The sequence below is a fragment of the Coptis chinensis genome, chromosome 3 (assembly GCF_015680905.1).
Source record: "Coptis chinensis isolate HL-2020 chromosome 3, ASM1568090v1, whole genome shotgun sequence".
NCBI lineage: Eukaryota > Viridiplantae > Streptophyta > Magnoliopsida > Ranunculales > Ranunculaceae > Coptis > Coptis chinensis.
The window spans coordinates 67,070,352-67,213,715 of NC_141458.1; the positions used below are offsets into that span (position 1 = coordinate 67,070,352).

Consider the following 143,364-nt stretch of genomic DNA (forward strand, 5'->3'; position numbering starts at 1 on the left):
TTGGGCAAAAAGTTTGGAGCACAGTAATTTGAACTAACACTGTTTTAAATAAGTATGTCGGGTGACATAACAGATTTGTTGACTACAAACTTAAATGCCAATTTAGACAATCTCTATACTCTGAGGTACCTTTCTCCGAGGAATACCCCTCTACTGATTAAAGCTATGGTGTCGAATTCCAAAGGTTTGTAACTTTGCTAGGTTGTAAATGGTTAATATATAAATGCTCTCCTCGAACAATTCAGTTGTAGCATATGGGAAACACACCTTTTTCCAAGCACTTCCTCACTGTCAAAATTTTACCTGTGAATTAGTTGTTTCTAGATTGCTCTCTTTTTCATTCTCAGGCTTTTGAAGAATTGCCGAATATGTTGGAAGGGGTGCCAGTTTCAATCCAAAGTTTGAAGTATCTTAAGCTTACAGAATGGTGTGACAAATCATACATCTATTCATTGGCAAAACTGTTAGAGGTTTTCCCACTTTTAGAAACTCTTGTCTTGGAAAGAACCAAGGTATTGATCGATTACTATATCATATTTCAGGTGTTTTCAACTCTTATCTTGTAGTTATACACTTACAGCTTAAAGTTGCCAACTACTAAGTTCATCAAACGCAGCGGAATAATATATAACAAATTAACAACTAAGGTTTCAACTCAATTTAATATTCACTATCTTGATATTTCAAAAATAATAATTTTTTTCTAATAACCCAATGACAAAGAAAGCTACAAAACCTATATATAATAATACTACCCCTTAATAACTAGAACTCTAAACCACTCTAACTGGGGTTTTATTATATAGGCCAACATTGCTACTTAAAATATAAACAAATAAATAAAAGTCTCACTAGGGATGCCTATTACATCTGTTCTATTAGCCTCTTCTGTATATGTTGCTAATTATTGGAACAAGGGGGAAAAGTAGTAACAATAGAAAAATAAAAGAAACAGTTGTAGAAACACAAATTGTACTATTGCTTTACCAATTATTTTATATCAGAGAATTATCGAGCCTGAAGGATGCAGAGTTATCATTTACTTGCAAACTTCGTCAACTAAAGTGTATTAAGATGCAAAATTTTGAAGGGTCTAAAAACGAATTCAAGTTTCTTGAGTTTTTACTAAAAAGTGCTTTGGTGTTGAAGAAAGTTGGCATTACCTTGACTATTAAATTGAGTGGCAAGGAGAAAGAGCTGGCCGAACTCAATAAGAAGATACAGTCACTACAAAAAGCATTTTCAGAGGTTACCATATTGCTAAATTTGAAGACGGTGCTTTGATTAATTATCTCATATCAAGAGTGGTTGATCTCAAAACACTAGGTATGCTTATAGGATAGGTTTTCTATGATTAGTAGATTCCTTTATATATTTGATGGAAAGGCTTTATAATCTCAACAAATATTACCTAGTAATGTTGTTTCAAGTAGACTATCGTATCTTTCTTGGACTCATTTTGTTCATTCTCTACTTTTCCGTCTTCTAGTGAACTGCTTGTACAGTTTTCTACATTAAAAGACAAGAAAAACCTTTCATGTTATTTTCTTACAAATTATATTATTTAGAACAGTATCCTTTGTAGTGTAAATTTTGAATGTTGTTTTGCAATATGATATAAATTTTTCATATGAACTGGAACTTTAGGAGGGACTGGCGTTTGTAAAAATGGAAGCATGATTGAATTGGTTTAAAAACCTACTTGAGCCATCTCAAATGATTGGATATGTCCATTGCAAGAGGGTAGTGTTCTCAAATATATGGCGAACAAATGAGCAAATTTAGTTTGGGGCAAATGTTAGAAGATAAAAATTGATGAGTAGTGAATAGTGTGGTAACTACTCTTCCTAGTCTCTCACAAGTTCAAATCTAAGATAACCTATTAATTAGCGAAAGTTACCTTCTAGAAATGCTTTTCCATTAGAAATTGGTAATAAATTATACTGTCCAAGACTGAGGAGTCTAAATAGAATTATATTCTGTAAGTTCCTACCTTAAAGTAGGTTGAATTTTTTTCTGTATTTTTTCTTTATTGTTTTATTTATTTATTTATTATTATTATTATTATTATTTGGGGTGGGGCCGTGGGGGCGGGGAGCTAAAAAGAGTTTGTTCTGTAAAACTGATTACTTCTTTGACACTATATTAACCCTCGTCCGTCAGTGCGCTGATACTACTCAGGTAAGGTGTTTGATCTATGTAGATATTTTTCTCATTGTTGGTGTCTAGTTTTGTATATGGGATGGTCCTATTAAAGTCTCCTAGAGACTTCAAGAATTCCATCAGCCCAATCACGTGAACAGAAGTCTTACTAATCCTGAAGTATCTACATAGATGAAAGTATGAAACATTTAAAGCCATTTCCTTAACAAAGAAGACCACCAAGATTGGTCCAACACGGATTGAAATAAGAGCCGGTTCGACAGGAAGCTTATGAAAATGCAGTGCACCTAGTTAAATGGGGAATGGCGATGAATACAAAGGTTAATCAAGCATCCCTATTCCATCACCCGAAAGGTTACCCACATAGGTCTTCCGGACTTCCCCAAAACCCATATGCAAGGCTGGTAGCTAAGGAAAAAGTCATGACAAACCTACATAGGTCAGTCATCAATAGAGGATATCACTTTCTAATATTAAATAGGAACTTTTTATGGCATTCATTTTCTTTTTATCTTCCAAAAAAGATTCTTCTCAGTTTTATTCTCTGCTCCATAAGTCGGCTTTCTTTTAATCTTCCTCTGAAAGTTCTTCTTAGTGTTATTCTCTGCTCCATATGTTGATATTAGTGATAAAAAGTTGCCATCAATTGGAAATACGTGAACTTGGTTCCTGCTTTTGTTGTTGGAAATAACTTTCATAGACTGCTTGTCAGTTTCGGTGTTATATGAAACCAGATACCTATCATCACATAGTAGTATGATCTCTCCGTTTGTTCGAATTATCATAGGTGAAATCGTTTAACATGACTGCAATATTTGTTCTTTCAATATAGTAAACTACTTAGCCCAAGACTCCTTTACTTTATAATTTTTCATCAACCATATGTCAACAACTTGTTCAGAAGAGCAGTTTACCAATGACAGAGACCCCTTTAGCACCCAAAGTATGTAGTATTTCGAACAACATCTGAAATTAGTATTCAAGATAGTGACTGACTCAGGTACTGGAATATTGCTGAACTCTTCGGCCCCCAAATGCCATGCTAAAATGAGCAGCCTGAAACTGGAAGATTGATATATGACCAGTGTGTTTTATTGGTTCCCTTGTTATCCAATGAAAGGAATCATTGATGAATGCCGACGAGACCTCTTCAAACGCGTTAATTAGAATATTTCGGGCGTTTTTTCTCATGTATTACTACCAGGTGTGTGAACTACCACTTTATTCTTCACACTACAATAAAATTCCACAAACATAATATTGAATTCTTGTGTAGAGATATTGAATCCAAATCCAAAAAAAACTATCGTAAAATGAATATTTACGGAAGTCCTTTGTGTTCTCCTGTTAAGGGTTTAAGTATGTAAACAGGTTTCCGGAAACCATTGTCCAAGGGAGCAGCAAACGTTAATGATTTTGTAGGTGCTTATGTATGCTTTGATGCTGCATTTGACAGGTCTACAGGACAAGGGGCAGCAGGTGCAATCTTTTGGAATCATGAAGGAGAAATTGCAGGAGCAGCTCATAGAAGATTTAAAGCTAGAGATGTGGAGGAGGCAGAGCTCAAAGCTGCTGAAGTTGCAGTAATACTCATAAGGAGAATGGGGTGAGAGAAGTGGAAGTCGAGGAGATAAATCAAGTCATTATGAATGCACTAGCAGAGTCCACTTCAAGCTTAAGTTGGCACTTATCCAGTCTTAGAGATTTTGTTATAGATTGTGTTTCAGGATTAGTTTCATGTAACCTTGTTTGGATTAAGAGAGATAAAAACACTCAGGTGCATCAGCTTGCTAAGTGGGCTACAAACCACTTGGAGGAGCTCATCCTATCATTTGTCAGTAGCTATAATCCTATTATATCTAGTGAATAAATGAAGGGCGGTCGTTATAAAAAAAAAACAAATGTTAATGATAAACACACAAGACCATTGCACGATCCCACAAGAACAGCTGTGTTTGAAGAATCCATGCTCAAAAACAGAGATTCAAGTTTTTTTACCTCGGTGATGGGATATACACATACCTCATCCACATTGTCATCTACTAATCTGAACATGCTCTTCGAATTGGTAGCACAATTGCAATAAACAAAGTCTTTCTCCACATGTGTATGACCAGTGCAGCACAAGAATAAAGTATTGGGATTTGTTGTTATCTATTAATAAAGGATCAGAGATTATGTTTCACTCTGTTTGGAAAACGAACCTGCATGGAGATAGAGAACTAATTGGGAGCCTTGCAAGGATGTCAGTGATGATTTCTATCAGTAGTCCGTCCATCTTCTGCAAAACCTCATACAATGGATTGTTTGATGTTTTTGTTAGTAAGTATTCCTTGATCAAGTGAGCAGAGCGTACGTTCTCATTTGGACAAAAAGTCATTTGGTTGGTTTCTGTCTGTCCTCATTCCTTATCTCTTCTCTTCTCTTCGTGCCTCTATGAGTCCACGCCCTCTCAATCTCTCCCTCTCCATTCCTCCCTCTCCCTCTCCACTCACGCCCCTACTGCATAGCAGTATACTAGTTTTAGTTTGAGCGGGACACAAAGCTAAGTTGTCTAAGTTGCTGAGGTGGACCAATTGGGTGCTGCTGTCTTGTGGATAGATTTTACACGTCTGTCCACAAATTCGTTCTCTTATTGCGGAGGTTTGCGGGGTTTTTTATTGTGTACACGTATTCAAGGGCCAACTTGAACTTTCCCCGTCCCTTTCCTTGAGAGTGATTATGAAATAAGCTTGGGTTTGGGAGTGATTATTTCACTCGGTCTCTCATTTATGTGCTAGAAACTCTCCCCAAACTCTACCGACTTTCAAAAGGTAACAAGTATTATCTTTAGTCTCTTAATTATTTTTCACTCTTCTTGTTTCTAAACATATATACTTGGAATTAGGGATTTGGAGATATCACCTGCGACCATTCTGAACTCCTTTTTTCTTTTCTTTTTTTCTTTTGTTGCATTGTTTTTATTAACATATGAGGGCATTAACTTATTAACTTATTTGGTTGATTATTTTTCCTCTTATTTTTGTTTGCGCCTGTTAATGTGTTTTTTGTGTTACATACTTACATATAAGCTAGCATCCAAACTGATCGTTCATGTTAAGATAGTTTCATTGTAGTATACTCAATCTTTTAATTATTATTTATTTAAGGTGGTTGCACAGTTTAAACTATGTTTTTATATAAACAGTAATCACCTACAAATACAATTATGCATCACAAAATTATTTTAAACGTTCTAGTGGTGGGAGATGATCCTCACTTGGTTACAGCTGACATCTAAATGATTATGTTGCAGCGCTTCTACTAGAACCAAAAGAAGTGGTCTGCACAAAATGGGAACAGTCATACCGCCACGGACTAGCAGTCACTTGTATATGCAAGATGACCATATATCGTCGTTACTTGTGGAGGGAGTGGTAATTTATTTCGATTTCTACTATGCTTTAATTTTATTGCACATATCGATTCACAACCAATAACTCGTGTAAATGATAAACAGGATCATCCAATGGTTCGTACCCATGAGCACACTAAAAATTTATATCAATGGAAGTTATCTGGAGACGAAAAGAAGATGGTTTCAAAAATGGGGTTTCAATACCTTAGGAAAATTCAACATTTCCAAGGGGACAGAGAGTTGATATCTGCTCTGATTGACTGATGGAGACCTGAAACCAATTATTTCCACTTCCCGTCGTTTGAACTTACAATTACTCTTCAGGATGTAGGTCATATATTAGGCTTGAACATCTTTGGGAATGCCCTTGTTGACAACTTGGACTGGAGTGCAGAAAAGGCTTGCTCAAAAAATTTGGACGTTTCACCCCCTAAAGAAAAAGTAAGAGGGAAAAGCGTTGATATCGGATAGTTGACAGATACCTTTTCCAATGTTAGATCTGAACATTAGACAAAGGCCACAATTACTTATGTCATGTACCTCATTGGAAGCACCATATTTTCTGAAGGAGGGGGCAACCGTGTCCATACCAAGTACCTACAATTTCTGAACAATATTGAGTCTTATGCCATGTATGCTTGGGCTAGTGCTGCTCTTGCGTATTTATTTAACGCTCTAAAGGGAGCATCAATCTGCCGTACACCAAATGAGTGCGGGGGAGGAACAAATTCAAATTTTCGAATCAACTTGTATGGTTCTTCTACATTGTTATTGGTACGTATTGTTGGGTATAGTTGAACTTTTTTGGATTAATTATATATTGTGGAATTGATGTAACTATTAAAATTTTGACTGTAGACTTGGTTTTATGAGAGGTTCTGCTTGTATCCATTGACTCATGAACCAAAAGTTGTATTCCCTGCGGCTTGCATATGGAAATATACCAAGGATAGACCTCGCAGAAAGCAATTGTATCAAGTTATCAGAGATGAGTTGAGCACACTCCGCGAGGATCAAGTTAGCATCTTATCAGTACCAACAATTTATAAAACACATTATGTCTCGCATACTATTACTAATATTAATTTGTTTCTTAGGTTGTCTAGCAGCCATGGGATAAGTGGCTAAATACTCCTGATTTTGCATTTCTCTTCACTCTTGGTCCTGACACCTACATGGCTAATCCACTTCGATTATGCAGTGAAGTATATGCCTGATGTCGTATGAGGCAATTTGGGTTTCAATAACATATACCAGCCCCGCCAGATAGATGGGACTGTGAAGCGAAATCAGAATTCATGGAAAGATGTGTTAGGGAGTGGAATGATTGGTGGATGGGTCATTGTGAACAGGTAGTAGACTACTCGCAGGATATGAGTGAAGTGTATCTGGATTGGTACCTGGATCACAGTTTGACACGAGTTACACCACTAGCTTCTGGCGAGTTGTTGTTCATGGATAGATGAAATCGATAGGTGATTTTTTTGTGAATCTATTAGTTTGCTCTATACCCCAACTTCTACTATGATGTGACGAATGACTTGAAAAAAAATTAAAATTGCTGTCCAAATAAATAGTCTGATGGTGACCTACCCATGCCCTATTGTTGTCAATCTATGATGGACTTGTCATTACAATAGTCTCATTATTTTTGTTTACTTATGGTTAATTCTATAATTGATGTAACCATTAATAGGTTATTGTAAGTTTCATCTTTCTTGTAGAGGGAGCGCTCTGTTCAGTTTGCAAAGTTGGCTAAACCAATACTGCTAAATACTCGTGATCAAGAAATCCATCCACAGTTACATTCGATGCTTGCGGAGATATTAAAAGATTCCTCAATACAGCAAAACCCACATACGAGTAGCGAGCAATGTGACCTGACTGCAACTGATCCTGGATTAGTATCAACTTATACAAGCTTCGATAGTGGCAGTGACATGGACGGAGAGGCTGAAGATGACAGTGATGATGATGCTCCAATTGGTCACACTTTAGCCACTTATCTTGATAGAAAATCCATTAGGGCCCATTATGGAGGGATTTGGGTTGGTAAAAAGATGAGAGGGATGAAAGTGTGGGTGTATAATGGTGGTAAAGTTGTTGATTCTCCAGAGATGCAACTTAATGAAATGACAAGAGCGAAGTTGTTTAATTGGATACGAGAAGTTATTGAATGTCCCTCTGATGAAAATGTTATTGTTTGCTGGCTGGTTAGGGGCATGAAAATTACACTAGAGACTGACAACGCGGTGATAGAGTTCTTTGCCAATTCGGCTCCTCACGAAGATGGGCTCATTCATATTTATGTGGACTTTGTGCAAGATCTGACAGAGACGGTCCTACCAAGAATTCAACCAACCAGCCAAGACGGTGAGTATTCCTTTTCCATCTCCACTTGTCATTGTCACATGATTTTCCTAAGTTCAGTGGGTGAAACTGAGAAGGACTGAAAGACTAAGAGTATGAACATTCAGTGTTCATAGTCGACTAGGATTATGAGTGGACTATGATCATTGAATGTTCATAGTCCAACAAGAGTATGAACATTCAGTGTTCATACTCCACGATTGTTCATAGTCCACTAGGAGTATGAACACTGAATGTTCATAGTCCAACAAGAGTATGAACATTCTATGTTCATAGTCCACTAGGAGTATGAACATTGAATGTTCATAGTCCAACAAGAGTATGAACATTCAATGTTCATAGTCCACTAAGAGTATGAACACTGAATGTTCATAGTCCAACAAGAGTATGAACACTGAGTATGAACAACAAAGGAAAGGAAGGAGAGAGAAAAAATGGGACCCATGATTGTCCCTATCTCATTACTAGTTTCGGCTCTTGAGTTCTCGACTCAAGCTCAAAGCCATATTCCTTCTGAACAAAGTACATGGCTGTCCACCTAAGCAAAAAACTGGCCATTAGATTAATTGATCCGACATGCTATTTAGAGTACGAAAGTGAGTAAACTGTGGTGAGTAAGCCGATCCCTTCCCTATATCTATATTTCTTCAGCAGTTTGAGAGTCAGTTGACTATGAATTTGTTATTTACTTAAATAGTTCAATTTGTTATTTCAGTATATTATAGGACATCTGATATATTTGACAATATAGCTAAAGACAATATAGTGTTCTTAATTGTATTTTATTGTTTTTCACATATAGTGATGTTCTTAGGCATCCAGCTCCATTGCCTAATTCCACAATTGTCAAGGAAACACAAGCAGGTACAACGACAGTGCAAGGGGCATCAGATTTTCAGCAAGAAGGACCCTTGGTGCAGCAACTACAAAGAGATGTAGTTGACGTTGGCAAACAAAAGAAAGAGAATAAGTGGAAGCTTGGTGTTGAAGAGTTAAATTCCACTCCTAAAGTTGCCAGGATTACAAGATTGATGAAGCGTCTGGAAGGCTGACATTTGTGGAGTTTTACGCCAAAGCAATGTTACATTGGCATAGTGTTTCTCTGCATAAATAGACGAGTGTTTCTCTTCATCAAGTATTTTGGCAATGTAAATAATCAGGTGACAAAGTTACAATCTGAGTTTGAAGTGTGTTAGTTGGCAGCCAATGCAAATCTAGAAGATTGTAAGCTTCTTCAAGACTTGGAAACTAAAGAAAGATGTTTAATCAATGCAGAATCAAATAGATTCCATGGCAGCTTAATGATAGAATCCAATAGATTACATGGCAACTATGTCCCAATCGAAATTCAATTCTGTTACTATTGAGACATCTGCACAACCTAAGCCATGAAAATCCATGAAAACATATAATCAATCAATCAATTAGTATTTGACATTTACGTTAACTTAATGCGAAATCCGCGGCAATCAATCCTCCCTACCTCAATTGTACCAGGCATTTACCAAAAAACCAAACCCAACAGAGACTCGACTGTATAGAAATGAAAAGAAGCCTTGATTACATACATCCATTGAGGGACTCAAGCCATCATCTGCACATTTTTGTTTAACTACGTACAAGGGATTACAAGCCTGCCTAATACATCAAACCTAGTCAATTAGGAGAACACCCGCCCAGCCACATCTACCATCACATCAAAGCAATACAATTCACTTTAATCTTCTTAGCTTACATGAACCCATACTTCCACCAAATCTTCGTCTCATATCTATCAAAGACTCATTTTAACACCACAATGATTCATTACATTTCAAAATCCTCAAAGCCAATTTTGCACGATGTTTCAACATTTTATGTGGAGTGAAGCTACTCTTATTGAGCTCTTTACAATTGGCAATTTTTCGCATAATCCTGCACACAAATACGCCACAGTCCACCCTGTTACATGGAAAATATTATTAGTATCCGAACTTTATCTGTTGCGATGAAATGAACTAGTTCTTAAACATCTCTAACAACAACAGTATAATCCATATAAAGCTAAGATGACTATCACCATCCATTCCTTCTAGCTTGCTTGACCAAACCACCATGAATTATACGTACGCGTGTATTAACTTACATTTCAAATCGAACATGTGTACATTATACTATACGGTCATACATACGCCATATATATCTATCACACCGTCTTCTGATAATTTATTCTGAGAAATACCGAGTATCTTCTACTCAGAAATTCTCATAAATACTTAGAAATTCTCATAAGATATCAGAAAGAAACCAGAAAAAACTATCTGGTAAAGGATATTTTACTTAGGATGGTTATATTCTGAGGAAGTTACCCGTTCCCCCAAATTGCCTGTCGATACCTGAAATTTCTGATGGAATTAGCATTCTGTCATCTGTAAGTTCATACTTAATGTCACTGACTATTATTTCTCAAGTTATGCAATGGTTCTTTCAAGTCTTGGTGGTTATTAATTCTTGTCGACCAACTCATGTAGGTGAACCTTATTTCATTCAATTACCTTCTCTTCAAATGTAATCCGTTCAGTAATTTCGAGTGGCAGACCAATTTTATTCACTTCAACCTAATGAGACTTGAAATTTGGAAGACCCGATCTTGAGCTCTTTATAATTTCCACTTGTTTAAGAAATTTCCTAAGTATTGATAAAGATCCTAGAAATTGGTTTGCCACTCGAAATTGCCCAAAGGATTACATTTGAAGAGAAGGTAACTGAACAAAATAAGGTTCACCTACAAGAGTTGGTCAACAAGAAATAAGAACCACCAAGACTTGAAAGCACCGTTCCATAACTTGTGAAATTATAGTCAGTGACATTAAGTAAGAACTTACAGATGACATCATGCTAATTTCATCAGAAATTTCGGGTATCGACTTGCAATTTGGGGGAACGGGTAACTTCTGAAGAATATAGTCATCCTGAGTAAAATATCCTTGACTAGAAAGCTTCTTTATGATATTTTCTGAGAATTTTTGAGTAGAAGATACTTTGTCATACTATGACGTATTTCTCAGAATAAATTTTTGATACTATGACGTATTTCTCAGAAGATACTCTGTGATACTCAGTATTTCCCAGAATAAATTCTCAGGCTAGAAGATACTCTCAGAATATATGACATGTGTATGTACATACACACGTTTGATTTGAAATGCAAGTTAATACACGCATACGTATAATATAAAGGATATAAGAATTCCCACCTAAAGCATATAAGAATTCCCCACCTAAAGCCAACTGAAACACGAAGAATATATATATATAAACTATCACCATTCAGGTTTCCTTCTATCTTGCATGACCAAGCCACCATGGATGAAGCTAAAGTTTCAATAGTCCAAATCGATAACCAAAGAAACTAATATACAGCCACAGTGACTCATCAAATGATATATTCTTCTAAAATATGAAAAGAATTCTTAATTTAGACTCAGAAAAATAATCAAAATCATCTTAACCAATTCGGGCCCCTAAACTGTCGAGCATCTCAAAAGCAATGAATTCAACTCTACCATGTCAACTTTTGATCTACAACTTTGGTGAGCCCATGACATGCCATTCAGGCCCCTAAACTTCAATGGTTTGATCATAAAGTTACCTAGTTGCTCGTTTTCGTGAGAAACTCCACCAATCCTTGAGCAATGGTGTCATTTCACATAGCAGAAGTGAAGAACACTTCAACTAAGTTAAATAAGGTAATTGAATGGGAGAGGGGCCCAAAAAATACTATTAATGATCAACAAATTGTGTATGTTTTCAAAGCTTATTCCCCTTTTAATGTGTTGTCTAAGACTTGAATTCAACTAGGTAAATTGGCAGAAAATAACTTCCTACCAACAGTAGAACTCAAAATAATCATTAATTTTCTTTTCTAAATAATTAAATATAAACTATTGAGGGCATAAACTATTAACTACATGATAACTTTAATTGGTAAGAAATTAAAATAAACTAATACTAGAAAAACTAAGGGCGTTGTCAGATTTTGACAGTGTTAGTGACACTTAGTTACAGGATCCTTGTATACCACACATGTTGCACCCACTCCGGAGCCTCAATTTTGCGCTCCCCAATAGGATCCTCCTTCGAACCTTGCTCCTAACTAGGTTACAAAATAGGTTCAATAACTTGCATGATATAACTCGTTATTGAATATTCACTTATTTACTGATAATAGCAAATTCACGTAAACTAACTATCTATGCGTAATAACACAAATAATCAATCACATAAATAAGTGCTTAATCAATATTCTTACTCTCAATTCATTATACAATATATAAAGAGTACGGATTCATTCCACTCATAAACCATCAAGACATAAATAGAATTCAACTAATTAAACAAAAAGAACAATAATGAGAGTAATGATTTGAATAAGAAATTAACTATTATGATGATACTACGAATTTATACTAAATTAACTAACAATATAATGATGTGAATCAAAGATAGAGAATGTTAGAGAGAGAATTAAATATACTTTTCAATTCCTAGAAGTGTCAGAATAGATTGTTAAGAAACCCTAATATTTATATTCTCACTAAAAGGTTAAATATAAATCTTAGACTTTTATGATCCCTAATTCAATTATACAATCTCTAGTCATAATCAAATTAGCATGAGAGGAAGGTTTGTTTTCCATTCTCATGGCAAAACTCATAATCCTCTAGTTTAGATTTTTCTCTTCTTATCTCTAAGTCAAGAAAAATCCAAACTTTAAACCTTAATCAACAAATCTATGCTAAACAAATAAAGTCCTCTCAAAGCTTCATTAACCTCCCTCTAATGGGAGTTCAGTTTTGATTTATTGGACTGAAATTACTTAAACAATAAAGGGAAAACATAATAAAAGAACTTGAAGGTATTTTTATTGAAGGTTTAATGGAGGCTACAAACATAAACTAATTCTAACTCTAAACTAAACTATAAAGGGAGAGAGAGAAAACCCTAATTACACTAATTAAACTAATGGGGGAGTAGCCAACTTTGTTTTAGCCTTAACCCTCTTTATATAGAAGAGGGTTAGGTTACAATTTCGTGCATGGGCTTTTAGGCTAGGTTATGGACCCATAAATCAAGTCCATAACCCAATTGGTTAAATCCAAGACTTCTAATTCTGGTCGTGTTACTATAGCACGCATTTTCACCAATTTATACTACTCTGATCGAGTCAAAGTCCAGACCATTGGAAAGAGCTTTTTGAGCCGGTCATTTTGATATAAAATGGGCCTAATTTCGAGGCCTGAGTCCAAAGATATGGCTTTTGAAGTTCTGTTGACTTTTCTTCAACTCTCTAATCCGGTTTGACTTTCACTTAACAGTGTTGACTTGGGCTTTTTAAGGGTTTTTTCTCCATTAAACTTGGGATTTCTTCATGGAACTTCTCTAGCAATCACTTTAGTTCTTTTTAGCGCCTAATTAGTAACGAATTAACATTTATTCAACTCCGAAGCCTGAAATACTCAAAAGCACATAATTAGTGATAAACCTATATTATTAATAACATAATTGGCTAAATAGAAATACTATTAAAGGGTTTAAACTACAGTTTTGGGCTCTTATCATTTACCTTTTTCATTTACATAGTAATAAGTTAATGAATTCAAACTGATGTATGTCACACTTTATAGCAGTATTAATTTGGATTTCTCTATTATAATTATGAGGCTAAGAAATTTAAGAATGGAAACGATATATGATACGATATACGGTTTGATAACTATGAATCTTAATATCTTGTAAGTCCTTACCACAGTACTGTTAGAGTATGCCACTATTGGTGTCATATGTTTGAATATCTCAGCATTACAGAACTGAATGGATCCAAATGAAAAATATGACACTGTTGGCAACATACATGTAGAATTATGTATGTTTGGTGTTTCAGTTCCGAATGAGAAAAGTGACCTACTGAAGTGACATAACATTGAAGTATGGATTTTATACTATCATGGTCGACAAAACTTAGACCTACACATGTACCCACACTATATAAGGGAACATTGTTTTTAGTACAACAAGTACCACTAGACTAAAACACAAACTTTCGTTGCACAACAAGTACCACTAGACTAATGCACAAAAAAACCAAATACTAGTAGTATTCAGCACAAAACTTTATATCTTGGGATGAAATAAAATAGTTCTTAGTACTTACGAATCCGAAGGTTGTTGTGGGAAATCAACAATCGATATGGCTTTTCGTGGATTCTGATCATGATGTGGAGGTTCCAACTGAGTGTTTGCAACTTCTTCCTGAACCTTTGCCTTCTGTTGAATGAGAAAATACAAGTCTAAATATTAAGCTTAATATTAGATTGAAGGAGCTAACTAATAAATTTGGTTATGGAAGACATATTACACGTGTTATTCTATTTTTATTGTTTACTATTTGTAGTGCAGCTTTGTAGTGTGAGCAATTATTTGGATTTCCTCTTGCTTTGATGGAGTTGTAGAATTTCCAATTCATTGATAGACTCAAATCTAGCTCCAATAGTGTGAAGTGGTTGTCCACAACAATAGGAAAGATCACATGATGCACCTCGTTATGGTCTTTGGCCATCATTTCCAACCTTCTCGTCACCAAGCGCTTAAAACACTTTTCTCTTAACTTCTGATCTTTCATCTCAGGTGATATGTATCTCTATAGGAAAAAAAAAAAAAAAAATATTAGATGTCGTGTTATAGACTATATATTGCCCTCATAAACTATAAGTATGTGGAATTGAGTTTGATGTTCTTACGTATTCCCAATAACTAAACACGAGCGATTTGATTTCGGTTCTTGGGTTATTTTCAACATAACTTCTGTACCAATCGACTAATTGTAAAAAAAAATAACATAAAAAGCTGTGTAGTTAGTAAAATGTTGAATTACAGTAGTGTATGATTGAGAATTTAGGTAATAACTTACGTCGCCTGAGAACATATTATTATGCAACAGCCGTTCAAGCTCCACTCCTGCCAAACAACTTTCTCCGTCTTTGTCCTCCCATAATATTGTGCTCTTGAAAATGTTTTTATAGCATTGCGTTAATCTTTCTCTGTCATCGTCCCTGATATATCTCAAGCATTTTGATCGTTTTAGCTCTTTCAACCTCACTTCCTGTCAAGTAACAGAAGTGAAATCATCGAGATCAATAACATTGACCTCTTTCTTATTCTTCTCAGTAGAAATCCTTTTCTTCTTGTTTTTCTCCCCTACCACTTCGTTGCCTCTTGTTTCACACAGATACATAAAGAAACCCTTCTTTGATCTGGTTATTCTGCCAACAGTTGGTGAAAAAGTAGACTGTGTTTCTTCTAAAGCAACAAGATGCAAGACCGCTTTTACAACTACTTACTCGAAGCATCTTGGTGGCTTCAATGTGGGTCCAATTTCAATATGTAGGTCTGATGGTTGTTGCTCTTGCACTACTTCTTGTGAGGATCCTGCAATAGATGGACTTCCGTGAGAAAGACTAATAAAATAAGCCATGAAACGACATACAAAAAAAAACCACAATGACACAATTCCTTATGAGCGAGACTTATAAGAAATTTAACTAACTACATTATTATTGCATTCAAAGTAAATAGTTCGCCATTTGCTCAATGAGTTAGATCGCCATGTCAAAGAATGGATTGAACATGGTCATAATTCATAACAGCTATCCTAACCCCACATGACTCAACATGGTTTGTATGCCTACTTCTTTCAGAGTGGGGGGTTTAATAATTTTGACTTGAGCAATATGGGTTCAACTTGAAGTCATCACACACAACCAACAATAACAAACAAGAGTATGACAGTTTTCCCAAGTATATACATTACAAAATTGCAAGAAATAAAACCTCAAGAGTCAGGAGTCGAAACAAAATTGTCGCCGTCAAAACAATCTTTTAAGACATTATCTATATATATGAAAAGACTACCAATATAACAATCACTCCTTGAAACAATTTCAGACGATCAGACCACTCCTTGAAACAATTTCAGATGATCAGACCTCATCGTGTATGACTCCCTATACCGGTGACCAAACCCGACACTCGTACCCGTAAGCATATAACAAAAGAGTAAACAATATGTAATTGACAAAGTAAGAATTAGGTAAAAAAAACTTACCTTTAGTACAAGCAGCCGAACTTTGTTCACCGAGCCTTTCATTTCCCTCGACAGTGGCAATCTTTCTTGGATCACCTCTACTTTGGGTTTTTGTAGTTCCTTTCTTTAATGGAACATCTATAAGAAAAGGGATTGTTATAGACAGACATGTTATATACACAAGTATTGACAACTGAAAATGGATACTGACCATTTCCAGCTTCATCAGTGTCTTCTTCTGAGTCTCTCCCACTATATGACCTTCTAGCACCATGCTCACTCAACAAACCCATTCCACTATCCCCCTGAACCGCTTCTCTTGCAATCGATTTGCCTTTATTATTGCTATCTACACAAAAATATCAGATGCATTAGAAATGGACAGAACATGTTTAATGCACAACTGTATTTACCTTGCGGAAGATGGACATGCTCAAGTGGTGACCGCATGAAAGTTTTTGGGTGACGGTTGGTTTCAGCCTGTCCATCAGTGTCACTACCACTAGTTGGGGAGGAATAAGTAAGTGTCTCATAAAGATCCACTTCCAGATGGTCCATTTGCAAACCACTTTCTTCAACCGTCACGCCTTCTACCGCATCTCTTAATATTTCATTGTGCAAGTTAAGTCTCTCAACTCTTGAGGGATAATGACACCAGGGATTTGCTGAAAAACAGGTTCAAGCATTCTCGCTAGGCGAAAACAACGATTACTCTATTAGAAAGCATAAGCAATGTTAGTTACGAAGATATTGAGACTTGACACATATGCAAAGTATAAACCATAGGACAAGAAAAACTCACATAAGTAGTTAAGGTTAACTATAAAAGTGCCAAAGTTCAAGCTTTATAGATACAAAATCCAATTTTTTTTTTATAAAATCACAAAAGCATGGCATTATGCATTCACAATTACTACATATATAACCTGATTTATGCCATATTATATGGCCTACTGCCTAGGCCCATTGCCCATAATGCGTATGCATGATCAAGTTAATACCATAAATAAAAAATTTAAATTTTAAAAAAATTAAAAATATAAATTGACCCCTCACAACTTAAACCCATAAGTCATGAATGATCAAGTTTGATTAACTGTAGGTCAGGTCTAAAAGAAATCATGGCATTCAATCAATACAAAATCAATAGACTATGACAATAAGGCAAATAAATAAATCATGAGGCAATCAATTTAACGATGAACACAAAGTGCAGAGTTTTAAGAGATTATTTACTATTGCTCACAAAGGCATATATTTCCACAACATGTACTACTTCTACAAATTTGAACTCAGCAAAACATGCTATGGATATTTTGCACTGACCACAACATTAAGTACTATTAAGCGCTGATTTTGCATAACTGATTAGTTATTGAATAAATTAGTAAAGAAATACCAGAAGCAAACAAACTCGCAGATTTATAAAAGTATCACCTGTTCGTTTAGTCTATCCTTTAGCAATGACTCGTGACTAGACAATAGTCTGATGTGACTGACACTATGAATCTCATACCATTCAAGATACACTACCTGTGTTGCCACAGAAAATCTTACTTCCACCTTGACACAATCCCACAACCGCCTCTGATGCCACTCTGTGCATGTGGCCGTCATATCAGCTCCTTTTGCTTTCCGGTTCCATCTAAGTGGGCTAGGCGGTATGTGTTGTTGTAACCCATACTGCCTCAAACATCTCTCAGGCATAAACCTCTCGAGGATGTCAAAGTGGATCAACCATGTAGACAAGGGTTGAATACAAGAAGAATCCAGGGCTAACTTAGGAGCATCCCCCCTTGAATCCCACGACAACCAAATTACCTAATGAAATACACGTTAGTTTATATTTAACATATACATTTATTTCAAATTCAAGAATACCCGACTCATAATCATAAAGGATGGCTTCATGTTAGATATATATAATATGACTGGTATTATTAACTACTTTTTCACATGACCGCTAAAAAGTCGAATTGAGAATCAAACACACAACTAACCTGATCTTCCCGAAGTTTGTCCAACTTCTCACCCAAAAATCCGTATGTGTGCTTGCAAGGTCGGTTTAAGGAGTTGTTCCATCAGCAAGCAGTAGGGAATACAATCGCTGGTTGACACCTCGGTTGCCATTTGCTAAACCTCTTGTAAAACCACAACTACAACCAAATTTTCATTAGGGAACAACAATTCATCAATACACAGTTAATAATTAAAACGATTAAGTTTGGAACCAAAAATACCTACCGTCAACAGAGTAGAACAGCCACACAGATTCGAAATAATGCAATTACTTCTTCGACCATGCATGTTTGGTTCACGCCGAAGTGACGCCCTCTAAAGTGCGTTGAATAGGAATGCAAGAACAGCACTACTCCAAGCATACTGACCACACTTGAGCGTATTTTCAAGGAGAGGTAGGTACTTAGTTTGTACATTATGGCCTCCGGGCTCTGAAAACTGTGCTTCCAATTAGGAAGAGCACATACGCTATTGTGCATTGTCTTTTGTCAACATTTAAACCAGGTTGAACTGTGGAAAATGTCTGTGTCAACTAACATAGTTTAACACTCTTCCCTCATACTGTTGTCTTTGGAGGTTATACACCCAAATATTTTTTACACGCTCGACTTGCAGACAATTTGGATTTCCCGACCACCGCTTTCCCAAACACATTTAAGCCCAATATATACGTTACATCTTCACGTGTAATGGTCATCTCGAAAGCAGTAAAATGAAAAGAATTGGTCTCCGGCCTCCAACGATCTACTAAAGCAGATACAAGGTGTTTATCTACTTGAAAATGCCCAATGTTCCTCAGCTGCTTGAAGCCCATATCTTCGATCATCTCCTCTTGGGTCTTCGACAACTCCCATAGCTTTAGTTTCAAATTGTGGTCATGTGTGCGCACAATTGGTCTAGGCTGTTAGTCAATTAGAAGAGTTACTGATTCTAAAATAAATTAACAATCTGAAAATACTAAAAAACTAATAATAAGATTAATTAATTGAGGATAGTTACCTCTCTAGCCAAGAGTACGGAAGAAATGTGGTCATCCTGCATATACAAATGTGATCTATTTATTGGCACTCTATCCATGGAGATTTAACAGCACCTACATCAATAGAGATTACAAAATTTAACAAAGCTTTGTCTGTTCAAGCACACACATATATTGTATCCATCAACTACAAACCGGGTATGTAACATGGCTCCTACCATGTACACTGCTTGTCTCATGAACGATCAAGATAGTACTAAGAACTTCACTCATTTATTAGGATCACCAATTATTTCAAGGTCAGGTACATACTACATTCCACATGACAGGTGAGCGATGAGAATCTAAAATACTAACTAAGGTATTATACAAAGAAGATGAACCATCACAAGACTCAAAGAATGGCCCCAAGAACCTTTTGAAGGAGAAGGAGACAAAATACATCAAACATCATTTAAGGGTCCATTAGTTTTGTTTATCTAGTCTCAATGAGGTTAATACTTTAAGGGGCCCTAAACATTGTCTGCAACAACTTAGTGTATAAATTTGTATATATTTCATTGAACTGAATTATAAGTTGGACAGAGTATTGTAAGAAAGCGGTGTGCGCCAAGAAACTTCAAATATATTTATAGAAAGCAGAAACATTCATTAACCTTGTAGTAAATTATACAATTAGTCACTTATAGTAAATTATACAATTAGATGAACCATCACGAGACTCGGCTTAATTGTGTTTGCGCAACACGTAAATTCAAAACATGCTTGTTTTTAACCATATGTTGGAAAATTAATCCATTCAAGTTTTCTTTACCTTTCACATTTGATGACCAACAGATTACTAATTACTGATCCTAGACAAATGACACGTCAGAAATGCTAACAACCAAAATTATTTGTACCCATCATCTCAAATCACCAAAAAAATCAAAAAACTAAAAGTTTAACTTTAAAATTGCATATATACCTTGGGGAGTTTCAATCCTGGGGTATTCAACCATTTGAGGAGGAACCTCAGGCTCTTCTTCAACAGAGATGCCTTTATCTAGTGAGACTGAAGAGAAGAGAGTGAGTGAAGTGTGGAGATAAGGTAGTTGTGCTGTCAAAATGCACTTCAACTATGTGTGTGGATCATTATTGAGGAGAATGTGTGAGAACGAGAAAGAATTGTGGGTTACCTTGGAATAGTTTAGGGAGAGAGTAGTTGAGGGAGGAGTTACTGGAAAGTTGAGTCAAGCGAGGGGAATTCTGAGTTTGAGAATGCGGGTTGTAATGCATAGATTTCAAATTTCAATGAAATTTTTAAATTAGTTTCGGGTTATTTGGTGTAGGGTTCGGATTAACATTTAGCCCAAAACCGGAAACAAAGTCCAAGCCCATCCCATAAATGTTTGGCTTTGCCTGGCCCAAGACCAATGACCCGATGCAAATCCCAAGCAACTATGAGTGGGCGATGGACTCCTACCATGTTTACTCATTTACCATCCCAAGTACTCGCTGCTTAACCGACCCGACTAACAATTTAATTCTCGATCACAATTGGGCTCAAAAACTCCCCAAGTACTCTGCCAATTAGCCTCGATTAGCCGATTAATACGTGCGAATTAGCCGAGTAATTGTATTAACTATTCCCCTGTTAAACATCTAACTTGACATTTTGCCGATCAATCAACACTTCATTCCTCTTTATTTATTTTAGCTGATTGAGTGTTTTGATTGTTTATTGATTGATTGAGTTCTTAATTGGCTTCATTATGATGTTAAAGAAATATAGTGTTTTGAAAAATTGCCCGATTAATGTCGATTAATCCCCGACCAATTACACCTAGTCACTCTTCGAACGAGTAGTGACCGAAAGTACCCATTTAATCTAAGATTCCCAACTTAAAGCTTATATATATATATATATATATATATATATATATATATATATATATATATATATATATATATATATATATTTTCTATATTATTTATTATTTGTTTGCTCATTTGCTCATATTTGTTATCCCATCTATTTTATTTGTGTTATTTGTTTTTGTTTTATTAGTTTAAACCCACCATGTATCACTTACAACACCAACACCATCACCATCACATACAAATAGGACACGAAAAAATATAGTTCATTTATGACTGAACCTATCTGACGATTAAGAATAGTAATCTCGTCATCTAAACTAACATGATGTTAATTGTTTCATTCCGAGCGAGAGAGACATGAATGAGAGAATTAACCATAGTGACTACTATCCAAACCACCATGTTGGGCTACTATATCACACGTCGTCCAAAAAAAACCAAAAAGTATGTGTGATCATTTTGTGTATCCAATTCAATCAGTCAAACCTTTTTAATCTTTAATCAAACACAATGAATTATAAAACCTACACCAATACACATCATGGTCAGTATCATCTCTAATGTGTACATATCTCTTATTAATTCATGGAATGCTGGCAAGGGTTGACAGAGCCCTTGTAAGTAGGGCAGGGAATCGAGTTAGGTTTGACCCGAATCGAACCCGACCCAAATCCGAATAGTAGTTTGGGTTCGGGTCAATTTTCATATTCGCTTATTTATTCGGGTTCGGATTCGGGTTTAGATCTAATTTTTGGGCTTTTTTTGAATTTTTAGTGTTATCCGATCAGGTCGATTCGGGTTCGGGTCAGGTTCAGATTGAAACTTTTAGTTTGATTTGGATTTGGGTTCAGATATTTTCAAACTATTCAGGTTTGGATTCGGATATAGCCATATCCGACCCGTTCCCTGCCCTACTTGTAAGCATGATCTTAAGTTTGGGACTTGATCTACTTCAAATTGGCTTGAAACAATATAAGAAAATGCAAATTTGGCTTGTGCTTTTCATAGTTGCACTTTTCAGGCAGAGAAGGATATCGATCGTTGGATGGAAAACTTGTTATCTCTACCAATGAACTTTCTACACAATGTAGATGCAAAATTGGGTTTGAAGCTGGTTGGTGGACAACTGTACATGGATGATTACATGAAAACTGTGGGTTAAGATGGTGAAGTTCGAGTTGGACTAATCCTTATTGGTTTTGCAACAATAGTTTAACCATAAGGCAGCTATTAGATTTTGGGTTTGGCTTGGTAATTTAAGATTATTTTTATAATGTAACTTGTTAGGCTTGCTTAATAGGGGATTAGTAGATTAACTAGTTTGTAATGGTTGCTCCCTCTAATGATCATACTCTTAGAATGGAATGTAACTTTGGTTATATACAGGTGGGGGTGTGCCTTAACCCCAGCTTATTTTGAAAAAAAAAATGGTTTTACAACTCCCCCTATTTGACCGGGATTCGAAACTCCCCAAGTTGACTTTTTACTATTGAACCGGGTTGAACGAGTTTTTTGACGGTTTGAACCATAGTACAAAATATTGCGATCAATATCTCATTTCAGCAAAAGATATATAAATATTGCAATAAGTTTAGAGATATATACAACTGTAAATATCAGCAATATTTCGATGATATTTATGATATTTTAGGATATATTGCGATATTTGGGGATATTTAGTTTAGATAACAATCTTATTTAATATTTACCATCATATTTCAAATAAATATAAATGATATATCGTGATATATCAAAAGATATCCACAATATCCACAATATTTGTCGATATAGCCTTTTAGATATATCTACGATATTTGTATGTCAAACAATGTAAAATGTCCCCAAAGATGGGGTTATATCCACGATACATATCAAGAAATTGAGTATCGATAAACACTCATATCCTGGTATTTTGTACTATGGTTTGAACTGCCCGATTCAAATTATGAACCGGTCAACCCGGTCGTTCGAATGTTAAAAAATGTGTTTAACTTGGGAGTTTTCAATTAACCCGGCCGTGTTGATTCAACCAAATACTTCCTTTAGTAGCCTCAATTATAATTACAGGTTATAATCATATCACTAAATCTACGGAGTGCGGGCTGTACCAAAACTAATGGCGCACGATTTTTACTTAACAAAGAACCACTCTAGTTTTATTTGAACTAGTGGTCTAACCTAATCCTGTCAAAAAACTAGTTCTGACTTTGAGCCAAATCGAGTAAGGTTAACGAAATCAGTTTAGTAAAATTTCCATCGGTTCTGATACTCAAATTTCATAAGGTCATACTGTCAATACAAATTTCAAAATTTTGCGAAAGAAGGAAACCAAAGCAACCCGAAAATTTGGCAAAATTTGGAAACCAAAAATCCCGCTCTATCATTATTTTGGATCCTTTTAGAAACCTCAATATCCCCACTCATATGAGGAAACAAAACCTCCCTTTCTCTCCTCTCTCCCTCACTGCCTCACTGGCTAGTACACACTCTTTTCTCACTGCTGTTGTGCGATATTCTAAACTAGCTAGGGTAACTAGAATACTTCACTCATCTCTCCATTAATTGTTAACAAATTGTTTTTCATCTCTCTTAATTTATGGTTTTTCATTTATGTTGCTTAGATTTTGCTTGCATTGATTCTGCTTTGATTTTTCTTGCTTCAAAGGTATGTTTTATGAGGATGTTTTATATTTTGTTAGTTATTGATGTGAATTTAATATATCGATACTGTTCCGGTTTTGCTTGGTTTGAAGATACTTTATTTTTATCTTATTTGTTTGAAATTAGTATCTTCATACTGTTATAATTTTTTTTGGTTCAAGGGTGTTTACTTCACAATGATTTTATTTCGTTTGAAATTATGGGGGTGTTTCAATTTCCACATAAACTCTAAAAAAAAATAGAGCGAAAAAAAAGTCTTGTTTCTTGAGTAAATTGGATGTATTTTTTAGTCTAAACACAATGTTATACATATTGTGATGTTGGTGAATAGTGAAGTCCAAGTGGTGCTCGAACGTCATCAGGAACTTAAATAAGTTACATGGTAATGGTGCAGAAAGTGGGGGGGGGACATGTCACGTCCCACTTTGGAGGGAACAGACCTATTCACTCACAACAAGAACGAGGCCTCAAGATAGTAGAACCAAATACTTATTCACTTGCAACCCATGATAAAGAAAATGTATAGCTATATTAAAATGTGCTAGGTATTTAAGTTAGTTAAAATTCACCATCTTACCGAATCATGTCATATACATTCTACATATATGGTACAAAGGTTTAAATTCCATGAAAACTAGATAAATTTGTCCAAAGTATACATAGCAACACAGCCCAAAAATAAATATGCAACCCGCATAGGATACTACCAAAAATAAATATGTGTTGTGGGTGGCAACTTGGCTTGTTCGGAGGACTCACGTCATCAAGTCACCACAGGTGCGTTCCACAACCAGTATGCCCCAAACGGGACCCTGATAACTTTTTCTATATAAATGACGCATAAATTGCTTAGGCTTAAGAGTCATGGAACATAAATAGATTGTTCCATGTTATGTGATTTCATTACTACAGCTGACCCAATCCCCATATGTTGACCGGACTGGTACACATCGGTTATGTCATGGTGTTATATCCATGTCAGGATACAATACCACTCTCGCACCAAACATTTTATACTAGGTGCACGGGATGTGTTGCATTGCATATAGCCACGTCTCAAGTTTATGAAGGTGAGATTAGGTTTCTTTACTTGTCTTGTTAGTGAGTTGTCTCTTTTGAGAGAAAGAAAAGAATGTGGGAGACGGAGCAATTAAGACAGGCCTGGGATGGTTGACCCAATTATGGTTGGATATAATATCCCCATTTGTTTGAATTGTATCTAAATTTCTTGATTTTGATGTACATTCTCTTTAACTTAAGTTACCTTTTTTCTTTCTTTTTTTAATCCTTGGGCAGTTCCTAGTATCTCATACCCATCATTTGGGATATGTGGCTAACTTACTAAAGTAGCTAGGGTTTCAAACAGACTTAAAAGGTAAATTGATGACATTGGAGGTTAGTGTTTTGGGAACAATGCTAGCTCAGGGATTTTGCTTGGTATAGCTCTAACTAAAGGCAAGTGATTCTACATTGGTAGAAAATGGGTATTAAAAACAATAAGCTTTAATGCTCTATTGTCATGCTTACTAAACTATCAAACACTCAATATTGCTTATAAATTTTATCTTCCATATCGTTCATCTCTTTTTCAATTTGTAATGTATTTGAGTATGCCTGGGGATGTAATTTTGTACTCTACTCTCCTCCACTGAATGAAAGCCTACAATGTATTGTGGAAAAAGACTGTCTTGGGATACAACTCATTGAATGCAAGTTTGGGTCGCCCTGAACCCCTAACGTTTTCATAATAAAAAAGAACAAAAAAAATTACATTTACTGCATTCACACTTCTTAAACAAGCTGTTGGAGCTTGCTGTGTTGCTTAGATTTCTTGCAGTTTAGTTAACTATAAAAAAAGAAGAGGCCAGATCTCTTAACACTGCATTTGACTAAGCCTTTCTCATTTACCGCTCTCAACATAATTTAATTGCTTGCACAAGTGTTCTTTGCATCATAGCATTGTACTGATTACCTCCATCTCTATGGAATCAGAAAAACTTGAAATGCTTATTGCTTGCATCTTTACTTGCATTACCTTTGTTACGATAATAAGGATATTTAGGTCATTCTGTAAGGGCATTGTAATCAACTGCAGGGCATATATTTGGGGTATGTATATATTTGTATTAGGTTTCTAGGTTTATTGAACAAGTCAATAGAATGTAGCCTTTAGATTTGTAATACCTTAACACTATTGTTTTTGCATCAGGTGTATGTGAGCTCTTACTATTGATTCAAACACGCACATTTCATATGTTTTTCTAAATGTTGATTCGCTAAACCGTAGACTTACTAGGACATTAGGTCTAGCTCAAGACTCTTCAAAAGCAGGAATTTCCATGGTTATGACTTCACTTAGTTACTTGGAGTAAAGTATTTTACTTAGTTCATGTTCAAAAATGAATATGTTGCAAAACATTGCAGACTAGTGATTGGTAGAGCAATAAAAACAGTGAGATAATGATTGTAAACAAAATCGATAAAGAAGATTAACTACTAACCGTTTACTTGGACTCGACTTGCAATAATTAGCTTGGACAATTTATCACTTTATTATAGTTGTGATGTCCTGTCCATTTGATGAATTTATATTAGTAACGAGAATGACCTTTAGTTGAAACTGTTGAATTTCCATTATGTCTTTTTTGCAGTGAAACTTAGGAATGGTCATTGCTCTATTATTCTCCGCCTTCATATCAATGGATCTAATTATCCGGCAAAGTCAAAATGACCACAAAGAGGTTAATTTTGAGGCCCAAAACAATAACGGAAAGAAGATGGACCAGGGTGTAGAAGATGTACAAGAAGCAGGACGAGTTGTCAGAGTAACTACAACAAAGATATATATGCTATATGTAAGGAACCTGTAAAGTAGGTCATTAAGATTTGGAAGTTTACAGTTTGCTTTTTGGATGCTTGAATATGTACTTTGCATCTTTTATGTGAGTTGTGTGATGTAAGTGGTTTTGTATGTGGGATAGACTTGGAACATATCCAGGGGTGCGACAAACAACTAAATTGGTTTTCTAATGCTCTAAAAGTAGAGAAAAGTATCATCATTGTTATTGCTCCTCGATTGTTAAATGCAAGAAAAAGGAATGTTGTCACTGCTCACGTGCACCAAAATCTAGTATGTCAATGAGAATATAAAAAATGACCAATATTACATAATCTCTGTCATAATCCAGTGATGCTACAAAACGTAGCATATACCTACTGCATATTTTACATAATTTGTCTGGGCCTTGTACAACAAAAAGCTTCTGTTCGGCAGTATATAGACTTGGGGAATGACCTGTCTAAGACATATCAATAATTTGTCATTCATCTGTAATTTACACATTTTGTCTTGGGTTGTGCCAATTATCCTCATAAGCTGTGTGATTGTTTTGTGTCAAGACGCCAAAATAATAAGGGGCTTCAAAAATTGCGCAAGGCAAATGAAGGCAAAGACAAAAATAATTTGGTGTTTTTTGTTTAAGATTTGGTTGGTTACTCTTAATTTGATATTGTTGAGGTAGAGACAAAGATATACAACTAGAAATGACATTATGAAAGTATGACATTCATTGTGACATATGCAGTGAGATGTCAACACTGGAGTTTCTACTCTGCCAAAGTATGTCACTTAAAATAACATATCGACCCGTCAGTTTTGTAAACCAATATAGAAGGGATTATCAAGAGAGAGAAAATTTTGTTTTTCTTTGTGAGAGAATGAGAAAACTTTTTCTAAAGTTTCTTAGTGATTTCATTTTTTTTTTAGTTGATTTTGTTGAGTGAATTGATTAATATGATGTTTTTTGTTTAAGATTTGGTTGACTAATTTGATATTGTTGAGGCAGAGGCAAATATATGCAACTAGAAATGACATTGTGGAAGCATGTTATTTATTATAACATATGCAGTGAGATGTCAACGATTGGAGTTTTAACCTTGCCAAAGTATGTCACTTAAAGTGACATATCGACCCGTCAGTTTTGTAAGAAATGACATAACATATAAGTATGACAGTTATAGTGTCATATGTACTCGTAAAGTTTATATACGACAATGTATAAGCTGTGGACGACATTGTATAAGCTATGCTTAACACTATATAACAAAGAAAGTTTATATACGACAATGCATAAGTTGTCCAATAAGAGTATGAACATTCATTGTTCATAGTCCAATAGGATTATTGATGTAGAGAAGAACTTATAAGTTGCAGATTTTCACAACCTACACTAAAGCTTGTTGATTTCTTGTGAAATACCAAAGATTAATGGCTTCAAGGTTTGTTGATTCACACACAAGGAAAACCAAACAATGGAAACAAGAGAAATAACTCTTAATATTATTAACTCAAATCAAAATTGAAAACCTTAATACAGACTACCAGCCTTTATATAGGCGAAATACCTTAATTACCACAAAACTCAAAATTTTCCAAAAATGGAAAGCTTTTGGATAACTACATATTAAGAAACTACTAATCAAAATAGAACTAACCCAACTAACCAAATCAAAAACGGACTCTCCTATCAAAAGATATAGCAAAAACAAAACTTTTCTAAAACGGCAAAAACGTGATTTTGAAGGCCTAAACGATGGATTTATGGCCCGAGAGAGGGTGGTGCTTCGCCGTGGGTTATGCTTATTTTGACGTTTCCAATCAAATATAGCCGCGTCCATGTCTTTCCGACTTTGTTGCCCGCTTTTCCAGTTAATTGACATATGCCAAGTTCATTGACATATGCATCATATGCCTAGTTCAGTGACATATGCATTGGCAATCTGTACTACATCAACTATGAACACTGAATGTTCATAGTCCAACAAGAGTATGAACATTCAATGTTCATAGTCCACTAGGAGTATGAACACTGAATGTTCATGGGTCAATTTGAGATACCCCCCTATTTGAGAGTATGAACATTAAGTGTTCATCCTCCACTAGGAGTATGAACAGTTAATGTTCATAGTTCACTATGTAGTATGGAGGACAATAGAGTTGCATTGAAGATAAGATAAGAGAGTGAAGATAAGATAAGGGTATAAAATATATTTCGACCAGTTATAAAATTTTGGCAGAGAACAAAAAATTCTAAGAACATTCAACAAGCATTGAAAATGTCATAACTAAATCAAAATAAAAGATAGATGAACTTACTCTAAGCCTACGATGGTTGGCAATGAAATTTCTAGTGGAGGAGTTGTTGATTTTGCGATTTCTTCATCGGGTTCGTCAACAATGGGAATTGGTGGCACTTCGTTACATTTTCTTTTTCGGGTTTGGGTGCTTGATCCTCCTTGTGTTCATGGAGACATGTTTAAAATGACGGTTTAGAACATTGATAGTTAGGGTTTAATGATAATTGTAATCTCCATGAAGTCATTGCTACATATGATATCCCAAACTTTATAAAAAATGTTATAAGAGAATGTTTGAAACAAAAGTTTGTGCAAAATATGATTAAGAAACATTTGTCAGAGATTAAGTTGTGTATTGGACTCTGGGTTGCTTGTTCCATTGCCAATTCACTAAATTAATGCAAGTTCAAACAAGTGCCAAAATTAGGTGAGGCATGATATATATATATATATATATATATATATATAGAAATGCTCTAGTCAGGACCAATCTGCACAAAATAAAATCAGGACCTAAAAACAACACGTGACTTCCCCTATTTTCTCTCTTATTTTCTCTCTCCTATTCTCTCTCTCCACTAAAAAATAGCCGAACTCCCACTTTCTTTCTCTGTTTGGAACAACTAGCGCCATCCAGCTAGAACATTTCCATGGTGGGTCCCCAGTCTCGAAGAATTACTGGCCCAAGGCCCTGCCTAGGAAGTTCATGCATCTCCATCAATTGTACTGTCCTTTGCTTTTGTTTTCAAAAAAAAAAAACATTTTGTATTAAATCTACATTAAGGCATATAGCTTAATTTAAAGCTATTTGAGGATAAAAGGAACTGTACAGACCGTCCTCAGCTTGTTGATATCCTTTGTGCAGTTTTCTCTTCGCAGCTTCAAGTTTTATTTGATCTGTTTCTCCATCCAAACACTTCGACTTCTGAAAGCAAAAAGTGAAGTACTATACATAAGAAATTGACTTTGGGTTGAAGTACAAGGTCTGGAACCTTTTTAACCCTAGGTACTTGCATCTTGTTGAGCAGACCTTGTCAGCTTTTGAGCATTGATTGTATCCAGTTCTTGCCGCAATGTTGTTCCATCCGTGACTTTGGGTCTTGGTACTGGTTTTGGAGGTCGTACTAGTCTCGATCACATCAGTGTTCATAATCATAGTTTGCTTATTCACTGATTCCAATTTCCTCATATCTTGTCTTTCGTTCTCCTTGATGCCAACGACTTCATGATTGGGTTGATCATTCTCGTGGGAAATGTTTGGTTTTGCAATGTGGCTTTTCTCTCATTCTCACTGGTCATGTTGAATTCACCACAGTTTCTAAGATCTACAACAACATCCACAAAGCAAGATATAAGTGTCCAAAGAAGAGGAAAATACAAATATCATTATCCAACACAAGGACTGAATAAACCATTGAGGATCCCAAAGGACTCACTTCCATTGTCATTCATGCTTTCAAAAAACTTCACATTGATCCAGTATAAGAACACAAAGCATCCTGAAATGACCGTATAACATATCATTGCAACGTCCCATTACTCTGGAAAAGAAAATTATGTTGGCTATGACTTTAAGTGGTTATCAGTATCAACTTTAAGTGGTTATCACTTAAAATTATCAGTTTAAGTGACTTTAAGTAGAAGTGAAGTATCAAGAGGTGCTTATCAGTATCCTGTAATCCCCCCCTGAAAGTATAGAATAGCAAAGAGAGAGAGAAAGTGGGAGTTCGGCTATTTTTTTAGTGGAGATAGAGAATAGGAGAGAGAAAATAAGAGAGAAAATAGGGGAAGTCACGTGTTGTTTTTAGGTCCTGATTTTATTTTGTGCGGACTAGTCCTGACTAGAACATTTCTGTATATATATATATAGCTATAAAAATAGGATTCAGAGTACACTGCAGAGCATCATAAACATACTCTGACTTATGTTTACAAGAGAAAAAAAAATAAAATAAAATCTCTTTGCATTTACTGTCTGACAGGAATATCCTTGCTAGTTCGCCACTCCTGAATTCTTATTACGAATGAAGATAGCTTGTTCTATAACCCATCAGTCCCTTGTTCACTTTGTGCTGTAAAGGCAGCTGGTGTTCTTTTGTCACAACACAAGTGATAAAGCTCACCTGAAGCTCGATATGCCTTTGGTTCCTACCTTAAACCAACAAAGCATTTAACATATTCTGACATATTAATACTATTTATAGAGCACTTAACAAAAACTAGTTAATACCATTTCTGACATATTCTAATGCATTCTGCAATTTATGACAGTATATATACATACACAAAAAATATATTAAAGCCAAAAAATATTGTCAGTACAAGGATAGTTATGAAAGGTCTAAATCCATAACATTTTTTGGAACCCTTTTATACCACTTCTCGATCCTTGGTCCCATTATAGTTGCCCAATCCCAAGCTTCTGTCCATGCAAATGACTCCCACCCTGGAGCAAGTGGCGGAATATGACTATCATCTTCAAGCATGAGTTTCACAAAATGTGTGCCTCCTCCAATGTGGCCTATTGCCGCTATCTGGACACAAGTTAGATCAGGAGCAGTCCACAAAGGAAAGTATGGCATACATTCTTTCTCTCCAATGACGAGAGGGACACACTGAAAAGTATTAGCAGCTAAAAATCCCATTGAAGGAAGTTCAAACCATTCTTTGGGGTTCATCGTATATGGAACTATACATCGTAGATTTGTCTTGATCTCTTCTTTTTGTTCTTCTCCACCCATCATTAAAGTATAATTTACCTCATGAGAAATCAACTATGTCAACATAAGAGCCCTCACAGTAATCCATGCATCATCTCCATTAGACCCTAAACATCGTGCAATCGCGCTAAATCCACAATGTCCATTCGGTTCAATATCTTGCCAATCCACAATGAAGTCTAGTATCAATAGATTTAAGTCAAGTAACCCATCATCCCAATTAGACCCAATTTCAGGTAAATCTACAAACACTTGAATATGAGTTCTTCTTGGTTTTCTTTTGCATGGTACCAACTTCTTGGCTTTACTATTCTTACTTTCTTGACTTACAATTTGTTCCTCAACTATTTGTGCATATTCGAAAGCTGAAGGCTCTCCCTTTGTGTCACTTTTATCTCTACAAGTCTTCACACCAATTTTTATTCCAGGTGGCCTACCCTTCACATTGGTGTTAACCCGAGGCTCTCGCATGAAAGTTGCCTTTGGATCACCTAGTTCTACACACTTTTTCAGCATCAAAACCTTTTGTTCATCTGAGAGCGACTAAAACTTCTTCTGAATCTGTGCAAGCTCGGGTAGAATATTAAAGGACCCATTAGGAAGATCAATCGGAGTGCTACTAAGCTGTCTCCACCTAGGGTGTATCAAAGATAAAGTGATGCTTCCCCTACCAATAAGAACAATTTCACATTACTCATGCGCACAAGGAAGCCCATACATACTCTTGTAAATACAACGACAACAAATTTCATTTGTCCAAACTCTAACAGACCTTATTAGCTCTTTTGCTATCAAATCCAATACATCTCTAGAAATGTACCCTCTAAGTTGCACATATGTGTTTTGTTTGTAACAATGATCCCAGAGATTCAAGCTCCTATTAAAAAAACTCTCAATTTCTATCACTTGGTTTGTCAGGAGATTATTAATCAAATTAAAGTTTCGATAGAAGTTACCATTATTGCTAGAACCCAAATGCCTCTTCAAAGAGGAATGCATACTTTCAACTCGGTTACTGCTCAAAGTACCAAAATGCATATGGAGATCTATCCAAGCCGAGACAAACCTTTCTTTGTACTTTGAAAGTCACTGGTTTTCTATGTATTCTACCACATCATAATGATCTCCGTACTCAAGTTTAAAACAACGTAGGTGTTCCAAGTACTCAACTTCAGTATGAGCTGTTATCACTGTTTCGAACATAAACATAAATTGTTCATACTCAACAAATTTCTCAAATATTTTTTTGGCCTTTGTCTCAATGGCTTTTGTCTCAATGTTCCTCCTGATGTGAACTCGACACAAGAAATGTGTAGCTTCAGGAAACACTATAGCTATCGCATTCATAAGTGCCAACTCACAATCAGTCATAATTATCTTTACAAAAGTAGCTTTGTAGTCTAGAATATCATGCAACCTCTTCAAAACCCAAAGGTAAGAATCTTCTTTCTCACTCTCCAAATACCCAAAAGCAATACAAAATGTCTTCATTGTGGATGTGAACCCAACAACTTCAAACAATGGCATCTTGAACACATTCGTCTTGTACGTGCAATCCATGACAATGACCTCGGGAAAACACTTTGCCAAATTAATTAATTGGAGATGTGCAAACAACAAATCTCTATATTCACCTATTACTGGATTATCCCTATGAAACTATGTGTAACCAAATTCATCTAAATTTCTTAGAAATTCTTGCATTTGGTTTCTTCCACTCAACCGAACCAACTGATTCTTGTGACAATAATTATATAAAGTACTTTTTTTTGACAAATTATTGTCATCTCTCTGTTTCAAGAGGGGTAAAATTTCACGCGGTTTAACACTACTCAAAGACAAATCTTGAACAATCAATTTTTCTTCAGCTTTTAACCTTCTGACGAATGCACGACTTATAAGATACTCCCAATAGTATGATTATTAGTTCCACAGATAACATTCATTATCTATCCACCTTCGTTTCATAATTCTCCTTTCAACACAAATGGACAACCACATTTCTTCGAACTGGATTGCCTATATTCTTTCGTTTTTTTGTTCAATATTTTCGGCTTTATGGATGGTCTAAATTTTCCACTCTTTTCGCAACTCAAGAAAACTCTAGGTCTTCGCCCAAGTCCCGAATTATCAGGCCTTGATATCACAACCACAACTCCAACAGTCATACCAACTGTCCGAACACCATCGGATCAACGAGTGACGATCTTCGAAGACCTGCATAAACCCTTGATCTTAGATACTATTGACAAAAATTTGTTTTTTGCTAAGTTATTGATAAAATAAATAAATAAAGAGTAAAAAATACAAGCTTCCAAATTATTACCTCAATTGTTATAAATGATTCGATCATATCAGGATAGCTAATTTCAACATTGTTGTAAAGTTCATCATCGAAATAATAATTTGAATACAGTCGTGTTAAAGCTGATTCCATGTCACTTGGAAAACCTTGAAAGTTATCATTTTGATTTTGGCGGGAGAATTTATCTTGAATGTTGCTTCCACCACTTGAGTCCATTCTTAAAGTGAAAATATGGTGAGAATAACAACAATTTTGTGGGAGACTCAAGATTAACCTAGGAGAACAAGAGAGGGAGGGGAGAAATTTCAGAGAGCATGAGTGGTAAGAGTGTTGGTGGAGTAGTAAGTACAGTGAAGAGCTTGTTTGAATTACAATGGGGTGTGGAGAGAGTTATTTAAGGGTATAATTGTCATATTAACAAAAAATGGGGTGTGGAGAGAGCACTAGTTTTTTTTGGAAAAAACTTGTCGTGTGTAGAGAGACAATCGGGGTCTGACGAGTATTACTCTTGATTTTGCGGTTTTTTGGGTTGGGTTTGTTGATGGGGTGACTTGGGCTTCTGGGTTGGGCTGGGGTCTCCCATCTATTGTATAACTTTACAGTATGTAACTATTAGTAATATAATGCATAATATAGAGTCATTAAAGACATATTGATCTTGTATGTTGTTCATGTTAGTAGTATACTAAAAAGCAATGCTTTGAGTATAAGTGGGAGATTGATAGGGTTATATACTAAAAGTATTACTTTTGTATTAACTCTAATTCTTTATATTTTGAATGAGAAACATGTGGGCAAATATTATGCATATTATATATGTTATTAGTTATATGCATACGTCTAATACTTTATGTTGTAGATGATATGGTGTGTGGTGACACACAAAAGATCATATCATCAGTAGCTTATAAAGTATAAGTAAACGTTCACAACCTAGATGGATTTGGACAAACTATTGGTACGGTTGTAGTATAATTTGGTATTAGTCTATCTTGACTACAGGATTACACTAGTACACTTTGTGTGTATTGAACAGAACCAAGTGAGGTTGTTTCTCTTTATACTGACTATATAAGAGAACAAACACCTATGTTATTATGGATGCTTGTCCTCTTAATCCTGATATAATAATAGGCACTTACGTGCATTTTACATTACTTTAAATCATCAATGAGTGAGATTCATTTGTGAATCAACAAACTCGATGGATTGGGTAATGATATTGTATGTAAGGTGTGCTGTTGATTATAGAAGAAATCTGTGACCCGCAGGAAGTCGAGTTGATGATGTCCCTTTGAGGAGCTCATAAGGATTGTCATGTAAACCCTGCAGGTGGATTTAATCCGACATGACAATGAGGTTGGGTGGTACTACTCAAGGACATAAGAAGTTGATTAATGTAGTTGTCAGTAACTTGACTTAATCAACGGGCATTTGATATCTTAAACACGGAGAGATCAACAAGCATATAATATGGAGCCCATAAATGTAACACGTAATTTGGGATTAGGGCGGTAATGCAACAATGGCCTTTAATGGAATAAGCAATTTGTTGACGGACTTGGGCCGTGTGTTCTGGGCGAACATGGGAAGCCCAAGCCCATCAGGAGACCTAAGCCTGATTTCTCCTCATGGTCCCTGTTATAGCCTATAAATAGAAACCCTCTTTCTCTGGCCGTTTTTACCAAGGTTTTTCTTTAAAAAAAAATGAGATCCAAATTCGGTTCCAACTTTGTGAGTGAGAAAGGCCAAGAGAGAAAGAAGAGGCTGGAAGATCGTTGACCACACAACGTCCATTCTAAGGATAGGAATACAACAGAAGATTAAGAGGTTGTTGATTTCTTAGATCTTGGATTCTCAGAGATATCACAGCTGATCTAAAGGTATAATTCTAAAACAAAATTGTGAGAACCTTTATTCCGCTGTGCATGGTTTTCACGGTTTGTAAACTGCGACCATAACGGTTCCTACAGTTCATTGGGAGAAAATGTGACAAATATGTTGGAAGTGACAACATAAGTGATTTTAATCCAACCAGTTTTGGTGAGCCTATTGGAACGAGCAACAACTGGTATAGTGTGCTACAATTAATACCATAATGTATTATATATATCCATTAAACACATATTTTTCTTGTATATCGTTCATGGCGCTAAAATGTAATAGATATGTTGGAAGTGACAACATAAGTCATTTTAAAAAATATGGATTGTACCATAAGTCATGTAACAGAGTACGTGATCTACTACCCAGTACATAAAATTGCATTGTAAAAACATGGATATATGTTATAAAAAATATCATATAGGTTGTAGTATGTAATTAATAGTTGTATAAACATAAAGTATATCATACTTTATGGGTGGTCCAATGGTACAATATAAAACAATTGTTTAAGAGGATATCGTATGTCAATAAGAGTTTTATACGTTTGGTAGTATGTCATAAGCGCTACAATCACTGATATATATGACTATATATGTCATACTCGAATATTATGTCACGTTTTATAACATATGTCAATAAGAGTTTTATACATTGGGTAGTATATCATAAGCACTAGAATCACAGATAGATATGACACTATATATGTCATACTCGAATATTATGTTACTTTTTATAATATATGCTAATAAGAGTTTTATATGTTCGGTAGTATGTCATAAGCGAATCACTGATATATATGACACTATATATGTCATACTCGAATGTTCTATCACTTTTTATAAGATATATCAATAAGAGTTTTATACGTTGGGTAGTATATTATAAGCTCTAGAATCACAGATAGATATGACACTATATATGTCATACTCGAATGTTATGTCACTTTTTATAATATATGTTAATCTTAAATATGGCCTTGCGTAGGGGTGTACTATTTTGCGTAACGGTGTACTATTCTGAAGAGGAATATGTTTTGTATCGTTCTCAATCGACTAGAGCCACTATAAGAAAGGAATTGAGAGTTTTATCAGAACTATAGATTGAGGTTCTTATTGAGGAAATATTTCCATCTTTCATATAACATGTCTTCAATAAAACTATAACTTTCTTTGTTGTAAAAAAAATTATTTTGTAATCTTGACTATTTTATTATTTTTTTAAAATATTTGGTAGTGGAAGATTGATTGAATTTGACAACATCAAAACTACAAAAATAAATAAAAACTAAGTTGGTCATACGTGAAATCTATCAACAAAAAATAAAACTAAGTTATTTACCCAATTTTCAATTGTAGAACCACTTTTCCTTTGAGCCTCCACCGTATCCAAATTGCAACAAATTTGCTCATATTTTTTAAATATACTTCCATCGACTGGCAATTGAATCATAAGACCTTTTCCTTATAGTTGTACGCGTTTTGTTGGTAGATAAGTCACACACTCTTTTTTTAAACTATAACGCAAACCAAAATCGTGACTAACAATAAATACAAAGTTAGCAATCGGAATTTCAATATCTTTGGGAGCAAAATTTGCAAACTCAAACTTCATATTTATCGTCGTATGTGGTTTTAATATGCTTAAATCACATTCAGTCAATTTAACCATGACTTCGGCATCGACCCATTCGCCTTCATTTTTGATAACATTGACACACTTAGTTTTGTTAGTTGAGAATGGTATGTAAGATTATGGATGATGGATGTCGTTGACCAAAACTATGCAAAATCAAAACCTAATTATCCATCAATGAGTAAAGGATGAGTATGATATCATTCCACTTTTAAGTTGTATAGTGAATAAGGACAAAATTGGAAAGAGGGTTTGAGGGATTGAAAACTATGGTTGTAGAGATTGTGTTACTAATGCTAAACTAAACTAAACTAAACTAGTGATTGATTCTATAAGAGAATCTTATGTACAACAACAACAACAAGAACAACAAATCCACTCGAATACAACAACAACAACAACAAGAAGTTCTAAAGATTCAAATATACCCACCTCCTAATTCTGGAGTTTCTCCATTCTGGAAAGGTAACAACTTTCTATATATCCTTTATGTTAATATGTGTTTTGACATGAACATATTTGGTGCATAAAAGTATAAGAGGGAAGCTAACAAGTATTGGGACAAATTCTACAAGAAACATCAAGACAAAGTATGTAAAGTTATTAACATTTCCCCATTTTCACATTACAACTTTTTTCTTACTTGATTAAGTTTATAAGTAACCATTTTTACGAAGACAATATGTAAAGCTTTCATTTTTATTCAAGATAAAATGAGTGGAGACTAGTTTTTAAGCAGTTTTCAAACAACCCTAAACATAATGTTGGTGTGTGTGTGTGTGTGGAGTGTTTGGTAATGGAGTTCTAATTTGTTTGTGTTTTTTTCATGTCTACAGTTCTTTAAGGACCGTCATTACTTGGACAAGGAGTGGGGCACTTATTTTCATGTATGTTCTATCTTCCTTACATTGTTTAGTTTACATCTCAATCAATTTTTGTATAAATGTAATTCTATCTATGAATGTATTTTTCAGGGATCAGACTCAAAAACGAAAGTTATATTGGAGGTAAGGATCACTGCAAACTCATCTTGTATTTTTCACATTATGAACATCTTGAACTAAAACCCACCACAGTTATTTATAACTTCTAAATTTGAACAAACCAAAGCGAGAGAATAACACAGATTTTCACTCATACATATGTTGTTTAGGCTTTCTTCGGTTCTTCCACATTTACTCATTTCTGACAAGTACTCAAACTCTAGAATGGTTAGATGAGTAGCAAATGCTTGTCTTTCAAGGGTCTTCGCCAACTATTTTCCATTTTTAACTTCTATTTTCCAACTATCAACAGTGTCGCGTTGGAAAACACCTTTTAACTAAAATGGACAGACTGATTTCTTGTTTCTCGACTTTCTCTTATTAGCCTTTCTTTCACCTTCCTTCTTATATGATTGATACACACCTGAATACTCGCAAGCCAAATTCAACCTTGCAACTCGGTTTCCCTTAGCATGCTCCAACATGTCAATTACCACAACCACATTAACTTATTTTCATCTAGTGGTTGCCCAACCAATTACCTCACTATGTGTATGAAAGACCTAAACACATGAAAAAACAACAACTATTAATACACTAAAACAATTTGTGTTTGGAATTTCATTAGTTGTAAATCAGGGATTTAATTTCAAAGTGACCAAACAAACAATTTGAACTTCTTATTATATTTAGTCCAAACGACCCAGTCATGTCGCCTATCTTAGAGAGTCCCCAAACGACCCAACTATGTCGGCCAATAGAGTTCCTAAACGACCCAGTCATGTTGGCCAATAGAGTCCCTAAACGACCTAGGTATGTTGGCCATTAGAGTTCTCAAACGATCCAATAGTGTAGTTTAGGCTCAAGCTCTAAGTGTTGTCGATACCAAATTGTAGTTGAAATATGTTAAATGGAAGTTTGCAACATTAACAATTGTAATGCAATTTGAGGGACCAATAAGAACCCCAATAACAATTGTGTAGTAATGTGTTTATAAATTGTAGTTGCAATGGTTTACCTCATTATTTGGGTTTGGTTGTTTTCGTCGTTGACGATTTTTGGCACCTCTTTTGCTCGACTAGTTACATCTTCTACTTCCTCACTTTCTAATGCCATTTCTTCACTTTCCATTTCAACTTCTTTACTTTCCATTACAACTTCTTCACCTTCAACATTTATTGCCACTTTTTTCACTTTCCATTACAACTTCTTCACCTTCAACATTTCTTCTCATTTCTCTAATTTGTTGTTGCACCTCAAACATTACCTCAAATGTTTATTCTTCATCTTTATATTCTATTTAGGGTTGTGATTGAGTATGAAAAAAGTAAAAAGAAAATGAGAAACTTGATGTAGTTTGCAATGTAAATGAGAAACTTGAGTATTCAGTGTAAGGGTGAATGGTCAAAAGAGTTGGCAATATGTTACCTTGATGAGTTTAGGGGTGCTCAACACAAAACATTTTTTTTTAGAAAATGGCAAACTTATAATATTTCTTTTTTCTGGGGGGGGGGGTGCCCAATGCAATTTCATGAGTGCCCGATTAAACTACCTATAAGTATAAACAAAGCAGCTTAATTTGAGGTTAGTGCATTAACGGTGAGGAAATGTCTTACAATTAAATTTAATTGTTTTATTTCCTAAAAAAGATGTAAGTAAAGGATAGTACCAGTATGATTAAGGAAAAAGGCATGAGGGTTACTCTTTAGGACTACTTGCTAAAAGCTCGGTTTTACGACAACAAGAATGTCTGCCTGGATCCTAAAATACTGTTGACTCTTCTTTTCCAGCTGTATTATGAATAGTATCTTGTTAGAGATGAAGTTAAGATCACTTAATTTTATTCTTGTTGATATAAGACTATTTGCATAAGCAATAGGTCATTATTGCTTCTTTACGTTTATATGAGTAACTCTGGGACGTCACCCAAGTCATGTAGGGATTATACAGTGTTGTTTAGCAGGTTATGAGTTTAGGCCGTTTGTACCCGTAAGGCGTTGACAGATGTGGTTTTACTTTATAAACACTGAAGACTTGATTTTGATTTTACTGTTTATAATATGTGGAGAAGAAGACGAAATATCTATGATTGCATCATGAATAGTTTTAATACTATTTGGTATGATTATAATTCATTATACTCTACATGTTATTGCATTAACACCTCAACACCCATGGCACAGTCATCAAATGATAATTTGAGTTCAATTAAGAACACAGAATTAATCGAGTATGATCTCGACACACAGGACAAAATGAATAAATGGATGATTCCTAATATAGATCCCAAAACCATATATATATATATTGAAAATACTGGATTGAAAAATTGACCAGTAAAATTGCTGTAAAGACTATGGAACAAACTATCAGTTTACATTCCATGAGTAATAATTTGCACCTTTTAAGTCTTCGTGATTTATATCCTTATGTGAAAAATTATAAATTTATTCATGTAGGATTAATACATGTTACTTTTAGACCTGTGACCCTTTTGAGTATGAATGCTTGTATTCAAGCAACTCTCAGAGATACTAGGTGTCTCGACTATTTACCATCCCTTATGGGAGTAGTAGAGACTACTCTTTGTCATGGACCAGTCTATTTTGATGTCTATCCTAATTTAAGTTTATCTTTATCGGATAGAAATCTTTATGATTCTTTATCATTACAAATTCAGGCTAAAGGTTACAACTTTTTACCTAGATCTGAGGTGATTGAAATTACTTACATAATTCACTATAAGGTGTTACAAACTTTAACTCCTAATGCAAAGAATAAATCTACACTAGGTAAAACTGTGTTAATTGATACTAATCTTGTAACTTCTAGTATAGCAACACCCAGGATGATTCCTTGGAGTGAAATTCAATTTCCTAATTCATGGATTTGCATAAACACTATTCAACCACAGCTAATCATTAATAATGATTTAGATCAAATAATACAATCAACCGAAGGTGAAGTTATATTAAACTTTAAGAAACCTTTTGTTAGTAGAAGTTTGTCTTCAAGGCCCGCTTATAAGATCTCCATACCACAATCTTCTAGGCATTTAGTTTCAGAAGCTGAATCTTTATCTCAGTATAATCAATCTGTAGAAGAGATTTGTATCTCTAATCAACAAATACCACAAAGTATTTATACATAGAAAGCTAGGGAATCTCCCATAGCTTCAGAGATGGAATTTGTTTTATAATGGATTACACATCTAATGAAACAAATCAATTTTATAAATTAAAATATGAAAAGTTGAGTAAATATTTTACTCATGAAGAGTTGCAACCAATGGTTCAACCTTATAAATATTCTTATTATTGGTACCAGTTGAAGTATGGTACTACTCTTGCAAAATGGTTTTGTCTTGAGTATCAGAATAATAAAATTCTCAACGGCAGAGTTGATCATGCAACTCTGAGAAAAGATATTAGTGATTATTTAAAATCCAAAGAACAGGCTAGGCTCATGGCCAAGGTAAAAATTAATTTACCTAATAATACCTTAATTGATAAGGAGATTAATTTACCTAATAAAGAGCTAAGTCATAATCAAGTATAGGAAAAGATTATTTCTCAACCAGTAATTTCTGCAGAAAAGCAGACTATTACTATTGAAAAATGTACCTTTACTCCTGTAGACAATTATATTGGTGTTTTAGAATTTCATCAAAAGAAGTGGGCTACTTCTGATGAAAAGGAGATGACAGCTGTTCATCCTCCAACAACACCTTTAAGGCTGAAGGATAGTCTTGAAACTGTGGCTTATATCAAACCACAGAATGATCTTAATAGATCTGTTAGTACAGATGATATTAATAAAATTTGTAAATAGAATAATTATACGAATTTATGTTTACAAACTATTGGAGCTCAATTAATTAGAATTGAGAATAGTGCAGAAAATATCCTTAAGCATATCCCAAGGATAGATCCTAATAAAAATAAGGATAAAGAACATTTAAAGAATATTTCTTTAAAACAACATATTTCTTCTGGTCATATTAGACCATCTATTCAACCTCCTTTGGATATTCCGAATTTTAAGTTGGACCAATCTTTGTCCAAAAATGATTTTATTGAAAAATTATATGGTCAATTAAGTAAATTGAACCTTAATATTCTATCTCAAGAATCTAATTCTAAAGATGACATAAAGCCAAATGATATTTTGGATATTGAAGCAAATTTTGTTTCTGCTAATATTAACAAAATAACTTATGATAAGAATACTCATAAGATGGGACATGTAGGTCATAGTAGGAATTATTATCCTCGTCCTACTCCACAAGATATTCTTTATGAAGAAGCCTATTTTAATGACCAAGTGTCTTATCAGGCTAAAACTATTTACACTTGGAATATTGATGCCAAATCTGAATATCAGATTTATTACACTTTACAGGAGATGCTCATGTATGCAAGTGTTTGCAAAGCTCATGGTAATACAGATGCTGATGTCTATAAGTTTATAGTCCATGGTTTTGTTGGAACTCTAAAAGGTTGGTGGGATAATGTTCTCATTAATGAGCAAAGATATGAGATTTTCAACTCCACTAAGTCGGAGTTTAATTCAGAAGCAAACCAGGAAGTATCTACATTAGATGTTGTTTATACTTTATGTTTGTCTATTATCCATCATTTTATGGGACCAGAAGGAATGACTGCTAAGAAGAATAGAGAACTTCTCCAAAATCTTAGATGCCCCAATATAATTCAGCCCAATGCCTTCTTTTTAGCCTACAATCGTTTTTCTGGCCCTTATTTAAGGGTTAGATAACATACATTGGAATCTATGAAATAACGTTAGATAACCATTTGTTTCCCTCGCCTTCTCCAACGTTTCTCTCGCGTTCTCTGACCAAAAAAATTCCTTGCATCCATTAGCATTTGAACTTTGCCTAGGGCCCCTGATTGTCTTGAGCCGCCCCTGAGGTGCTAGACCAAACAGAAACTTAATAATTTAGAGATTGATGAAGATTTTAAATTACAATTAAGTAAATTATTACTTAATACTAGTTCTTCTGAATCAGAAAATGAATCTAATGATCCTTATTCTAGTTCCTCAAATAATGAATCACCATGTCAATGTAACAGTTGCAATCTAAATGTGATAGCATGGAAGCTATCTTACAAATGAATGGTTTGACTATTAATGTTTTAACCTCTGATCAGCAGTCTATTTTAGATCTTATAGATACTATTACTAACCTTGACACTAAGCTCAAATTAATTAAAACTTGTTTTAAAGCAGTAAAGGATGATATTGTTGATCCCTCTGAAGGTTACAATCTTAAAGAGGTGTTTAATCGTCTAGGAAAGAATAAACCTAGTTCTTCTAAATCACTCTTTTCTATTGACCTGAATACTGAGGTCTAGAATCTTAACAAGGAGATTCTTCAATTAAAACAGAGAGTGTTCCAAATTGAGAAACACCAATTCAAGGAAGTTATTACAGAAGAAAAGTCCGACAAAGACTTTCAACACTGTAATTTTATTTCCAATATATTTTTCAGAAAATGGAATATTTTTATAACGTTGATTATTAACAAAAAATATATTCTTACTGATTATATTGCTTTAGTTGATAGTGGTGCAGATATGAATTGCATCCAAGAAGGATTAATTCCTCAAAAATATTTTGAAACTACTACTCAAACTATGACCAGTGCTAGTGGTAGTAAAATAGCTATTCAGTATAAATTGACTAAGGTTACTATTAGTAAAGACAAGGTTAATATACCTCTATCCTTTTTATTAATAAAAAATCTTACCCAGCAAATTATACTAGGAACCCCTTTTTAAAATACCATTCTTCCTATTAATAATATCGATAAGTATGGTATTTACACTAACTTCAAGGATCACCCTTTGGTTTTCGAATTTATTTCTTCTTCTTTGCAGGACACGAAGAGCCAAGATTGTGAAATATAATTCACAAACAGATGTTCCTATGAGTACCAAAATATTTTGGAAACGACATACTCTTCATTATTATTCAGAGAATATTTCTCCGGGATTATATCATGTGCATCTAAGACATAATTTAATGTCTTTTACAGAATCCAAAATGCTCCAATTTGGTTCATTGAAGAATCTATTATATAGACAGCCCTCAGAGCAACCACCAGTGGCCTCTGAATCCTTACAGGATACTGCTGATGTTGAAATTGTCAACAAATTTTAGGACAATTTAGGCCTCCCTAACTGGGATTATTCCCAGGAGTCTGTTAGTTAACCTAACAGCACCAATAAGGGTAAAACCTTGGAGTCTAATTATATCAGCACCATTGAGAGTTCTTTGCAATCTCATTCTAGAAAGTCTAATAGTACTGGTAAAAGAAAAGTACAAGTTGATGATCTAGAGTTACCTTCTGTCTATGATAACATACATAAGTTCTTTACCCATCAAAAGCTTCACAGCTTTCAGAAGTCCATTTTAGACAATGTTATCAATTCTTTTTACTAGAATAATAAGAGGAGTCTTCTCCAGATCCTCAAGATTACTGCTAAATATTTTAGCAAGATTAACCAGAATTCAATCAAGACTTGGTCTAACTTCAAAAGAAAGTATAATAAACCCAGTGATATGAAGAGATCCCTTGATTGCGTTTCTTGGAGTACTCTTTCCAGAGACTTTTCAGAATCCTTTTAATCCAAAATATCCCTTCTAGCACCATTGCCAGAATTAATTCAGAATCTCCCTCCTTCACATTTTCAGAGATGGATTAATAATTGGAATTCAATTGTTTTGGGAACTTGTCCTTTAATTGTTAAAGGTATTGCCCATATCACTGAAGGAACCCACAACATGCATCCAAATCTCCAAATCTTCCTCTCTGCCACATTTTGGCAATATTTTCAGACTGAAGATATGTATCTAATTGATGAATTGTTAAAAATGGGATTTATTAAATCTATCACCATCATTACAGAGGTATCTTTGGAAGCCGGAACTAATAACAGAACATTCCTGGTATTTCCTTTGGTTCAAGCCATAGAAAATACTATGATGAAATGGCATGGAATTGTTTACTGTGAATTTACCATAGCTTGCCCTGAATATACAGAATATGAAACTTATCATTCAGTACATTTGGTCCGAATTTACAAGTAGAGACCTTTTGATTTAGCAAAAGCTCTTACTCTTTCGGAATCTAAGGAGAAATTTCATACTATTACAGCAGAAGACAGAATCAGAGAGATGGTGGAAATCCGTGTCATTGGTCTTCATCAGATTAAGTGGTCTATTAGATATAGTTCGATACAAAAGTATTCAAGGTTCACTATTTTGTCTGAATCTGATAGATTTCTAATCCAAACAGAATCATTGGACAATTCTAATATAACTAAATTCTATGAACAATTAAGCAGAACGAATTCATTGGCACTTAGCCCATCTGCTTTTGAAATTTTTAAGCTTATTAACGAAGAAGGACCTTATGAATTCCTTAATCATCTTGGTTACCTTTCCTCTGAGTCAGAACCAGAAGATGTGGAAGAAGATATCCTTATCCAAGTTGCTGAGAATCTACGTACCCAACTTGGCACTCCTGAACATAGTGGCAGACATCATGGCCCATGATAAAGACCAGAAATAAGGAATCAATGCTTAATTCATATTTCAAATGATATTTTTCGGCCTTGCTTATAAGTAGCAAAAACACAAACACCCCCTTGAATCCCGTCTGGTGTCAAAATTGAGTGAGGGCGGATGCTACATTCCAATTGGTGTTCACAATAATGTAACTTCCTGGGGCAACAATTAGGAAATTACATTATTTGAAATCTAAAGCTCAAGGATAACAAAAAAATATATACATTATTTGAAGTTACATCCATGATCCACCAAAGTGACCATTGCACTCGTAAATTGTTTTCGGCTCAAGAGTAGGGGAAAACCAAAATTTGACATGAAAAACTTTTGAAAATCTGATCCACATGTGGTAAAACCTGAACCCAAAACCTACCTGATATTAGGGGTGTTAAAAGGGCCGGGCTAGCCCGTCTCTCAAACCATAAAATCCCTCATGATTGAGGGTCGGGTCGAGTAGGACCATGACATGAAAATTCAAGCCCTTAACCCGCCTCTCGACCCTCATTTTTGAGGACCAAATGAGGGCCGGGTCAGGGCGATCGAACTATATTTTACTAGTTCATTTAATTTTTTTGGTAATTTTTTATTTATTTTTATCATACTTTGATTATGTATATCAATTTTAACTTAGTATACAAAACTAATTTTTATGCTTTTAGAAAAAAAAAAAAAGATAGAGATCGTGGAAAAGATGATACTCTTAAAACATCTATATTTTTCATACTTAACTATGTTGTTAGGTTGGATTTGTTTTTATGTATGACTTATATACCTATCCTTCACATGGCAAGAGAACATTGTTGTAATATATCCATGCAAATTTTGTTATTCGGATATATAAAAAAATATTCAGATAATGGTGACAAACCCATCTTTAAGTCTTGTTTTGTATTCAAAATATTGAGTTGTAGCCAAATTAAGAGAGTGATTTTTGCTCCCAGAGGGATTTGCTCCAAGCGAAACAGGAACCAGCCACGTGTCTACTAAAAAGAGATCGACAGTTATCAAATTCTTTCCTTAGAACAAACTTTCTGATTTGCCCCCACTAAAAATAGAAATAAATAAAAAGAAAAAAAAATTAAAAAAATCTCATTGTAAAATATATAGGAGTTCTTCCCATCATTAGCTAAAGATTTTTTTTATCTTTTTTAGTTTGAAAGAAGTGTCACTAGTTCAGCACTTCAAGTTTTTTATTCCTTTTTTTTTTCCCAACAATTAAGACCAAAAACTAGATTTTGTAACTGGTTAAGTTTTTTTCTTTTATTTTTTTAAGGTTGGGGATAAATTAGGAAGCATATATTAAAGTGGAAATTTGATAACTGTTGATCCCTTTTCAGTGGACACTTGGTTGGTTCCTGTTTCCCTTGTAGCAAATCCCGCTTGGAGCAAAAAATTGTTTTGTATTGGGAGCACGAACCCATCTTTAATACCACCCCTACTCAAGACGGTCACTTGTACGTAGGACACACAAACAGAAAAAATGTTAACAAAACTCATCTCATCCCGCAAAAACATACTCCACCAATTCCGTTTTTTATTAACACACGACATTTCATCAAACACCACGTGTTCATCATCAAATGAAATACTATTAAAAAAGCTAGAAACTTCATTACTTGACAACAAAGTCTCAGAAGCATGGGACATTTTCACTGACTTCAAAACCTTACATGGGTATCCATCAAATTTCATTGTAAGTAAACTAATTACCCAATTATCTTATTCAACCAATACTCACTTGTTAAAAAAAGGGTATGACTTAGTTTTAACAATGTATCATGAGAAAGCTGATTTTTTACACTACGAGTTTATGTCCAAACTGGCTCTTTCTTTAGCTAGAGCGCAGTTTTCGGTACAATGTGGGGCTGTTTTTAGGATAATGTTGGAGTTTAACAAGTTTCCTCCTATGGATGTATGGAAGATTGGCTTGTTTCATTTGGTGAAAACGGATGTCGGGTCGTTTTTAGCTTCGGATTTATTGGTTGAGGTTTGTGAGTGTTATTTAAGTTATGTGGAGGTGTATGGTGTGAAGAATGTTAAGCATTTGAAGTTGATGAAGCCGGATACGGTTATTTTTAACCTTGTTTTGGATGCGTGTGTGAGGTTTCGGACTAGTTTGAGAGCGGAGCAGATTATTGAGTTGATGGCCGTAATGGGGGTTGTTGCTGATGCGAGTAGTGTCGTGCTTATTGCTCAGGTGCATGAGATGAATGGACAAAGGGATGAAGTGAGGAAGTTGAAAGAGTGTGTTGATCGAGTTCCTGTGAGGTTATTATTTCATTATCGGCAGTTTTATAATAGTTTGTTGAGCTTGCACTTTAAGTTTGATGATATTGATTCTGCTTCCGAGCTTGTGTTGGATATGTATAGCCGCCGAGATTCTGGTGATCGGAAGGACACACAGAAATCTTATCTGCATACAATTGGATCTCGGAATCTGAAGACAGGTTTGAGATTGCAGATTGAGCCTGAGCTGTTGCAAAGTGATATGGTTCGTTCGGTGGGAAGTCATGCAGAACTGGTTATGTTTATGGATGGGAGGCTTATCCCTAGTAATAAAGCGATTGCAAAAGTCATTGATGGTTACAAACGACACAGAAAGATTGGTGAGCTTTCAAAACTGTTAACCAGCGTTCAGAAACAAGCAGATGCATCGGGGGATGCTAGTTTGAGCTCAGATGTGCTGGGCGCTTGTGTTCACATCCGCTGGCTAGAAACCGCCCATGACATTTTGGATGACATGGAAACAGCTGGATTTCCTATGCAGTTTGATGCGTATTTGTCACTCCTGAGAGCCTACTGCAAAGAAAATATGTTGAAAGAAGGTAGGGTCCTGATAAAACAAATGAGAAAGAGAGGATGGCTCCTGAATTTGTCTGACGAAGATGTTGTCTCTGACTGCTGCTTAGAAGAAGGTCGCATTGTTTCTCTTGATACAGAATCTGTAACATTAAGTGAGAAGTCACATTTGGCAGTGACTTTGATGCGTGAGTTTAGTGAGGAAGACGGAACAATGCCTCTGGTTTATGAAATCAACTCTTCCATTTATTATTTCTGTAAAGGAAATATGATGGAGGATGCTTTGAGAACTTACCACAGAATGCAAGAGAGGAATATACCTCCTATAGTGCAGACGTTCGCTCATTTAATAAATGGTTATTCTAAACTGAAGATGTATCGGGAAATCACGATCCTGTGGGGAGAAATCAGGAGGAAATTGGATACTGAGGATTTAACAGCGAATAGGGATTTGTATGGGATGTTTCTGTGTAATTTTATTCGCGGAGGGTACTTCGAGAGGGTGTTGGAGGTTCTAGAGTATATGAAAGTAAATGGTATGTATACCGACAAATGGAAGTATAAGAGAGAGTTTCTGAAGTTTCACAAGTATCTTTACAGGAGCTTAAAAGCAGAGAAAGCCAAAACCGAGGCTCAGAGGAAGAGGCTCGAGCATGTCCGTGCATTCAGGAAATGGGTGGCAATCGACTGAAGACCTATTTTGCCTGGGCGTATGCTTCTATGTTCTTGTCTATTATCAGGGTTAATTATCAGTCATTCTTCCAATAGGTTCAAAGTCAATCCTCTTCGCGCTCCAGATGAATGAAATCACGAATGAGCCAGATAAGAGGAACTGTCTGCTGAGTCCCACCTGACAAAAAGAATGTCAAGGGCCTTTCATTGGATTAGATTTCAGATTTGGACTGACATTCCATAGAAATCCTATTGGGTTTGATTCAATATCCTGCAAGCTGTCTGAGACTGGAATGACAAAGCATGCAATTCAAATATTCAATCGTGAGAGAACTGTAGATGAGATCAGGAGAATGTGGAATTGTGATAATGTTTCTTTCACAGATGAAAAAAGGTACTTTATTTCTCAAGAGTGAAAGTTGTACTATAGATGGCTATTTTTTTATATATAGATGTGATCTGAGAGGTCTTTTTAACTTATTTTTAATACTTGTGGCTTCTTACTTTAGTGTTTGTGTTCCAAGTATTTGTATGATATTGATATTGGTAGCTAATGTGTGTTCACATTAACTTTGCTGGCATGCAGACATTTTGACGTATCAATTCAGTACAAGCAAACAAATAGAAATGCAACAAAAACTAACATATGAATTAGATGGAAAACAGATATGTCTCTGCTGTTCTTTTAGCGTTGTAGATAAATTCCACAAAACAACATTTGTAGATTCATAATTGGGTTTAATAAATTAAACATCAGGAGGCTACTTTTTAAAGTTGCTTATACAACGGATTTATGACCCTTTTTGTGATGCTATCTGTTTTTGTTTTAAGTTTGAACTAGTTATGGAACTTGAAAAAGTGAAAAAGTATACCCAAGACCATATAACACAGTGGGGATTTGATTGGGTTGAAGTATCACGTGTGGTACATCTAATACCCTGGGTGAGCTTGTCAGGTATTGGTGTGACTTTAACCATTAAAATGTTAAGTTGAAACTTGAAGTCAGACCATATTGTAGGATTTCAGTCAGGTCATTGGTACTTGGTAGTAACATCAAAATACGCAAAAGACCATAAATAATAGTATATACATGAAGAGGTATGTTCTACTTTTATGGGATACTGTGATGGATATTATAGAATGAATGTGCATGAAAAGATTGAACTAATTTATTTGGTGAAAGACCTTGGTTTCATCCAGATTGTCGAGGGTTTCATTCGGTATTCGAGTTGATGATAACTTTGTTTGGTGCAGTTCTGAATGGTTATTTGCAACGTTTTATTGGTGATGTATGGAGGTCATTATCATGAGAAAGAGGTGAAACAACAGTTAATAAACTACTATCACGTAGAGGAAGTTAAGATCAGGTATGTTCTGCATCTATCTCGCTACCCATATTGCATCTTGAGCTTGCACAAATACCTGAACAAAAGGCTGCTGGCTGTACTCTTTCCTGAAAAACATATAGGTCATGCTTTTCTGTTTAATTTGTAGGGGGAAGTTGACTTGGTAACATACTGAGAATTTCCTTGATAATTATTGAATTTTTTGTTTCTTCGTTCTTTCTCCCCAGAAATATTTCAGAGTTTCAGGGGATTGATGAATTTTTAGGCAAACATTGGTCTTACATAAATACTCTTTAGAACATTGGTCTCAATTAAGTACTTTTCCTTCTAGCACTATTATAATCCTATGTACCATGGGCGCCATTTTTCAAAAATAATCCATGTCGGATATGTATCCACGTGTTCGTGTCGGACACATATTGTAAGTGATATACCTCAATTTTTTATATTTCGACGTATCAAACACTACACATCTGTGTCCGACATGGACACACCTACCCGTGTCAATGTAACTTAGTTATAATCCAGTTTAGGAGAAAATTGTCGTCTTCCTAGTATAGTAATTTACTATTGAAAAATTAGTAGTTCATCCTCAAAAAACAGTATAGGTTATTGACTACAGCTGTTGTCCCTAAATACATGACTAAATATTACTATCCGACCTAAGTGGATTTTGGGTTGTGCCATACTGCCATATGGTGGGTCTACTGGGCCAGCTAACAAGAGGGATATCTCTTATATGCCTAATTACAACCCTTAGGAGTGTGTCTAAAGAAAACAGAACTAAAGGAAGATAAGTTCAAGTTATTACAATCAACTATAGGTCCATGCCTAATCAAAATTAGCTTTTGACTCCCTAAAACTTTAAGTAATTCTTGTGGCATTTCCTCCTAAATATCATACTAGTGCGCCTGACTTGCTTGGTGCCTTGGTTAACATGATTACTATCTCCAGTACTTGAATTTTTCTTTTCCTTGGTTGTTTCTCTTTGCTCTTCCAACTTGAGTTGTAGCATCCTTACACACCCCTTCAGGTTGGACTGGACTGGTGATGGTGGAACACGGGAACAATGAGGGTTTGGGCGTTGCCTTTGTAATTTGTTACCTATTCTCATTCCTTTTCTGTTTTGGGGGTTCTTTTGGTTTCTCTTTTCTTCACTTTTGGGGTGTATTAAATGATGTTGGGTGGGGTATTGCTCTTGAAGAATTAGCTTCTGGCTAATAATTCAAGTGTTGATGTAATCCCCCGATTATGTTAATATATCAACTTTTACATATCAATGAAATAAAAAATACTCCTCCATGACCCCTAAACAAAAGAAGAGAAAAGCCAACTTCTTTAGCTTTGTCAAAAACTTCCTCAAAGTTAACCTTGTGCCAACCAGGCGGTGTGTCTATTCTCATTCTCTATCGGAAGAAATACTTACTCTACGGTCTAGATTTTGTGCTACCAAATATGATACATTATGCCAAGCAGATAGAGAGACACTTGCCGGGTATCATAGGAATTAAGATTGGTGAAGTTGAACCAACTTTTATATGAGAAGTTCTGTGGTCGCTCAGTACCTCAGTCAAAGCATGAAGCGGAACCACAGTGTGTGCTCAAGGGCATAAGAAAAATAGTGCCTACTATCTTAATTACGGAGGACATATGTGTTCTTCAATAATTATACGGTGATTGAAGATTTTCAGCTGTGGGATGTAGGTCATTACTTAGCATCCGAACTGAGGATTTTTCCAAAAGTTAATACTTCCTCCATTTCCATTGCTCCTGAGTGAACCTTGGGGTTTGAGGATGCTCCTGCAATTCTGCAAATGACGTAGATATCTTGCTTAGGTTTTTCCAATTCTCTCCAGTACATGATCTTCATAGTGTTGGTCCACATGATGCCTTCAATAAGTATTCTCTTATATAGCTTAAATCCAAAAGGAGTGCTGACCTTATCCCATTATGACAGGTGGATTTTTTTACCAGCGCTACTACCTTTCCACAATAACTTCTTCACATATTATTCATCTTGGAACCTCCAAAGGGACATGGAGAACAGACTTGGTCTAAACTTGTATGGCCTCTACAATTGCTTTACTATACTTTTATTTTGTCTAAGAGGAAGCTGGAGGCTTCGATCTTAGAAACCCATAATATTTATCTTTACATGTCATAGTTTCACCGGTAAGGATATTTAGGATCCCCTATTCTTCTAACAGCCAGGTTTCCAGTGAAGTGGTTAGTGTATTTCTCAGAGTTGACTAGTTGTTGAGTAGCTGCAATACTGCTGAGGATATCCTGTATGAATATGAACATCGTTGAGTCATTGACTTATTTCATAAATTTCCATGCTAACGTTATAGTAGAAAGGAATGAGTATGGCCTGAGGTGAAAATCCTTATTTGGCACACTTGTTTGAATAGTAAGCAGAAATACCTGAGTAGATTCTAGACAGAATACAATTAAGCACAAGTTACATTTCAAATTAGTACATTAGGTATGCCTCAAATATGATGATCTTTGATGCAGTGTCGTTCTTTTTGAACATCATTTCATCTTTTTGAAAATTACTTTTGCATTGCCGTCTCTGATAGAAGTCATAGAACCAAGAAACCGATAATGTAAATGATGGACATTTAGAAGCAGTGAGATGGAAGGGAGAAAAGAGGAGGGCTGGGGGGGAAGGGAGGGATTCTAATTATGACTGCTACATTTAATGCACTCATGCCTCTATTTCACTTCAGTTTCGACTTTGAAGAGCTCTTAAGAGGTTTAGCGATGGATTGCACTGGGCTACTTCTCACTACCTTTTTCACGTCATACTTTACAGATGAGAATGCGCAAACCAGAGCAATTACTATTGTTGGATAGACATAGATGGCCTTTGCAGGGTCTGTATTGACTGGTTTTCCAAATATTCCCTCTTTGACAAGTCCCCATATGAGCAGAATTGTGCCAAACATGCTCATTCTACCTGGTTTCAATAGTCCCACTAGTGCACCCGCCACAGAAAAGTAACTTCCTGCAAGAACCTGGTAACAAAATGAAAAGAAGACAAAAGATATTAGATTGTCGATGTGTCATTTTGGTGCACCCATTGACAACTTGTAGTTGTATTAGTTGTTTTCAACAAGAAATATAAAGAAAGAAGTCAAAAACATATTTGATAGCTACTATAATAAATTAGAGTGTTATTACCTCTAAGCGCTGGAGTTCAGGTACCTCAGTCATTTCGTTAATATCAGTTAAGTTGTAGATGTTTAGGAGGCTATCCCAGCTTGGGATAGTCATGTTCTCAACTAGACTCCTTGTAATGGCACCGGGATAGAGAAGGGATTTCACCACAGCCATGGGGAAGATCTTAGTCACGACCAACTGGGAAGACGTAACCTCAATTGGTGTCGTACACATCCCAGATCTACATGGGACCCTGGAAAGTGAAGATAGCCAAACTTCATTAGTTGTCCATAAGTTTAGTGTAGAATATGCAGTCTTAAACAGAAGCTTGTATCAGGAGCGGAGCAAACAACAAAACTAAGCTTAGGTGTCATTTAGCTTGGTGAGGTTGAGCCGTTCCACAGATTTGGCTTGAAACCAGCCAGCAGTATAGCAGACAGTCTAGAACTAAGAAATTTTCTCTCTATGGTGAAAGCGAAATCAGTTCAAACATATTATGAATTCTTAACAATCAGCACATTTATCTTCATCCAATCTCAATTATTTGGGATTGACAACACACATGATGTTAAAGATTATATAGATAGTCTTTGTTCCTATCTGCATTATTTGTTGATTCCTGAACTAAATCTAGACATTGAATCACTGCGATTGTTGTTCTTTTTGTGTAGGAAAAGTGGTGGAGGGCTCAAACAGTCAAACCGTATGTGCAAAGTTATGACTACTTTACTTGGGGCTAATCCTTGGAGGTGTCTAGTGATTATTGTCATTAGTACTCTGAACATTTTAAGCTCGCTACATGCTGATATTTCAATACCGAAGAAACCTTATATCGCCAGTCAATAAAACAGAAGAAGTAAGTTCCTTATTTTAGTAATCAAGTGTCTTTATTGAAAGCAGCGGGAAGGTTACTTTTGGATGAGTTTAGCAGCATTAGAAGCTCAAATTATTCTAGATGAAAGGAGACCAATCTATTAGAATTTTATAGAGACATGTTATGTAGTTCCTTTTCTTTGTGTTTTTTTCTGTTTTTCATTTAATTTAAAGACTAGGTGATCACAGAAATTGATACATCTCCGTAGCATAATTCAAAGATGGATGGGGATCTTAGAACACCGAAACTTAGAGTTTTATATTTATAGTAAGATGTAGAGAAGGGAGAGTTATCAGATGATAAGAAATTTAAGTTAGTGTGTGGTGCAGATTCATTGTTATTGCTGAAAACAAACTCACCTGAAAAGAGGAATTTGCAGGATTATGAGAAGAAAATATATGGCAGAGGCAGTTGATGAGAGATTGTTCAGCCATCCTTTTGAGTTAGCCATTGCTACTACACAGACAGCAGAGAGACTGAGAAACAGGAGCCTACAGTGAGATTGTCCACTTCTTTATTGGTTCTTTGACACTTTGACTTGAGTTTCATCGCATATTATCATGTACTCACTGAGCTACCAAACTAAACAGTTTCCAACACCGTAAACCGTAGATACTGAGTAGCAATACAAAGGTTTCTATAAATTTGGTGTCAACACAGTTTTCGACTGTTGTCATATTATGTTATCAGCACTGTTTTAGAATAATACTAGATTTTGGACCCAGGCATACGTTCGGGATCTATTAAATATTTTGTGTCTAGAAAATGTTTTCCAAAATGTTTTACACAAATTTTCGAATCAAAATATATTTTTATTGAAAATAAACCGAAATATGTTAATGAACAGCGATTATGGTGCATAAATACTTAAAAACTAAGGGATCAAATTGAGATAGACTTTTAGTGATAGCAATTGTTTGTATACATGCAAAATATACTTATTCAATTCCAATATGAATAACAGAGAAACAGTACTCGTTAACCCAAAAAGTTTTGACAACTAAAGACACTCAAGGCCAAACAAAACACTACTATCAATTTTTATAAGCTTTCTCTTGTAGTAGTATAAAGTAAGAAGGGGTGTCTACCACATTCAAGCTAATGGATCCTAGTTTTAACGACACCTATTAACCAAAAGGAAAAGTGAGAGAAGGGTTTTTAGTTTTGTAAAACAACTACTTATATTTAAAATACAAGAAAGTAAGAAAGTAAATGAAGTTGAAAAGACAATAACAAGAAGTAAAGGAAGTTTTGACATAAGAAATCTATGAAGAAGAAGGGGATTAAGGAAAGACATAAGAAATCATGTCGTTTTATGTCTTTCGTCAATGTGAACATGTCAAAGTGCTAACGTAAGATTGGATGAGTAAAATGAGTAATGACTATTAATTTTCAGATCTGAACAATCTAATAATCAAATGGATAGAAGAAGAGTGTGTCTTTCAAATAACATTCCATTTCCAAACTTGAAATTTCTAATACACACCTTGAATTTATAAAATGCTTAAATATTTCATCTTATTCCACATTTTTCTTTGTTTCTTATAGTAGATTTATCTATTCTCAATGTTTCTGCATTCTGCAAGCACATTGCAAAACAAAGTTCGGATGAAAAAATAGTACCACAAAGTTATTCCAATATTGCACTAATGTTGAAAGGGTTAAGTTTGATGGTATCAATAAAGTGTCACAAAAATAAGTATAATAATATTTCACATAAACACTCTTCATTCTTTTGGACCAAAGAATTATCATCCATAAATTATCAATAGACACACTCGTAAGATTTTTTAAGCTTCGATATATTTTACTCAAAAATTATTAAAATTCCTACAACAAAAAAATGTTTATGTGACTCTCTTTACAACCAAAATTTGTTGCGCATCAAATAAAGGTTGTTAAGCTATTGCAAATTCAACTGTACTTCCATCTCTTTGAAATGCTCATCACAATGCAAATTCAATAATAGCTTTCTTATGCAATATTAATAGTAGCTCATATAGGACATCATATTATTATACAACTTGACAAGATCCTACTCCATGATAATATGGACATTCTATAAGCATCCACACCCATTTATGAAGTTAGAGAGGTAAAACATACTTGGCAGGATCATACTCCATGATATGGACATTCTATAAGCATCCTGACCCATATTTTTTAGTACTATCACATCTTCCTGTACTCAGAATGAGCACACATTTTGAAATTTTATTTTTACCACTATCCCATCTTCTTGTACTCGGGAAAAAAAAAGAACAAAACTTAGGAAACCAAAGACAGCCGCCTCGATCAATTAATTTAATCATCGCTCCTGAATGAAGTGATTTCACTCACTGTATCATGTATTTGTTATAAGAGTCCGTTCTAATTTCTATTCTAGGAGCTAAAATGAAATGTAAGAAAGTTGTATATATTCAGTTCAAAGAAAGTCAATGTATTGTTTATAAATGAAATTAGTTAAGTACATATACTTAAGGTTTTGCTTACCATTTGGGCCCTAAAAGAAACCGTCTCAAGTGCCAAATACAATTTTGCTTTTGAGTTCATTTGTGTTTTCTAATGATATTTGAATACAAAATCTAGATTGTTATAGTCAGCTCATTGTGATGAAAAAAACTCTATGGATTCACATGTAAACGTACTTTATTGCTCTATATACATTGAATAGAAAAACAACATTACATGCATAACCATGCATTACATCTATCTGTCTTCCAAATATGACTATCGGTGATCATCCGATCTTTTTATAGTGTTCTTAAACCGATAGAAGTACAGTTCTCTACATTAATGAGAAAGAACTTGGGAGAATTTGTACATTGGCATTTGATCTCGTGTTAACTTTGACATTTTTCTGAATCGAGTGTATGTATGTGAGAGGTTGTGTTTGGATGATTATTAGATATATCATTAGATTGTCTAAAAAAACAATGTCATACAAAGAAACATAAATCAAATGTGCAAATAAAAACACCCCTTCATAATAAGCCGATGTTCTTTTTACAGGTTTAGACTTTCAATATGTATTATCATATTGTAGCCTGTATGTGTTTGAAAATCAGAATGAGATCCAAGAAAGAAAAACGAAAATGAAGAAAAGTGCATATGTTAAAAATGTGAGAGTGCGTGATGGGTATTCGGGCACTTACTCGGGAAATATATTGGTCTACTTCTTAAGAAGTTAATAACCAACAACAAATGCAAATTCCAGGTATATGAAAGGGTTATGCGAATAATATTTTGAGTATTCTAATTTGGTATATCTCACATAATCCTTAGAGAATGTGGGGAACCGCCAGAAGCTGATTTTACACCCCATAATAAGTTATTAACTGAAGAATATGTAGTGTTTTTAAGGCCGCGTTAAGGATATATTCGAAATAAGTTGGTGTTTTATCATAGACACTAAAAGTGTATGATTTATAATAGGGAATTAGCTTATACAAATCACCTATTTTTTAGGATTTTTTTATTTGATCAAATATATAAAAATTGGAACACTAAAAGTGTTTGATTCGTAATAGGAAATTACTTTCTACAAATGACCTATTTTTTAGCAATTATTTTTATTTGATCAAATATATAAAAATTAGAAATACACTCAAACTCTCCAAATATAAGAATTAGAAGTATACTCAAACTCTCCAAAGAGGTTCCTAGAAATACTATCTTTTTCATATTATAGTACCACATAAAAATTGGAAATACACTCAAACTCTCCAAATATAAGAATTAGAAGTATACTCAAACTCTCCAAAGAGATTTCTAGAAATACTATCATTTTTATATTAAAGTGCCACATAAGATAGAGAAAATGTTAACTCTCATATTAGAGTGTCACATAGGAGAGAGAAAATCTTTCATTGGAGGTCTCTGCTTTAGTATATAGATAGTAGATTATAGATGTCATCCAACTTGGTAAATCCAATACTTTCAAATTCCATACTAAGTTACAGTATTTCTCATTATCTCATGTGACGGCCATGACATAGAGAATTTCAAATTGCTGCAGCAATCTCGAGGTACACTTTTTCAACTTTATTTAAAAATATCCTAACATATAAAGAGCTCATATCTATATCTTCTATATAACAAAGAAGGGAGGAGTGGGACTACAAATTCCACCTCATAAGGTGATATTTGGTCGTGTCATTCCCTCACCATAGCCACTAGATTGTTTTCCTGGGGTGAGTTAATAGGTTTTTTGGGGTGAGTTTAAAATTTTGTCTCACCTCACCCGCCCCACCCAAAAAACATGTGGACTATTTTTGGGCTGAACTTTTATGGGCTCTTGGGCTCTTGAAATATAAGTAGAGGGGCGGATGTCGTCGAGGCCAAAAGTCTTGGCGATATCAGATCGTACTCTGGAAATATGAGTAGAGGCGGATGTCGTCGGGCGCCGCCAAGTCGAGCGTCGCGTATCCGTAATCGACGGGAGAATGTGTATCGAGGCCCGATGCTATCTATCTTGTCTGAGGCGGATGTACATCGGGAGCGTCGAAGGAGCGCATATCCGTAATGCGTACCGGGAGGCGGATCTTGGCGTCGAGTCTTAGAAGGCAGCGTATATCTGTCTTGCACGACGCGGGCAAATACTAGTTTATCAAAAAGAAAAGCGTAAAGAATTCTTTTCATAATTTATTTAAGAGACCGGTTCCACTGTAACCGGGTACAATCTCTGTACCACACACACACATCTCGGAGCACACACACAGGTATCGAGGTACACACACATTTCAGATTCGGATCAACAGTGAGATAATATGGTTACAGAAATAATCTCTGTACCCGGTTGTAGAGATCTCGAATCCTTTATTTAATAAAGTACGGCCTACCTTAATTTTAGTTTATGTACAAAACACCCTGTCTAGGCAGTAAGCACTACAGTCTACAGCCTACAGTCTACAGTCTATATCCAGTTTTTTATGTTGTACGTTTTAAAATTGTAGTTGTTGGCTTGTTACACTTTGAGAGTTTGAGAGGCTTGTGATCCACGGGTATTTAGAGCGAACATCAAAGCTAGTTTGCAGTTCAAATTGCTGTAAATCTCATAACTGAACTGTGGGTGCAGTCAGTTGTGCATGTATCAGCATATATTTCTGCTACAAGATTGTGGACTTTGGACAGTGTAACTGTAACTCTTTCTGGTGTCATCCAAATTTTTTTACAGTTCGTATTTTTATGCGAGTTGGCAGGCACACGCCATACCTCTTTTTACCCTTTTAATTACAAATATTTTACTTTGATGGTTTACTAGATAAAATAGGACGTAAATGGTGATCATGATGATGCTGTTTTCTGTTGACAGAAATGACGATTATGATTCTTAGAGTTTAGTACTGTCTGCTTCCACTGATCCAGATGACACCAAGTCTCAGATGGTGAGCCACTAATTATATCTGTCTAAAATTTACTCTCTGCAGTTGGAATTCTAGTATTATGTTGACGTGGAGTTTATCCCTTTATTTGGAGAGAGGAAATACCTTTGTCCTTTTCGTTTGAAGTGATTGATGCAAGCTTAAATGCCATTATATTACCATTAAACTTAACTTTCTATGTTCCTTTCCAGTTTTTCCTAGAAAAGCTAGCTATGGTCATTATTTATTGGTTCATATAGCATTTAGAAACAAGTGGGATGAAATTCAGTACATTACATACAAATGATGATAGCGATACAAATGATGATAGCGAAGGGTACTGCAATTCAAATCCTTTGCATCCCTTGGGCTATACCACGAACCAACCTCTGCCTTCAAGTGAGAAAGATACAAAAGAGAAATATGTTAAAGAAGTCTCACTCAAGCACTCACATGTAGGTCAGACATAATTTTATGTGGGCGCGTATCCCAACTCTATAATATAGGCATCAATAATATCAACCCCAATAATTGCTCATCGCCATTCACCAATCACCAATCACCAATCACCACAGTGTTATATATATACTTATACCAACCCAATAAGGAGAACTTCTCTACACTTAGACATGTGGAACAGCATATCTTTTGATCTCCTAGCCAGGATCTTCTCCTTCCTCCCACCAGACTCCTTGGCATGTGCTGCATCAACATGCAAAGACTGGTACACATGTACCAAGAGTCACCCCACGAGCACCCTCTTGACAGGAACCAGGGGTAACCCACCATGGTTCCTAGCTATGACCATTCCCAAGCACCATGGTCTCTCTTGTTATGCTTACAATTCTGATCTTAGAAGATGGTATTCTCTTGAGTTCCTTCCACACCCAATTCACCCCATTGCACCGGTTGGAAACCTAATCCTTTACAGACTTGCGAACTCACCTCCCCTTCAGTTGGCGCTTTGCAATCCATTTACAAAGAAATGTGTGTCCCTCCCTTCATTAAACACTTTGCGTACCACACCAGCAGTGGGTGTAGTTGCTATGGATACGGATCGAGACGCCTCATCGTCTTCAAACTTCAGAATTTTTGTTGCCGGGGGAATGTCTGTTGCACCAAGAGGTGGTGGCGGTGCGTCATATGAGCCGACATTGGAAATGTACGACTCACGAGTCAATAAATGGCAGAATCTTGGACTAATGCCAATTGAATTTGCGGTGCGACTGACAGTATGGACTCCGAATGAAAGCGTTTACTCCATGGGAATGCTATACTGGATTACGTCGGCTCGGGCTTAAAGTATCATGGGATACAATGTGAGCTCGGGTATGTGGAAGGAAGTAAATGTACCAATGGCAGATAGACTGGAATTCGCTGCTTTAGTTCTGCGTAAAGAGCGTCTTACACTCATTGGAGGCAAGAACGGAGGAGAGGCTTGTATATGGGAGCTTGGAGTGGGAGATATGTGGTTATTGCTTGAAAGGGTGCCTATCGAATTAGGGAAGAAGTTCATGGGATGCAGGGGAAGTTGGTGCAGTACCAAGTGTGTTGGGACTGATAAAGCTGTTTACTTGTATAGGAACCTTGGTTCTAAAATGTTGGTTTGGATGGAAGTTAAAGGAAATAGCAGGTGGGAATGGTTTTGGGTTGAAGGTTGTTGTTCAATTAGAGGACAACAGTTACCTAACTTCCCTATCAAAGGAGTGCTCCTTCATCCAGGGTTAGCTCCTCTGTCAATTATTCAGGAGTGAGAAAACTGGAGAGTGCGCAATGCTATGAGGACTTCAAAGAAATAAAACAAGGTCTATAGAGATCAAACAATCAAAGCACCAACAACTCGAGGCCACAGGGCGGCTTTTGCGTACATAACCTTTTATTTGTTTCTAGGTGACTCCACTCTCCACTGATGAAATTTTGCTTTCTGGGTTGTTTAAAAAATGGATGGTCCATATCTATGTGCTATTGTTGGTTTTATGATTGTATCAAGTTGTAGAGTAATAATGATGCACAGAGATTGTTTTGGAGAGGTTATATCTCAAGTGTCATCTCGTGAAGTCCAAATATGAAAAATACTCGAACCACATAATCTTTTATGTGAGATTGATTCGTATAGTCTGGAATTTTATTTGTGTAAGGCTTCGCTTATAGTTCAGGAAGCATTGACCTGGCTGGTGTTTATGCCTTTCCAAGATTTCAATGACTTCCAAACTACTACCGTGTTTCAATTATATTTTTTTCGAGATCAGGATCTTAAGCAATAACATCATTTATTAAGAAAGGGATTAAGGCTCGATGCTAAGTTGCTAATTAACTTGCTACCACCAATGAATGATCAGCAAAAGCTCCGAAAAAAGTCCACCCCGCCTCAAAGTATACAAAAATAGTACTAACAACGGGCTAAGCCTACTATGTGGTCGACACAATATGGATTAAATCATTAAAGTAAAGAAATATTGTTGGCATGCATGTGAAAGGTGAACTTGAGAAGAACGTCAGCTGGGAAAGGTGAACATGATAAGAGTCTAAAACTGTAGTTTTAACCTCTTAATAATATTATATTTAGACAAATTATATGTATAATAAATAAGAGTTAATATTGTTTACGTGTTTTTGTGTATTTCAGGTATTGAAGTAAAAAATGTGAATAAATATGTCACTTTTGCAAGAGAAAGGAGCAAAGGTTGGTTGCTAAGAAGTTCTATGGTTAAAGCCCAAATTTCAAGGAGAAAAAACATTTTTAAAGCTCAGTCAAAGCTGAAAAGTCAAAGTCAACGCGGGCAGAAATAGAGTATAAAAGTCAACAGAACTTCCGTAGGACGTATCTTTCGACTAAGACATCCAAATTAGGCATCTTATATGTCAAAACGACCGGCTCGGAAAGTGCTTTCTAATGGTTCAGATCTTGATCCAATCAGATGAGTAAAATGGGACGAAAGGTCTATTGAAATAATTTCCAACAGAGAAATCTTTTTTGGACTTAAATAATTAGGTTTTGGGCTTGATTTAATGGCAAAAAATATACACTACAAAAAAAAGGACTTTTAGTCTCGCTTTTAATTTGAGGCTTTGTGTCACTTTTACCATAAAGTGACACAATATGGCCTAATGTGTCCCTTTAGATCGGAAGTAGAAGCGGAGGAGGTATTTTGTGTCAGTTTTACAAATGTTGTGTCACTTTTCTATAACGTGACACAAAAAAAAAAAATGTGTCACTTCTAAAATAATCGAGACTAAATATTGATGAAATTTTTCCCCCGCTAAACAAAAGTGACACAAGAATTTTCTTTTGGCAAATAGAAAAAAAATAAGTGACACAAGAATTTGGGCGGGTGCTTGGAAGCGAAAATTTTGATTCTCGTGAAAAGAACCGCCCAACTTAAAACTTCTATTGGGCTCAGACGTACAACTAACAAAAGAGCCCTCACACTCTCACTCTCTTCCCTCTATCGCTCATACTCTATCACTCTCTTATCAAAAGCTTCCCTTTTTCTATCTTTCACACTCACCAACTATCAGCAACAAGGTATCCATAAATTTTGTTCTTTTTTTAGGCTTTAAATTGTTGAAAACAAAACTTCTTCTTTTCTCATACCAAGTTTAACCGATCGATGTTTATGCTGCAGTTTGGTGGTTTTCTGGTTCTTTCTTTTATCGACAATATTTAACCCATTAAAAGGTAAGACTTTTATTAGTTTAATTTTATTGTTACCTTTTTTGTTTACACATACTGGGCTGATTTTTTTTTTCTTCTTTACTTTAATTCACACTCTCTAGAAACTTTGAAGCATTATTAATCTCTAATATAACATATAATCGATTAGTGGTATAATCAGAAAACTATGCGTCTGTAAAATCGAGTATTGTGGTTTGATGCTTTATAATGTTAGTGCGTTGATGCTTTATCTGTTTGTGCTAAATTTCTTGTCGAACTTCATTGAATTAGTGAAACTGAATTTGAGATGGTTCATTAATTTATTTTTTTTTTTATAAAACTATTATATAATTATGCAATCGTTACGTAGGCTGCTTTGTAAATACAAATAGTTCAAAAAAAATGGCAATTAGATATATAAGAGGAACCAAAGAACAAAGCAGGAAGCATCCATAATACAAGGGAAAAGAATAATCCGACCACAATGAGGTTGTCAACAATGAGAAATCTCATATCACAACCTGAAGAATAGTGAACCTCTAATCCACTATTCCTCCAAGTGCCTCAACAACTGACGAATTCCAATTTCATGCTACGATCAACTACCTTTTACATTAGCCTTCAAATGATTCCTAGTTAAGTCTTGTGCACTCACGTTGTTCCACTCAATCCTACTTGGCACGTGTCTAGCACCGGCAACCTCCTCCTTGTTGCTCATGCGGGATGAATTCTGATGAGACTTCGGGTTAACATCAACCATATCTTCCTGTTTTGTAGAAGAGGGGTCTCCATTCCGTAAAGCGGCGGCAATCTTCTTACGAAATAATGGTTTGATATTGAAACCTGCTTTAGCACTAGTTTCTATGAACATAACACCATCATCGCGAGACTTAGTATCTCCTTCCTCTATAGACACTTGCCTCTTTGTCAACAAGGTCCGTTTTGTTCCCAACAAGGACTATAATGACATCACTACCTCGCTTAAATGCGTACTTCCTCAATCCACTTGGAAGTGTTTAAAATGATTGCCGGTTTGCAACATCATAAACAATTACGGCAACGAAAGAAGAATCTCATGTAGCTTGGAATTAAACTCCTAAACCTCTCCTGCCTGCTGTATCCCAAAGCTGCAAAACGAATCGTTCGGTCTTCCAGGTACATTGTCTTTGAAAGAAAATCAATTCCAATTGTAGCCTGATAAGTGGTATCAAATTTGTCATACATGAAACGAGTGATGATGCTAGTTTTCCCTACAGATTGATCACCTAAAAACACTAGCTTATATTTTGCAAGAGGTGAAACTCCCGCCATTATTTCTTCTCTTTAATCGAATAGATCTGAATCGAAAAGCGAAGAAACAAGGTGAGATGGTTCATTCTTGTTTGAAGTGTTGTTGTTGTTTTCCTTGGAATTTTGTTTTAATCTATGTATATTGTATATAGGCAGGACATTCTTTGTCTTTAGTTGTCGACCTTGAGTATATCTTTTTGTCCCTTTTGCTATTTTCTATTTGTCCTATGTTAGATAAAGATGTTATGTGAGTGCTTATTACATGTCATGGCTAAGAAGAATTGTATGTTTGTGATTTTTCTGAAAATTTTGATGTTTTAGGATTTCAAGATCTTTGTTAATTTGGAATGGACAAGTCTTGGATGTCTAAGCTTAGAAATTCGAATGAATACATTGAAGGGGTTAAAAGTCTTCTTAGTTTTGCAAAGGATGAAGAAAGTTATATACGTTGCCCATGCAAAGACTGTGGGAATCTCCATGAGTTAACTAAGAAGGAAGTCAGAAATCATCTTTTTAGACATGGTATCGACAAAACTTATGTTCTGTGGAGATATCATGGGGAAAGGCATCTCGCTTCTGATTTTTCAAGTGTTCATACACATGAGAACACCCATCGACCCTACAATACAGAAACCCCCCTCGATGAAACCCCCCTCGATGCTACAAACATGAAGGAAATGGCAGAGGCTATAGATAAACAATATAAGGCTAATCCTAAGAAATTTCAAGAACTTCTTGAAGATGCTGAGACTCCTTTGTATGAAGGTTGTACAAAGATTACGAAGTTATCTGCTATTGTAACGTTGTTTAATTTGAAAGCGAAAGGTGGTTGGACTGACACAAGTTTTACAAATTTGTTGAAAGCCTTAAGAGAGATGCTTCCAGAAGGTAATTTGATGCCTTCTAGCATGCACGCAGTTAGAAAGACGTTGTCAATTTATGGGATGAAATATGAAAAAATTCATGCTTGTCCCAATGACTGTATACTTTACAGGGGTGATGAGAATAAGAATAGAACTACTTGCCCAACTTGTGGAGTATCAAGGTACAAGGAGAATAAAAAAGGGACCAACCAAACTAAAGGTGTTCCGGATAAAGTTTTGTGGTACTTTCCACCTATTGCAAGATTTAAAAAGATGTTTCAGTCTGCGGAAACAGCAAAGTTATTGACATGGCATGCCAATGAGCGATTGGTGGATGAAAAACTGCGTCATCCAGCAGACTCTCAAGCTTGGAAGTTGGTAGACAAGAGGTGGCCTGAGTTTGGTGCTGAATCGAGAAATCTCCGCCTTGCACTTTCAGCAGACGAAGTCAACCCATATAATAATCTTAGCAGTAAGTACAGTTTATAGCCTGTGATGTTGGTAACTTACAACCTCCCTCCTTGGCTTTGCATGAAGAGAAAGTTCATGATGTTGACAATGCTGATATCAGGTCCAAAACAGCCTGGAAAAGACATTGACGTTTACTTAGCTCCCTTAATTGATGATTTAATTACTTTATGGAATTCAGGGGTAGAGGTTTTGATGCCTACAAGCGAGGAGTCATTTTTCTTGAGAGTTGTATTGCTATGGACGATCAATGATCTTCCAACCTATGGTAATCTTTCTGGGTGTATTGTTAAAGGCTACTTTGCTTGTCCAGTTTGTGCTGAAGACACATCTTCGTATAGGTTGAAACATTGTGGAAAAAATGTCTACACATCCACTAGAAGATTTTTATCTCGGCATCATCCATATCGGAAGCAACAAAAAGCCTTTAACGGTGAGAAAGAGTTAAGGGAGGCACCTAAACGACTAAATGGTCAGCAAGTACAAAGCAAAGTTGAAGGGATCAAAGCCTCGTGGGGGAAAAAGAAGTCAACACAAGAAGTCAATAAAGGTGATAATGGTGTTACGAAATGCTGGAACAAGAAATCCATCTTTTTTTATCTTCCGTATTGGGAGTACTCGCCTCTCCCACATAACTTCAACGTCATGCACATCGAGAAGAATGTATGCGACAGTGTGATTGGTACTCTACTCAACATTCCAAATAAGACAAAGGACCACCTTAAGAGTCGTCTTGACCTGCAGGAGATGGGTTTAAGGATGGAGTTGGCCCCAAAGGTTGGTGAGAAGCGAACATACTTACCTCCGGCGTGTTACACATTATCTAAAGCTGAAAAAACTAGAGTATGCAAAACCTTGCACGAGTTGAAAGTCCCCGAAGGATACTCTTCAAATTTCAAGCCCCTTGTTTCAATGCAAGATCTGAAATTGCATGGGTTGAAGTCACATGACTGTCACATGTTGATGCAGCAACTACTTCCTGTGGCAATACGATCTGTCTTGCCAAGTCATGTGAGAAATGCAATTATTAGGTTGTGTCGATTCTTCAAAGATCTTTGTGTGAAAGTAGTAGATGTGAAAAGACTGCCTGAAATTCAGAATGATATCGTGATTACATTATGTTTGCTGGAAAAGTATTTCCCACCATTGTTTTTCGATATCATGGTTCACTTACCAGTTCATCTTGTAAGAGAGGTTGAAGTTGGTGGTCCTGTTTTCTTCCGATGGATGTACGCATTTGAGAGGTACATTGATTCCTTATCTGGTCATTGCTACTATGAATAAAACTTACGCACAATTTATCACTTAATTCTTTTGTAATTGTTTAGGTACATGAGGGTGTTAAAGAGTTATGTCCGAAACCCAACTAGACCGGAAGCTTGTATAGCTGAAAACTATATCGCTGAAGAAGCAATTGAATTTATGAGTGAATTCTTACCTGGGCTAGATGCAGTAGGAGTTCCTACCTCATTGGAAATTATTACCACTGATTTGGTAGAAAATGGGAAGCATCCGTCAGGTGGTGAACTCATTGCACCTGATAGCAAAGCCTTGGAGCAGGCACATCACTATGTCTTACAAAACACAGGAGTTGTTCAACCTTATATTGAGTAAGGATTTTTAGTTCTTTAATTAAACAAATAATATATTGATAGCTAACAATGTGATTTCGTATTGATATATGATAGGGAGCACATGAACTACCTAAAGGAACACAATCCCCGCAAGGCTAGAAAGCCGACATGGTTACAGGAAGAGCATAATCGCTCGTTTAATGATTGGCTCAAAAGAAGGGTATATGATTACCTGAATGTCTTTTATGTATTGTATGCCTCAAAGAAATTTGACTAACCTTCTTAAACAATATAGGTTTTACATGAGCGAGGCATGGCTAATAATAATGTGTCAGAAGTTTTGAGGTGGATTTCTAAGGGACCATTGCCACGTGTTTTGAAATATTGTACGTATGTAATTAAAGGTCAGCGTTTTTGCACAAGAGAACGTGATGCTTCACGAGTTAATCAAAACAGTGGAGTGAGTTTGATGGCGACAACCCCCCAAGTTTCAAGTTCAAAGGATCAAAACCCTGTATTTTCCAGCATGGGGTTTTACGGTGTAATTGATGAAATATGGCTGCTAGACTATACTAATTTCAAGATTTCAGTGTTCAAGTGTGATTGGGTTGACAGTAAGAATGGCATCAAGATAGATGATATGGGTTTCACCTTGGTTGATCTTAATAGAGTTGGCCATAAATCCGATTCCTTTATTTTAGCATCTCAAGCAAAGCCAGTTTTCTATGTAGCTGATCAACTAGATCCCGATTGGTCTATTGTTGAAGAATCTCCTCTAAAGATGTATCATGACGACGATGAAGACCTTATTGAGGGCAACATAGAAGAAAACACTTGTGTCGAAGAATTGCCAAATATCGAATCTTTTGATGGAACTGATGAGTCTCAGTCAGCTTACATGCGAGTAGATTGTGAGGAGGGGATTTGGGTTGACAACAATAAATCTTGAGTTTCATTGTTTACTAGTACTCCATTGTAACAAAAGCTTTGACTTTTGCTTGACTAATTAATTACTTAATTATGTTATCATCTTCATATATCTGATAGTTCTACATACTCATTTTTCCATACTCGATTAGTTTTTTGGTTTTCATTGGTTACATATATACTCATTGTTTTGCTTGCATACTCATTTTCATTGGTTTGCTTGATGATAGGTAAGTTTAAGTCATGCTTTTCTTTTTATTATTTGTTGGAAATATCATTCTTACTAACATTATGTACTAATGTGTCCGCCTTTGTAACAGTTTTCTATGGATCCGAAAGGGATATTCAATCACCTAAGAAAAGAAAGAGGAGACATAAAATGAAGAAATCTGCAAATGACGTTGAGCCTAACGTTAGAGGCCAAACAGTTAAACATGATTTAAATAAGGGTTGGAACGGTGTGAAAGTTGAAGTTGAGTTAGATGAACACGGTGTGCCAATAAATACAAAGGTCTTGGCGAATTTTTGCTAGTTGGGCAGGCACTCAAGTGAAAGCTAATGTTCCGCTTTCTGAATGGCCAACTTGGCCAAAAGTGGATAAGAGAATAAAAGCTGATGTATGGGAGGGCTTACTGGTAATTAATGCTTAAACTTTCCTCGATCTCTTTATAGTTTAAAATGTTTTGTGTTCTCTTACTTGTAAGTCAAAGTTTGACGACATTTTATTTGTAGGCAAGGTTCATTATAGATCCGAAATTTAGGAAGGCAGCTCTAAAACAATGTGGTAAAATATGGAGGAAGTTTAAGAATTATTTGACAAGGGAGTTTATTAGACCTTTCATAGATGAACCTGAAGAGCTAGTAAAAGCACCTGAAATGTATCCCGATATCAAGCAACCAGATTGGGAAAAGTTTGTGCGGATGAGGTTATCAGCAGAATTCCAGGTATATGTGTTCTACCGGCTTTCTTTTTTTTCCCAAGTGAGCTTATATATTATTAAATAATCAAAAGAGGAGACTGTTTGCTGCACTCCTCTTAAACATCAAAAGAAATTGTAATCTAAGGCGAGAGGGCCTATTTTCGATGAGTTTTTTGTTCCTCATTAGATTTAGGCAGGTTAGTTCATGGAGTGAATCCTTATAATATGAAACCTATCGTTTTAGAATTTAATGTGGTGAGTTATTTTTCAATCCATCGAAAATTGATTTTATGGTATACACGCTTATAAGACATTAGAACAGGACTTCTAGTGATTCAAATGTAGAGCATGCATTTTTTTTTTGCGTCTCAAATGATTTCATTGTAAGCTATAGCACATGAGACCATACTTGCTTGAACGGAACCGACCGTTGGTCGTAGGATGAGAATTAATCCACACGCTCGAAAGCCCCCATCTTCAAATTTTCAGTGAGGAAAAGAGTCAACAACTGCCCTTGAGCAGAAAAATTTATACATGATAATTGATAAAGTCACCTGAAGTAATGAAGTGCTTATGCCTAATGAATTGAGCAAATGCATCATCCGTTGTACCTGCTTTCAATAGGATTTGTTGGCCAATATAATAATATATGACTAACTAATACTTTTTCTTATGGAACCATTAGGAGTTTAGTAAGGTTCAACTAGCAAGAAGGATGAAGAACGTATACAACCATCGACTAGGAAAGTCAGGTTATCTTTGGCCTTGAAGATAAGCCGGTAGTAAATTTTATTAGTTTCTTATATCATTTTTATTAAAATATATGTATGCAGTAACTAGTTTATTATTATCTAATTATTTAGTTTTGATTGAACATAGAAAGCAGCAGGGATACCCATTGAAGAAATTGACAGATCTCAGTTTTGGCTGTTAGCTCGACAAGATAAAAACGGAGAATATGCAGATGATTCTTTGAGGGAGATATCTGGAAAGATAGTAAGTTTCGATTTAACGTTTAAGACTATAATTCTGTATACAGGCATATATATCAAGGTTCTATATCATTTTCTTTGCTTATATTGTAAGTAGTGATTAACATGATCGAGTAAGAATCACAAAATAATCACCCAACAGTAGGGGCTACCTCTCTTGGAGTAATTCTTTTTCAACCTTTTATTGTTAATTGTCTCAAAGGATGAGCTGAAAAAAAAGAAAGAAGAAGGAACTTTGATTACAGAAGGAAGCAATGATATACTTACAATGGCCTTAGGAACTCCGGAACAAAGTGGTCGCGTTAGGGGGGCTAGTATGTACTACACTCCAACTACATACTTCAATCTTCCTAGATGTGGATCAAGGAAACATACTCAGAAGTTGGAAGAAGAGAATCAAACACGGAAAGTAGCAGTAATAGAGTTGCTTAAACAAGCATCATCGAGTGGCTCACCACTGAATGAAACCATAATTGAGCTTCTTAGGCAACAAGGAATGGGCATGCCACGACCATCGGAAAATGTGGCGTCTAATAGTGCTAAGAGTGATAACGGAGAGCGCGTAATACTGACTTCTGAAGCACATAGATCATGTGGAAAACAGGTAGCAATTTTGTATTCCTTATTTGGTGTTCCCAATTTTATACGTTCGTTGATAACACTCTTTTTTCATTGACTTTAAGATAGACTGTGGTATCTTCAAAACTAAATGCAAAGAAACGGATTGTGGTAGCTCGAAACCAAAAGGCAAAGATAGTTGATAAAGGGAAAGGCATTCTCACATCTTCAACACTTAAATCTAAAGATGGAAAGGTATATGTTTGTCAATAATCCAACTTAAGTGGTAAATAACCTATGTAACTAACAAATCCCTTATAAGCTTTCATTTTCTTGTGTGTTATAGACCCAACATTGTAAGTTAGCGTTGCAGTCTATAGATAACATTGTTGCTGAAGGTAATCTTCGTCCAAGGAATGGGACAGAAGAATCTCTTCACAATGTGCCTTTAGGGGAGTCAAATGTGTGTGTCTCTATCAATTCATGTTAAAGATGCTATATGTCATAATGCTCCTCTCCCCATTCCAAATGACAATGCTGGGCTAATTTATGTTAAAGATGCTATCAATTCATTTGTAGCTTGGCCTAAGGAATTTGTTATACTCGAGGATGATGAGGTACCTTGTAGAAATAATAATATTTTTACATTCATGTAGTCTTGCAATATAATGAGCATTCTCTTACTTTATTTTATTAACTTCATCTTTATAGGAAGAGGATGATTCACTTGATTATGTCGGTAATAATAGTCAGTGTTCAAGTTTTGCAAAATCTGTGAAAAAACGGATGGGAAAGAATGTGGTTATAACTATTCCAATGATTGGAACTTTGTTTGCGGATGAGACTGATGCTATAAGAGTCTCAAGGGGTGAGTTGTTAGATGTTTGTTACAAGAGAGAATTAAATGCCAGTTGCATCATCACATACATCAGATACTTGTATGCAACCTATTGCATTGGTCGAGCAAAGTACGCGTTCAGAAATCCAGCAGGTTTTAATCGTCATACAAAGGAAGATGATAAGAGTCGATACATCCAGTCCTTGGCAAAGGAACATGGCGACAGAGCTCTTGTAATTCCTTACAACCCAGGGTAAGTGCTTTACATATTTATTTGTTATACATTATTTGAATTCGGTACAAATAATAAAATATATTAATGTAATTTGTTTTTTCACTGGATTGGTTGTAGAGGGCATTGGGTTTTGATCGTCATTGACTTAACAGAAATGCAAGTCTATTGGTTGGATTCGTTAGGAAAGAGGCCAGACTTTAAAATTTGAGTTGACCACGTAAAGTATCTCTTTCTTGATCTTATTTTTTTTTTCCTCTTTGTGTATATATTTTATTTTCCTTGATGATAATTTCTTGTGATTTTTAGAGCAATTAAAACATCAAACTTGTCTTGTGGAAAGAGAAGGTTAAACCCGAACCCAGATTGGGAGTATGTGACGGTAAGCATGCTATTTATGCATTGAAGATGCAAGGTTTGTTACTTTTACCATTTGTCTATATGACATTTGTCCACAGTGCCCACAACAAGGAGACGGAATTGTATGTGGTTATTATGTGATGAGTTTTATGCGGAACTTTTTTGCTGATGCCGGTCAATCGCTCAAACGCAAGGTGAAAAAAATGGTTATACACATAAATAAATATAATTTTTTTGCTCAGTATGTAAAACTTCTATTAAGAAGGAGAAAAACAAAAGAATGGGATGGAAGTTTAATTTGCCTAAGAAACCGCCCAAATACATGCTCATAGATTACATTAGGTTCTAAGATCCATCTATATTTAGTTTGATAATGTTTGGTTCCGGTGGTATCCAATAACATGATTTGAGTTGTGGTGCTTGCTTCAACTATGGAGACATTACAAGAGTTAAGGAGCAACACTTCCATGCCTGTGTTGGAGCTTGTAGCCTTACTCAAATGATGATTAGTACATAGAATTTGTGCCCTGACAAATTTTGTTGCAATCCATCAGATAAGGGGTCTTATCCTCAAAATGAGTCTTGTTCCTCACCATACCTACAACTAGACCTGAGTTCCAAACTTGCTAGCTTCAGTAAAGGGCTCCAATTCTTTGACAATTTGATGGTTTCATTGAATTTGACCTGTGATAGGTTGTTGAATATTGAAAATTATTGCCACATACCAAGTCCATAGATTAACAGATCGAGAAGTGACATTGCCATAGAAGATGCTTTAAAGATTCATCAATTAACTTGCATAGTCTACAAGAAGAAGCAATGCTAACACTGATTTCTGAATTCTGTCATCTGTGGCAGCGCAACCATACACTAATAAATATTAGGTTCCCTAGCTAGTTTTCTTACACTAATGACTACACTAACTTACTTTTTTTTCTCAAACAAAGTTATGGAGTTGGCTAGCATAAAGACATACAAAACCAAAGAAATAGATAAGATCCGACTCGAGTTTATCAACTTCATCCAAGGATTTCTTCCTTTATAAAGGTATACCTAGGATTTCAATTTGTATAGTTGAGAAGATTTCATAGTAAGGCTTGGTGGCTACACAGTTAATTTAATGTGCATTTCAGTTTTTATGCCTAGTGACTACCTGTTTCTTCATCAGACTATCATCAATGTGAATTGATTCATGCGTTTTTATCTGCATCATGCACTTGGGTAGGTGGAGTTTTGTAGTTGATGATTCATTTCTCACTTCATCACATATCATTTGCAATTAACTTGCATAGTTTTCAGTACGTTAATGCTTGTCGAGTGTTAGTTGTAGATGGTGATAGGAATACTAGTTTTGCAGTTTCCTATTTTAGTGAAGTTTCAACAAAGCTTCCGTACATGTTCAGTGTGAAGTTCATGCTAAGTCACATTGGCCACACACATTACCCAGGTTATTGTTCACAATGTAATATGTATAATGGCTACTAGAGTTTGAGAATGTTTTTTTGTGATAGGTTTAGTTTAGAGGTGTAATAAGACACTAGCTATGTTTGACTATATTTCTACCAGCTTGTCGAAATATAGAATATATAATTCCTATTTTTCATGGCAGGGGAGTTTCCAGTTTTCTCTTTCAAGTCAGTTGAAGTATGACTTGTGAAAATGTTTTTTTTATGTGACGTGCATGCTTTAAATCTGTTCAGCATCCTTCAAGTTTGTGCTTTGCTAGTTGTTTGGAATGTGTTTTGTTGGAGGACGGCATCCCCTATGAATTTGTACATGTCATCATATTAGTGAATTGATTGCTCCTAGTTTGCTTGCTACTATGATCTTATGATATGTGAACTGCTAGTGTTTCAATTGATCTTTCTCTAGTGACAAAATGTTTTCTCTTTAACATGAACTACTATACCCTTGATATTGTTGGTTAAACTCTCCTTCTTACTTGATTATATTATTGATACATAGTCAAATTGTTATTATTTTGTAGGTGAATGAAGAACTTAAACGGAGATGGAATGCCTTGTGCTAAGTGGATTATCTAATATTAATTAGGTTAAGTTAATTTTGGTTTGTTAGGGATTTTGGAAATTGTTTACGATGTATAGCTTGTGTTTTTCGATGCTTTTGTGAAGGTTTTGGATTATGTCGTGGCGCGCTTTTGTTACTTAATTCAAGGTTAATGGGATCTAGGTTATGGATGGATTCAAATTGACTATGTTTTGAATAGTTTGTTTGATATAGTGTGTGGACGAGTAAGTACGTTCCTTAATGTGAATGGTGGTTAATTTCCAATTAATGAAATAGTTCTTATTGAATGTTGCTACCTATATGTTTTTGCATCTTTTGTAAGGTAGGTTTAGGGATGATAATATTGTAGATCGATTTATAATCAATCTCATTTGCAAGTGTATCCGTACTACAGCAGGTTATTAGTAATGTATATATTGCATTTTTGTTTTAAAAAAAAATAATGGATGGTATCTCGCTTCTATGAAAACCGTCACAACTGATGACTACTTTGTGTCACTTTTGGCCCGAAAACAATTTCTTCATCAATGCTTTTGAAAAGTGACACAACAAAGTCATCTTCTAGTGACGCTTTTAAGGTATTTCTGGGTCACTTTTGGGATTAAAGTGACACAAGTAATCACCTTTTTGTGTCACTTTGATAATAGAAACTGACACAACAAATGCATTTCTTGAGACGCTTTTGCGAACTTTTAGTGACGTCGGCAGATAAGACGCTTTCATAATAAACAGAAAAGTGACACAAACCACTTTTTAAGACACTTTAAAAGTGACTCGTTAAGACTTTTTTTTTTGTAGTGATAGCTCCAAAGTCCATGCACGAAATTGTAAACCTAGCCATCTCCTATATAAAGAGGACTAATATTAAACTCTATTAGATAACCCTTCCATTAGTTAAACTTAGTTTTTAATTCATATATCCCTTCTTAGTTAATAAATTAGATAATAATTAGTTTTCTTCTTAAGTCAAAACCATAGTTATTGTTTTATTAGCCTAATCACCATTAATAAAGCCAAGTTATTTATATTGTTTCAATTATGTCTTATTCTTATTCTCATTCTTCTATTGATGATAGTCTAATGAATTATAGCTAAACCTCCATTAGAGGGGTTTGATGAAGTTTTGATGAAGACTTGATGTATTAGTGTAGAATAAGTTGTAGTAATATATTCCACTCTAGAAGGTAGTTAATTCACCATGAAAATGGGTTTAAATTGTCTCACATGCTATTTATTAGTTGGTAGAGATTGCCATGAATAATGAGGGATTAAAAAGACCCAACCTTCATGTGAAAACATAAAGATTAGGATTACAACAAATCTATGCTAGCTTATTACGGTTTAATCAAGGTGGAATCAAATCCCCTTAATACCTCTCTTCCCATTCACATCTTATAATCAAATTGCCATAATATAAATTAGCATATCGTAATTAGCTATTTTCACCACATTAGTTTTATTAAACCATTTCTCTCACGGATATTATAGAATTGCTAATTTAGTGAAACTGCTACATCTAAGAAATTAGGAGTGAAACGGATTTTTTACTTCACCATATCGTAAGATAATCGAGAGTATAAACTTTGATCTAAATGTAAATCCATAAGCTTTTACTTATTCTTAGCATAATTAGTTAAGAGTAGGTAAAACATTAGTTTTTAGTTTTATCAAATAGCACCGCTGCCATCTTAGTTTTGTTAGACTAGTTTCCCATTGTGTTTAAAATTCTACCAATATCCCATTTCACCCACCCACCCGATTATTTGGTTCTAACTGTATTGGTTTTTTCTTCAGAAATTTTTTTCTCGACATAGTACTCGGAGCGCGCCCTCGCCCTCATGTGCTCTAAATTTGAGTGCACCCGCCCTCTTGTTACTGGAATTTTTTTTTTGCGAACAATACCTTGAGCGCGCCCACACCCCTCTGAAGAATAGCCCGATTTTCGCAGCTTAGTCACCGACTCTCGTTTTCTTCAAATTATTTTTACTATTCAGTGTTTTCAACTTCTTAAATACACTGGGATTGCGTATACAAAATGCTATTCGTACGCGAAGCAAGGAGACCTCCAGGTACTCTTTCCTTCTCTCCTTATCTTTTCTGTTAGAGGATTTTTTTCATTCTAGCATATCAGGGTTGTTTGACTGTTGTTAGTGGTTTGTATTCATATTGGCCTGCCTTGCATGAGATTAAGGTCTGGTATGAGTAAACCATCTTCTGTTATTTATCATAAATGTTAATGCACACGCCTATCTAGAATATCACACACTACACCTACATTAATAACTGACGAAACAAAGACTCCTCTCTCTGACTTTTACAAAGTCCTAAACGATAGCCGTAAGTCATGCATCATTCTTGCAGACCCAGTGGGGGATTTTCGAATTCCCCCGAATATATTTAATTTGTTACCGGTTTTCATGGGTTAGACCACGAGAAGCCTTATCAGCATATGTGTAGGATAGAACAAGTTCTTACCACATTTCATCATCCTACCGTAGGTTCGGAACAAATTAAACTTAGGGTGTTTCCTTTCACCTTAGCCGATAAAGCAACGTCTTGGTTAACTGCCCAATCGCCTAATTCTGTGGACTCATGGGCCAAACTCGTTCAATTGTTCATGGAACAGTTTTACCCACCACTGAAGACAGATGAAATGCTTCAAATGATTTATTTCTTCCACCAGAATCCTCATGAATCCTTTTCAAAGGCCTGGAATCGTTTCACTGATCTTCTCATCGAGTGTCCACATCATAACCTTGCGAAAGACACGCTTGTTCGTGCCTTTTTCAAAGGGCTTTTACATCACTATAAAGAGGTTCTTGATATAATGACTGGGGGTAGTTTCCTTAGTAAAGGTGCCTTAGAGGCTTATAGGTTTTTAGAAGATCAATCTAAGCATCAAAATAACTAGGGGGGTAATGACATCCCCCGCTCTGCTAATTCTTCTTCCACAGTTAAGGCTGCCAATATGTTTGAGGTTAAATATGATCCCGAGCTTATAGCTTTAATCGAATCTCTCAAAAAAAAAGGTAAAAGCCATTTCTATTCAACATAAGCCTACTCTTGTCATGAACATAAACTCTCTTCCATTAATTTATGTTATAGCCTTAAGCATACTGACTCCTATTGTCCTCTCTTCTATGAACAACCACCCGCACAGCCGAATAATGTTTGCTCCATAAATAGCGAACCTAACCCACCTTGGAGACAACACCCCAACTTCGGTTGGCAGAATAACCAACAAGTTACACCTCAGAGGTTTAATAGTCAAAATGTTAGGCCAGCAAACAACTACAACCAGGTTCCACCAAGACAAGGACAAGGACAAGGGAATTATAATAATTATAACAATAATAATAGAGGTATCGTACTGGTTAATAATAAATATCCCAATCTATCCATTAATAATCAACGTGAGATAGTTCCAATCACACCACCTGTGGCTTCACAACCGAATCGTTTCAAAGCCTACATGCAAGCTAACCAACAGATTTTACAGTCCATTAATTATTCCATACAATAGTTAACCCAAGAGAAAGCCCAACCGAAAGGTGTGTTTCCAGGACAAGCTATACCAAATCCGTAAACGCCAAACACAGCCTTTAAAGTAACCGGTAATACCAGTAATGATAATTTTGATGTAGGTGAGTTAAATGGCATCACCACTCTCAGTTCTGGTAGAGTGGTTGATAACGCCATAACTATGCCCGTTGAGTGGTCATTACAATTGAAAATTTACTAGATACCGAAGTAGAAACTGAAGATCCTACTCCTGTAGAGGTACCAGTTAAACCGTAACCCAAGAGGAAAGCGACCAAAGTTAAAACTCCTATTGATCCATATGCTAAATATATAGAGAAACCACCATTTCCTTAGAGACTAGCCATGTTAAACAAGGATACAAATTTTAATGAGATTAGGAAAGTTTTTAAAAATCTAACAATAAACCTACATTTTCTTGACGCTATTAAAAAATTACCACAACATGCTAAGTTTCTAAAAGAGTTGTGCACTACTAGGCGGAAAACAAATATACAAAAAGACGCATTTTTAACTGAACAGTTTCCAACTTTATCTAAACATAATGAAATCATTAAGTACACGGACCCTGGTCGTCCTACTGTATAATGCATCTTAGGGGATACCCACACGACGACTACGCTATTAGACCTAGGAGCGAGTGTTAACTTACTCCCTTATTATCTATATAAACAAATAGGTCTACAAGATATGCAACCAACTAAAATGACGTTGTAATTAGTTGATCGATGGAGAAGTTAGCATGATCGAGAGCTTAGCTCAAGATTATTTCAATAATACAGTTCCATAAAATCAGATGCACCAATTCCTTTCCTTCGGTAGTTCCGACTTTGATGATGACTCATACTTAGAGGGATTCAATACCTTTTTTGAGTCTAATCCTATCTTATATCCCTCTGTAGCTCCATCTTCCGAGTTTGAAGGTCTCTTACCTAAACAAGTCTTCACTACTCAAAACGAGGACCCTTCGGAAGCCTTTTTACTCATTCCTCCCACCCCTGTGCTTAAACCTCTTCCTGCTAAGTTGAAATATATCCAGCTTGATCCGGATGGTAGTCATCCAGTGATCATATCTTCTCAGTTATTTGCTGATGAAGAGGCATGTTTGATTAGGGTAATTAGGGAACATCGTTCCGTGATCGGTTGGTTCCTAGATGACATTAAGGGGATTGACCCTCATGTATGCACGCATCGCATCCATTTGGAGGATAATGCGAAGTCTTCACACGAACCTCAGTGTCGCTTGAACCCTGCCATGAAAGAGGTGGTCAGGGAAGAAGTCTTACGGTTACTCGATGAGGGTATCATATATCCCATCTCCGATAGTGAATGGGTAAGTCCCATTCACGTAGTTCCTAAGAAATCGGGGGTTATCGTTGTTCGTAATGCTGCGAGTGAATATGTTTCCACGCGAGTTCCTATGAGGATCTGTATTGACTACAGATGCTTAAACGCCATGACACGAAAGGATCACTTTCCTTTACCTTTTACAGATCAGATGCTCGAACGTCTAGCTGGTCATGCTTATTATTGTTTTTTAGATGGTTATTCTGGGTATTTTCAGATCATTATCAATCCTGACGACCAAGACAAGACTACCTTCACATGTCCTTTTGGAACATATGCCTATAAACGAATGCATTTCACCTTTGTAATGCTCTTGGTACCTTCCAGCGGTGTATGCTTCATATATTTAGTGACATGGTGGAGCGCTTCATGGAAGTTTTCATGGATGATTTTTCGATCTATGGAGAATCTTTCAGTGAATGCCTGTCATACCTTTCCAAGGTGTGAGGAAAAGAATTTGGTTTTAAATTGGGAGAAATGTCATTTTATGGTAAAGAAATGAATAGTGCTTGGTCATATTATATCTAGTGACGGCATAGAAGTAGATAAGGCCAAATTAGATAAAATAACGTCTCTACCTATACCACGGACTATCCATGATATTAGAGCATTTTTAGGCCATACAGGTTTTTATAAACGTTTTATCAAGGATTTTTCCAAATTAGCTAGGCCTTTAACTAATCTGCTTTTAAAAGATGCCATATTTGATTTTAATTATGACTGCGAATAGGCTTTTGAAACTTTAAAAGTCGCTTTAACATTTGCACCAATTATACAGCCTCTTGATTGGTCTAAACCTTTCGAGCTTATGTGTGACGATTCGATTATGCTGTTGGCGCTGTGTTAGGCCAGAAACTAGATGATAAGTCCACCATTATTTATTATGCTAGTAAAATTTTAAACGATGCTCAACGAAATTACACTACTACAGAAAATGAATTTTTAGTTGTGGTTTATGTTTTAGATAAGTTCTGCCCTTAATTGGTTGGCTCAAAGACCTAGCTTGGTCTACATTGACCATGTGACTCTTAGGTACCTTCTCGCCAAGAAGAATGCTAAACAGAAATTGATCCGATGGATCTTCTCCTGCAAGAGTTTACCCTCGAAATTAAGGATAAACGAGGGGTCAAAAATGTAGTTGTCGATCACTTATCTAGACTAACTAATGACAGTGATGGTGATTCTGAGTCCATACCTTATTATTTTCCTGATAAACATTTTATTCTATTTTTTCTGCACCTTGGTATGTCGACATTGTGAATTATTTAGCTTCTGATATTATTCCTGATGTTTGGTTAAGAAATGAACGTAAAAAATTTTTGGCCAGAATTAAGCTATACTACTAGGATGAGCCCTACCTTTTTAAGTATTGTGCGGATCAGATTATTCGTCGTTGTATTCCCCAGTGGGAATATAATGAGGTTTTATCCTTCTCCCATGACAAAGAATGTGGTGGCCATTTTCGTGGTATGAAAACGGCAGCTAAAGTTCTGCAATGTGGTTTTTATTGGCCTACCCTTTTTAAAGATGCCCAAGTTCACTGCAAGATGTATGTTCGCTGCCAACAACTTAGGCGTATCACTAAACGTAATATGATGCCTTTAAATTCCATTATGGTAGTAGAAATTTTTGATGTATGGGGCATTGATTTCATGGGTCCTTTTCCTATTTCCCATGGTTTTATTTATATTCTTGTTGTCATGGACTACGTTTTCAAATGGATAGTGGCCATGGCTTGTCGTACTAATGACCATAAGACAATTCTATTTTTTTGTTAAGGAATACATTTTCTGTCGTTTTGGTATCCCTAAAGCCATCATCAGTGATGGTAGAATGCATTTTTGCAATAGAGTTGTTGCTTCGTTAGTTAAAAAGAACGGAGTTACCCATAAGGTGGTTACTCCTTATCATCCACAGACTAATAGCCAAGTAGAAGCCTCTAATAGATAAATTAAAAAAATATTAGAAATGACAGTCAATCCTGATCGGAAAGATTGGTCTAAGCATCTAATTGATGCCTTATGGGCATATCGAACAACTTTTAAAACTCATATAGGAATGTCTCCCTTTAGACTTGTGTTTGGAAAACCTTGTCACTTGCCCGTTGAATTGGAGCACCGTGCTATGTAGGCTATAATGAGCCTTAACTTCAATATTGATGAGGCAGGTGTCAAGCGCAAATTACAATTAAATGAGCTTGAAAAAATTTGTAGCGATTATTATGATCTCGCAAAGGATTATAAAGCTAACATAAAATGTGTTCATGATAAACAGATTTTGCGTAAAGAGTTTGTGGTTGGTCAAAAAGTTTTGCTTTACAACTCCTGCTTACATATTTTCTCAGGAAAATTAAAAACCCGGCCCGTTGGTCTGGTCTTTTTCTAGTTACTAAAGTCACCCCTTACGAGGCAATCACCTTGGTAAATCCCAAGGACAACAGTACCTTTCAAGTTAATGGCCAACGATTAAAATATTTTCACGAGTTAATGTCCCCAAATGTGGAGGAGGTCCTTTTACAGGACCCTGTCTATGAGGACTGACCTTTGATGTTTGGTGTACTTCCTTTCATTTCCATATATTGGTGAGTGCACCATTAAAGTAACCGGGCCCTCCTTTGGAGTGTGTGGCTGTAAGTACCGGATCCTAAGTCCACGTTTAACATAATTCATGTTTTCCACTCTTGCATGTTTTCTCAATTTTTGAGTCATGTTTTTCTATAGAGTGATTGATGTATATTTATTGTTTTATTATTTTCCTTTATATTAAACTTATTCATAAAAAAATAATAAAAAAATATTAAAACCCTATAAACAGTAATATAGCAAGTCTCGGGAATTTGACTTTAAAATACTCACATTTTTAAAACAAATTTTCTAAACTATGTTTTCAAAAATTTGTTTGGGGGTGGGGTGTTTGGTTTTTCCTTTCTTGATCGCTCAACTTTCTATTCTTGTTGTTTATGCCGTTTAGTCATATTTTGATTTGGGTTGGCACTATCTATGAATTTAGATTTCTTGTGATCATATAACTTATGTTATTTACGCGTTCCGAGGCGTTTCCCATATTTTTATATGTCAACCATGGTTAGATTTGAGTTTTCTATAGATCATTGGATTGTATTTTCTCTGTTGATCGTTTTCATAGCTCATTCACAAAAATCATACCGTTAACGAATCGGAAATTTTAGTTTTAAATTTTACGATGCATAGGACATGATGGGCATTTCAGAATTTGTTTTGGGCTTGAGCCCAAACCGGTTTACCCTACGTGATCACATGACTCGCACGTGATTTCCAAAAACTAAAGAGAGAGTGAAAAACCCTTCGCAAGTCTGCTTCTTCTCCTCTTCCAAGAACATCGACCAAAAATAAAAATAAAAATAAACAAACCCCGTGACCTAACCTCCACCCGAACTCACTCTAAATTTCGATAGAGTTTTAATTCACTCTTCCCCACCTTACATTCACCCCAAATTCAAAATCCAAAACCCAATGGCTCCTCAACCACCAAAGATTCTTCCAGAACAAGTTTTTACTCAAACACAATTTTTACCCTTTTTCTGTGCCGAAATGGTTATTAGGAAGTGGCATGGATTGTGGTATTCTCCAGAGGCTTTTTATCACACTGATTTGGTGTATGATTTTTATAAAAAGAGGGAGATTGATGGTGGTCGGGTTTTTGTTAAGGTGAATGGTAATCGGAGGGATTTAACTACAACAGTATTGTCTGAGATTACTGGCATTGACCAAAGACCCATCATAGTCACAATGTAGGAATCTCAGCTTGGTGGAATCGGTCCTTTGATGAAAGAGACTGTCTTGGAGGGAGTTTACAGTCCGAACTCACACTGTGTTCGTCAGACGTCTCTGAGAAGAAACCAACTGGCTGTGGCTCAGTGGGTTGGTAGGATTGTTATTGCCACCACAAAAACTAGTGACATCAATTTGAGTTGTCTGCACGTTCTCTGGACCCTTCAGAACAGGAGGTAAGGGTTCTGCATTCTTGAATTTTTGTTAAATGAGATTAAGGCAGTTGGTAAATCGACCGCAGCCTTCCCTACTTTGATTACAAAGGTTATGTTGTATTGGGGAGGTGTTCCGAAGACTGGTAAGATTAATTTGAAGTTGCATGAAAATGCATGTATCTATCGGGAATGTATTAAGAAGGATTGGAATTTGCCAGAAGTTAGGCGTTTTGAGACAACACCGGATGAGGATGATGAGGACGACACGACGTGTTTTGATGCGGATGCTTTGGAAAGGGCTACTATGAATGTAGCCCGCATCTCGTTACTTCATCGTGGCCTGCAAACTTTCCATACTCAGTATGAGACGATTCGTACAGGCCAACGTTCTCTGAATAACCTATGTGAGGCTATTCAGACTAGGCAGGGTACCATTCTCAGTAACCAAGCTAAGCTGCAATAGAATATTCAGTTGCTTAGTGATAGTCACCAGAACATCCAGGATAACATGGAGACTCTCGTCCAGAGCAATACGGAGCATTGGGAAGCTATGGATGCTTTTATGGAGCAACAACGCACGTTTCAAGTAGAAGTTCTACGACGCCTGCCACCTCATGAGAGTTCTTCTTCCGCTGACTCTGGCAAGCATGAGCGTCGTAGATGTAGGACGGATGGCTCTGGCCCATCCTCATCTCGTGGCTAGTTGTTGATTAGACTATTGTTGTTAGGAAATTTTCCTGTTTTTAGTAGAATAACTTTTATTCCGAGTTGTTAGTTAAGTAGTTAATATTGAATTCTGTATTTGGTTGTTATCTAAATTTTGAGTTAATTTAAATTTTGTCCGAGACTGCTTTCTATTTTTCATGAATCCCACCTTCCCGACTTGTTTGGGGGTGGTATTATTTGTTTAGCATTATATTTTTCCCTATCCACTTGTTTTTGGAAGTTAATATTGCAAGGTTATGAGAATATGGATTATGTGAGCATGTTACTAATGTGGTGTAGCTATAATGAGCTACTCTTAGGTTCTGCAACCTCAAGGATTAGAAATTGGATAATTGCTATTTTTATTTTCAGCCTAAAAGCTATTGGTTTGATTTTGGAGTATGCACCTTATATGTTTCTATTTTGGATTTAGAAATTTTCTTTTTCCATCATCTTGCCTTAACAATTTGGACAACTTGTGGAACTTAGATTAAGAAACTAGTCCTATATAAATACATGGTTAGCTCTAATCTTGTCACTTTCACCTCTAAACTTCTCACTTTCACCTCTAAACTCCACACCAGCAACAACACTTGGAGTGCGCCCACGCTCCCTTTTTGCCTATACACAGAGCGCGCCCGCTCCCAAGTTACTGGAACGCAGAGTCAGAGTTGAGCACACCCGTGCCCTTCCAAAGGCTATTCTGAGCGTGCCCACGCTCTTACCTTAACAAGACCTCCAGTTTTTAATTTTTTCTAGGGTTTTCCGAGGTTACTTCTGGGAGTTCAAGAGTGTGTTAGGTTGCTATGAAATCTCCTCAAATCATACTGGAGCAGTCCTTTGATGAATTGCTCGATAGTGACACTTATGGAAACTAGTTCTGCGATAGGATTATGCAGTCAAGATGGCAAAATCTACTGGTAAGTGCCAATGACTCTTATTCTCCTGCCCTTACTTCTTATTTCTATGATCATTGTAAGTTCTTTTATCGACCGGATGGGGAACAAGTGTTCTCTATCACCATTGATGATATAATAATGGATTTCACCAAGTTTTTGGTAGCCTTTGCTATTGGGATGCATATCCGTGCCCCCTGAAACTCATGGGGTTATATGTCTGATAATATATACCTATATAACTATGAGTATTTCCAAGAGACTTATGGGGTAGGGATTTTTCGTGTAGAGGACCAAGAGAATCTTAATGTTGCCCTTGGTAGCCTGTCCCTTAACGTAGGCACTATTATGTTCTTTATTATGCTGAATATCTTAGGGGAATGGCGGTTTTCTTCTGCGAATAACGGCACTTGTGACGTCTTCCATGCTCTAGCTGAGGGACGTATGCTATATGACATTCCCTATACCTTAGTGTCCAGTTTAGCACGAGCCCATAGTATGAAGCATAAATACCTTCTTATGCCTGTCTTGGTTTGCTGCATCATGGTATGTTTCTTTCTTGATTTCACATTCCACTATACGGATTGGGTTGGGTTGATATTATGTGACCCACCAATTGTATTATATGCTCATTCTGTGCAATAACTTGGTCGGGATAGAGGCTACAACCTAATTGAGTTGCCCCTTACACCCCATCAGACCGAGTAGCGCTCAACAGATTAGCACGAGTTGATGATACATGGCGTAAGGCCTGACAAATTGTCATGGCATTGCAGGATGCAAAAGAACCTCATTTCTTCATAGAAGAGGAGGACAACACTTAAATGAGGGATATGAGGTAAGTTTTACTTTTTGTTACTGTCTGCTTATGTCCCAAGCAATTTAATTTTTGTTATTCCCATAACGGGTGAAACTCATATAGAGTTGCGTCTATTTTTATTTATCTATATTAGTATGTTCTGAATTTGTTTAGCAGGTGTTCTTAAATTTTCACGCGTTTCTATGGTATTTCCTATCCTTTTTATTTCTATACTTTGAGGACAAAGCATGTTTTTGTTCGGGGATGGCATAGAAACACGCGTAATTTAAGGCACATATTAGGATATATATATATGTATAATATGCACTTGTTTTCTAGTAAAAAATAAAAAATAAATATAAATAATAAGTATTTATACTATGCACTTAGGAATATTGGTATTGTTTTTTTTTTCTCCATGATGATATTAATCTAGAAGTTTCACGTTAGCTCTTAAATTAGAATAGCTTTTAGAAATTTAGGTTAATATGTAGGTAATAGTTATTACTTCCTTCCATAAATTTATTGCATGAGCATCTATGTTTGTATTGGCAGTAAGTTTCTGAAATCTAGGCTAGAGTACTTATTTTACAAATCCTGTGAGAATATAGCCTTAAAGCCTTATATGAGTGAAATATCTGAGTAATGACACAAGGGAGAAGTAAATTCCGAATAGAGAAATCACACGTCCACTTGCTTGATCACTATACCATATCCTAAGCGAGAATTTAGGCTTTTTTTTTTTATCGATATAGCCAAAAATTCAAACCTATATGAAATTATTTTCCACTAGTCGCCCCTCTGAGCCTTTCTTTAGCCTTTTCATAAACCACAAATCCTGTACCCTTTTATAAGAAACAAAACAAAATAAAAATAAAATCAACCTACCCACTTTTGAATGAGTCTGAGAATAGAGATGAGAGAAAGACCTGTAGAGCTTCAAATAAGAAAAGAAAGTTTTCATCCAAAGAAAAAAAAAATATATATATATATATATATATATATATATATATATATATATAATATATATATATATATAAAATAAAAAGTTAGAACTCCAAAAACATAATCAAATGAATCAAAAGCCAAAAGAAAAAGAAAAAGAAAAATGGCTAAGGATGGAAACAAAGTGTAGAAGGGAAGTGAAACAATGTTTTCTCTAGTTACATAATTTGAAAACTCTATTATCTCAGACTTGTCCTTTTGAATCTCCATTTCTTTCCTTCTTAAACCATTACCTAATCCCCGCAACACCTAATCAAGACATCTAGCTCAATTAGGAATAGGTTAGTGTGATAGTAAGTGGCAAATGTGTTTGATCAATTTCGGCTTCCTTATACGTCATTGAGATTGTAAGGTAAAGTGTGCCCACTACACACTGGAGTGAGCGAAACTTGAGTGGAAAAATCAGAGTGTTTTTGTCTTGACATATATGTGAAGACCTACATAAGGACGTTATTCTAAAATTTCAGAAATAGACCTGTTATTGCATTTCATAGCATAGTTCATTATATATATGTTTATCCGTATATGATTGATTATTATGCACGTATTAGCTTAGATTTCGTATTGATTATTTTGTATTCATTGCTAGTGAGATGTATAGATATCTGAGAATAAATAAGGAAACAGTAATTTTATTTCTTAGTCGTTGTAGTATAGATGAAGTTTGTGAGTACTTTTTCTGGAAAACTTTCACGAGGCTATAACTCGTCTACTAGGGAATTCTTAGTGGTTTAAGGCATTGTTGCATATGGTAAATGCAATCGCACTCAGCAAAACGAGATTAGTTAGAACTCTATTTTTGGTCACTTATTTTAATTTATCGTATTTGCTTGAGGACAAGCAAAATACTGTTTGGGGGAAATAAGAGTTAGTACTATTTACGTGCTTTTGTGTATTTCAGGTATTGGAGTCAAATATGTGAAGAAATATGTCACTTTTACAAGAGAAAAGAGCAAAGGTTGGTTGCTAAGAAGTTCTATAGTTAAAGCCCAAGTTTTAAGGAGAAAAAGCATTTTTAAAGCCCAGTCAAAGTCAACGGGGCAGAAATAGAGCATAAAAGTCAACAGAACTTTCGAAGGCCGTATCTTTGGACTCAAACTTTGGAATTGGGCCTATTATATGTCAAAACGACCAGTTCGGAAAGAGCTTTCTAATGGTTCAGACTTTGATTCAATCAGAGGAGTAAAACGGGACAAAAAGGCTATTGCAGTAATTTCTAACAGAGAAACTCTTTTTGGACTTAAGTAATTAGGTTTTGGGCTTGATTTAGTGTCCCAAAACATAGCTCCAAAGCCCATGCACAAAATTGTAAGCCTAGCCCTCTCCTATATAAAGAGGACTAAGACTAAACTCTATGAGATAACTCTTCCATTAGTTAAACTTAGTTTTAATTCATATATCCCTTCTTAGTTAATAAATTAGATAATAATAAGTTTTTTTTCTTAAGTCAAAACCCTAGTTATTGTCTTATTAGCCTAATCATCATTAATAAAACCAAGTTATTTATATTGTTTCAATTATGTCTTATTCTTATTCTCATTCTTCTATTGATGAAAGTGTAATGAATCATAGCTAAACCTCCATTAGAGGGGTTTGATGAAGCTTTGATGAAGACTAGATGTATTAGTAGAGAATAAGTTGTAGTAATCTATTCCACTCTAGAAGGTAGTTAATTCACCATGAGAATAAGTTTAAATTGCCTCACATGCTAATTATTAGTTGGTAATCTATGCCATAGTATAAATTAGCATATCGTAATTAGCTATTTTCACCACATTAGTTTTATTAAACCATTGCTTTCACGAATATTATAGAATTGCTAATTCAGTGAAACTGTTACGTCTAATAAACTAGGAGTGGAACGAATTCTTTACTTCACCATATCACAAGATAATCGAGAGTTGAAACTTTGATCTAAATGTAAATCTATAAGCTTTTACTTATTCTTAGCATAATTAGTTAAGAGTAGGCCGGTAAAATATTAGTTTTTGGTTTTATGAGAACATTTACTAAATGCACACTTAATAGGCGATAATAGTTCTAACTTCCAAGTTCCGACCATGATCGAAACATCGTAAAATGTTGAACGTGATTTTTTCCCGTCATTTCTTACTCGTTGTATCATTTTCTGATGGTAACAAATTGTCTCGAAACCAGCACATTTCTTAGTATGCTTTTCAAATTCTTGAAACGTGGTAGCTTCTAAAATACACATTGGATTTTAATAAAATTGGTATAGTTGGAGACAATTTTTCGAATATGAATAGGTTTAAGGTTTACCGGTTTAGTTCCAGAGATATGGACGTGCCCATGTCCCATGACGGAAAGGCACAGGGATAGAGCCCATAACCATTCATGCAACAGGCCCAGTGCGTTGCACAAGAGTGGAGACACTAGCGTAGCAGGCGGTAGGTTTGTTCAAATTTTTAAGACTTGTTTATAAAGAAATAAGTAGCTCTCGTTGACTATGAAAGTATGAATGCATTTTTCAGTTTTAAATACAAAACTGAAGAAATGTTGAATGAATGGAGATGCAACTATGAACTCAGAGGTGGAGACTGCTGCTGTCCTTGGTTTGAAAAAATTACATATCAAAATGAGGTAAGTATAACCATCTCAAAGTTTTCTCATCAACAGTAATGAGTAATAGTCCTCTCTTTTCATTATCGAAAAAAAATAGTCTTCTCCATTGAATTTTGGGCTGGTCTGTGTTTTGAACACCTCCTACCCTATGTAATGGGCTTCAGTTTCCATTCACGGTTCCCATGAGAGTGTTGCATGAGAAGTTGGTTTTCATTTTTGTGATCATGTGGTAAACATTTAAAGGGTATTGAACTTGTATAAAGTGGGCCGGAAAGAAGTATTTTGAATTATTTCTAAATCTTTTGAGGATCACTCTTCACTTTCATGAATGCCGTTCATCAGATGGTTTCTGCTTTGGTTCTCTATATTTTATTTCTGACAATTTGAAGTTAAATTGTAGTGTATTAATTTCAAGATCATGCTGATTGCTAATGATGGTATGTTTATATTGGGGGAACTAGTAATTTGGTTGCGGCGCTGCAGTAATTTTGAAAAAAAAAAAAAAAAGGGTTAACTAGTATTACCCCGCACTAGATGAGCTAATTAGGATTTCCCCCCCATTAGATGGGAAATTAGGGGGGGGGGAGACCCTAATTTGGGGTAATACTAGTTCACCCAAAAAAAAATGGTGCTGGCTCTTCAGGCGTGATGGAGGTTAATTTGCTATGTTGGTTCCTTGCTTGTCTGAATGTAAATTGAGTTATTGTTTAGATTGGGTGAAATGGATGCTCTTTGTAAGGGAGTGATATCCCCCCTTAGGAATATCAGGCGCGTACTCAGCACGGTGGAACTATCATACCGACCTGTGAAACTAGATCGCACCTATAAGCTAAGAGAACGTTCTAGCACAGTTCGCACCAGTACACGAACCACGCTATACTGTGACTCAGCTTGCCTTCTAGAAGCAATCATGAGCAAATGATCATATGCACGGATCACTGCCACCAGCTACTGACCACTGCCGCAAGCTACTTGCCCAGACTACTAATTTCCATCATCACAGCGGACCTATAAAGACAGGTCTCACATGCCTCCTTGATCTAGACCCCACGTTGGTGATACACTTTACACGTGGTGGGCGAGGATTCATTTTGAACATCTATAAATACCCCTCCTATGAACTACGCCAGACCTGATTCTTCTCTCCCTCACAAAATCGAGAGCAAGATACGTAGGCAGTTCGCTCCTAAGCCGAACTCGGTCCCCCTTATATCCCTTTTCAGTTCCCATCCAACTGTATATGTAAAGGAAAGCTGAATCACGCCTTTACATTGGCGCCGTCTGTGGTTTCGATTACTTGAGACATTATCTTCACACAAACCAAAAGACCTAAACACCAAAAAAAAAAAAAAACCAAATATCTCAAGCCCACGAAGCATGGCAAGCCTCGAAGCTCAAGTTCAAGGCCTCGCAAACCAGTTAGGCTTAACCAATGAGAGTATCTCCTTGCTCAGGCAAAAAAATGCTGCTCTTCGGACACAAGTTGACGCTCAACAACAGCCAGCTGGTAATGTTGCTGAGAACGGCATCAACGAAGTTAATCAACAAATTAATGAGTTGTCGCAACGGATCGACCAGAGCGCAGTACGAAAAGACGCATCCCAGATCGTCCAGAAAATGCTCAAGATGTACCGCGCTTCCCCGTTCACCACAGAGGTACTCAGTAAATCCTCTCCTCAAGATTTCGTCCAGCCACGTTTCTCAATGTATGATGGCAGCACATGCCTCGGCAAACATATAGCCCGCTACATTCAAAGCCTGGCCCTTTACAGCTCCCCGGAGTTTGACCATCTTCACTGTCGGCTCTTCCCCGCCATCCTCAAAGATGGCCCACTCGATTGGTTCTTTTCACTCGAGTCGGATTCAATCAAAACTTTCGAGCAGCTCACCGATCCGTTTTGCCGGCCAAGACGCGGCAATAAATGGACGAAAAAGCAGATCTGGATTCACTCTTCCAGCTATCATTTGGAGAGAATGAAACCATTCGCCAGTTCCTAGGTCGGTTCAAAGCCGAACTATTATGCATGGAAAGTGGCCTCAAAGAGTCTTTTGCCACACTGGCATTCTCCAACGCCTATCGGGTGTGCAACACATACCTCTCCAGGTCGCTGATGAGGTCGCGCCCAGAAACCCTATCAGAGCTGTATGCTCGGGTCGACAAGTATATTAAGTAACAAGAAGGATTGCGACATCACGGTCTATCAGACGACCAAGAAGTTGCGGCAATTTCTGACGACACCCCACCTGCCAAAAAACGTCCCAGGTCGCAAGCACCCAAATCAGGCAACCACTTGGATAACAACAGAGTTTCGGCCGTCCCCGACACGCCTCCCAAATACATACTTGGAAAAGATCAAGCGAGCCTCATACTTCCAGCCTAGCGTACGACAACCCACAGACCGACCTGACATGCCCTACTGCGCATTCCACAAAGCAAAATGTCACGAAACCGACGCTTGTTGGGGGCTCAAACATTATCTCCAAGATCTCATTGAAGCCGGACAGATAAAGCAGTACACCGACATTGCTGACGGTGACTTGCGCCATAAACTTATGGCCCGACGAGTGCGGAGCAGATCTCCACCCCGCAGGGAACGACAAAACATCCAAGCTCGCTCCCACAGCAGAGGACGCCCCGTCGACCGTTCCCAGCATGAACGTCACCCACACTCGTCAGATCGTACCAACGGCAAAGCCATCCATATGATCACTTTCCCAGATGACTCTGTTACTTCTTCCAGAGAGAAGTGGAGGCGTGTTGGTGCTCTTCAAGAAGTCTACCATTTTTCTTCACAAGCAGCACACTCCCCGCGACATTCGGGTCGCCACTTAGGGGATATCACCTTCACAAAGGCTGACCTCACCAAGGTCTGCCTCCTTCACAACGATAAACACGTCGTCCACGCCGGATCGGATCGATGCGGTTAAGCGGCCTTATAGACCCTGGCAGCTCATGCGACATTTTGTTCTACCACACTGTCCAAGAGATGAACCTACCCAAGTCAGTATTCATAGATCCTATCGCTCCTCTTTATGGGTTCAATGGCTCCAGAGCTGACCCAATCGGTGACATTATACTCCCAGTTTCAGTGGGATCAAGAGAGGATAAAGTCAGCTTTAACACGCGATTCAGCGTCTTGGGCATTAAGTCGTCCTATAACGCCATCCTAGGAAGGCGTTGGATTCATCAAATGTAGGCCGTACCGTCTACACTGCATCAAGTACTCCGTTTTCCAGGCCCCAGGGGCACGATGGAGCTTCATAGCAACCAGCTGGAAGCCTATCACTGTAATCAAATCCACTCAGCAAACAAGACCGATGAGGCCCCAATCAGCATAAGAGACGAGCCCACTAGCTACACTATGGCCAAAGACCTGGTCGCCGAAGTCAGAGGCAACGCACCAACTCAGAGCGCTGGAGGCTCTAACAAGAAGGCCTATCCATCTGAACAGACTCCGAAAGTTGCCAAGGCAGCCACTCACTCACTCGTCAAGACACCAGAGATCGCCCCCGTAACCAGCGTTCCACCTGTGCAGACCACAGAGGTCGCCCCGTCAAATCCACCACCGCCGAAACAACTTGGGCAGCATGATCAAGCTTCTGTTGTCATAACCACAGACGTCATCCTGCACTGTGGTCGTGAACTACGTAAAACGCCCCAACTCCCCGCAAAGCAATTCCAATCACTCATCCGACCAACAGCACATCCACAGAGCTCCAACCACCAGAGGACGCTCTCCCAACACAAGCTATGGCACCAGCCGACGAGAGGCAGCGAGTGAATATAGGAACGGAAGACGACCCTAAGTTCGTCTATATTGGGGCTAACCTCGACCCCACACTCAAAACCCGGCTTTGTAAACTTTTTGTCCATGAATAAAGATGTTTTCGCTTTGATCGTGATATTGACGTGCGGGAATAGATCCCAAAGATTGCCCCATAGGTTGAGCGTCAACCCTAGTGCAAAACCAAAGACGACAAAGAATCGAGGAGACTATCACTACGGTTCCAAAAAGCAATCAACGATGAGGTCGATAAACTCAAGCAAGTCGGGTTCATCCGGAAGGTCGACTACCCGGATTGATCGCTAACATAGTGGCGGTTCCAAAAAAGAACGGCACGGTTCGCCTCTGCGTTGACTTCACCAATGTCAACCAAGAAACACCCAAAGACAGCTTCCCGTTACCAAGGATCGACCGACTTGTGGACCAGACCTGCGGCCACGAACTCCTCTCCTTCATGGATGCTTATAGTGGGTACAACCAAATATCACTTGCCGAGGAAGATCAAGAGAAAACATCCTTCATTACCGAACAAGGGCTATAACGTTCTCCCATTCGCCCTCAAGAACGCTGGCGCGACGTATCAACGAATGGTAACTGATATGTTCCATGACATGTTAGGAGACACCATGGAAGTATATATCGATGACATGGTCGTCAAGAGCAAAAAAGCAGGCGACCACCTCACCCACCTCGAGCAAGCGTTCTCCAGGTTATGCCGAACTCGCATGAAGCTGAACCCCGAAAAATGCCTTTTCGGACCGTCCTCCGACAAATTTCTAGGCTATCAGGTCTCACAGCATGGGATCGAAGCTAACCCAGATCAAATTCGCTCGCTCTTGGATATGCCTGACCCGCAAACAAAGAAGCAGATACAGAAACTATCAGGCATGGTTGCTGCACTTAACCGATTTATATCTAGGGCATCAGACAAGTGCCGACCATTCCTGCAACTTCTCAAAAAAGGCGAGCAGTTCTCATGGATCGATCAGTGTCACCAAGCCTTTTCCACTCTCAAAGAGTACCTCACAACACCTCCCATCTTAGCCAAACCAACAGACGGCGAAACACTGGGGCTGTATCTAGCAATATCAGACTTCGCTATTAGTTCGGTCCTGTTCAAAGAAGACAACAACGCAGAAAAACCAATCTATTTTACGAGTAAGACATTAACTCCAGCCGAAAAGAACTACTCTTACATCGAAAGAGCAATTTTAGCACTGTTATACTCTGCAAGGAAATTCAGGCCATATTTCCAGGCACACCCAATCAAAGTACTCACCGACCTCCCGTTGAAGAAGATTCTTCACAAGGAAAATAAGACAACTCGCATGGCAGTTTGGGCCGAAGAGCTCGGCGAACACCACATCGAGTTCGTCCCAAGCACCTCGCAGAAGGGACAAGTCGTAGCTGACTTCCCGGTGGACGATCTACATTGGGAGCCCGAGACAGACATCCTACCCCCCAAGCATAGCGACAAGACTATTTGGTCCCTCTTTGTAGATGGTTCCAACAACCCCGGCGGAAGTGGCGTTGGCATCGTACTAGTATCGCCCGCCGGAGAAGTAATAGAGAAATCAGTTCGCATCGACTTTGCGACCTCCAATAACGAAGCGGAGTACGAGGCAATAATTATGGGGCTTAGAATGGCGCTACAGCTAGGTGTACAAGAACTTCAAGTCTTTAGTGACTCGCAACTGGTCGTTCGCCAGATTGCTAAAGAGTACACTACCCACGAAGGTAACCTTTCTAAATACCTTAAAGTTGTTAATCAGTTACTCCTATCTTTCAAAAGGGCCACCATGCACCACTTTTTGCGCGACGAGAACCGCCACGCAGACAGTCTAGCCTACTTGGCTACTCAAACACCAGGCGGTGCCCCGAGACAACTCCTCATTGAAGTAATGGACCGACCTGCCTACCAAGTAGAGCACGTCTTAGAAATCGGCGACCTCTGCCCACTCTCTGAAGATAAGATGAGCCAAACATGGATGTAGCCCATCATATAGTACATTCAGAAAGGCACACTTCCGTGAGCGAGCAAAAGCGGCATTGATGTCATACCAAGCACGTCGCTATTGTGTTATAAATAACAAGTTGTTTCAAAAATCTGCTGGAGGACCTCACTTGAGATGCTTAAGTCCAACTCAGGGTCAATTGATTTTTGCTGAGATTCATGAAGGAGAATGCGGCAATCATGCTGGAGGTCGTTCTTTGGCCCACAAAGCGATCTCTCAAGGATACTTTTGGCCTCGCATGCAGATCGACGCCAAGGTATATGTGGTCAAATGCCTTAAATGCCAAACATTTGGCCACAACATCATCCAACCCGCTCGTGAATTGATCAGCATTGCAAGTCCCTGGCCATTCCACATGTGGGGCATGGACATCATGGGACCATTCATCCCACAGAAAAGCACTGGGTTCCGCTTCGTTTTAGCTATAACCGATTACTTCACCAAGTGGATCAAAGCAGTTCCTTTGGCACATGTCAAGGAGTCACACGTCAGAAATTATATTTGGAGTCACATTGTCACCAGGTTTGGTCTGTCACACACCTTGGTGATGGACAATGGTTCCTAGTTCAAAGGCAAAACGATCAAAGAAATTTTGGCCAAGTGGAAGATAGTTCACGCATTCTCCACTCCACAGTACGCTCAAAGCAATGGTCAAGCAAAAGCTAGCAATAAGGCCATTTTAGAAAACTTAAAGGAAAAGATCGAAAAGAACAAGAGCCAATGGCCAAACCAGCTAGAGAACATTCTATGGGCTCATCGCACGACAGCTCACTCCAGTACAGGTGAGTCACCATTCTCCTTGTGTTATGGCACCGAAGCTGTTATTCCAACCGAACTGACAATCACAACAACTCGATCCGAGCTTGTAGAGTCAGGACATAATGACTCGGTCCTAGCCCGAGAGGTTGATTTGTTGGAGGAGCGCTGCGATCTGGTAGCTATCAAAGTGGCATCATATCAACAGACCCTAAGGAGGTCCTACAACAAATGAGTACATCCTAGATCCTTCCAGCCTGGTGATCTAGTTCTGAAAAAGACACAGGATGATTCTAAACTAGCAGCAATATGGGAAGGACCGTACGTAGTAGACCGAGTTGTTGGCAATGGGGCCTACTGGATCAAGACACAGGAAGGGACAACACTTCCACGACCTTGGAACATTTACTTGTTAAAGAGATTTTATCAATAAAAATTCAGTCTCGTACACAGTCATGTTCTTAATCTTCGATAATTCAGATAGTTTAGTTACATTTGTATTGTCAACCACTCCAGTCAAATACTTCTGGGATTAGCTTCGTGAGAACGCTCTCAGCGAGCCATACGCCCCCAGCGGCTAAAAACGCTCTTAGCGAACAGAACGCTCTCCGGAGCTTACAGGCTCATAGCCTTTCCAAATCTCGCCAAGTTAAGGACCCATACCCCTGGGATTAACTTCGTGAGAACGCTCTCAGTGAGCAATACGCCCTAAGGGGATACAAACGCTCTCAGCGAGCCATACACCCCAGTGACTAAAAAACGCTCTTTCGCCCGAGCGACGCTCTGGAGCTTACAAGCTCATAGCCTCTCCAAATCTCGCCAAGTTAAGGACCCATACCCACGGATTAACCCGTGAGAGAACGCTCTCGATGAGCAATACCCCTCGGCTACAAACGCCTCAAATGAGCCAAACACCCCAAATAAAAAACGCTCTTCGCGAACAGAATGCTCTCAGGAGCTTACCGGCCCTTCACCTATCTAAATCTCGCTAAATCGAGAACCTATACTTAGAGGTTCATCGCAGAGAGATTGCTCACTCGAGCACTACTTAACGAGCATATCGCTTTCTTAAACTAAGTCTTAAGCTTCATATCCAGAATATGCTACAATTATCATAAACGGAACAGTAGCGAAAAGAGATCTAGCATAAGCAAAAACACGAATTCCATGCATATTCGTTAAAAGTATTGCGGGCCCAAAGCCCAGACAGTGTTCACGCTTCCACCGACCTGCTGGGTTTACCCAGGAAATCCAGATCGGCAGCTGTTACATTCGTTAAAAGGCACCGAGCTGCCACTTTCGTGGAAACCAGCTCGTCAAGTATCTAACAAAAAAAAAAGGGGCGAACTGCTCAGGCAGGCCTAAGAAACCAGCTCTATTGTTAGCTCTCATACAGAGAGGAGGGATCACAACACAAACAAACAAAACAACTACTTTCAATGCTTACAAAGAGAAGTTCGGACAATCCCGCCCCCGCATCATCACAATATGCTTATCCCCTCGGGCGCGGCAGTCGGTCGGGGGAGATGGCTCGCATCACGGCAACAACAAACGCTGGGCGGCGTCTTCACTTCCCTCGGTCATGCTTCTCCGGTGAGCTCCATCGCATAACTCCGCCCGATCTGGAATGATCTTCACAAGTTCGATCATACTCTTTCTGGGCCTTACGAGCCACCATTTGACACTGTTTGGCATACTCAGTCACAAACGCCAGCTGCCTCTGCAGATCCGTCATAAAGTTTACCAGCACAGTCTTCTCCATCAGCGTCTCATGATGCTTGTTCCGTAGGGACGCCAAGTTCTTCTTATCGACCTCCCAAGCAAAGCGACGATCATCGCCAAATTTCGCCACGCCACCATCACCACTAATGTGTCATTTGAACAAGACGTTTCAATCTATCATACCCTGCCAAGAACTGCACGCAGGACGTTAACGTTCAGTCGTCCTCATTCAAGCCACAATAACATGTATAAATAGAAAACTTACCAAACAACAAGCCGCGTCGGTGGTCTTCAGGGTCGTCTCCAAGCTTTCACTCTCCAGCTCGGCTTTGTCACCATCGAACACTATCCCTTCCAGGAGACAGCTCGATATAGCAGCCGAGTGGAAGCTACAATCAGAACGCTTCACCATGCGCTTCTTCCCAGTACGACCAACGTAGTAGAAGTCGCTCCCCACATCACCACAACGCGGGGACGAGCTGCCAGACGCAACATGGCGATCTTGCTCCCAATCGTCACCCCCTCCGCGACTCGAAGACCTGAAGACGACCCCCCCGGTCGCCCACCTCCTCCTACCTTTGCACGTTTGCCTTTCCTAGCACCAGAATCTTCAGCTTTACGCTTACCATAGTTTCCCAGCGAGTGAGGTCAAAATGCCATCTCCTCCATCACGAGTGGTGAAGTCTCCCTAGCCCCCTCACTACCACCAGCACTCCGGGCGATACGTCTAGCCATTGTCAGTCCTACAGAGCACATTCAAGCATCAGCGAGCTACCACACAAACAAAGTTTCCTAAGATAAACTACGAATCAAGCAAAGCACAGACGTACCTGAGATGATCAATAGAAGCGTGGAGCCTCGCACCGTCTAAGAAGGCAGAGCAAACTCGAAGAAAAGATAGGCAAATACTCTTCAGTTTCTCGAAACAGCTCTATTTATGCCTATGAAATGTCTCTTCCCAAGACAAGTCATAATGGCATTGAGACGCCAAACGGCAGGCCACCTGGCACCCATCATTTCATATCTCCCGACCGCCCACATTCTTACACGTGCCACGCATGCATTGTAGCTCAGGCAGCTCCAGAGTACAGAACGCCCCTGGCGTCCTCATAGACACACGCGAGCTGCACCGTTTAAATCGAAGAGCACGCACAACAAACCAGCAAAGTCCCAGGGCATCGACACTGTACCCTCCGCACGACAAGTCGCAACAGCATACACAATACTTACAAAGAAACAAGTTTCACATTCATAAAAAGAGCGAACTGATGACATCAGGGAAGCCCGGTTCAGATACTAACCGCGTCTTTGCCGAATACTCGGAAATCCAAAGACAGCTTAGACACTAGTTATCATAATCAATGACAAAGAAGAAAAACGAGCTGCCCAAGTCAACCCAGGAAACCAGCTCTATTGTTTACGGCCAGAGGCTAATTACAACCACAAGCACCAACAAACTTTTTAAACAACATCATCAAAATTTTCTGTAAGAGCGACATTCAACACTAGGGTAGAGCTCGGATCACCAGCAGACACCACAACTGCCTCAACAGCAACCACATTTAGTTCGCCAAACCCCCGAAGCTGATCACTCACCACACCAGTAAGGGGGGAAGGCACGACGAGAACGAATGCTAGCATCTTCGGGGTCCGTCCGCTTCGCCTCCCGGTTCTCGTTCCGCTCCTCCTGCAGGTCGTCTAATTTCTTCTCCAGTTCCTCCACCTCAGCACGGATGGTGAGATATGCCTTTTAAACTGCGGTGTGGAAGTCTTACATCGTTCAGCATAGGTGTTCGCTGCGACTAGCTGGCCCCTCAACGCCTCCACCTCATGTTTCAGCCCGATCGACTCATTCACTGCAGATGTCTTTTCCATAGTCAAGGCAGTCAGCTGGGGCTTCAGCGCATCTAGCTCTTTCTTCTCAGACTGTTGCACAACTCACAGATTCAAAAGCTCGACCCAAAGAACTTCGACCTCGTCTTCTCCAGTTCGATTGATCAATGCGGCCGCCTTCACCTTCCGGTACCAACGATCACCGCGACAACTCGCACAACATATCACGTTAGTATCAAACAACAGCATATAACACGATACCACAACCAAGCTTGAGCGCAAAGGTTACTTATCAGGCACATCGCCTTATCCATCCCCCTCAGATTCGACTCCAGCTCCTTCGCATCCAGGTCCTTCCTATCACCGTCCAGAGTCATACTCTCCAGCAAACAAGCAGCTATGGGTGCGGACTTGTAGCTGCAGTCCGACCTCCTCACATAGCGCTTCTTCCCGGTCACTTCATCTATGTACATCAGGTTGCGCTCCAGCTCGTCTTTTCCAGCACTGGAGTGCCCCTTACCAGTCTCACTCACACCAACCTTCCCCTTCATCTTGCCAGAAACATCTCTAACAACCCTGGTCTGGGCGACCTCTGGGGTGTCCTCCCCTAGGACGCTGAAGTCGGGCATCGATCTCGCCCTCGAGCTGCGAGCCGCCCTTCCCCCAGTTCGCACTTCACCTCCCCCCAGTGCGGTCTCAGCCACCCTCGCAACCTTCGCAGGTCGAGACTCTGGGACTTCGAAGAGAACGTTCTCCAAATCGAATGGAGCGTCCTCTTGGTCCTTCCCCACTCCAGACCCAGAGGCACCAGCACCTCCAGCGGGTCGCTTCACCCTGGCACGGCCTCGGTTCCTATCCTCCCTAGTAACCAGATCACTCCTACGTTTCTCCATCACAGGTTTCCTCGACGTCCTCCCGCTCACCTTATCCCGCGCTCTGGTCTTTTGCACTTTCCTTCTCTCCCAAATTGCGGGTCCTCCCCGTTCTTCAAAGAAATGAGCAACTTCTGGTAGCTTTGCTCGTTTCTCAGCTCACGTCAACCTAGTGAACTTCTCAATCACCTGTCGACTCGACTCCTTTTCTAAGTGGATATCTGCACAGACAACAAAACAACAATTTCAGTACAAAATCAACCAACGCAAGATTATATTATCAGACAACGCACTGGTACCCTCCAGTAAAGTCGCATATTTTATTGTCCACACTGAACCCGCCGCCGCGGTAGCTTCCAACAAACAAAGCGGCCGTCGCTTTATCCCACGACTCGTTACTCTTACCATCCAGAACACTCGACAGCGTAGCTCGAGTTTGCAAGCTAAAGTTCAGCGACTGAGATAGCTTTAATAAGTAATGCTCGATAACATCAGCGAACTCTATCCGGTACTCACCGCTGGCGTTCAAAAGGTCAACAACCTTGAACAACCACCACGTGTTACCCACAAACTGAACAGGCGCCTTGCCACAGCGGTTCAAGAACTCACAAACCAGCTTGGAGAACGATATCGTCATATACGCCCTCAGCTGCCCCTCACAGATTATCACCCCATGATTCGGTGGGGTGTACCTATCGCTATAAACCAGAGCGTTCTGGTCAGGCTCATGGATCTCCAGACCGCTTACGGTTATCCCATATTTCTCTCTTAAATATGGGAACGCCCTCAAAGCATGTCTGTCTACAGCCCTAAGCGGCAGCCCGCTAGAAGACGACCTCTCACAGCGACCTGAAGTGCTAGCTTCAGCAGCTACAGACGCAGATCGAGCTGCATTTTCCTCACTTCCAGCCCCCTCAACCGCCTCATCTTCATCATCACCCTCAACCACCCCACACACACACTCATCTTTCTCTTCCTCTTCGTCATCCCAACCAAGAGAAACTTCACGAACCTCATTAGATCGCGTGTCGTCTGAGTCAGACATCTTTCTTCTAACCCTAACAATTCTAGCCACTATTAACTAACCGATTATCCTAACAGCTCTAGAACAGAGACTAAGCACGAAACAAGAAGTAGGAGTTCAACAATGGCAGAAAACTAACCTGAAGGATGTTGCGGTAGTGAAGTGGTTTCTACCAGACGAACCAGCCAAATGACGTTTCAAAAGAGCCAGTGAAATTTTTGAACAACCGCCCCTCCAGTTTCCAAGGCATTATGATTACACCCCAACCCTAACTGCACATGACTTCCAACCAACTATCCTGTCTTTTCACATCCCGAAAAATGGGCGCACGCGTTTTCTCGCGAATCGCTTTCGATTCTCCCACGTGCTAGTCATGTGTCAAACATCTACGCTCACCAGCTCACAGGGTACCACAGATCGTTCTCCCCAGCTCGGCGGACATCTCCACCTCTAGCATGACCCACACGCCATCTTTGTTTTCTCTCGAAAGAAACCGTTCCTCGAACGCGCCTCCCTACTGCGGGGGGGCAAGTAAAGGGAGTGATATCCCCCCCAGAATATCGAGGAACGCATTTCGTACGGTGGAACTATCACACCGACCTGTGAAACCAGATCGCACCTATAAGCTAAGAGAACGTTCTAGCACAGTTCGCACCAGTATGCGAACCACGCTATACTGTGACTCAGCTTGCCTTCTAGAAGCAATCATGAGAAAAGGATCATATGCACGGATCACTGCCACCAGCTACTGACCACTGCCGCAAGCTACTTGCCCAGACTACTAATCTCCATCATCACAGCAGACCTATAAAGACAAGTCTCACATGCCTCCTTGATCTAGACCCCACGTTGGTGATACACTTTACACGTGGTGGGCGAGGATTCATTCTGAACAACTATAAATACCCCTCCTATGAACTACGCCAGACCTGATTCTTCTCTCCCTCACAAAATCGAGAGCAAGATACGTAGGCAGTTCGCTCCTAAGCTGAACTCGGTCCCCCTTATATCCCTTTTCAGTTCCCATCCAACTGTATACGTAAAGGAAAGCTAAATCACGCCTTTACACTCTTCAAGTTATTTCATCAGCTACCCAAATTATCTCTAGCATGGTAGGAGCTGTTGGTGCCTTGTAACAAGCATCTAGGGATCTGGATGAAGCTCCGAAGAGAATCCGTAGTCTAGAGGAGTTTGTATTTGAGCTTGAAAATTTGACACCGCGTATCAAGCAAAAACATATGTACAAGATTCATAACCCCTAATTGGACCACCAAATTCAGAGCTTGAATGGACTGATTGAAAGATTGCAACCCCAACATCTGAAAGGCAAATAAGATTGTGTCTAGGAGTAGAGTTAAGAACTTTGCTATGGTTGTATGGAGCTCTGTTGTCGGAGACCCCCTCTCTAAAGTAGTTAATTCAATTAGAGATAACTTGAATCACAGGAATTAGCAAAGGATGTTGAAAAGTCTATAGAGTCGACATCACAAAATACACCTGCTTGGTTGAGAGTCAACATTGAATAAGGTTACCGAAATGCCAGTATGTGAAAAGTTTGATCGAGCAAGAGGGTTGCCATCGTGTCATTCTCATTGTCGGGTTATCAAGGCATTGGAAAATCATGCTTAGCTCGTCAAGTTGCTGTTGATCCTCCAGTGAAGTTTATAATGGTGCCATTGAACTTGGATTTGGGCAGTGGTGCCGTAGAGTTGCATGTAAAAGGAGTAAAGCTGAATTCCAGAAGCGTTTGGCAAGAAAACTGTCTAAATTTTTGGTGTAGATTGGTTTTTGGAACAAAATTAAGGAAGAGAATAGTGGGATCTTGAATACGTTTGCTGCTTGCTGCAAGAAGCTTTATTTCGGAAGAACATTTTGGTACTTCTTGATGATGTGTGGGAACAAGATATATGTTATTTTGAATAAAACAAGAGGTGAAGTTAGGCTTGGGCTCTTTGATATCTTATCTTCTTTTTGGTAAATATTTTTTCTTAACGGAAACTGAAGCAGTTCCCTCGGATCTACTAGTGCTCCACATTTTTCTCTCTATATATACGCCTCTTACAGCAGCCTATAGAGTATCTGCAAAATCTTACTTTCTAAACTTTATTTTTGGGCAATTATAAAATCAGTCTTGTTGTTTTTTCTTTTCTTTTTTGGTTTGTGTGCAGTAAACAGAGAAGAATAATAACTGGCTATTGTATCCTGGAGGTTGACGTGGTCTGTCTGCATAGAGAAGAACAGATGCGAAACAACTTTAAATAGAGCGTACCGATCCGTGCCTCAGCCTTTTTATATTCACTGTTTGTTTTTGTTGCAAAAATTATATTCCAATAATTTTAAGATTGTTTAACAATGAATACGAAGAAATGTTAAGGTTTGTTTATCGGTTTTCGTTTATGGGTTAAGCGATTAAGAGGTACGTTATTACATTATCATTACCGTAATATATTATTGTCTAGATTGCACACATATTAAGAGTTAGTATGTGTAGCCGAAGGTGATAATAAATTGAGCTTTAATAGACTGATGTTAATCATAATTATTGGCGTGGAAATAATAGTTTTCTTTTTTGGAATTAATACGTTTTGGTTCTAGATTAAAAGATTTTATTGTTGGTCACACCTAAAGTAGGCCAAGGGCCGGAATAACTTTGTGCATAACAATTATTGAATTGTACTAGCTCTCGTTTGAATCTCGTTACAATGGACTGTTGAAGGAGAAACGCATTGAACGCATGCCTTGCAAATATCTTTTCCACAGAAGATGTTTAGGAAAGAGCTGTCCATTATGTCCCGACGTACAGCTACAGCTAGATGTAGTCATGCAACAAGTTGAATAAATAAAGATATTTGACAGAAGTATGAATCTAATTTTTTTGGTTTATTTTGATGTTGCTGGTCCATTGCGCCACTTGTTGGAGGCCATACCCAACCCAGAAGTAAAAGTTCGTTACCAAGTTTAACTTGTTAATAATGCTATGGCCAAACAGTAGATTATTGAAGAGTTCGGAATTCGGAGATTGTCGGAAAAAAGAAAAATAGTTCGAAATTCGGAATGGTGGGACAGTTATGATGAAAACGGCTATAACGTTTTGCTCGATGATCGAATTCACAATCCACTCTTTGTGTTAGAAAGCTAACTCAGAGATGTTTCTAACGGTGTATGGCTTGAAGCCTAATTCGTCCAGAGCTGATTCAATTTTACAGTTCTTTATGTGCCAATTTTCAACCAAAAAGCGACGTGAAAATCCGATTTTTCAATCGGATAAGTATCGTACTCTTTACCAAATACATGTACTTCTTTGTTTTATATTGTGAGATGATTTGAAACTTAGAATTACATGCTAAAGTTTTAATTTAAGAAAATTAAACCAAATACTATATGTTCTAGTTATTTATCTAATTAATACGTTGTGGCACTGGGTGTTGATTAACATGCGTTGAAAGTTTTTTTATTGACTAGATATAATTGTTTGAGATTAATTTCTTTTTTGTACATATATGATCACCAAGTTTGGTGTCTTTGTTGGTAAGGGATATGCATGTAAGGAGATATTGAAGATAGATAATCTCAATCAAGTAGTAATGGAACTACACTTCTATTAATATAGAACCCCACACCTTAGATAAGGTCCAACTGAGGTTTGGGCTAAGTGATGGCTAAGGTTGGGGACAGTATCAGGCTTGGGTGAGAGATCATTGAGGGTACCATGTATGGTCCCTAAGCTTGGCCCTGGTCATGCCTGACTAGTGAGACAAAGCCGATGGTTCAGTTAGACCAGTTTCTATCCAAGGTGGAGATTGTTAAGTATATGGACCGTATTGGATATTATTGATCTTAATAATTTTATATGTCTACTTACATGATTTTTTTGTTCTGTTAATGTTTGGCATGGTAGATTATGTCATATTAATAGGAAGTATGTTAAGGACATGAGCATACTTGGTTTAATTCATAACATGAATGATGATTTTGCACATTGTGAATCTTGCACTAAGACCAAAATCACAAAGAAGCCTCACAAGTCAGTTGAAAGGAGTACAAATCTGCTAGACTTGGTATACTCTGATATTTGTGAGCTTGAAGGTGTTCTGACTAGAAGTGGTAAAAGATATTTTATTATCTTCATTGATGATTGCTCGAAATTTACATATGTTTATTTGTTAAAGAATAAAAGTGGTGTTTTTTATGCTTTTAAGACTTATGTACTTGAGGTTCAAAATCAGCATGATAAAAACATTAAAGTAATTCAAAGTGATTGAGGTACTGAATATGGTTCTGTTGATTTTAATTTTTTTCATGCAATCACATGATATTATTCATGAGATGACAGCTCCTTATTCACTTGGAATGAATGGAGTAGTTGTGCGTAAGAACACGACACTTAAGGGATTAATTGTTGATATATTGCTTAGTTCTGGAGCACCCTCAAATTTGTGGGTGAAACTATTTTGATTGTATGCTATATATGTGTTGGATAAAATTGCTAATTCTAATACAAATGTTATACTTTATGAGCTATGGAAGAACATAAAGCCTAATTTGAGTTACTCCAGAACATGGGGATGTCTAGCTTTTGTAAGGAAGCATGATCCTAATATCTCAAAGTTTGAAAGTAATGCTTTTGAGTGTGTTTTTCTAGGCAATGCTATGGAGAGCAATGCCTACATTTTTCTAGATATGAAAGTAATGTTTTTGTTGATTATTTTATGCTGAGTTTCTTGAAGATAGATTTCTATATTTATCTAGAAATAGTGGAGGCGCTAGTAGGGGTATTATCCTCCAAGGCCCTTAATATTGATGTTTCTGACACTGACATATCGAGATTGCATGATAGAATCATGGACATAAAAGATGAACCTAGAAGAAATAAAAGAGCTTAGGGTCACTAAGGTCTTGGGACCCGACTTTGTCACTGTGCTTTGGAAGGAGATCCCTCATCTATTGAAGAAGCTCTCACATATTTTGATTTTGAGTTTTGGAGAGAAGTCATTCAAGTGAGATTGATTCTCTCATGGAAAACAAAACTTGGAAACTTGTTGATTTGCCTATTGGTTATAAAACTATAGGAATCAAATGGGTTTTAAGAAGGAAGTTTAAAACCGATGGTTCAATGGACAATTTTAAAGCAATGTTTGTTATCAAGGGATTTTTAGACAGAGAGAGAACTTTGATTTTTTTGACACATATTCACCTGTTACACGGATAACACCTATTAGAGCATTATTTTCTATTCCTGTTGTTCATAATCTTGTTATTCATCAGATGGATGTTAAGACAACCTTTCTAAACGAGGATTTAGAAGAGGAGATTTACTTTGATCATTGGTAGTTTGAGATATGCTACATATTTACATGGAGCAGGCAATAGATTCAGATTGGAACATCCTTTCAGAATACTCCGAGATCATATGTGTTTAGCATTGGTGGAGGTGTTGTATCTTGGAAGTCCAAGAAACAAACCATTATAACATAATATGCTATGGAGTCTGAGATTATTGTTTTGGCTAGTACGAGTGAAGAAGCTAATTGAGTACAAGGCCTTCTTACTCATATACTAGTCTAAGATAGACAATATTAGTTACAATGATACTTTGTTGATAACATTACAGCTATTACTGGGAGAGTGTATATTATTTTGATTTTGTGAGATCTGAAGATAACTGTAGATGTTGGTTATTTTGGGACTACGACCTGATGATCTGTTAGATAAGAAATGGCTGCACTCTTCTTGGGATAAGAGTTGCCTACGTATCAAGTTTCTTGGGGTCAACTTGAATCAAGCCTTACGTATAGTAGTTCATTTCTCTCTATTTGTAGATGTGTGTCTGAACCGTTGTGGATTGCAGATCCACCTTATATGCTATCTTGATGATTCGCCATTACTCTGATGTTACAAAGTAAATGTTTTCTTGATTGTTGTGTTGACTAAGCTCCAGGATTGTGTTAGTTGATATCTTTCCATGAATGGTTGTAACCGCTGCTGGTAACGACCTGGGTGTTGGGTCGTTGGTACGATCTGATGTTGTGGGACGAGATGAAGTAAGACGTCCTGCCTTGTGGACACGTGCTTTGTAGTGTAGAACGGAGGGTACTTACATAACCCCCTTTACTTTTTATTTGTTCTTTGGACAGCTGTTGCGTGGAACAAGAACGGTTTAAAAAGTAAAGTTTGAAAGCAAGTGTCTGACAGCTGGTTTGTTTTGAATTTAGGTTTTGGGGAATGTGCGGGAACTGCTAGGCTAGATTCGTGGGCCTGGAGTTACGATAATTTGTGGGCGAGTAATGATTTAAGTTTTGGGAACACAAAATATTTTGATTATCTCGAGGTGTTTGGGCAGTTGAGGGTTTTTGGCTTGTAGAAGATTTTTGTTTGTTCACTTTTCAACCAAAGGAAAAAAAGAATCCAGAGTGAAAGAAAAAAGAAAAAGAGAAAGAAAAAAGAAAAAACTTCTCGTCCTTCTTGAATCAAGTTCGTCTTTCAACTTTAAAAACTTGAGCTTTCTTTCTTTCTTTGATTGTGCAATGTTTATGACTAGTGATAGTTTGAGTGGTGAGGTTGAAGTTAATGATTGGAGGGAGAGAACTGTAAGTTAAGAAACTGAGGAGAGGGTTCGTAGTGGTGATGAGGCTTCGTCGTCTTCCTCGTTATAGATGGTGGATGAGAGGAAGCCTAAGTCGGTGCATTGTTATGCCGCTTTAAGGAAGAAGTTTGGTTGGGTGAAAACCGATCTGTCTGTGTACGATCTGGCTGGGGAGAAGAATTTGTATACTAACGACTACGTTCCTTGGGGTGGAGGAGTAGTTGTTTGTTATGGGCAGATGAAGGTTGGGATGAGGCTGCCCTTTTCCCGTCTTACTGTGGAGGTGTTGAATTTTTTGGGGAAAGCCCCTTGTCAGCTTGTGGGGAACAGTTGGAGGATTCTCCATGTGTTGGACCTGTTGAATGACAGGGGCAACAACATTTGTTTACACGATGTAATGGAGCACTTTGTTATGAGAAAGTCGAGTGCTGTGAACTTTAGTTTTAATGTTTATAAGGGGAAGTCTTCTGTTATTGTGGGGGTGAGCAAGGAGGAATGAGGGCGTAAGCCGATGTTGGCTGTAGGTAGGTATTGCCCGCCTAGTTTGGAGATTGATAAACGTGTTGTACAATCTCGTGGTAGGTCGTTGGTTGTAGGTCGTAATGTGTGTGTTTTAAATTATAATTTGGACGTTCTAATTTATCTGGTTTGTTTTTGCAGAGATTACAATCCGTGATCGTACGAAAAATGGTGTTATTGAAAGGTTTGCTTGTTTAAGTTTGGAGGATAAGCAGGCTTTGTTGGGTGAGGTTGTGCATTACTTTAAGAGGCGCGGAGGGAAGAAAATCAACCGTAAGATGCTGGAGCAAAAGGCTAGGGCTTGCAAGGTAGTGGTTGAACTTTCTGATTCTAGCTCGGAATCTGCTATGGAGAGGGAGAGTCACAATAAAGCACCTATTTCTGAAGTGAAAAAGAGTGGGGGTGCTGTAGACAGCCGTTCTGGTGGAGCTAGGAAGCCTGGTGGGGTCACTGAACATCGTTTTGGAGCGGTGAGGGCGGCTGGAGGGGTGACGCCTTCCAGACGTCCTGAGTTGGGTGACGCAAATTGTTTGCTATCCCAACATTCTGAGTTGGGTGATGCAAATCATTTGGCACCCCAACGTTCTGAGATGGGGGGTGGAGGGCACTCTGTGTCTAATCGCTTCTCTTCTGGTGATGCAGATCGTTTTACATCCAACTGCTTCTCCTCTGGAGATGCAGGTGCTGGAATTGTTGGTGGTGCTACAGGTGGCAGTGCTTTGGTGGAGAGGGTGATGCTCCCACTTCGTTCCGGAAGCCTAATCTAAAAAGGCATTCCAAAGTGGTTGAGTCGGAGGGGGCTAAGAAGGCCCGTACTGAGTCTGAAGACCGACCTGGTTCTATTGAAGGTCATTCGTCTTCAGGTAGGGCTCCTCTGAAGAGGATGAACCTGATTGATTTGGTTCATGATGCTGGGTTGGCTAAGGCCTGTGGAAAGGAGAAAGTTGGTGAAATTTGAGCCTGCTGTTGAAGCGAAAGCAAAAGAGGTCGGTCGAAAAATCTGAACCAAGAAAGAAGAGTGACAATGCTGTCCTTGATAGACTAGTTATGTATAAGGACCCCTACAGTCTTTTGCCGAAGTTTGTTGTGAATGGTGACTGTAGCTTCAAGTCTCCTTTGGTTGGTGGGGCGTTGTTGGAGAGTATTGCACTTGTCGGGGATAGGCGCAAGCTGGATGGTAAAGGTCTGGATGTGAACTTTGTGGAGATGGAACGGTCGTTGTGCTTTGTGAGTATTCTTCCGTTATGAGCTTGCTCCTTTTTGGTCCTGTTGATTTTGATCCATTTTAATGCCTATATTTGTTGTCTTGTTTGTTAGGTTCTGGCGATGTATCGAAAGCTGAAGGATATGGCGTTTGTCTCTGATCGTTACAAGAAGGAGTTGGATGTCAGCAAGCAGACTTGTAGCAGACTGGTGGCTGAATAGCAGGTGGAGAGAACGGAGGTTGCAGGGCTGAGGGATCAAGTGCAACAACTTGGTGGTAAAGTGGCTCTGTTGCAACCCGCTCTGGATTCCGCAAAGCTGGAGGTTCAGCAATGGGTTGATGAGTGCAAGAGGCTGCGCTCCGTTGCTGAACGAGCTAAGACTGCATACAACGACTTGGTGGATCGGTGGAGAGTGGCGATGTGTACGTGCTTTGTTGGATGATTATGTTGAGGCATTGGATATGTATGATCGCCTTAAGTTGTTTATTGAAAGTGGGGCTACAGCAGTGTCTGCTGCAGATGCTAGTGTAGATGCAAGTAGACCATCTGATCTGCCATCTGACCAAGTTGTTGTGCCACTGGTTGCTCCAACTGTTCCTTCTGTTGTTTCTGAAGTTGTTGTTGATCAAGCTACCAGTTCTGGTGTTGTAGAGGACGGTGATCTGGACCCTTTGAATGTGGATACTCTTTTTTTGTAAACTGATTCTGAACGTCTTGTGTTTGTCTTTGGGTTGGGAGGTCTTTAAACGTCTTGTGCTTGTTCTTGTTCTTGGGTTGGGAGGTCTTTGAGCAATACTTAAACAACTTTTGTTCTTTATGCAGATACAATATATATATATATATATATATATGTTTTTGATAGGGATACTAAAGTCATTTTCCTGGGATAACCTGGGGGCCTTGGTATCTAACCGATTTTGTATTGAAGTAGAAATATTTAAATTACTTACTTGTTAAAGTTGGTTTGAAGTATGCATGTGATTGCTTTTGTTGCTACTGATTTGTTGTTTGACAACCTGTGCTGCATAGTGCTAGTCCTGATGTACTGCTTGACTCTGCTAGGTCGTCTTTAAGGTATAGGTGGTAAGAGCCCAAAACTGTAGTTTTAACCCATTAATAATAATACATTTAGACCAATTATGCGAGTAATAAATAAGAGTTAATGCCGATTACGTTCTTTTATGTATTTCAGGCAATGGAGTCAATTATGTGTAGAAATGTGTCACTTTAGCGAGATAAAGAAGCAAGGGTTGGTTGCTAAGGAGTTCTGTGATTAAAGGCCAAGATTCAAGGAGAAAAAGCCTATAAAAGGCCCGGTCAAAGTTGAAAAGTCAAAGTCAACGAGGGCAGAAATAGCGCACAAAAGTCAGTAGAACTTCCGAAGAACGTATCTTTGGACTCATACCTCAGAATTGGGCGTACCTTATGTCAAAACGACCGGCTATGAAAGAGCTTTCCAATGGTCCAAACCTTAACCTAATCAGAGGAGCAAAAGTGGACAAAAAGTCTATTGAAGCAAAATCCAGCTGAAAAGACCTCTATGGACTGAAGAAATTGGGTTTTGGGCTCGATTTTCCGACCCAAAATATGGCTCTTAAGCTCATGCACGAAAATGTGGATCTTGTCTCCTCCATTCGAATAGAGAGGACTTAACTCTTACAATATACTTAGTTTAGGTAGCAAGTAGCCATTAGAGCATAGTTCTAGATCTAGATTTTAGATTCAATTAAATTAATTAGCTTTTTATTATCTTGTTTTAATTAAGGATTTGAATCAATTGTTATTTATTTATTAGATCAATAAAGTTAGTTGTTCTTCATAATTTAGTTTTATTTTCCATTAAGTATTTAATTTCAATTCATAGATTTAGTTATTTGTCATTATTAGTTTCAATCAAATCTTGCATGAGTAGTTCCATTTGAATTCAAACAAGTAAAGTTAGAATCTTTATACCATGTCTTGTTTAATTCCATGTGGAAATGATAGCATAATAATTCTAGGCTAAACCTCCATTAGAGGGGGTTGAAGAAACCTTGATGAAGCTTGATCTTTGTTAACTTAGAAATCATCGTGATAATCTATTCAATTATAGAAAGTAATTAGTTCACCATGAGAATGGGTTTGGTTACTTCGCATGCTAGTTATTAATTGGTAGAGATTGTCATGTATAATTAGGGATTAGAAATACCATTTTGATATGCGAAAGCATTGAAATTTGTATCACGACGAATCTTTATTAGTTGATTAAGTCGAGTTAAAGTGGAATCAATCCCCTCTAATTCCTTATCATATAATCAATTTAGAAATTCTGTAGTTTGAATTAGCGTATCTTGTTAGTTGAATTCACATCGTAGTATAATTTCCCACCATTACTCTCACTAACTTTGGCTAGGACTGATAATATTAGAAAACATTGAATGCTAAAGAACTAGGAGTGGAACGAATCTTTTACTCCACTCTATTTCGATAGATTCAAGAGTAGAATAATCTTTGATAAATAAACACACAAGTTAAGTTTTAGTTTTACTTGCATTTAGTTTCATCGCTTATTTGTGAGTAGAACTATTCATTTTACGTTTATCAACAGGTCGTAGAGCGTTTGAGTACAACCTGATGTCTTTGCGTAGTTGGCACCTAGGCTTCGTCTTGTCTTAAGTATACACCCTGATTTGTTCCTTTTGGGGAAACTTTTGATTGATACAATTAGCCTTTGAGTGGCCATTATATTTGAGTCTGTCTTAAACTCTTTGTGAGGTCGTAAGTTGACTTGGGGTCCTTTTGGGGGTCCCCGATTGAATTTATCTTATAATTGGCCTTTGAGTGGCAATTACAGTTGAACCATACCTAACCCTGGCGTTGGTGTTAGGTTGATTTAGGGTCCTTTTGGGGGACCTTGATTTGAATTGATTGAAATTAACCACTGCGTGGCTGTTGTTGTTGAGTCGTTCTGAACTCCGTCTTTGATATCTAACATTGTGATGCCTTAGGTCGTGCTGCGTAGTGTGAAATGCAAGGTGCTTATGTAATGTAAATATGATAGCTACACTAAAAATGTTGATGAGATTTCATTCATATTGACTCATGTAATTGGAGAAAAACTTATTGATAAAAGCGCTTGAGGAGAGTTGTATTCCAAGGTCAGGGAAGCCTATCACCGAGCTGGGTTTTGATCCAATATGCGCCATTTCCAACGACTTTGTCAACAATGTAGGGGCCCTCCCATGTTGGGTCGAGCTTGGCTGGTGCTAAAGTCTTTTTGAGGACTAGGTCGCCAGCTTGGAAAGATCTTGGGACGACCTTCTTGTTGTAAGAACGTTGGATTGTTTGGTGATACCGAGCTAGGGATATTGCTGCAGTTTCTCTACATTCTTCTAGGAGATCAAATTCTTTTGCTAAGATGTTGTCATTGACTCCTGATTCAACAATGTCAGAACGTGTAGTTGTGATTGTGAGTTCTGATGGTATCACTGCTTCTGTTCCGAAGCAAAGTGTGAAAGGAGATTCATTTGTACTAGATCTAGATGTTGTTCTGTATGCCCATAGAATGTTTTCGAGCTACTCTGGCCATTGGTTTTTCTTGCTCTCCAACTTCTTTTAGAGGTTTTCTTTGATGGCCTTGTTGGTGGCCTCTGCTTAGCCATTGCTTTGTGCATATCTAGGTGTAGAAAATGATTGAGTGATGCACCATTTTTGTAGAAAATTCTTGACTTGTGTGCCAGGAAATTGTGTTCCGTTGTCCATGACTAGGGTGTGGGGTAGACCAAATCTAGTGATGATATTAGTCCAGATGAAGTTGATTACGTTGACTTCCTTGACTTGGACTAGTGGGATTGCTTCAACATTCTTGGTGAAGCAATCTGTGGCTGCTAGGACGTATTTGAGCCCTGATTTCTTTTGCGGGATGAATGGTCCCATGATGTCTTTTGCTGGACTTAGGTGATTGTGGCCAAAAGTTTGACTTGGACTTGTGGCTATGTTGATCAATTCCCTTGCTGGACTTAGGTGATTGTGGCCAAAAGTTTGACATTGGAGGCATTTAAGAACGTACCTTTTTGCCTCGATATGCATGCCTGACCAATAATATCCTTGGGCAATTGTTTTGTGTGCCAGTGATCTTGCTCCTGCGTGGTTGCCAAATTCACCTTTGTGGATTTCGTCGAAAATGAGTTGTCCCTCCCTTGGAGTTATGCACCTTAGGAGGGGTCCTCCAGCTGATTTGCGGAACAGTCTTCCTTTGATAACTGTGTATCTTAGGGCTCGGAGTTGTATTGCATGAGCATGCTTTGTTTCTGATGGGACCTCACCATGTAAGATGAACTTAAGGAATGGGCCCATCCAAGATTGATTGATTCTTCTTTAGATGAGGGCTGGAAATCTGTGAGGCTGTTGATATTTTCTTTCTGGTAAGCAAGTCATTCCAGAATGTCAATGTAGACTGTGGTCGGACATGCCTCTTGTGTTTTGGAGGCTAGGAAAGCCAAGCTGTCTGCATGTCTGTTGTCCTTTCGAGGAATATGGTCTAAGGAGAATGTCTTGAATGAGCTGATTATGTCATAAATGACTTGAGCATACTTTGCCAAGTTTGCTCCATTCGTGACATATTCTTTGGTGATCTGCTTGACAATTAACTGGGAATCGCTGTAAGCTTTAAGCTTTGAGACTTGTTGTTGTTGTGCCATTCGGAGGCCTGTGATCAATGTTTCGTATTCTGCTTCGTTGTTGGACATTGCAAAATTGATTTTGATTGATTTCTGTAGCTGGGCTCCCTCTGGTGAAGTTAATACAGCCCCCAATCCACTACCACTACTATTGCATGCGCCATCTACGTGGAGGTGCCATGTGTCTGGGGTGGCTTGTTGATGGAGTGAAGTGATTGACTCGGGTTCCTAATTGATGTCTTCGACGGGGAAATCTGCTAAGAATCAGCAACGACCCAGACGTTCTAGAAACAAACTCGATGTGATGTTCTCCGAGTTCTTCAGCCCATTTGGCCATACGGGCTATTTTGTTGTTAGAACTCAATATCTGTTTGATGGGTACATCTGTGATGACCTTGATGCTGTGAGATTAAAAGTAAGGTCGGAACTTCCGAGCTGAGTAGAGTAAAGAAAGCATTGATTTCTCCAACAGAAAGTAGTGCTTTTCTGCGTCTTCCAACGTCTTGATGCTGAAGTAGACCGGCTTTTCAATTCCATCGTGCTCGCGAAAGAGAACTAAGCTGATTGCGAAGTCGGTAGTTGCAAGGTACAGCCCTAGTGTTTCTCCTTCTTTTGGTTTGGACAGGACGGGTGGTGTTAATAAATAGGCTTTCAGGTCGGTGAAGGCTTTGTGGCACTCGTCTGTCCAAGTGAAAGTTGCTCCCTTTTTGAGTATTTGCAGGAATGGTCTGCATTTGTCAGATGCTCTTGAGATGAACCTGTTGAGGGCTGAAACCATGCCAGATAACTTGTAGATTTGTTGCTTTGTGGTTGGCTCTGGCATTTCAAGGAGAGCTCGTATCTGTTCTGGGTTTGCTTTAATGCGTCTTTGTGAGATGAGGTAACCTAAGAATTTCCCTGAGGCAACTCCAAATACGCATTTGGCTAGGTTGAGCTTCATCTTGTTTTGGCGAAGTCGTTCAAAGGCCTCATGTAGGTGGGAGATGTGATCACCTGCCGTTTCGCTTTTGACCACCATGTCGTCTATGTAGACCTCCATGGTGTCTCCTAGCAAGTCTTTGAACATTTTGGTGACAAGTCTTTGGTAGGTCGCTCCTTCGTCTTCAAGCCGAAAGGTAGGACGTTATAGATAAACGTACCTTATTCTGTTATGAAGGACGTCTTTCCTGATCTTCTTCTGCAAGTGGTATTTGGTTGTATCCACTGTATGCGTCCATGAACGATAAGAGCTCATGGCCGCAAGTTTGATCTACCAGTATGTCGATTCTTGGTAGGGGGAAGCTGTCTTTTGGGAAATGTTTGTTGACGTTGGTGAAATCTATGTAGATTCGTACCTGACCGTTCTTCTTTGGGACGGCTACTATGTTGGCAAGCCAGGTCGGGTACTCGACTTCTTTGATGAATCCCACATTTTGAGCTTTTCTATCTCCTCATTGATGGCTTTTTGAAACTTGAGTGTTAGCTTCCTAGATCGTTGTTTGATAGGCTTGATGGTTAGATCTACATTTAACTTGTGGCAAGCGACCTGAGGGTCGATTCCTGGCATATCGATATACGACCAAGCAAAAATATCTTTATTGAGAGATATAAATTTGACAAGCTGCTCCTTGAGCTTGGGGTCTAAGTCAGCCCCTACATAAACAAATTTTGGGTCATAAGTTGTGCCCAAATTGACTTTTTCTCCTGGTTCTATTTGAGCTTGTTTTCCTTTGAGCTTTTCTGATGCCGCTGCTGGAGGGCTGGATGTTTGAAGATCCTGCCTCCTTAGGACGTCCTTGGCTTCGACGACCTGAGGCTTGGGTGAGGTCGTAGTGCTGACTTGATTGCATCGGTGAGCTTCTAATTGGTTGTTTCTGAGCTCCATGATGCCTCTAGGACCATGATATCGTAGGACCTGGTGTAAGGTTGATGGAATTGCTTGGATTTTGTGAATCCAACGGCGTCCTAGGATGGCAGTGTAGGATGACTTGACATCGATCACACTGAAGCGTGTTGAAGTTTTGACCATGTCCTCTTTTTCGCCAATGGAGACTGGTAGGATTACGTCTCTGATGGCATCTGTACGATCTCCATTGAACCCATAGAGTGGTGCATTGGACTCTATCATCACCGAGTCCGGTAGGTGCATGTCCTTGTATGTTTGATAGAATAGTATGTCGCATGAGCTCCCTGGATCGATAAGGACTCTTTTGACTGTCTAACCATTAATTTTGACATGCACTACCAAGTGAGGTAGGCACACCTTGTATAGATCCTCTTCTGTGAATGAAATTGTCGTTGCCTTCTTAGGGTCGGTGGGGTTGATCATCTAGGCTTTGTGTGAGAGGTGGTAGATTTCTTGGATTGCTCCCACTCTTCTGCACTTCTCCCAACCTGAGGTTTCGTCGTTGGAGGTGTCTGTAATCATGTTGATTACTTTGTTCTCATCTTGGTCGGAGGAGTGTTGTCTCTTGTTGTGCCTTGACCGACTTAGAGACTTAGATCGTCTTGTTGATTTGCTCCTGCTTCTGTTTCTGTTGTTGGCAGCTCGTTCATTGTTGCGGCTCCTGCTTCTGTGGCGCTTAGCGTCCAGTTTGTGCCTCAAATTACTTTCTGGCAAGAATTCTTTTAATTTTCCTTCCTCCACTAGGTCTTGGAGGTAGTGCTTGAGGCTCCAGCAATCATTGGTGTCGTGGTGGTGGAGTTTGTGGAAATGGCAGTATGGACGCTCTGGTATGGCTATCACCTTGTTGATGTTTGGTTTGAAGTACGGCGTTGTATATATCTTCTTCAGGATTTGAATTGGCGTCCTGGAAAAGTTGGAGAATTCCCTCTTTGTGTATGAGGGTTTGCTGGCATTGGATCTTTTGTTGTTGTTGTTGTTGTTGTTATTTGAATATTGTTTGCTTTCCTTGGGGTCTGGCTCGTTGCTAACTGCGAGGACCTCTTTGCCTTTGCGCTTGACCATCCACTCTTCGTACTTGATGTATTTGTCGACTCTGTGATACAGGTTGGCTGAGGTATCTAGCTTGTTGCACATGAGGGACCCTGCTAGGTCGGAGTCGTCCAAGAGGGCGTTTGTGAATGCAAAAATTGTGAAACCGTCACTGAGTCCTGACTCCAGCGAGAGAAGGTCCTTCTTAAAACGTCCTAAGAAGGCTTGGATTGTTTCGCCATGAGCTTGCTTGAGTTGAAACAAGGAGTCTAGGTCGGCACGCTTCTTTTTGTTATGGACGAACTCTCCTATGAGTGTCTCAGCAAGGCTATCGCAGTTGTTGATCGAATTTGGAGGGAGTGTGTAAAACCAGTCTATTGCTCCGTCCTTTAAACTGGTTGGAAAAAGTTTGCACTTCCGTAGTAATAGTCGATGGATGGGTAGAGTGCTAAGATTTATAAAGCGAAAGCACGCGTGCTTTCGCCTGGGCATGAGGTGTCGTCGTACAACAGGAACTTTGGTTGAATGAACTCTGAAGGAGGTTGTTTGTCTCTGATATCTTGGATGAATGGTGATGCTTTGTACGTCTCTAGCATCTTTTTAGCGATCTGGATCGCGCTGGCTCTTTCGCTTGACTTCTCTAGTTTTTGTGCAAAGTTTTCTAAACGCTGATTGGTGGTGTTGGTTAGGGCTGCAATAGTGTTGTGCTCCCTAGCTTCTGTGGTGCCACTATTGGCGTTAGAGTTGGCCTGTTCTCGCATTGTCTGGTTTTCTTGTTGCAAAGTGATGAAGGCTTCTTGGAGTGTCTTCATCTGGTCTACCAATACTTGTAGGTTGGGCTCCATTGTGGTTTTTCTGACCAGCTTCGTGGGCATGAGAAAAGAGTGGTTGATCTTTTCTTAAGGAAACGAACCGGCAGACGGCGCCAATATAGATGTTAGTTATTTTGGGACTACGACCTAATGATCTGTTGGATAGGAAATGGCTGCACTCTTCTTGGGATAAGAGTTGCCTACGTATCAAGTTTCTCGGGGTCAACTTGAATCAAGCCTTACGTAGTTCATCTCTCTCTATTTGTAGATGTGTGTCTGAACCGTTATGGATTGCAGATCCACCTTGTATGATATCTTGATGATTCACCATTACTCTGATGTTACAAAGTAAATATTTCCTTGATTGTTGCGTTGACTGAGCTCCAGGATTGTGCTAGTTGATATCTTTCCATGAATGGTTGTAACCGCTGTTGGTAACGACCTGGGTGTTGGGTCGTTGGTACGATCTGATATTGTGGGACGAGCTGAAGTAAGACGTCCTGCCTTGTGGACACGTGCTCTGTAGTATAGAACGGAGGGTACTTACAATAACCTTGCAGATTCACATACCAAAGCTCTGGCCAGAGATATAATAATGTGGACTGCTCTACTAGCATGGGACTGAAGCCAATTGAAAGATGAACATCTATGATGGTAACCCAACCTAGAGACTGGAGATCCCAAGAACTAGGTTCAAAGGGAAGAACAAGTCATAGAATGTAGGTGATGAGTCATGCATTGTTGTTTATTAATCATTCCATGCTTGATTAATAAAATGCATGATATCCTGAAGCGAATACATAAGTTGAGTTTTATAGGAAAACTCTTAATGAAGTTTTATGGTCCTTATGGGTGGAGTGCATAGCTACAGGAGCACTCTTGATAGGCTCACCTAGTGAATGTGAAAGTACAAGCTGCTTTCTATGAGAATGAGGGCTGATTCTCTAGATCATTCACGAACCAGGATGAAGACACAAGGCATTTAATGTGCAGGACATGAAAGGAGAACACTGGATGTGTTATGCGTGATTCTAACTTATTGTATATTCAAGACCTAAGTTTAAGACTTAGTCACTTATGACTCTTATACTTTGAGTAATTTTCACTACTTAAAGGTTTAAGTCTTTGACACCTTTATCTATGCATAACATATTGAAACTATTATTGATTGCCCTTAAATATATTTTATATTTTGTTTTTATCAAGAATAAGTGGGAGATTGTTGTGTTATTTTGAATAAAACAAGAGGTGAAGGCTTGGGCTTGGGTTTTTTGATCCCTTATCTTCTTTTTGGTAAACCAAACCTTTTTTCTTAACTGTTTCCGGATAAGTTTGGAAACATAATTGGATATGGATTGGGAAACAAAAATGTAGGGACTCCAATCCAGGAAACTAGGTGCTCCACGTTTTCCCTTTATATATATGCCTCTTACAGCCGTCTGTAGAGTATTTGCAAAACATTACTTTCTAAACTAGGTTTTTTGGCAATCATAAGATCAGTCTAGTTGTTCTTTCTTTTTTTCTTTGGTTTGTGTGCAGTAAAGAGAGAAGAGTAATAGCCTAACTGTTGTATCCTGGAGGTTGATGTTTTCTGTCGGCATAGAGAAGAACAGACGCGAAACAACTTTAAAGAGAGCGTACCGATCCGTGACTCATTCTTCTTATATTCACTGTTTGTTTTTGTTGCAGAAATTATATTCCAATAAAGTTGTATGCTAAAGGTTGTAGATTCTTGGTCACGACCACAAAAGAAGCTGTTTATGAAATAACAGAGACGGAAAAGATAGAGATATGCAAAGATGATGCGAAGGAAATAAGCACAGAAATTCTCCTCTATCATAGCCTACTCAAGGAGGATGAACTTCCGGTATGAACAAATCACATTATTTCTCTCTGCTTCCGTAAAAGTACCAATCATCTCATGGCCTGTATTGAGTTTTGAGTATGATTACCATCTTATGAAACTAACCTAGAAGACCTCGATCTTTAATCATATCTTTACCTGGTTAATACATACGGAATGTAGTCAATAAGAATTGGTTTATGGTAGTTAGAATATGTTTCTTTTCTGACGAAGGTGGTCTGTTACGTGATAATCATCAAAACGACGGTACATCTGTCTGTGATACTGCATAATTGCATATGCATCAAGCTCAACATCCTTCTTTCCCATTCAAGCCATTTCCCTGTTTGTATTTGGTGCTTAGTTTCCCTTTCACGCACTTACACTTTAGAAGCTTTAATTTTCTTATCTGAATCTTGATGCTTATATGCCTTTTTGTAAATTTGAAAAGGTTTAGTTTCCAGTGTGCACCATAAGATGCTTCTGCTGATTCGAATAGATTCAGCAAGGACAAAAGGACTTTTTTATTCTTACTAAGTGAGCAAGATTTGTATTAGATATTGCGAAAAAGAGGTTACAAGGATATTTACAAGGGAGAATAGAGAACAGTAAACGAAACAAAATAACTAGAGAATACTGTATCAATAGCTGAGTCACTAGATAAACTAAGATCATTCAGAATTAGCAGGAGCCATAAAAAAACAGCTGAGAATCAACTGTTACTTCAATCACCTCCTTTGATTATCAACGTCACGACATGTGAATGAATATACTGTAAGCTATGCTTGGTATCACAGAGAAAATCCTGGTGAGATATACTTATATATACTAATGGGGGTTTGCTGTGTCTTGGTGGCTTGGATTTTGCTCCCTAAGCTATGTTGTTCAGGTTGAATCCTTATAAGACAACCAAATCCGTCCGATGTACACTTTATTTGATTTATTCAATTTCTACTTTTTCTTGGACAGGTTACACAGCATGATAATCCTTGTTGTTGTGGTTGATTTTTATTTATTTATTTATTTTTAAGCTGGGGTTAGGTAGACCTCACCTGTATGTTAATCGTTTAACTCTTACATACCCCTTCCTTGGGGCATCATCCTCCACATTACCCTGTGAGAGTTATATTACAGGTGGTACAAAATACAACAGATAATTACTATACTTTACTCAGAAACGCCAACTGGTCTGCTACTCTCTTTGAGTCTCTGAACTTGAAAGAAAGAAAAATAAAGGAAGAGCTGAGGTTCTTGATAACCTGGATTAAGTGTAAGCAAAACAAAGGATGGTCTGCGACGTTGTTGACAATTTGTATAGCTCTCATTGGATTTGATGCTACGTACCTCAACTCTGAGTAGATTAAGGTCTAAACATCTCTTGGGTGACTATGTTACATGGACACGCCATTTTTTGAAAATAATCCGTTGAATACATATCAGACACATATAGTATGTGTGGTGGTAGGATCCGGAGTATGAGAGATTAGTGGTGGGATGAACCCGAAGTAACGTACGCTGCGGAAGTGCGTTGTACAGGATCGGAGTGCGTTGTACAGGATCGGACCGTGGACTCATAAATACAGCACAGGCACCCTACACGTGGGGGAAAGAAGACCGAGAGATGGAGAGACGGGTGTATGACTGGGATGGAAGGGGAGTGTGGTATAAAGAGGAAAGAGAAGGAGAGAGAAGAGGAGGTTTTTTCACAATCAAGAGAGGGCTATACCTAGAAAAAAATAAAGAGAAAAGAGTGTAGAACGGTAGAAGTAAGTGAGATACAACAGTATCTGATATACCTCAATTTTTTTATATTTTCTTGTATTAGACACTTTGTATCCGTGTGAATGCAATTTAGCTTGGGTCCTACCTCTATAGCTTTTTATTCTTGAAAGATTACTGAGTCCAGTTTCCCACTTCCTATATAAGCCACTGGAACAGTACGATTTTTGTCTCTAGTGATTCTATTGTCTTATAGCCTGTGCATTTACTGAGGCATCTGTGTTTTAACATAACATGTCCCTCAGTAGGAGGGGTCCTAGAACATTAGTTAGAAGGATGAATTTTGAAATGTACTTAACTCCAATCTGATATAAAATTCTCGTTGCTTCAGGTGAGTCTTGAACTTCTGAAATCTATCTTTGTAAATTGTCTCTCATCTTTCTAATGATTTTATTTGGGTGTACTTGAGAATCCTTAGATATTTGCTTGGATTTGATTTGTTTTCTTGAGGTACTGATAGCATTCAGCACTAGTCCTCTTTTTGAGAGCACCGAAAAGTTGCATGTTCTATCAATTTTCTTAACACCAAATAAATTTGAACCTGAGAAAAATAGTAAAACTACCTTTTGTCTCAGATCAAGATGAGGAACTAGATTCAGAAAAATAGTATTCCTGAAATGCACCATGCTCAGAGTCCAATGATCCCATTGATTGGAGCCTTTGACCCTGTCCAATTTATTTATTTTTAATTTTGTCAGACCTGAACCATCCATTTTTTTTTATTATTATTTAGCATGTTTCTGACAGCTTGCTAGAACGTTGTGGCCATCACCCTCTTACAGTGGCTGTCATGGGAAAGGCTCTCAGAAAAGAAATAAGAGCTGAGAAATGGGAAAGGGTTATTGATAATCTCTCGACCTATGCCTCATGTGTACCAGGTCCTATTTCGTACGTAAATGAAAAAGAATCCGAGAACACATTAACCATATATGTCTGGGTCATTTGAGTGCAGTATGGAAGCCATGCCAGAAGACTCCCACTACTAAAAAAATGGTTTTTTATGATAGTTTTTAGCTGTCATGAAATACATATCATGACACTTTTTGATTGAAAAACTAACTGTTGGGATGTCATAAAAAGTCAACCAAAACCGTCATTAAAATTATGACGGTTGATAGAAAAGCGTTTTAAAAGTTCCTCCCATTATGACATATATTAGTCTTTAAAACGTCATAGTAACTAAAGTTTATTATGACACTTCATATGTAACCGTTATAAATTATAGTTAGAACCGTCAAGAAATGCCCATTGACTACGGTGGAACCGTCATTTTATGAAACAAAATATGTCAACAAATAGTTTACACTATGACAGTTCTTTTACAACCGTCATCTATTTTTTATTTTTTATTTTTTTTAAATTATATTATTATTTTATTTTTCTGCCAAAAATACTGCATAATAACACCTCTGTAGAACACTAGAACTTGCCAAAACAACACATTTAAAAAAACAAATTGCTCCATAAAATGTACATGTACACCATCATTCTTATTCAAGAATATAACATTCATTCTATCATTGTACTTATATTTTCCTCCAAAAGAAAAGTACAATACAAAAAGTACATTACATTAAATTAACTACTAGCTAGAAAGAAAATCTAGTTAGAAAATTTCCAAATTGTTACAGTATAGACCACCTCCATTCTTCAAGGCAACAAACAAATGCCACATACGTTGCCTATTTCATTTAACAACAGAGTTTAAATAGACTTCAATCTTAAATTGAAACTTAATATTCAGAACTTAGATGAAAGCTGGTAGGCACTAGGCGTGCATTCCACTAATAAAGACTACTCATCTCGACAAAATGAAAAATAAAATAACAATTAGGAAATCCTTAGGTCATGCATCCATATGCAAATAAACAACTCAAAACATATAAGTTTAAGGTAATAGGTACCAAGAGTTTAAGGGTGAAACAAATATAGCAACAACTATAGTTATCCGAAAAACAAACTACTTACAATAAAAGCCTTGTAATGTAGAAAAGAACTAAAATTTCAAATGAACTTCATGGGGTCATGCAATCATTTCTAAAACTCAAAATGATATGAGCATTGTGTTGCGAATGTGCCTTGGCCGGAAAATTAAATGGGGTAAAAGAAATTAATTGTGAATTCACTTCAAGACCATTACAACTTCTGACCTACTGTAAATATCTATTTCTGACCTACTGTAAATATCTAGAATAGTACAAGTAGACGATAATGCAATATAATTTACTAGATAAACCAAGTCTCAATTAAAGACTTTAGGAACAGATTAATAGATATGTATGAAAAATCACACCTGAAAAAATAATAAAACACCTAAAAAAATCAACCATACAGATAGTTAGATAGATACCGTATTAAACATTTTTAAAAAGGCCTCAACAATGTTGGCTTATTTCCTTGGGCACGCTTCAAGATGTACTTGCTTTGGATGAAAAACAAGGGCTGCCACATAATAAGCTTATATTCAGTAAAAACTTCAAAAGTTTAAAACTAATTCGAGAAAATCTTATTACTAATTATCTTTTACACACAAATAACTCAAAGCCCAGCCCAACCAATATCTTAAATATTTATATACATCAACAAACTGACATACAAGTAACAAACATGTGTAAGAAAAACAAATACCAAAGAGAAGCAGGTCCATGGTAGCAGCAAGCAACAGTAACAACACCCAACAGCAGGTAGCAGGCAAGCCTTGAAAGACACACACACTCCATCCAAAGAAGAATAACACCCAAAGAAGAATAGCAGCATATACCTTGCAATTAAGAGCCAAGAGGGCTTAATGAAATCCCTAAGTGTGAAAGGGGATAATCTAGTTACAAGGCCTAACCAAAAATGTCATTGCCACAGTAGAAATAATTTAGTTTTCTTATCTCAAAAGTCAGTTTTAAACAAATAACAAGATGAAAGAGTCTTTATGTGAGCCATGGTCTTCTTCCTTGACTAGTCTACAACCATACATTATTTTGTCTATGGTGTGGTACGAGCCAACTCGAAAGTATTTTGATATAAGTACCCAACTCCAATTGGTATCAAATTTTAACATGTAACTTATTAGTTCGGTGCACAACCTCCAGATCTTAACAACCATTATATGTGAAACAAAGCCAATTCAACAAAAAAAAAACTTGAATTATGCATAACAAAGTGATCCCCTAAAATATACATACCTCTTAACATGTTGTACTACATGGCTTGCCCCTCACAATGTCAAATCCAGGAATTGCAGCGAATCACAAGGAGTACCAAGCATGTCCACCACAAACCATAATGCATTTCAAAAAGAATAACAAACACAACCTAAAAGATACAATCAATACATAAAAAAGAAACTGAATATATATATTCATACCATTGCATGCAAATATATTAACTAAAACAAATGCTCAAGTTAAACAAATCAAGTAAATATATTTTGCACTGGAGGGTCCTATAATCCTCACCATATAAAAAGGATCAATAAATATCTTACCGAATAATAAATCACAGACTAAGCTAGTAATAACGTACGAATCGATAAAGAGAGTTCACTTACGTAAAACAGGAAGTTGTTAACAATTAGATCATCCATAAACATTTTGCCAAAGATTTCCATCTTATACACGGTATTCCTAGAACGGTACGATCTATAGAGCTTGTGGTCCTTGGTGCTCTTTTCCATTAAGCATGTTTGATTAGGGAATCTACACTGAGTATATAGTATGTTTTTTACTACCTCTTCCCTTACCATCTGCCCTCTCTATTAGATACACACTTGTTTGGGACGATGATCAACCATGCATAACAGTTAGCGGACCACTACTAGTACTTATTTACTATTGAAACACCAATTTCACTAGATAGAATAAATTAATTAAACAATGCTCGTGTTGGTAACAAACTTGTAATTACAAATTGATGAAGAATTTAACTTAAGAAAATGTGAGCAACACCCACTTACTAAGTAATATGATAATCACCTCTCAAAAAGCAAAGTTCCTCTTGCAAGCAACCGCAAAACCTATGAAATCAAAGCACTACACCAAGTCTTTTTTTCATGTATCCATCCAATACCTAGAAAACCCAATCACATAAAACATACTTGAATACATTTTCATCTCCACAAGGTGACTGTAATTTTTAATTTCAAAATGTCAACCAATGGTAGCAGCAAGACAAGGTGTTAAAGATTGGTAACAGCTTACCATGTAAGCAAAATAAAAAGTTGATAGTGTTAGCAAGGGAAGAGATAGATTTTTTTCACATGTAGATAAGGTTTCTACTTACAATAACATCTTCCTCAAGTGTACTAATCTACATGTACACCTTTGCATGGACCACTTGAAGAAAAGGTAATGAATGGATCCTCCTGATCAACAATAAAATGAAAATTTTCCTTGAGTCACAAACTAGTAGCACCATACAATGAAAACTAACTTCTAGTCCAGTGTCGATCGTAATTAGTTTTGCTTCCATTATAAGTTGAATCAGTTCTGCCCTATTATAACAAGTCAACCACAAAACTATAGTAAGTCTTATAGCCATAAAGTACTAAAGAAAAAACCGAATGGAAACAACCTAATTAATTCATTTTAAATAATATCAAATAACACATCTGAATGTGAGTCATTCTCTTATTAACTTTGTTTTATGAACTCTATTTATAGACCCAAAAGTGTAGCGCTTGAAAACATAAAGAAAATGTAGGTAGCCAACACATACTATTTGCTTCGGTATTGTACTATACCAAAGCAATGTGCGAAAGGCTAATTGTTAATTTCAGTTTCATGGCAAATCAACTTTGGTAATGAAGTATTGAATCTCTTAGAACTTCCCAATCCTTCAGAACACTTGAGCACCTTTAAAAAAAGCAAATTGTAAGGAACTCTACTTTTCCATGTTGGTTGCCAATAAAAAACCCACTTTTGGCAAGGGCAGCCACTTAACCCAGACCAACGCACTATGGGCACCTCAATTACCAAGCAAGCTAAGTATAGGGAAGCCACCCATCATATATCCAATTTTAGCTCTAACGTTAACACTACCAAAAAGAGTTACTTGTCAGTCTTTGCTTTTTTATTTTTATTTTTCTATTAAAAGCCCTTGTTATTCACATAAAAGAAAGAGAAAATAAACTAAACACAAGCACCATATATACAGTTTTTACCACTGATTATATTTCAACAACTACAAAACCAACTACTTCTTTCCACTTCTCTTCACGCTTCAAACACAACCATTTAATCTTTGTCGTCGTTTACTTTTACCAAAAATGTGTCCGGCCACCGAAGGAACCATCAAGCTCACAAATAAAATACAAAGCACCACTGCATATTGTACTAACGCTAAGCTGAAATATAGAGCTAAAGTATGCAAATATCTAACACAAGTTGAACACAATATTCATTACCAACATCTCTATATTACTTGTACGTGCTGCATAGCTACTCCATACACAAATATGTAATTTGTTCAAGGTTGCTTATTAAGCTAAGAATCAAGAGGAGTAACGGCTGACTAGCAAAGAAAAAAAAGGAGCAGTACGACAATGTTAAAAATTTATTAGAAATTTATTCAAACAATTTCTATGCACTTTTATAAAGACCACAGGCAGTGTAAGAAATCGCAAGATCTGTAACCAGCCATTATATCCGCCGCAAACCTTGAGAAATCTTAGTCAGCCTATATATGAAGAATAGATTTTTATATCATTACCTCGAGAAAACACCGACAATCGAGAGGTTAAGTCATTGGCCGTCACTACTAAAAAAAAGACATATTATGACGCATGCTTTTCGTCTATCTTGACGGCTTTACTGAAAACCGTCAAGATAGGTATTTTGGTAAAAGTTTTATGACTGTTGTTGCAACATTATGTCGTGTATAACACAAGCGTCAAGAAAATATGATGGTTTTATGACGGCTATTGCAACATTATGTCGTGTATAACACAAGCGTCAAGAAAATATGATGGTTTTATGACGGCTATTTCAACATTATGTCGTGTATAACATAGGTGTCTAGAAAATACGATGACTTTATGACGAGTCTTCTAAAACTGTCAAGTTGGCAATAGAATAAACCGTCAACACCTTTCTAGACATTTTTTTGGTCTGTTGAGAATGTTTACAGATTCCTTGACTTGTGCGCTTTTAATGAACCGTTAACTTAGGCAACTAAATAAACCGTCAACACCAATCAGATTAAGGGCTCTTGAGGCTTTGGCCAAGCTAAAAGCATCGAGAGTTGAGACACACTCCGTATGTTCAATTGAACCGTCAAGAGGTTAGACAGCTTTAGTAAAAGGAAAATCGTGAAAACTCTCATATGAAAAAAGAAAAACCTTGAACATCTCAAGTACGCTCCATTATCTCCTTCTAAACCTATGGTTTCATTAACTCTTCCAAAGGCAAATATGTCTTGATGTTTGATCTCCTCGGTTGGCCTTCTCCTTTCTATTATCTCTTTTTTCTTCATCGTCTTTCTCATAACAAGAAGCCATTCTTAACATTGAGAACTACCGCTAGGAAAGTGGTTTTAGAAGATAAATATTTTATTGTGTTTTTGGTTTGCTGAACAAGTTTGCTCCTTCAGCCACAATTTCCACTGCAAATTGAATTGAAACTTAAACAAAAGAGACGATTTTCGCTGCTCCTTTTGAGAAGAAAGATTCGGTTTTTGCCCAACTTGTTGCAAACTAGTGAGTCATTTTTCCATTGTCTTATTTTTAGTCTCGTTTATTAATGTTTTGCTATTAAATGTGAATATGGTTATCCCAATTTGAGTGATTAGATAAAAAAGTTGGTATTTTTATCAAAACTTTAACTTTCACAAAAGTGGGTTGTTACGTTAATGCTTATATTACTGTCAAGTTGTTGATTCTTTGTAGTTGGTTGAAATTATTTCAATACTTGGGGGTTCTATTTTGTGGGAAGTAGATGTTTGATAAAATTCTTAGCTTGGGTTTTTTCAGTTAGTATAATCTGGTTACATCAGAAGATTACTAGGTGAGTGGGTCTGTTGCACAGTTAACCTTGATGTGCATATGCCTAAGATTTTGTAAAACCTAGTTTGATGTGCAAAAACTCTTTTAGTTATGGATTACTCTTCAAGTGTTTATAGGATGCCTTGCTAAGTTACAAGTTTGTATATTGTTCCCAATTTTGAGACTGGTGACTTTTTTGTTGACTAAGTATTACTGAATTTTGATGATCAGTTCATTCAACACACCAAAGCCAATCATGTGAGGGACTCTGGATTATCCAACACCAGAAATGGTACAATAATAGTGAATATGACCCTTGCTTTTCTTTAATGAATTCCTTATTGGACTATACCATTTTAGACTATATCTATCTAATAAAAAGCAATGGTGTGGAGCCCACAGAGACTCCATCCAATGGTTGCCATTGTCTTTTTCTAAGTTGTGACATGACATATCCAAGTGTTTTGAGAGTTTGTGTAATTTTGTTAAGTGTAATCAATACTATGGGATCTATTCAAAAATCAACCAAAAGTCAACAATTGCAGCTGGACTTATAAATTGTTGGGCTAGCCCATAAACTGTTAGTGCCTCCAATTGATTTGGGCTTATAGATAATGGGTAATTGGGATGGCCTTTCGGCTGTATTTATAAATTGAGTTGTTTCGCTGGTCTTGTGCCGAATATTTTACTAAGATCGCGTGTTATGCGCGACGGCGAAGCGCCATGAGTTGTCGGGTAATGTCTCAGCGCCGTCGAGGGTCTCATGGGTCGTGAGGCGGGCATACCCTAGTTTCCAACGTAACGAAGTGGCCTGGCGGCAAGCGATTTAATTATTTTCCTTGCACTAATAGGTAGTTTTCCATTATATAGTTAGCATGGTCTTATTTGGGTACATTAACCCAAACCATTACTTATTTCAGCCTTGAAGAAGCGTTTCTATTTATTCCACACAAGAAAAATGATAATCTAGAAAATCTTATAATCTATTCTAGCAGGTTACTTTATATTCTTACTTTTAGGTAGTTGGCTACATGTCTTCAATGTGACATTGTGGTTCTGTTGCTCTCGGGTGTGGCAAGTTTTTGAAGTCTTTTCTCAAGTTTTCCACCATGTTTTTTTTTTTCGGTGTGTTCCATTAAGGAGTATGCTATAGGCTTGTGCACGTGAGGACTTGAGGACACATATTTTAAGTTTCACGGTGATTTACGTGAGATACCCCGACTATGCATACATGACCGATTTGTTGCACTTAATTATCCATACTGCTGTTTGGTTTATCATATGCCTTATGTTTCTGTTTGTTGGCTATGTACACAAAAGATAGTAAATAATATAAGTTAACTTGGCATCTAAAAGTTTATGATCCTTAACTCCATTTAAATTCTTATTTTGTTCTAATGGTGCCTTTCACCAATAGTCCAAGACCAAAGAAGACCCCTTATGCACTAAGGTACATAAATAAAGTTTGTGCTATACTTGTTAATATAAGGACAGTACCCATGAGTACTTGTTTATCTCATATTTAAGCGAGTTACCAAACACTTGGTGCTGTTTGTTATTGCAAACACTTGTAAATTTGCTTTGATTTTTCATCCAAAGTCTGAGGTTTGGAACATAGTTAGCAAAAAATTTAAAATTGTGATCTGCTCTCGTTACCTTTAGTTTAGATGGAAGGATGAGCTGTTGCATTCTTTTTAATATTGTAGAAATGGTTACATGATTACATTTTTAGTTTACTTATTAGCTCAATAATTTTGATTCCAATAATCAAGGTAATTTCAAGTTGAATTGAAACTTTGGTGTAACTGTTGTTGTCATTAAATTTATTGACTTAATGAATCTTTGCAACTATCTGTGTATCATCAAGGTGTTTGCTTAGGATAATTGTTGATTCTTAAAGTTGTTATGTTATGAGGTACGTAGATCAGACACTTCAATATCTAATGAAGCTTCACTTTCTTAAAATCTTAATAGGAAATTTCAAGCGAAACCCAAACTTTAGATTAGATGGATACTAAATTTCTTTTCGTGAAACTTCTCAGCCTTTTCAATACCTATGATTTTGATGAGATACACCTTAAGACCCGAGACTAAGTTTCTGTTCCATAGAACCAAGTTCTCCTTTCCTGACATTGCCTAGCAGGAACTTTTGTTCTTCTGCAACTTTGAGTTTATTGTTTTATAAAGTTAATAAGCATGGAAGGGTCGTTAAACCCATCTTAAACGACGTCCAGTTGACCAGTTATTATATTAAATTTCTAATGCATATGGAATTGGGCTGCATTGTCAGTGGGTAAGAACAATAGCTGGAAACATGATGCTTCTATCATTCCATGTTAAAGCGGGCAACTTAAACAAGTTATTTTGTTTACTTTAGGCTTACTGTAAACCTCATTGGTCACATCTAGATCTAAATTAGCCAACTGCAATTTCGGGTTATCGTATATTCTGAAGTTCTGAAATATTGTCACAAACCTCAGGGCAGCACTTGCAGCTACCAGTCTGCCAATTTGCCCAGAGAGTGAGAAGAAGCTCTCAAGTGACTTTGTTTTGCTTTCTGCTTACAACGTTTCTAAAATAACTAGTGGTGGTGCTGCCTAGCACTTTGTGAGGTTGGAAGTAAAGTTTTTCCAGGCCAAGCGCTCCACCAGCCCCACTTGATCATCTGCAGACCATAACAGGCCATAACATACCACTCCAGGGTCCCTCAACGGGCCACTGCAGGCCATATCGACTCACCTTAGGCCACTGTTGGAGATCTGACCTTGGCTTCTCTGTTGAGGACGATTGAGACTGATTTGTGCATACTTGCATTTCTGTTACATGCCCATTTTTTTTCCACTTTCATTAGGTGGCCTGGATCATTTTTAACGATAGAGTATAAGATGCCCTTAAGTTTCCTTTATGTTAACTTGCATTTGTTCTTATTGAAATTCGTTTGGAGTTTATCGAGTACATCGAAAATTTCATCTCGACATAGGTATGTGCAATATTTTTTACATTTATATATCTTTTACGTTTGATAGAGTATTTGGGGCTGGGTTGCATATGAAGCCTATGTGCTTGGTGTAGCATGATTAGTTATTATTTCAAGGAAGTCTGACTCTTTCGTTTAGTAGTTATTGACTTCTTGTACTAACGCATTGTTTGTGTATTTTTTTAATACTGTGAAAAAGTGGTTATATGATTATATTTTTAGTTTACTTATTAAACCAACTAACACATTTTTCTTTATATTGTTGTTTTAGGTTGTAAGTGAGCTTTGATGGAGGAAAGAGACAACATGGTAGCTCATTTAAGTTTGTTTGAGATGGATTGGTTGATTAGTAATTTGTTAGATGAGTTAGGTAAATTGCATTATTGTAGAACTATGAGACTTGATTTTGAATCAAGTTTTGAGATATTTAATTTTTTTTTCTTGGTGAATAAATCATGTACTATGAAGTATGAACAAGTTCTTGGAATGATTTAAGTTGTTCGTAAAAGTATGATTCTAGTTTCCGTAATGGAGTTGAGTTGTCAGGGTGTGTGAATGCATGGGCTTACATAAATTTCAAATTTACAAGAATTTTCAGATTTACAAGAATTTCCAATTCACTAGGGGGTGCGTAAAAAAACAAAAAACATAAGAAGTTATGACGGCTTTCAAAGAATTGTCGTGTTATATACCAATTCTTGATAGTTTTTAGTATTATTTTATTGACTATTTTTTTGTCAGGGTGACGCCTACATAGAAACAGTCATAAAACAGGTGTATTTCTTGACGCTTTTTCTAGTAAATTTATGACGGTTAAGTAAAACGTGTCATGCAAATGTATCTAGTTATGACATTTATAAATGAATTTTTGTTATATAAGTTCAAACTTTTATGTCAGTTTCTCCAGAACCATCATCAAAATTATGACGCTTTTTGTTAACTTTTATGACAGACTCTATAATGACAGTTGTTTTTTTAATGAAAAAACGTCATTAAACCTGTTTCATGACGGCTAAAAGCCGTCATCACAAGTCTTTTTTTTAGTAGTGTGTTGTTCCTTTGTTGAGCTCGCTCACTCATCTTTTTTTCTAGAGAATAACCCAATGAATTCAAAACAAGGAAACATGAATTTTATTTTATTGAATTCTAAAAAAAACTAGGAATTCAAAGTCGGGATGTATATATGTCAAAATAATATAGAATTAGTGAGCAACTAAATTCAGAACTGGGAGCGAAGAGATCTCTCAAAATTTCAGAGAGGAGAAAGCAATCTCATTTGTTGGGTTAGGGGTTTTGAAAGAGAAGAGAGAAGGGGCGGAAGAGGCAATATTACCCTCTAATTATTCTCTGCCCTCTTTTCGATTCAATTTCTCTGATGGTCCAGAGACCGAGAGACGAGATTTTTGGAGGCTATTTTCTTCACACTTGACTTAATGACTTCTTGACGCTTGACTAGTTGACTCTAAATTAAAACACTACAATTAACCAGTCAGTATGGTTTAAGTTTTGGTTATCATAATTCCGTCCCATAAAATTTGTCGACGCCTCTTAAATTATAAAATATGAAAGTTGTCGGTTTGGCCAAACCCGTCATAATATTTCATGACACCTCTTTTAATTATGTCATAAATTGTGCGCAGGCGTCATAAAAAAAAGTTTAAACTACTTATTTTGACAGTTTTTAATAAAGCTGTCAAGATAGAAAAAATAACAGCCGCCACAATAAGTCCTTTTTTTAGTAGTGTCCAGAAGATTTTTTATTGCACTTGAGGTACTGTCATGGGTTGAATCCATTCCAGAAGCTTGTCTTGAAGCTTTCTAGTTTGTGTTAGGGCCTGAGAGTTTGTTTCCTCTCATAGTATGCAAGCTTATCAAAGGTTCCTGTTGATTAAAACTGATTCAGATCCAATGTTGTTAATGATATGGTTTCCTTGTATCTCGACAACAAGACTAATGATGCAGTAGAAACCTTGCTGATTGAAAATATCCCCATGGCTTCTTATTTTAGGGAAAGATAGAGTTAAAATCATTGCTGAGCAGAAGATTAACTCTTTCCTTAGTGTTTCAGAAGAAAAACAGGCACTGATTACTTTAGAAGCCATTATTCAAGCCCTCATGGTTAGCAATTCCGTTTCGGAGCTTGAATTTAGTAGAGCTGTTTTTAGTGGCTTATTGGGGCCTAAGATCACATATAGGATCACCCAGACTAGTTTTGGCTTCTGCAAGGGCAATTACAAATATATTCATCAAAAGTGATTACTATTTGTATGCACAATCCTTTGAAACTGTAGGTGTTGTGAAAAGCTCGGTAATCTACTAGATAACTGTGATGACCTCATGATTCAAACCAACGACTCTATTGTCCTTGCAAAGGTTGCTGAATATGGAAACCAAAAGACTGTTGATGAAGTTCTTCAAAAGATACCTGTAAGCAGGCTGGTTGATTTACTTGTACCTGGTACCGAAGAGTGGCATGAGAGTGTGTTCACGATATTGATGTCACTGATCAAAGCTGGAAAATCATAGGCAATTGAAAAAATGCTTTCTGCTTGAGTAGATATGACCTTGATTAAGCTTCTCGAGAATGGATCAGCAGTCACGCAACACCATGCTATTATCATATTGAAGGCATTCTATGAATCACTGAAGTGCAAGATTCAGCATATACAGCTCCTCATTGAGAGGTTAGCTCATTCAGTTGAGAGTAAATCAATCAAGACAAAACAGGTTTGCATACTTTTCTTATTGGACCTAGTAGAAAGGATCTTGCTTTGCAAGTCGTGGAAAAGCTTGCCAAGCTTGAGAAGAATAGTGGGGGCTCAGGGGAAATGGTGGTTGGGTTTCTTTAAGGGATGGATAAATGTAAACATCTTTCAACAGCTTAGGCGCTCAGCTGTAATGAAGCAACAAGTGGTTAGGAAGGTGAGAGCAAGTCTGAAGGGCCACAAATTTGAGACTTAGATCATAGCAGCCATAGAAGCCTGCATTTCAGAGGGATCAAGAGGAGCAAGCGGTAGTTTCAGTATTATTTGACTCTAAATTAGTATATAGCTGCAATTTCATTGTCTTCATCTGCAAGGATAACACTTAAAAAAATAGCCATAACAGCTTTTGAGAGGAAAAAGAAAAGTATGCATGCTTGTTAATACTTCAAATTTTGAGAGGGGAAAGAGTAGCATGGCAAGAAAGTCTCTTGTGCTTGAGTGATTATGGGTGATTCTTCTGTAGTTTAGGCTTCTAAAAAAAAAATGCCAGAACTTTTGAACCACAAGTTAAGGGAGCTGGTGAATAAGATTAAGGGAGGTAACTCAATATTAAGGAGAAATGAAGTTACTATTAACCTTGATGGATACATTAAAGAGATCTGTGATGACACTCTCGGGTTAACTTACGCTTGCTGCGAATGTGGGACCTTTTTCTATGACTTTGATGACGAACAGAAACATCAAAGGAAGGGGCCGGATAAACTTTTGGTTGATTCCAGAATCGGACGTTGAATAGAAGATTAAGAAAGAGTAGCCCGTTGAAAGTGGCAGACAAGTTTTATTCCAACTGCAGACGTGGCCCCCACAAAAAACAAACGGTTTGTTACGATTATATCCTTTCATTCTTTTTCTCTTTCTTTCTCGCCAATACTCTCTCCCACCTCTCTCTCTCTTTCTCACCAGTACTCTCTCCCACCTATCTAATCTTTGAATGAAAAAAAGAACTAAAAACAACAATTTAGTTTTAATCCTCTCACTCTAACGCTTCTCTTTGCAGATCTTTGAAAATTAATGGCATTCAAATGATATGTTGAGATTAGGAAAGTTGCTCTTGTGAGTTACGAGAAGGATTATGAGCGCCTCGTTGTTACCGGTGACGTTATCGATCATAATCGGGTATGTTTTCGATTGATTCGCTGTTCAAAGAGATGGGACTAATACCCAATGGGTTAATATTTGTAGGAGTATCCTTAGCATGAGGTGTCCTATTGATAATGATGAGGGGATATTACACATTGAATCAATGAGCAAGGTCCACCATTTATATGTGTTTGTTGTGAACTTGTCGAGGAGTACATGATGTTTTGATGAGGTCATGGAGTTCATAAAAAAGATGTCGTTTGACAATCAAAGTGTCATACAAGTGAGATATAATGTCTTACTATATATGATCATATTTAGTTCAGTTAAATGTGTCATTTAACAACTCCACATAATGTCGTACATGTGAGATACAATGTCTTACTATGATCATATTTAGTTCAATTAAACGTGTATTTTTAGGTTATTCAAATTCGAATTATTCGATAATGAAAGCCAACTTTTTGTGGGAAATCCATGTAGAGATGGGAACATTTGATGAGTACTGGATTATTGGAAAGAGACCTAAAGCAGTAGTGGCAATAGGGATGAAAACCATATAACGCGTGTATTTTCAGGTTATCCAAATACGAATTTAACAGCGCCACATATGTCATACAAGTGAGCTACAATGTCTTACTATAATCATATTTAGTTCAGTTAAACATGTCATTTAATAACACCACATAATGTCGTACATGTGAGATATAATGTCTTACTATGATCATATTTAGTTCAGTTAAACGTATATTTTCAAGTTATCCAAATACGAATGTTACAGCACTACATAATGTCGTACATATGAGATACAATGTCTTCATATATAAATGTTGTGGAAGGGTATTAGGGGTATTTCATACTATCATCAAGTGGGGGCTACATCCGGAAGTAGAATAAATCTTCTCTGCCACATTCAACGGGTTACTCTGTCCTAATCTTTAAGTCAACGTCCGATTCAGGAAGTTACCCATAAACTTTTGTATAGTGGCAACCAATAGATTTGTATATTGCTATTCCTATGTGTACGCAAGTTGGTTATGTTCATGAGTGTTATGTACACATGTTCTTTTGATCCCTCCACCTCCATTGTGGAATGTGTCTTTGTCGGTACCTCCTTTCAATAATAATGATCACACTATTAGAGTCTTAGGAGGATGTAAGCTTGAATCTTTGGTTTAATATACAGTAGGGGTCTTCCTTAACCCTAACTAAACTTTTCAAAAAAAAAATCACTATTAACCTCCTCCTGCTTGGAGTAAGCTAAACACTGTGGATTTGAGCTAAATAATGGAGATGCAGGTGTCGGTTGTACGTTTGATTAGAGATGATGTTGGTAAGTTCGGGATGGGTTTTCCTCTACCAATGCCACATGTTATAACCGAGTCGTGTGTGTTGAAGTAGGAACAAAGAATAGATAACAAAGAACACAAACATAAATCTTGTAGAACTTGTCGAGATGTTTAGTCCCACACATGGGATATGTTAAGCCTTGCATTAAAATATATAAGTTCCTAGGCCTCTCTACTTATCACCAATTGGTTTTAAGTTGGATGCTCGTCTTCAATATGGTATTAGAGTAGACTATTTTAATTTTCTGGGCCCAAAGGTGATGTTGTTTACTCCATGACACTTAAATATGTTGGTCTACGTGTTAGGCTTAAGTAATGCCACACGCGAGGGGGCGTGTTGAGATGTTTAGTCCCACATAGGATATGTTAAGTCTTGCATTGAAATATATAAGTTCCTGGGCCTCTCCACTTATCACCAATTGGTTTTAAGTTAGATGCTCATCTTTAATAATAGATTGAGCTCATTGGCCGCTAAGGTTGGAGACAATATAGGGCTTGATATACTATGTTGTTGTTACTACCTCATGAAGATGAACCTTTTTTTGTTAGTATGTGATAATCAGTGGTTTTAGGGTTTTATTCTTTTGAGTCCAAAGTCCATAAAACGTCCGACTAGGCCAAGTTACCTTACTCACGTGGGTTGGTAGCATAAATCGAGTAAGGGATCGTCTAAACCTTAGGACTAGGCAAGGTTCATAACTGAATTACAACTTCAAGGAAATCAATGAGTAGGATTTTAGGTTATTTCTTAGGTTGCTCAATTAAAACTTGGAATGCAAGTTAACATAACATTACAAGGATTGATTTCTTAGTAAACTAGATAGAGAGATACAGGAAAAGGGTTAATCATAATCATGCAAGGTCAGTTATAAATTTTTAAAGTACCTTATCACTACAACTCTAATCCGTCTCGAGTTCATAGACAAACCCGAAACGGTGTCGAGTATCGATCCCTAGTAAGATGTACTCATCATCTTTGAGTTCATCTTACTAGCATGAGGAGTTGAATTAACATTCTATCTCTGGAATCTCACTTCAACTCCTGGTTTAATTATACACCAGCTGGGCAAACCAGAGGGCTAACGACTACCATAGGGTCTCGCACGAGACTGGACCTAGTGTTAACTGGGTCTCGCACGAGACTGGCTTGGAGTATTAGCACTCCAAACTTGGTCAGACTCAGTCATCGTGGACCGGATGTATAATCAAAACCTATTTTCCTAAGTAGTGATGCAGCCTGATCCTCACATGAGCATCATTAACCCTCCCCTTGGGAGGGTTTTAGCTCATGGTCCTTGGATGGATTTTATGTCTTGCATGTATGAAATGAAAAGGTGAAAAGAAGTAAAAGAAGAACTGAAAATTTAATTTGAAGAAAATAGATTTTATTTGAAGTTCAAGACTTCCAATACCAACCTAATACAAAAGTTTCAAAGATAGGAAAATACTATGCATGAAATGTAAACACAAAATGGAATGCAAAAAAGGGATCCCTCTCCTTTCTCCAACATACAAAATATATACCTCCCTCTCTCACGTGAAGCATTCCCTCCATTTATTAAAAGTTTGTCTTTTCCTTTTTCAAAACATCCAAACTTTTTTTTCACAAAGTTTGTCTTTTTCTTTTCAAAACATCCAAACTTTTTTTCACCCTTTTCTAATAAACAATCTAGTCATGCATTTATTATTTTGTCTTTTCTTTTCTTACAAGGTGTCACAAAAGTGTCCATCACTTGCCACTTGTCTATGCATGATGATTCATCATTTTTTGTGAGCCTGCAGAGTGGGTCCACGTGCTGTGTCCAATGGCAGCCCAGATTTTGGCATTTTTACAACTTTCTGTCTTTTCATAGAGCTCGTTGCCCTGGTCGTTCTGGCAGTTCACTTGCCGAAATTGGAGTCTAGGTTTGAAAGATATGTGAGCTTCGGAAGTTTGCTGCTTCTTTACACGTGATCCCGTTCTGCACTGGTTTTGTCCCTTTAGAATCTTCGACTCTAGTCAAGCTTTGTTGGGCTTCACTGGACTGAGTGGGAAGACTTCAAGTATGCACAATATTCCCATACTTTGATGCAGGTTTTATCATCATATTTACGTTAATTGCGAAAACCTGCAAAAGTACGAAAATATAATTATTCCATGATTATTAAACACATAATTAACCAAAATGCTATGTCTCTACGGGGTTTAGTATTACAGTTTTGGGTGCTTATCAGTATGTATTACCTTATGAATAGGAGTCCAATATTATTGGTTCTATCTCAAGAAGGGAAACCCTTGTTGAAGCTATCGCGCGTCCGGAGCTTGTTTATCGGATGTTATAAGAAAAAATGGTGGGGATATCTCTACCCATACATGGTAAGATATGAAGTTAAAAGTAGAATGTAGGGAACAATTTTTAAATATTGGCACACTTTTAAATGTTCCAGTCCAAGAACGCACTCTATCTATCCGTTCCAAACCCAAATTCGGTTGCAACTTTCCATTTTACTTGTAGAAAATAAAAAAATATGTTCATATTCAAAGGATCTTCTTCTATTGTTTTGAAATTTTAAACTTTGTTGAGAGAAATTTACCCAGGTACGATGATGACATTTAGGAAAGTCGACCTAAATGCTCTACCATGTAGACTATCAAATCGTCATTTGAATTTTTATTAAATCATGTATGGTACCTTTGAGAATTTGAGATGAACTTAACTTCTTTGACAACTATTTCCGTTAAGACTATTTACTAAATTTGCAAACGCAATTTTATTCATTCAATTCATCATATTTTTTGTGTCAACTTGGTTACTAAATTTAAAAACTAAAATCCACCACGGAGAAATTTACATTTTTGAGAAATAGTGTATGTGTGAGAGATTTATTGTACTTGTTAGTCACACAATCAGTACTTCAATTTCATGAAACATAAAAAAAAAAAAAAATAAAATAAAATGAAGGCACACCGAAATGTGTTGAATGTATTTAGTCCAATACTTACGTAAAATTCTTAGATACTAAATATTTTCCTCAAGATATATTCGAGATTAATATCGATATGTATTCTTCTATCCTCTTTTTCTGTGTTGTCGTGGAAAAGAAAAATCTCATATATACTATAAACTTGAGTTCATTTGGTTATTTTTATAACTAACAATATATTTGCGAAATTAGTTTTTAAAGTTAATTAACCCCTAACAAGATTATACCAGTGGGTTCATGCAAAATTTAACTAATAAATAAATTTAAATTGTGTGTGAATAAGTTTTTCTCCTTACAAGATACACTTGCCTCCTGTAACTATTATTATTTCTCGTGTAACTACTTCAAATTCAATAATTTATATGGAAAATGGATTTTATTAACAAGATGAGAATGATCAGATGAAAGAGTGTGACCAACCAAAAAAAAACATTTTAAATAGGCAAAAGTATTTAGTTAATGGCCGAGCCCATGAGATTATTTGTTGGTAGTTATTATCGTAGTGACTATTTTATTATATTTTATTAGTAAACAATAAATTAATGTTTTCTGATGTTAGATCCATATTCTCTTAAATTGCATGACTTAAATATTGTGTCCATATTGAGAATACTAACTCAGAAAGGGAGAGCAGAGACAGTTTAAAATATGAATATTATTTTACCATATTCGATCAATAATCAAAAAGTAGAATTACATCGTCAAAATTTTCCGCCATAATTATGATGATGGTGAGACTGAAGGAGACCCAAGTGGTGCTGAGTTTTTGTCATTGTTTACGATAACAACATATTGGTTCCAAAAACTATGTGCCCACTTAATATTTTCTTCGTTCTTAGTACGTTTCAGATACTTAACAAGGTTGCCCCAACATTTCTCTGGATTTGAAACTACAATTTCCCGACAACAACTGAGACTACCATTAAAACTCCTCTCAGCCAAATGTATGTCTAGTTCATCTCCACATTTGTCACTAATCCAATAATCTTTATCTATAGCTGATGTGATCGTCAACCCTACCATAACAAACAGTAGTCCAAAAATTAATTTTGTACATGAGAACATTTTTCATGATGTATATATATTTCTCAGTCTTTTCTTTTACTGGTTATATTGATGTATTGCGGTGGTACAATGAGTAGAGTTTGTGAACAATATATATAGAAGAGAAATATATGCAATAAGACATATGACGAAGAATTTTGTAATAAGTTACGTTAGTAATTTAGTCTTATATTAATTGATTTTCTTATAATGCTATTAATATCCATCTCTACAATTACTCGAGTTGTTTGGATTTTAATTGGTAGTTTCTAAAAAGAATTAATTTTATGCGATGGTCCATCTTCAATTCGATGACTTCACGAAAAAAGTTTTATCATTGGAAAGTAAAATAAAAATATTTGTCTTGACATCTAACATGCCTACACCGATGTATCGGTTCATTTAATCTAAGATAATTCGCAAGCAAAAAATTCAGATTATATGATCAGGAAGTTTAATCGAAAACAAACGTTAAATCAGGAAAACATAATTTATAGATTTTAGACGATATACTTATGTATTATCATTTTGCTATCTACAAATTTACTTGCTATATGCTAAAAAAATTGTGCTACGATAGTTTTCTGAGGTTTTATAAGGTTGACACTAAATGAAGTTTTTGGTATTTTGACTCTCAAAATTCGGTTTGCAACTTTCCATTTTACTTGTAGAAAATAAAAAAATTGTTGATATTCAAAGGATCCTCGTTTATCGGTTTGAAATTTTAAACTTTGTTGAGATAAATTTACCAAGGTACGGTGATGACATTTCCCATTAGCAAAGTCAACCTAAATGCTCGACAACGTAGACAATCAAAATGTCATTTGAATTTTTACTAAATCATGTATGGAACCATTGAGATATTGAGATGAACTTCCTTGACGACTATATCTATTAAGACCATTTGCTAAAAAATTTAACGAAATTTTATTCCTTCAATTTTTGTCATATTTTTGGTGTCAACTTGGTTACTAAATTTAAAAACTAAAATCCACCGCGGAGAAATTAATGTTTTTGAGAAATAGTGTACGTGTTAGAGTGTTATTGTATTTGTTAGTGACACAATCAGTACTTAAATTAAATTTCATAAAACATAAAAAAAAAATAATGCGAACATACACCAAAATGTGTTGAATGCATTTAGTCCAACACTTACGTAAAATTCTTAGATATTAAATATCTGTCTCAAGATATGTTCGAGAGTAATATTGATGTATTCTTCGATCTTCTTTTTCTGTGTTGTGGAAAAGAAAAATCTCATATATACTATAAACTTGAGTCCATTCGATTATTTTTGTAACTAACAATATATTTGCGAAATTAGTTTTTGAAGTTAATTAACCCCTAACAAGATTATACCAATGGGTTCATGCAAATTTTAACTAATAAAGAAATTTAAACTCTGCGTGAGTAAGTTTTTCTCCTAACAAGATACATTTGCCTCCTGTAACTATTATTATTTCTCGTGTATAGCTACTTCAAATTCAATAATTTATGTGGAAAATGGATTTTATTAACAAGATGAGAATGATCAAATGAAAGAATGTAACCAACAAAAAAAAAATAGACAAAATTATTTAATCAATGGCCGATCCCATGAGATTATTTTTTGGTGGTTATTGTCGTAGTGACTATTTTATTTTATTTTTTTAGTAAACAATAAGTTAATGTTTTCTGAGGTTGGATCCTTTTTCGATCTCTTAACTTGCATGATTTAAATATTGTGTCCACACTGAGAATATTAACTGAGAAAGGGAGAGCTGAGACAGTTTAAAATATGAATATTATTTTAGCATATTCGATCAATAATAAAAAAAAATAGAATTACATCGACAAAATTTTCCGTCATAATTATGAGGATGGTGAGACTGAAGAAGAGCCAAGTGGCGTAGAGTTTTTATCGTTGTTTACGGTAACAATATATTGGTTCCAAAAATTATGTGACCACTTAATATTTTCTTCGTTCTTAGTACGTTCCAAATACTTTGCCCCAACATTTCTCTGGATTTGAAACTATAATTTCCCGACAACAACTAAGACTACCATTCAAACTCCTCTCAGCCAAATGTATGTCTAGTTCATCCCCACATTAGTCACTAATCCAACAATTTTTATCTATTGCTGATGTGATTGTCAACCCTACCATAACAAATAATAGTCCAAAAATTACTTTTGTACATGAGAACTTTTCCATGATGTATCTCTATGTGTTAGTCTTTCCTTTTACTGGTTATGCTGATGTATTACAATGCTACAATAAGGAGAGATTGTGAACAATATATAGAAGAACAATATATGCAAT

At 37.2% G+C, this 143,364-nt stretch overlaps 5 protein-coding genes, 4 long non-coding RNA genes and 2 pseudogenes across 14 annotated transcripts; 8 read left to right on the forward strand and 3 right to left on the reverse strand.

The window, feature by feature from the left end:
* Positions 1–47,179: 47,179 nt before the first annotated feature.
* Positions 47,180–55,408, forward strand: LOC147510480 (Pentatricopeptide repeat (PPR) superfamily protein). Of its 3 annotated transcripts, XM_086602440.1 has the most exons (5): positions 47,180–49,695; positions 50,556–50,668; positions 52,605–52,709; positions 54,484–54,668; positions 55,066–55,408. In XM_086602440.1, the coding sequence occupies exon 1, from the start codon at positions 47,311–47,313 to the stop codon at positions 49,318–49,320; it is 2,010 nt and encodes a 669-aa protein (XP_086458566.1). In that variant the 5' UTR covers positions 47,180–47,310; the 3' UTR covers positions 49,321–49,695; positions 50,556–50,668; positions 52,605–52,709; positions 54,484–54,668; positions 55,066–55,408. The 3 variants fall into 3 exon arrangements, 2 of the variants coding, with proteins under 2 accessions (XP_086458566.1, XP_086458567.1); XM_086602441.1 differs by lacking the exon at positions 52,605–52,709; XR_015218853.1 differs by lacking the exons at positions 47,180–49,695; positions 50,556–50,668; positions 52,605–52,709 and adding an exon at positions 54,116–54,280.
* On the reverse strand, positions 53,059–55,179 carry LOC147510481 (uncharacterized). Its single transcript, XM_086602442.1, has 3 exons — positions 55,046–55,179; positions 53,834–54,065; positions 53,059–53,667 (listed from the first exon to the last, which is right to left on the reverse strand). The coding sequence occupies exons 1-3, from the start codon at positions 55,135–55,137 to the stop codon at positions 53,371–53,373; spliced, it is 621 nt and encodes a 206-aa protein (XP_086458568.1). The 5' UTR covers positions 55,138–55,179; the 3' UTR covers positions 53,059–53,370.
* A 4,904-nt stretch (positions 55,409–60,312) lies between the features above and the next one.
* Positions 60,313–62,263, forward strand: LOC147510482 (F-box only protein 6-like; annotated as a pseudogene).
* Positions 62,264–63,372: 1,109 nt separating this feature from the next.
* LOC147510483 (uncharacterized) lies at positions 63,373–66,346 on the forward strand. Its single transcript, XM_086598151.1, has 3 exons — positions 63,373–63,575; positions 63,676–63,728; positions 65,316–66,346. Exon 3 carries the CDS (start codon positions 65,342–65,344, stop codon positions 66,344–66,346), a length of 1,005 nt encoding a protein of 334 aa, XP_086454277.1. The 5' UTR covers positions 63,373–63,575; positions 63,676–63,728; positions 65,316–65,341.
* LOC147510484 (ras-related protein RABH1e pseudogene) lies at positions 64,188–65,061 on the reverse strand (annotated as a pseudogene).
* Positions 66,347–66,415: 69 nt separating the features above from the next.
* On the forward strand, positions 66,416–68,907 carry LOC147510485 (uncharacterized). Its single transcript, XM_086598152.1, has 4 exons — positions 66,416–67,569; positions 67,654–67,935; positions 68,014–68,119; positions 68,195–68,907. Exons 1-4 carry the CDS (start codon positions 66,416–66,418, stop codon positions 68,846–68,848), a joined length of 2,196 nt encoding a protein of 731 aa, XP_086454278.1. The 3' UTR covers positions 68,849–68,907.
* Positions 68,908–69,350: 443 nt separating this feature from the next.
* LOC147510486 (uncharacterized) lies at positions 69,351–70,503 on the forward strand. The gene is made up of 3 exons (XR_015216802.1): positions 69,351–69,461; positions 69,559–69,771; positions 70,432–70,503. It is a non-coding gene; the product is annotated as an uncharacterized LOC147510486 (long non-coding RNA).
* A 70-nt stretch (positions 70,504–70,573) lies between these two features.
* On the forward strand, positions 70,574–72,922 carry LOC147510487 (uncharacterized). Of its 4 annotated transcripts, none has more exons than XR_015218855.1 (7): positions 70,574–70,742; positions 70,941–71,342; positions 71,426–71,551; positions 72,008–72,387; positions 72,487–72,586; positions 72,676–72,748; positions 72,825–72,922. XR_015218855.1 is itself a non-coding variant. In XM_086602443.1 (5 exons), the coding sequence occupies exons 1-4, from the start codon at positions 71,007–71,009 to the stop codon at positions 72,575–72,577; spliced, it is 933 nt and encodes a 310-aa protein (XP_086458569.1). In that variant the 5' UTR covers positions 70,574–71,006; the 3' UTR covers positions 72,578–72,586; positions 72,676–72,920. The 4 variants fall into 4 exon arrangements, 1 of the variants encoding a protein (XP_086458569.1); XR_015218856.1 differs by having other exon boundaries at positions 71,017–71,342; XR_015218854.1 differs by having other exon boundaries at positions 70,574–71,342.
* Positions 72,923–89,083: 16,161 nt separating this feature from the next.
* Positions 89,084–104,121, forward strand: LOC147510488 (uncharacterized). Its single transcript, XR_015218858.1, has 2 exons — positions 89,084–89,611; positions 103,769–104,121. It is a non-coding gene; the product is annotated as an uncharacterized LOC147510488 (long non-coding RNA).
* A 15,508-nt stretch (positions 104,122–119,629) lies between these two features.
* LOC147510489 (uncharacterized) lies at positions 119,630–122,243 on the forward strand. Its single transcript, XR_015218857.1, has 2 exons — positions 119,630–120,158; positions 121,269–122,243. It is a non-coding gene; the product is annotated as an uncharacterized LOC147510489 (long non-coding RNA).
* A 1,307-nt stretch (positions 122,244–123,550) lies between these two features.
* On the reverse strand, positions 123,551–124,604 carry LOC147510490 (uncharacterized). Its single transcript, XR_015218859.1, has 2 exons — positions 124,264–124,604; positions 123,551–123,595 (listed from the first exon to the last, which is right to left on the reverse strand). It is a non-coding gene; the product is annotated as an uncharacterized LOC147510490 (long non-coding RNA).
* Positions 124,605–143,364: the final 18,760 nt, after the last annotated feature.

Coding starts and splice junctions, on each gene's coding strand:
- LOC147510485 (XM_086598152.1), top strand. CDS start 66,416: ATGCTGATATCAGGTCCAAAACAGCCTGGAAAAGACATTGACGTTTAC. Junction 67,570..67,653: donor TGGATGTACGCATTTGAGAG/GTACATTGATTC, acceptor GTAATTGTTTAG/GTACATGAGGGTGTTAAAGA. Junction 68,120..68,194: donor ATGATTGGCTCAAAAGAAGG/GTATATGATTAC, acceptor TAAACAATATAG/GTTTTACATGAGCGAGGCAT.
- LOC147510487 (XM_086602443.1), top strand. CDS start 71,007: ATGGCCTTAGGAACTCCGGAACAAAGTGGTCGCGTTAGGGGGGCTAGT. Junction 71,343..71,425: donor ATAGATCATGTGGAAAACAG/GTAGCAATTTTG, acceptor ACTTTAAGATAG/ACTGTGGTATCTTCAAAACT. Junction 71,552..72,007: donor TTAAATCTAAAGATGGAAAG/GTATATGTTTGT, acceptor TCATCTTTATAG/GAAGAGGATGATTCACTTGA.
- LOC147510481 (XM_086602442.1), bottom strand. CDS start 55,137: ATGGCTAACTCAAAAGGATGGCTGAACAATCTCTCATCAACTGCCTCT. Junction 54,066..55,045: donor CTGCAAATTCCTCTTTTCAG/GTGAGTTTGTTT, acceptor TTCACTTTCCAG/GGTCCCATGTAGATCTGGGA. Junction 53,668..53,833: donor CTGAACTCCAGCGCTTAGAG/GTAATAACACTC, acceptor TTTTGTTACCAG/GTTCTTGCAGGAAGTTACTT.
- LOC147510483 (XM_086598151.1), top strand. CDS start 65,342: ATGGACAAGTCTTGGATGTCTAAGCTTAGAAATTCGAATGAATACATT.
- LOC147510480 (XM_086602440.1), top strand. CDS start 47,311: ATGTTAACAAAACTCATCTCATCCCGCAAAAACATACTCCACCAATTC.